Source organism: Plecotus auritus (assembly GCF_963455305.1).
Source record: "Plecotus auritus genome assembly, chromosome: 6".
Classification (NCBI taxonomy): Eukaryota; Metazoa; Chordata; class Mammalia; order Chiroptera; family Vespertilionidae; genus Plecotus; species Plecotus auritus.
The window spans coordinates 168,394,887-168,514,950 of NC_137773.1; the positions used below are offsets into that span (position 1 = coordinate 168,394,887).

Consider the following 120,064-nt stretch of genomic DNA (forward strand, 5'->3'; position numbering starts at 1 on the left):
ATTCTTCTATGATCATGGATTGGTAGAGTGGAGCTGCTAATTTAGGTACAAAAGTGCTTCAGCGCTCCTGGGAATTAGTCAATTTTATATTTCTTCACTATTTTTGAAAGAGTTATTGCAATTATTGATGAAAGCCACCCTTAGTGTTGCGATACTGTGTTTCCAAACAGTGAGAGACCCTGGACTTGTCACACCAAACCCACCGGGTGATTCCAGCGCCAAACCCCAGCCCCCCTCTGTGCCCAGAGAGCAGGATCCCTGATCAGACCCACTCTCTGTGGCAGGCTCCCCGCCAGGGCGGAGGCCCCAGAGCTTCCTGGAGAGCCTCAAAGACTTGGGTGGGTCTGTGTCACAGTCAAGATGATCCACAAATCATCTTGGGACCCCAGCTCTGTGTCCCACCCTCTAGGAGGCACTGAGACCAGAGGGAGGACCAAATTCAGGGGCTGTGACTCCCCAGGGGAGGAAAGAACATCAATGGGAGGCAGCACCAGGGCACACTTGCCAGGTGGCAGTGGGCTGGGCTTCCTCCCTCTCCTGGTGCCAAGCCCTGCCCAGGCATCTTTCCTTCTCCCTTGCCCCCCTTTGTCCCCTCCCCTCTTGGGTTTCTCAGCCTCCAGGAACTTGGTGGGGGGTGGGGCGGCCAGGGGGCACCTATTGGCCCACGGGGCAAACCCATGATGTCAGCGAGCCCTACATAAAGGGCTGCAGAGCAGGCGCAGGTGGCAGAGCCTTTGCTGGAGTTGCCTCAGGATCCCAGCATGAAGCTCATCTTCTCCACCCTGCTGTCCCTCCTGGCCCTTGGTGAGTGCAGGGTCCTGGGGGCGAGCCCCACCGAGTGGGCATCCTGGTCTCTGTACCCCGCGAGGTGGGAGCCCCTGTCACTGTGCACCCCCAGGTGGGTGTCCTGGTCCCTGCATCCTGCGGGGTTGGCACCCAGAGCCTGCAGTCGCTGGGGGTGCGGGGCTCCTTGGGGAGGAGCTGGAGCCAGCACTGCTACACAGAGCTTCCCCAGTTCCACTCCGGCCTAGTGCAGCCTCCTCCAGGAAGTCTGCTGGGAGGGGTCTTCCCGGACCCGCTCCCATTTGGTCCTACCAGGACCTTTGGTACCCAAGGTACTGTTACAGGCAGTTTACGTGGGAGGCAAAGGGGACTCAGAGAGGATGAGTGACTTGCCCAAGACACACAGCAGACCTGGGGCTCAAGATCCCAGCTACTACAAGGGCTGTGCTGACTTGGGCCAGGCAGAGCCTTTCAGAGCATCAGTTTCTTCCTGTGAAGAATGGGCCAAACATCTTCCCACACAGCTGTGAGGGGCAGCAGCAGGGTGCCACCTGCTCAGTGGCAGGCACCTCCCCCCACCAGGGGCAGGGGTGGTGGCCCAGACCTCCTGAGGAGACCTTTCTCAGAGGGCAGAGAGATAGATTTCTGGTTTCAGATGTGCCCAGACTAGAAGGGACGACATAGAAGGGACGAACGAAACAATTGTTAGTTCTGTACCCAAACATCTGAAGCAATTTCTGGGGTGCTCTGAGGGCACAGGCCAGTGATGGACAGTAGTAATGTCGTGTCTGAGGGGCAGGGCTTCCTCAGTGAAGGGGAGGCTCCAGGCAGCAGCAGAAAGGACTGTGATGGGCAGCTCTGAGGCTGTGAGTGGGGGGCGGGGGGTGGGGGGTCAGGGGGGAAGTCCCCCAGTTCCACGCCAGCCCAGTGCAGCCTCCTCTGGGACATCTGCTGGGAGGGGGTAGTTAGAGAGCAGCAGTGAACTTATGTCCCCAACCTAGGGAGCACGGGGCCACCCTGTCCCTGCCTTCTGGTCCCCTTCTCCACACGCCTTCCCATGCGTGCTAGGCATCCCTCTCTTCTCTCAGGCAGGATTGGGCTGGGCCAGGACCAACTGCTCAGGGCCAACTTCCTTCGGCTCCCTGACCTGGGGCCTGCTGGGGGCAGACAGGGCGGGGGCCACCTGGAGCGGCCGAGAGGCAGGAAGCCTTGCTTTCCCGGATGTGGCCATGGGCCACAGGCCAGGCTTTGGCTCAGAGTTGCACTCACTGTCACTGGAATCTTCGGTTGCCTTGGCCCCGAGCCCTGGGAGCCACAAGTCTTCTACACACCCTCCCGGGTGCCTCAAACACCTCGGGGCGGACCGTGCAGGGTTGGCTCACGAGCGGAGGAGGCAGAGGGCACATCCAAAGGGGAAGGGGCTTATGCAACCAGGTGTTTTTGTTTCTAACAGCTTTACTGGGTGCGTTTTACATCGCACGGAATTCTCCTGTGTCAGTGACTTTCAGCAGTGCTGCCAAGCGGGGGAACCATCACTGTAAACCCGATGAGAACATTTCCATCCCCTTCCTCATGACCATCCATCCTCATTCCCACCCTGGCAGCAGGCGGCCACTAGTCTACTTTCTGTTTCTATGCATTTGCCTTTTATGGACGGTTCATACGAGTGACATCACACAATATGTGGTCTCCTGTGTCTGGGACCTTCCACATAGAATAAATGAGGTGCATTGATATCGTGCCCATCAGTCATTCCTTTTTTTTTTTTTTTAAGAAAAAAATATATTTAATTGATTTTTTTATAGAGAGGAGGGGAGAGGGATAGAGAATTAGAAACATCCATCAGCTGCCTCCTGCACACTCCCTACTGGAGATGTGCCCGCAACCAAGGTACATACCCTTGACCGGAATCGAACCTGGGACCCTTCAGTCCGCAGGCCAACGCTCTATCCACTGAGCCAAACAAGTTCAGGCTCAGTCATTCCTTTTTATGGCCAATTCCATTGTATGGATGTGGACGTCCATGTTGTTTTCACTTTTTGGCTCTTCTGAATAATGCTACTTTGAATATTCATGCAGGTCTTTATGTGGATATCTGTTTTCATTTCTTTGGGGAATGTATCGGGCCAACACTCTAACCCACTGAGCTACCCGGCCAGGGACCTGTGTGGCTTGTCAGAGCTGTGAGCAAACCTGGTGCATAGATGGTAGCCACAAAGGCAGGCTGGGCAGGAGAAGCAGTCTCAGTGGGGGCACCCCGACCCATTTGTTCCACCACTTACTGCAGCTACTGCCAAGGAGTCAGGGGTCTTGTCCTTGGCTCCCTTGGCATCCCCTGGGGAGATGCTTATAGACGCGACAGAGGGACCCGGATTCTAGGCTGGACTTGGCCGCTGCTGAGCAGCCAGCCACTCTGCCGCCTCAGGAGCCAGTTTCCACACGAGGAGCAGGAATCCCTTCCTGCCCGCCTCACAAGTGCAGGTGGGGCCAGGCAGGTGGGGGAACCCCATCAACGGACGCAAGGGATCATCATCACTTCTCTAGGGTGGGAAACGCGTCGGTCACAGGAAGGAAAGAACCCAGAGCTGCTGAAGGTCTCCTTGAGTTCACTGAGCACCAGTCCTCTGGCCAGGACAGCGCGCTTACTAGGCCAGGGAGACACCTCCACCCGAGGCGAGAGGCCGCCTCAGCGGCAGAGTGGAGAGGGAAGGGGCGGAGCGGGGAGAGATGGCAGAGTCTGGAAAAGTCCGTGGGAGGGTAAGGCAGTCTCTTCCGGGGGCAGTGGCTGAACCCTTACTCCTTGGCCTTTCTCCCAGGACTGTGTCTGGCCGCCCCTAGGAAGGGCGTTCGATGGTGCACCATCTCACCAGCCGAGGCAACAAAATGCACCTCATTCCAGCGGAATATGAGAAGAGTGGGTGGGCCCTTCATCTCCTGCGTAAAGAAAACCTCCTACACGGAATGTATCCAGGCCATCGCGGTAAGTCAGCGCCATATGCTGGGTAAGACCAAATTGATGGAAGGGAGGGAAGGGGAGGGGAGGGGAGGGGAGAGAAAAGGAAGGAAGGGAAGGGGAAAGCACGGAATAAAATGAAAAACGGTGCTCTCCCCTCCTCCCTCTGCTTTTCTTCCTGGGCTCTTGTCAGAGGGGCGCGGGCCTCTCTCATAGGACACGACACTATTTTGAATTCAGAGGTCAACATTCTAAAGTGGAGAGACCATGTGTGTGGGGAACCTGGGATCTCAACATAAATTATTTTTGTGTCTCTTTTTTAAATTAAAATTTATAAACCCGCCCTGACCAGTTTGGCTCAGTGGATAGAGTGTCGGCCTGCGGACTGAAGGGTTCCAGGTTCGATTCCGGTCAAGGGCATGTACCTTGGCTGCGGGCACATCCCCAGCAGAGGGTGTGCAGGAGGCAGCTGATCGATGTTTCTCTCTCATCGATGTTTCTACCTCTCTATCCCTCTCCCTTCCTCTCTGTAAAAAAGAAATCAATAAAATATAAAAAATAAAAATAAGATAAACCACTGTGAGGGGTGTGCTCACCAGAGTTCTGCAGGGTGCGGCAAACATAGGTTTACAGTTGTTCATATGGAAAAGAAGCCAATAATTAATAAATAACAACACAAGAATAAACTCTGTGTCTCGCGTACTCACAACTGTAAACCTACGTTTGCCCCACCCTGTACAGGCGGGGGGCACCTGAGAAAGAGGCAGCGTGCCAGCCTCAAGGGTTAAAGCAGTTGGGCTGGTGCCCGTTTGTCCCCAAAGAGGGCCCCTCGGCTCGGGCCGCCTGTCCCAGGACGTGAGTGGATGTGGTCAAAACTGACCCTTCGGAAGATCCTTCCAGCCCCAGAACCTTCTGACGTCCTGCGACCCACTTGCCTGCGTTAGGGCGGGTTCGCTCCTGAAGCCGGCCTGGCCGCTTTGCTTTCAGGCAAACAAGGCGGATGCTGTGACCCTGGACGGCGGGCTGGTGTTTGAGGCTGGCCTGGAGCCCTACAAACTGCGGCCTGTGGCAGCCGAGGTCTACGGGACCCAAGAGAGTGAGTCCCCCCTGGAACCCAGAGCTGGGGTGTCCGTGGCCGTGGCCCTGGGCTCTGTGGAGTCAGAGCCGATGAGTTGCCTCAGTGGGGTCTTGGACAGCAGCACACTTGAAGGCACAGAGTCCCCGGGTGCTTGGGGCCAGAGGTGACCCACTGCGGGAGGACACCGGTTGCTCCCTGGGGGTCAGGACAGGCCCTGGGCAGCCCTGCACCCGGAGAAACTGCAGCTCCAGGCCCCTCCCACCAGGGGCTCCTCTCCCTTGGGTCCTGGCCACGAGCATTCCATTCTCCCTGGCCCTTCGCAGAGCCCCAGACCCACTATTACGCCGTGGCCGTAGCGAAGAAGGGCAGCAACTTCCAGCTGAACCAGATGCGAGGCGTGAAGTCCTGCCACACCGGCCTGAACAGGTCCGCCGGCTGGAACATCCCCATGGGCACGCTTCGTCCGTTCCTGAACTGGGCAGGGCCCCCCACGCCCCTTCAGGAAGGTGAGGTGGCTGGGGGCTGGGGGTGATTGCAGGCAGGGAGGGGTCTCTATGCGGTTCACACACAGCCACTTTGGGACCACACGGGTGAGTGTGCAGGTGACTCCAAGGTTAACCTGGCGGGTTCGCTGCCCCAGCTGCCCTGGGGAACTGGTGTCTGAACTTGAACCTCACAACAGAGGCGACAGGTCCGCAGGGGTGGAGGGAGGGGCTGCCCACGGGGAGCATGCGGGAGAGGAGGCTGGCTGTGGCCAGGGCTGCCTCACACACTGGTGCGTTTCTCTGTGTCCACAGCCGCGGCCAACTTCTTCTCGGCCAGTTGTGTGCCCTGTGCGGACGGGACACAGTACCCCAACCTGTGTCGCCTGTGTGCGGGGACCGGGGAGAACAAATGTGCCTGCTCCTCCCAGGAGCCCTACTTCGGCTACTCCGGTGCCTTCAAGTGAGTGAGACTGTCCTCTTCTCCCCAGTGGCCCGAGTGCCACAGGTCCTCAGGCCAGGAGCCCTTTTCTGTGGCCCCAGGGAGAGCTCAGCCTGCCCGTGGGGGCCGGAGAGGAGGTGCGGGACAGGCTGAAGGAGTGTTATCATGAGACAGCAGCCAGTCCAGGCTCCTGGCTGGGCAGGATGGCGGGCTGTCCAGGCTGATGTTAGTCTATCCTACATGGGCCCCCCGCCCCCTCCCCCACAAGCTTGGAGACAGCGAGCACTGCCCAATGGACCCTCTGTGCCTTTCTGCCCCCATGCTGAGGCTGACATTGTCCCCCTCCCCTCGCCTCTGGGACTCAGGCAATTTTGCAGAGGGAGGCCCCCCTGCCTCTCTACTGGCCAGGGCTCACTTGCCCACTCAGTCTTGGGAGAAAGAATCACATGGCCAAGGATACTGAGACTTTGTCCTCTGGTGTAGAGGCTTCAAACTTCTCTTTTATGTAGAAAGACAAGGTTTTGCCCTTTCAGTTCTTAAGGCGAAATGGTGGGGGCCTCTGGCCAGCACCTGAGTCCTTCCTCCTCCGATTCTACCTGGAGGGGCCCCCTGTTGCCTTCTCAGTTGGGGTGTCCCAAAGCCCCTGACCCCTGCCCTCTGAGGAGCAGCACCCATGGAGAAAGCCCTGTTCCAGGGGCACGAGGAAAAAGCCACTCCGGGCTGACCCTCCCACGCCTTCTCATTTCACAGGTGTCTGAAAGATGGGGTTGGAGACGTGGCTTTTGTCAAAGACAGTACACTGTTCGGTAAGAGCAGAGAGAGGAGCTACAGGGCTGCCTCCTTTTCTTTTATCTTATCACTAGAGGCCTGGTGCATGAAATTTGTGCATGGGTAGGGTCCCTAGGCCTGGCCTGCGATCAGGGCTGATCAGGTTCCCTGCCTCCCGCCCTCCCACCTCACCTCTTCCTTTCCTCGCTCCCTCAGCGCCCCGCAGCTGCTGGTTGCCTGCCATGTTCCGTGTCACCCCCTGGTGGTCAGCACATGTCATAGCGAGCAATTGAACTTGCAGTCTCCTGGTTGAACTCCCGAGGGGACACTTTGCATATTAGCCTTTTATATATATAGATAATTCTAAACACTGAGCTAATTAGATTCCTCAGTTTCTGGAACACTGTTTTTAAATATATATATATATATATATTTATTTATTTCAGAGAGGAAGGGAGAGGGAGAGAGAAAGAGAAACATCAATGATGGGAGAGAATCATTGATCGGCTGCCTCCTGCACACCCCACACTGGGGATCGAGTCCGCAATCTGGGCACGTGCCCTGACTGGGAATTGACTGTGACCTCCTGGTTCATAGGTCCATGCTCAACCACTGAGCCACATTGGCCGGGCTCATGGCACACACTTATCAAGGTTCCCCACAGGGCACAACTCTTATTTTATGTAATGTCATAGTTTATACAATCGGTTTTCTTTAGATCGGTGTCTACTGCCTTTCTCTTCCCCTCACAGACTCCATGCCAAGGAGCTTGATAAGTGCCCTCCCAGATGTATGTGGTCTTATAAATGTCCATTTGGGTTCCTGGGTTCTAAGATCGTAGATGTTTTATTGAGCACAGGAACCCTCATTACTGAGCATTAGAAGTCATGCTGCTGCCAAGGTTTCCCCCCTAGCACTTACTCTAGACATTTCTCTATGCTGTTGTACAAATGCCTAGTTTAGTGGTTCTAACTGCTGATGGATGCTCCATGGAACCCGTCCACCAGGGTTTCTTATCCTGGGTCATCCTGTCCTCCCCTTTACCACAGAGAGCTCCACGACTCATGCCTTTATGTGTGTCCTCTTACTGTCTTGTTAGAGAGTGTCCTGAGGGAGCACACACAAAGTAGCTGGGTATGCACAAATGACACATTCTACCCAGAAACACTGGGGGCAGACCCATGACATTCTCTGCAAGATCTCCCGAGACAGACCCACCACATTCACACAAGACCTCAGGAGACAGGCCCATCATATTCACCCAGGACCCCCGGACACAGGCCCACCACACTCACCCAGGACCTCCAGAAACAGGCCCATCATATTCACCCAGGACCCCCGGACACAGGCCCACCACACTCATCAGGACCTCCAGACACAGGCCCACCACACTCACCCAGGACCTGAGGAGACAGGCCCATCACACTCACCCAGGACCTCCAGACTCAGGCCCATCACACTCACCCAGGACCTCCAGACTCAGGCCCATCACACTCACCCAGGACCTCCAGACACAGGCCCATCACACTCACCCAGGACCTCCAGACACAGGCCCATCACACTCACCCAGGACCTCCAGAAACAGGCCCATCACACTCACCCAGGACCTCCAGAAACAGGCCCACCACACTCACCCAGGACCTCCAGAAACAGGCCCATCACACTCACCCAGGACCTCCCCAGACAGGCCCACCACATTCACCCAGGACCTCCAGAAACAGGCCCATCACACTCACCCAGGACCTGAGGAGACAGGCCCATCACACTCACCCAGGACCTCCCCAGACAGGCCCACCACACTCACCCAGGACCTCCAGAAACAGGCCCATCACACTCACCCAGGACCTGAGGAGACAGGCCCATCACACTCACCCAGGACCTCCAGAAACAGGCCCACCACACTCACCCAGGACCTCCAGAAACAGGCCCATCACACTCACCCAGGACCTCCAGACACAGGCCCATCACACTCACCCAGGACCTGAGGAGACAGGCCCATCACACTCACCCAGGACCTCCAGACACAGGCCCATCACACTCACCCAGGACCTCAGGAGACAGGCCCATCACACTCACCCAGGACCTGAGGAGACAGGCCCATCACACTCACCCAGGACCTCCCCAGACAGGCCCACCACACTCACCCAGGACCTCCAGAAACAGGCCCATCACACTCACCCAGGACCTCCAGAAACAGGCCCACCACACTCACCCAGGACCTCCAGAAACAGGCCCATCACACTCACCCAGGACCTCCCCAGACAGGCCCACCACATTCACCCAGGACCTCCAGAAACAGGCCCATCACACTCACCCAGGACCTCCAGAAACAGGCCCACCACACTGACCCAGGACCTCAGGAGACAGGCCCATCACACTCACCCAGGACCTCCAGACACAGGCCCATCACACTCACCCAGGACCTGAGGAGACAGGCCCATCACACTCACCCAGGACCTCCAGACACAGGCCCATCACACTCACCCAGGACCTCAGGAGACAGGCCCATCACACTCACCCAGGACCTGAGGAGACAGGCCCATCACACTCACCCAGGACCTCCCCAGACAGGCCCACCACACTCACCCAGGACCTCCAGAAACAGGCCCATCACACTCACCCAGGACCTCCAGAAACAGGCCCACCACACTCACCCAGGACCTCCAGAAACAGGCCCATCACACTCACCCAGGACCTCCCCAGACAGGCCCACCACATTCACCCAGGACCTCCAGAAACAGGCCCACCACACTCACCCAGGACCTCCAGAAACAGGCCCATCACACTCACCCAGGACCTCCAGAAACAGGCCCATCACACTCACCCAGGACCTCCAGACTCAGGCCCACCACACTCACCCAGGACCTCCAGAAACAGGCCCATCACACTCACCCAGGACCTCCAGACTCAGGCCCACCACACTCACCCAGGACCTCCAGAAACAGGCCCATCACACTCACCCAGGACCTCCAGACTCAGGCCCACCACACTCACCCAGGACCTCCAGAAACAGGCCCATCATATTCACCCAGGACCCCCGGACACAGGCCCACCACACTCACCCAGGACCTGAGGAGACAGGCCCATCACACTCACCCAGGACCTCCAGACTCAGGCCCATCACACTCACCCAGGACCTCCAGACACAGGCCCATCACACTCACCCAGGACCTCCAGACACAGGCCCATCACACTCACCCAGGACCTCAGGAGACAGGCCCATCACACTCACCCAGGACCTGAGGAGACAGGCCCATCACACTCACCCAGGACCTCCCCAGACACAGGCCCATCACACTCACCCAGGACCTCCAGAAACAGGCCCATCACACTCACCCAGGACCTCCCCAGACACAGGCCCATCACACTCACCCAGGACCTCCCCAGACACAGGCCCACCACACTCACCCAGGACCTCCAGAAACAGGCCCATCACACTCACCCAGGACCTCCCCAGACAGGCCCACCACATTCACCCAGGACCTCCAGAAACAGGCCCATCACACTCACCCAGGACCTCCAGAAACAGGCCCATCATATTCACCCAGGACCTCAGGAGACAGGCCCACAACACTCACCCAGGACCTCCCCAGACAGGCCCATCACACTCACCCAGGACCTCCAGAAACAGGCCCATCACACTCACCCAGGACCTGAGGAGACAGGCCCACCACACTCACCCAGGACCTCCAGAAACAGGCCCATCACACTCACCCAGGACCTCCCCAGACAGGCCCACCACATTCACCCAGGACCTCCAGAAACAGGCCCATCACACTCACCCAGGACCTCCAGAAACAGGCCCATCACACTCACCCAGGACCTCCAGAAACAGGCCCATCACACTCACCCAGGACCTCCAGAAACAGGCCCATCACACTCACCCAGGACCTCCAGAAACAGGCCCATCACACTCACCCAGGACCTCCAGAAACAGGCCCATCACACTCACCCAGGACCTCCAGAAACAGGCCCATCACACTCACCCAGGACCTCCAGACTCAGGCCCACCACACTCACCCAGGACCTCCAGAAACAGGCCCATCACACTCACCCAGGACCTCCAGACTCAGGCCCACCACACTCACCCAGGACCTCCAGAAACAGGCCCATCACACTCACCCAGGACCTCCAGACTCAGGCCCATCACACTCACCCAGGACCTCCAGAAACAGGCCCACCACACTCACCCAGGACCTCCAGAAACAGGCCCATCACACTCACCCAGGACCTCCCCAGACAGGCCCACCACACTCACCCAGGACCTCCCCAGACACAGGCCCATCACACTCACCCAGGACCTCCAGAAACAGGCCCATCACACTCACCCAGGACCTCCCCAGACAGGCCCACCACACTCACCCAGGACCTCCAGATACAGGCCCATCACACTCACCCAGGACCTCCAGATACAGGCCCACCACACTCACCCAGGACCTCCCCAGACAGGCCCACCACACTCACCCAGGACCTCCAGATACAGGCCCATCACACTCACCCAGGACCTCCAGATACAGGCCCATCACACTCACCCAGGACCTCCAGATACAGGCCCATCACACTCACCCAGGACCTCCAGATACAGGCCCATCACACTCACCCAGGACCTCCAGAAACAGGCCCATCACACTCACCCAGGACCTCAGGAGACAGGCCCATCACACTCACCCAGGACCTCCCCAGACAGGCCCACCACATTCACCCAGGACCTCCAGAAACAGGCCCATCACACTCACCCAGGACCTCCAGAAACAGGCCCATCACACTCACCCAGGACCTCCCCAGACAGGCCCACCACATTCACCCAGGACCTCCAGAAACAGGCCCATCACACTCACCCAGGACCTCCAGAAACAGGCCCACCACACTGACCCAGGACCTCAGGAGACAGGCCCATCACACTCATCAGGACCTCAGGAGACAGGCCCACCACACTCACCCAGGACCTCCAGATACAGGCCCATCACACTCACCCAGGACCTCAGGAGACAGGCCCACCACACTCACCCAGGACCTCCAGAAACAGGCCCATCACACTCACCCAGGACCTCCCCAGACAGGCCCACCACATTCACCCAGGACCTCCAGAAACAGGCCCATCACACTCACCCAGGACCTCCAGAAACAGGCCCACCACACTGACCCAGGACCTCAGGAGACAGGCCCATCACACTCATCAGGACCTCAGGAGACAGGCCCACCACACTCACCCAGGACCTCCAGAAACGGGCCCATCACACTCACCCAGGACTTCTAGACACAGGCCCATCACCCTCACCCAGGACCTCCCCAGACAGGCCCATCACACTCACCCAGGACCTCCCCAGACAGGCCCACCACACTCACCCAGGACCTCCCCAGACAGGCCCACCACACTCACCCAGGACCTTCAGAACAGACCCACCACATTCCATCCATTTTTATTCTTTTTAGAGATGTGGGTAAGGCAGCACCCCCTGGCTGGTCCCTTGGTTTGTCTCCATCACACGACCCTTTTATAGGTGGGGTTGCCATGGAAACAGATGATGTTTGGCTCTGCTTCCTTGGCTCACCAGCACCAGCACAGCCCATATGATCCACTCAGAGCGTCACTGGGCCGGGCCCTAAGGCTCGCTGGGCACTGTCTTTACCTTTCTGAGTGTTCTAGAATCTAGAATCTACTTCTAGAGCAATCGACTGTCTTTCTTTCAGAATCCCTAATTTTGTCAACCGTGTAAGATATTTCTTCCAGCTCAAATTCCATGGGGGGAGAGGAATTCAAGCTCATGATTCTGCCTGGAGTAGGCTCCTCTGGGTCCTCCAACCCCTCCTCTCCTCTTTTTCCCAGAGAACCTGCCAGACAAGGCTGAGAGAGACCAGTATGAGCTGCTCTGCCTAGACAATACTCGGAAGTCAGTGGATGACTTCAAGGAGTGCTACCTGGCCCAGGTTCCTTCTCACGCTGTTGTGGCCCGAAGTGAGAATGGCAAGGAGGACTTGATCTGGGAGCTTCTCAACAAGGCACAGGTATCCATGCTCCTAGCCCTCCTACCTGCTGGGATTTGATGCCAGAGGCTCCTTCCTCCCCTAACTTCCTATCCTTCTAGAAGCTCTGTAGCCTCACTGGCCAGGCATGTCCTGATCCAGTGGGCTGCTTGCCTAGGCTGTCCTCTGGACAGCAGCAGCTGCGAAGCCCCTCCAGCATTACTGACCAACAGTGTCTCATGGGCTGGGGCGAAGCTGGGAGGACAGTGCAACATTCTCAGGACCCCAAGGTGCTTGGACCCCAGCAACACCCTAAAGAATAAACCGTGTCTGAGTTATGTCTCAGAAATGACCTGAGCCCCTTACAGGAGGAAGGAAACCAAGCTTCCCGCTCTCAGAACCACCCCTAAGTTCCAGATACTCTTTTTCACCCTTGTGGTTTTGTTTCTTTCTTATTTACCATGACATCATCAATTCTATTTTGTCCTTAACTAGGAGAAGTTTGGAAAAGGCAAGTCATCGGCATTCCAGCTCTTCAGCTCCCCTCGCGGGAAGAAGGACCTGCTGTTCAAAGATAATGCGCTAGGGTTTTTGAGGATCCCCTCGAAGATAGATGCTGGGCTGTACCTCGGTTCCAACTACGTCACTGCCATCAAGGGCCTGAAGGAAAGTGAGTGAGGGCTGGCTGGTGCGGGTGGGGAGCCACAGCTGAGTCCCCGGGGAGAGCACCTCACACCCCCTGGAGCGTAGGCAGTGGGGCCCCGCCCTGGAGTGGCCACTTCCCCATGTCCCAGCCACTGGGGTCTCCGCCGTGGTAGGTTTGATGCAGGTGCAAGTGTCTTCTGCCAACCAAGTGAGAGCATTTCAATGTGTGGGAGTGACTCCGACAGAACGTGTCAGCCCGTGATTAATGCTGCCACGTGTCCCTGTGCACGTCACCCTCCCCAGCCCTGACAGAAAAGTCAGTCTGCCTCCTTGAGCACACTGAACATGGGCCAGGAGAGCCAGGGCCCCCTGGGGTGAAGCCGGAGGCCTGGTGCACACTGCCCTGTGCCTGGGCTCTGGGCCTGGCTGGGGAGACCACAGTGGCCCGTTCAGTCGTGGTTCTTCCTCCACTGGGGGGCTTGGCGTGGAGTCTGGGTGAACCCAGAGGTGACTGCCAGCCTTAGGGGAGGTCAGAGCTGGCTTCAGGGTCCCCTAGGCCAGTGGTCGGCAGACTGCGGCTCGTGAGCCACATGCGGCTCTTTGGCCCCTTGAGTGTGGCTCTTCCACAAAATACCACGGCCTGGGCGAGTCTATTTGGAAGAAGTGGCGTTAGAAGAAGTTTAAGTTTTAAAAATGTGGCTCTCCAAAGAAATTTCAATCGTTGTACTGTTGATATTCGGCTCTGTTGACTAATGAGTTTGCCGACCACTGCCCTAGGCCATCTCTGGGGAGCTGTCACTGTCTCTGGGTTCTGGAGCTTTTCTCACGTGGGACTGAGCTATTAGGAAAGTTGTTACACTAAGGGGTGAAGGGTGGGTCAGAGGCCAGGAGAGGAATGGGATGAGGAACAAGGTGAGGAGGGTACCTGCCCCGGGAAGGGGCTGGGCGCTGACAGTGGAGGGGACGAGGCAGATGCCTGAAGACTCTTCCATCTGGAAGTAGGATTGGTCCACAGGAAGGGTGCTCAGAGTGGAGCCGGGGCCCCAGGGAGGTTGGCAGCGTGGGGCCAGGCTCAGTGTCCCTATTGATGCTGTGTCCCTCTGGGCAGCGGCCGCCGAGGTGGAGGCGCGGCGCGCACGGGTCGTGTGGTGTGCGGTGGGCCCCGAGGAGCAGCGCAAGTGCCAGCAGTGGAGCAGCCAGAGCACGGGGACAGTGGCCTGTGCCACCGCCGCCACCACCGAGGACTGCATCGCCCTGGTCCTGGTAGGGGCTGCCGCTGCGGGAGCCTGTGTGGCCTGTGGGAGGGGCAGCGGGCTCCGGGGGATTCCCCAGTCCTGGGCATCTGCTTAGAAGTGGTTGGGTGCTAAGAGGCCCTGTGGTGAGGGTAGGCAGGGGGGGCCCGGTGGGGGCGTCTCCTCCGGCCCAGCACACAGAGTGCAAACAGGCACAGCATTCTGTCAGAAACTGTATATTGTGGGGTTGCCACTCATCTGATGATAAGAACAACGCACGACCATTGCAGGTAGTTTGGAAAAGATTAGAAAGGTGTGATGTAAAATAATTAAAGGAAAACCAGCTCTGACTCACACAGAGAGACACCACCGCTGAAGTTGGGGTACTTTCCCACCTGGGACTTCGGGGGCCTCGATGCCTAGGCTGGCCACGGCACCGGCTCATCCCTGTCAGGTGCCACTTGCGTCCTTTTCACTTAATGGTATATCACGGCCACGGCACGTGACTACATAGTCTGTGAAAACACTTCTGAAAAATGATTTCAGGGTATCTCTTATGGGGATGTGGCTTGGTCGTGACCCTATTCCTCTTTGTCCCCTTATTTTGTTATTACCAATAACCCCATGAGGCCTTTCCTTGAATAGAAATCTTCATACCCGTCTCCAGTTACTTTTAATATTATTGTAAGCAAATTATTACCAGGCCGAAGAGAGCGCTTGGGACCCTAATGACTCCCTGCTCCCGCGCACTTTCCTCCTGCTGGGAGCCAATGTAATTAGAAATTGTAGCTCATTTGTCCATCAACTTCGGTGCAGCCCTTGGAGTGTAGTCAGCTGGTCCCATCTGTCTCCTGAGGGAGTGAGGCTGTGCAGGAGGGTGTCCCAAGGGGACTCCAGGGCCCAGAGCAGGGGTCCTCAAACTTTTTAAACAGGGGGCCAGTTCACTGTCCCTCAGACCATTAGAGGGCCGGACTATAGTTTTAAAAAAAAACTATGAACAAATTCCTATGCGCACTGTGGGCCCGGGACGAGTCGGCTGCTAAGCAGGACAGGCAGCAGCACCCGGTGGGCCGGATAAATGTCCTCGGCGGGCCGCATGTGGCCCGCGGGCTGTAGTTTGAGGATGCCTGGCCCAGAGGGTTTGTTCAGGGGACGGAGGGTGAGTGCGGCCTGTGCTGGCTCTTTCCAGTGGAAGTGACAGCAGGAAAGGCCCGTGGCTGGCTGAGGGGTTAGCAGCGTTCCCTTTGGGTGCTCGGTTCAAACACTCCCTCCTCTTCCTGCTGCTTTCCTGGGACAGTGGACATCAAGCCGTTCTCTCAGAGAGCGGTCAAGCCAGGTGGGACGCAAGTGGCCTCGCCCTGAGGCCTCAGAGTCACTTGTCTTTGCAGAAAGGAGAAGCTGATGCCATGAGCTTGGACGGAGGGTTCATCTACATCGCGGGCAAATGCGGTTTGGTGCCTGTGCTGGCGGAGAGCCAAAGTAAGTGTGTGTGTGTGGGGTGTCCTCTCCGGTTTATTCCCCCTGGGCCATGGGCTGGGGGCATGGAGGACACCCCACTCGGTGGGTCCAGGTGGAAACACTGAGAGGGATGGATACATTCAAACAGGAGAATGAGGGAAAGAGTAAACACCGGGGCTGTGTTCTCCACAGAGCCAAGGTTTCTGTTCGTAATTTAAAAAATTACGATGTGGCCCAGCATTCCCCCGTGGGGTCAAAAGGTGCCTAAGTATAAGTTGAGTGTCGACCTATGAACCAGGAGGTCATGGTTCAATTCCCGGTCTGGGCACATACCTGGGTTTTGGACTGGTTCCCCAGTAAGGGGGGTGCAGGAGGCAGCCAATCCATGATTCTCTCATCATTAATGTTTCTATCTCTCTCTCCCTCTCCCTTCCTCTCTGAAATATATAAAAAAAGTTAGTTTAATGTATTTTAATAGCAAACTTACAGGAACATCACAGAAAAGAGACAACATTAAGAGCACGTACTTGCATGTAGGGCAATCAGTCAGAAAGTATAGTGAATGGATGGGATCTACTGTGTGAATCCATTAGTTGCCATCAATAAGAGATGTACTTGTTTAAAAAATAAATCCAAATGCTGGCATTGTCCAGAAAAATTTAACAGGTTTATTTATATTGTTATGAAGTTGAATTGCTGAAACTTGTTTACTGAAGCATTTTTACATGCACTAATGCTTTAAGAAATTTGCACACAAATAAAAATAGAAAAACTGCAATACCTAATTTCTGTCCCCTATTTTCCACTTACAGTATTATACTTAGGTACCTTTTGATCCCATGGGGGAATGGCAGAAAATGTAACAGAGAACTACCAATAGCAGGAAAAAGAGAAAAAAAATTTAAAGAATGAAATGTTTTTCATCATAGCATATTCTTTTGTTTTGTTAATCCTCACCCAAGGATGCTTTTCCATTTACTTTTAGAGAGAGTGGAAGGGAGAGAGAGACAGAGAGAAACATCAATGTGAAAAAGACACATCGATTGGTTGTCTCCTGTACGCTCCAGGGCCAGGGAACCTGCAACCAAGGTACTTGCCCTTGACTGGAATCGAACCCGGGACCCTTTAGTCCGCGGGCTGACGCTCTATCCACTGAGCTACACCAGCTAGGGCCATAGCATAGCCTCCTCATATGCTGCGTGCTAGCTGGATGTCTTTTGGCACATAGATAGCACGCAGGTTGGTATCTTCAAAAAGCCCAACCAGGTAGACCTCCTGCCTCCTGCAGAGCACCAACAGCTGCACCCTGGGAGCACAGACCTGGTTTGAAGTCCTGAGCAATTTCTCACACCAGATGCTGGGAGGGAAGTTTGTGAATCAGAAGTTCAGTGGACTTCTGACAACGTCCAATTGCCCTCAGTGCTGGCGGACCAGGCCTGTAACAATGCAGTTTCTTCACCACACCAGTAGAGGGCGCACTCTCACCAGCAGCTTGGGTAGCCAGTTGCCTCCTAGGTGCTTTACTATCCGTGGATTTGCAGGCAGCCTACTTTATACTCTATGAGCTGGGATATAGAGACCTCTTTACTTACCCCCTTCTCCTTTGGCTGGAGCTGGCACTGGCCTTAGAGAGCGACATTGGTGCTGCGGTGGCTATGAACACAATTGCTCCTCTTCTTAATATTTGGAAATATTTCAGGAAAGTATAATATGCATACAGGAAAGTGCACATAAGCGTACAACTCCATGGCATTTCACACGGGTGCGTCCCCCGGCGCTAGTGCTAGATCAAGACATAGCAAGTTTCACAAGTCCCTGTGTGTCCTCCCGTCACCAGCCCCTTTACCCCCACGAGGGTATCGACTCCTGACCTCCAAGGGCGCGGATCAGTTCCGTTTATTTTTGAACTTTATGTAGAAGGAGCTGCACAGCGCATGCTGTTTGATCCCTTGCTCAGTGTTATTGTGCGATTCCTCCTTGTGGTGTGTGGTGTGGACTATTCAGCCTTGCACAGTAGTCTGTTGTGTGGCTCTCCCACTGTTATTTATCCCTCTGGGTCATTCCCCGGTGGTGGCGCCTGTGAACAGCGCTGCTTGGGAACATCCGAGTCTGTGTCTGTGGTGAACACATGGGTGCAGCTCTGCTGCCTGGAGCTGCTGGGACAGTCTCTTCGCATTCGAGTCTGCACTGTTGAGATTTAAAAGTTTGCGACTTTTCAATAAATCAGAGCGTTTCACGATGTTTTGCTTTTCTTTCTTCTTTCAGAACCCGAAGAGAGCGGTAACTCAGATTGTGTGAATAGACCAGTGGAAGGTGAGTTGGAATTGGTCATTTTCAGGGTCAAGGGTAAGTTCTTGTTGCTGGAGGAAGAGGAGGCAGGAACTTTAAAAAACTCGCAGAAAGAGATGCAGCCAAAGTTCTTGTGAAGATGCAAGTAATTTGTAGACAATCACAATGGATGTTAGATTAACCTTTGCACTTGGCGGAGAACTTGCAGAGTTTCTCATTGGGTCCTGGCCACGTGGAAGGAGAGGTGTTCCATCCCCATCTCCTCTGGATGAGGAAACAGTGGCTCAGAGAGTCTCCTGATCTCACTCACAGGCCTAGACATTGATGCTGTGGCAGCTCCCGTCCCTTGTGCTAATGCCCTGCTCTGCGCACCAGCCCCACCTGCCCGCCAGAGCTGGTGCTGGCTCAGCTTCGGAAGAACTGTGCGCTGCCCACAGTGGGAGTCTGTCAGGTGCACCCTGGCAGGAGGAGGACTGACAGCGCAGGACTCAGCACAGGGCGGTCCAGACAGCACTTAGCCTGGTGGCCGCCATCGCTCTGGCCCAGTGCGCATTGCAGTTGGTGATTTATGCACCATTGGGGTCACACTAGATGTTCAGTGTTTGTTGCTTTAGTAGCTCACATTTAAAGGTGAATTTCTGGTTTATAACTCGGGGACAGGATGTGGCTGGTCTAGGATGGTCCCCAGCAATCACTGAAAGAATCAGCTTTTCTTACTATCTCATTTCATAGCCCAAAGGACAGCAGCGTAAGCCTTTGTGGTCCACCTAACAATGCGGTACCTGGGGGTGGAAGCATTGCTCATGATGCTTCTTGACCAGCTTTGGTCTGAGGTGCAGACAGCTGCACCAATGTCCATCTGCCAGGCCCCTGGAGATTAAGACTTGCTCTTCTCTCGTCCAAGGGTATCGAGCCGTGGCGGTTGTCAGAACATCAAATACTGGCCTCACCTGGAATTCTCTGAAAGGCAAGAAGTCCTGCCACACCGCTGTGGGCAGGACTGCAGGCTGGAACATCCCCGTGGGTCTGCTCTTCAACCAGACAGGCTCCTGCAAATTTGGTAAGGAGTCCGGAGGGAGGAGGGCGGGCCACCCTGGGGTGGGCGTGGAAGGTTCCACAGGAACGTCAGGGAAGGAGGGGGTGGGGATTTGCAGGCCCATAGCCTCTATGGGTGTCAGCAAGTTCTCCGCACGGCTGCCTCGCAGTCCTGATGCGTTGAATGGTTCTCTGCACATCTGTCCCGCCCACCCCACTCCGAGGTAACACACTGGACTCTCAGTCTGTTTCTCTGCACATGGCCAAGTTCATCAGTGCAGTCCCCAGCTCGAGGCTGTGGCCCTGGGACCCTCTGTGGGTCCCATCATAGACTCGTCCCCAGCCCCAGGCGGATTTCCTGCCAGTGCCTGCAGTCTGAAGGCTTTCCTGATTCCTGGTGGGCCCCAGATTGGTGGTGACACGTCACTGCCTGTGACAGTGGCTGTGTTCTCTCTGTCCTGGGCAATGGAATGAGCCTGACCCAGGCTGAAGGTGTGGGCGTGAAGTCAGGCAGGAAGAGCTGACTTCCCATGTGCCTTCCCCACAGATGAATTCTTCAGTCAGAGCTGTGCCCCCGGGTCCGACCCGAACTCCAACCTCTGCGCGCTGTGTATTGGCAACGACAGGGGCCAGAACAAGTGTGCCCCCAATAGCAATGAGAGATACTACGGCTACACTGGGGCTTTCCGGTGAGTGCCCCCAGGAGAGGGCCTGTGCCTCATCCTCCAGCGTCTTGGCACTGTGTTCTAAGGGGCCAGACGTGACCTGTCACAGCAGAGCCAGGGGCTACCTTGGGGTCTGCTGATGGGCTTCCGCCCGACACTCACCACCCCGGAAGTGGAGGCTGGCACTGGGCTGTGACCTCAGCTCTGCTGGGCTCCTCCCTGTGGCCTGGAGCCAAAGTCAACCTCAGTGGCCCTCAATGGCCTCATCCTCAAAGCCAAATGGGTAGAGCCCGTGGGATCTTAGGTCCTATCTACAGTTGGAATTTATGGGGGAGAATCATTTTTCATAGCCACCACTCTCTCCCCCACGCTAGATCCTTATGTTTCCCATTTCACTTTTCTCTTTGATTTTGGGCTGAGCGATGGCAAAGAGAAAAAGCAGTATTGCAGGGCTATTCTCCACTAGTGACGCAGAAAATAACAAAAAATAGGTTTTCAGAATGATAACCACTTAGTTATTTACAGTGATGACCCACAACCCACCGTTTGTAATCCCATTCATGAGGATTCTCCGTGGCACTTACTACATGATGGGTTCGGAGGGCGCAGGGTCCTTCTCTCCATTCTCCAATAACATATTTCACCAGCAGGTGGCATCATGCATCTGCGAGCCACACGGGTCAAAAGGTGGACTTGGAACTTTGTAATATCAATTCAGTAGCCTTCTCTCCAGGGATGGGCGGATATAAAGTAGCGTTTACCATATTGTCTCCGTACCCTCCGGGTGTAATTGCTTTGGTCTCCATATCTTCTGACATTTCTCCAAATTGGCAGTGCCCTCTGGCAGCTTGTCCGTATTTAAGAGAGAAGCACCAGAGCTGACCGTTAGCTCTGCATCAGCTGCCACATCTTGGCGAGTATGGGCCTCACTGTAGGGCATTTCACTGTGGGACATCTCAGTATCCGATCCTATAGGCATCTTTTTTGAGTTGATCAGATTTTCCTTGGGAGCCTGGGGGAGGTAAGCGGCTATCAATGAACCTTCCAAGATATCCTTTTCACTCCATTCCTTGATTTCAGCGTTGGGCCTCTGCCCTCAACTGGGTTTGGTTCTCTAGTCCAGTGTTGTTCCAGTTCAGTCTTCCTGTGAACAAGCCTTCAGTCTCCTGCCAGGGCGAGGAGGAGCTGCGTGGGCTAGGAGGGCGCCGACCCTGCAGCTATGTCCGCTCTCTCCACTCTTTTTTTTTTTTAAATATATTTTATTGATATTTTACAGAGAGGAAGGGAGAGGGATAGAGAGCTAGAAACATCGATGAGAGAGAAACATCGATCAGCTGCCTCCTGCACACCTCCCACTGGGGATGTGCTCGCAACCAAGGTACATGCCCCTGACCGGAATCGAACCCGGGACCTTTCAGTCCGCAGGCCGACGCTCTATCCACTGAGTCAAACCGGTTTCGGCCGCTCTCTCCACTCTTGTTCTCAGTTGCTTTCAATGGTGTTTCTGGTTGATGAGCCTTTCTGGAGTTTACCGTGCACATCAGCTTTTTTCTGGGCTTCCCCCACTTCCAACTTATGTTACCGCTGTTCATAGCTCTGCTGGGTCAATTACTGCTCACCCACTTGCTCTCTAACTTCCAAATGTTCTCATTATCTTCTCTCTTTCTCTCCTTGTGCTCCTCTCTCCTGTCGGCTTAAAACTTTTTAAAAAAATCTCACAAATATCATTTTATTGGAACTTTAGGAGGTGGGAAGCTACACATATGTGTTCAGTCTTCTATTTTAAACCCAAAGTTCCTGGAAATATTTGTCTTTATCTTTTCTGTGTTTACTTCAATGTTTCAGATTTTGAAATGTATATTGCAAATATTTATGAAAACTTGATAGTTTCTCTTCTCCGGCAATGAGTTTCTTTTCTTGACCATGGTAGGTGCCTGGCAGAGAATGCTGGGGACGTTGCATTTGTGAAAGATGCCACTGTCCTGGAGAACACTAATGGTAAGCCGAGTTTCCCTTTCCCCTTCGGAGCAGTCTCTGGCATCACAGTGCCTCCTACTGGTCATATTTGCAGCTGGGAAGATGTATAGGTTTCCAGACTTTTGATTAAGTTAACTTTGAAATTTTTTACTTTGGTATGCAACATGGTGTCACATTGATTTTTAACCACCCACCTCTCTCTCTCTCTCTCTCTCTCTCTCTCTCTCTCTCTCTCTCTCTCTCTCTCTCTCACACACACACACACACACACACACACACACACACCATCAATGCTCAGTAGCAAATGTCTCCTGGCTTTGTCTAGACATCCACAGAAACACATCATCTCTCTGTTCCAGCCTATGGGAGACTGAATGTGGATGATACTACAAAAAAAAAAAAAAAAATCCAACATATGCAAATAAAACTTCCCCTCATACAAGGAAGCAGGGACCGTCATTTAGCCCCAGTGAGTCACTGTCTGGAAATTCCTTGGGAGTAAATGGGGACAAAATCATAGGCAGATGCAGATGCCAGAAGATAATCTATCAGATGACGATGAATAATCACTCTCTCTTCTGATCTGTAGATGAAAAGCATAATGACCAAATTCCAGACTCCAAACTGCACCCCATCTCCTCAGTCCCACTCAGCTTCCCCTTCCTCCTGCTCAGCAGGTGCCTTGCCATTTCGTCCCCTGAGAAAGAACTGCCCCAGCTTTCTGCCCTCCTCATTCACAGACATCAACAGTCACAGCCGCTCCTTCCTCCTCACATCCCTTGGGAGAGGGGTCAAGGCCAGACATGTAAACTTGGAATGACCCAATATCAAATGGACCAAGACAAGAGAATGGATGGAGTGTTTTCTTGAGGGGGATGGCAAGAGAGTAGCAGAGGCCTGAACAATGAACCCACATTTGCATGTACACAGACATGCATGCGATTCTATTTAGAATTTATGAACCATTCATCTAAGTGGTCTCCAGGGATCAGATGTCAGATTTAATTTTAAACTGTAGGGTTTTACAACTGTATTTTATTGGAACTGACTAAATATATTTGAGAAACCCTTAGACGTTCCTTCTTTTCTCGGGCTACACTAAGAGCATTTGAATATGAAAGGAAAAAGGAAACAATTTGTTCTTGAACATAAACCAGCTATTCTTTTCCTGGAACTCACTGGAAAATATGGCACAGATAGAGGGTTTTCTTCTTAGAAACTAAAAAAAATATAAAAAATAAAATAAAAAATTTAACAGCTTTGCCCAGCCAGCATGGCTCAGTGGTTGAGTGTTGACCTATGAACCAGCAGATCACAGTTTGATTCCCAGTCATGGCATATGCCCGGTTGCAGGCTCGATCCCCAGTAAGGGACATGCAGGAGGCAGCCAATTGATAATTCTCTGTCATCATTGATGTTTCTATCTCTCTCTCCCTTCCTCTCTGAAATCAATAAACAATATTTTAAAACATTTAACAGCTTTATTGACATACAATTCACCAACTATAAACCCACCCATTCAGAGTGGACAGTTCAGTGGTCTCCAGTGCAGTCACTTCCCCTCTCTCTCTCAGAGCTGGCAGCACCCATCCATGTTCTGTCTCCCTAGATTGGCCTATTCTGGACATTTCACATAAATCTCATCCTACAATATGTGGCCTTTTATGACCGGCTATTTTCAAGGTTCATCCATGTTGTGATGTGTACCCGTACTTCACTCCTTTTCATGGCTGACTTCTATTGCATTGTATGGACACAGCATTAATACATGTTTGACAATGCTTTCTTCTCTCCCCTTCATATCACTACAACCCCACTGGGTGCATTTCAAGGGGCTAGTGAATGGTGACACCCACCCAGAAGGCCTCTTGGACTGATGCCACCTTCTTCTTTCCCCAGGGAAGGGCACTGAAGATTGGGCTAAAGATTTGAGGCTGGAGGACTTCGAGCTCTTGTGCCTCGATGGCACCCGCAAGCCTGTGACTGAGGCTAAGACCTGCTACCTGGCCAAGGCCCCGAATCATGCTGTGGTATCTCGGAGAGATAAGGTGGAACACCTGGAGCAGGTGCTGCTCGACCAGCAGGTATGCACCACCAGGGCCCCCTGGCCTCTCCCAGCTGCATGGGCTCTGTCAGGTGGGGCAACCGCAGAGCTGGGTCAACCAGCCCATGCCAAGCCTTTCTCTCCAGTCCCCCTGCCTGAAGCTGGTGGGGAGAGTATTTGCTTCAGGCCACGGGGCTGCCCAAAGTCTCAGTGAGAACTGTCCCGGGATTTCTGGGACCAACCTAACTTCTGCCCTCAGTCTCCTGCCCCTGGTCTTGAGCTCACTGCCCACCCGGCTCAGTCCCTTCTTTAGTTTTTTAAGCAAAGAGTGTGGCTACTGAGCCTTCCTCCCACAACTAGGTAGAGTGGCTTACTCAATGCTCCCCGAGTCTGGGCCAACTGAGCAATGTCTAGACCAGGCCGCTGCATTTGTCATCTCCAAAAACAGCTCACCCAGAACTTCGGTAGCTTTGAGGCCGTCCCTGAGAGTGGTGTGAAGGAAATCCTACCACGTCCTTACAGTCTGCCATCTCTATTAGAGCTTCTATTTTGTATTAAAACATGGCGCCCAGTTGGTGTGGCTCAGTGGTTGAGTGTTGACCTATGAACCAGGAGGTCATGGTTTGATTCCAGGTCAGGGCACATGGCCAGGTTGCAGGCTCGATCCCCAGTGGGAGGTGTGCAGGAGGCAGCCAATCAATGATTCTCTCTCATCGTTGATGTTTCTATCTCTCCCTCTCCCTTTCTCTCTGAAATCAATAAAAATACAAAAACAAACAAACAACAACAACAAAAAACCCATCGCATCTCCAGGTGCGCTTTAAAGACAGGGGCCCTGAAATGGTACCCATAGGCACAATAAGAGGCATTATGGAGCCCTCATAGTGGCGCATGCACGGTGCTGGTAAGAGGTCTCTGTGGATGAGGTGCTCGGTGTCCCAGCTCAGCCCTGCGGGAGGGCTGGGCATGGGGAGGAACTGTGCCCCAGGGAGGCCCAGTGCCCTGCCAAAGCAATGACCTGTGCGGGGGCAGATGATGTCCAGTGCAGACTGCCTCTCTGGGACAGCTGGCTGGTCAGAAGGCTGCTGGGGACCGACATTTGGGGCAGATCCCCCAAACCCTCAGCTGGCACTTTGTCACCCCTAACAAGCTCTAGGGAAAGAGGCCACAGATTAGGAAGGAAGGAGAGATGGTAGGAGGGGAGATCAGAGAGGTTGAAGGGCTGGGACCTGCCCTGGGTGGGTCTGCCACCTGGGACCTGGGCAGCAGGAGGACATCAGGCAGGGAACACTTTGGCCAAGGCAGTGGACGAGTCCAGAACTCAGCTCCTTTTGCCCATCTTTGTCCCAGGGCTGATCCTGGCGGGAAGGGCGTCCTTGGTCTCCCTAATGCAGATACTCACCCGCGGTCCTCGGCTCCTCACGTGCTGTCTGCCCTTTGACACAGGCTAAGTTTGGAAGAAATGGACGTGACTGCCCAGGCACGTTTTGCTTGTTCCAGTCGGAAACCAAAAACCTTCTGTTCAATGACAACACCGAGTGTCTGGCCAAACTCCAAGGCAAAACGACGTATGAGAAATATTTGGGAGCGGAGTATGTCATGGCCGTTGGGAATCTGAGACAATGCTCCACCTCCCGTAAGTGGACCATCTGTGGCATCTCCCAGAAACCACCGTGGGGCAAGGTCAAGGTTGGCGGGCCAAGCAGGATCCTCAGAGGGAAGATGGGTATACAAATGTTAAGGCAATGGAATGTCTCTATGCGTCAGGAAATTACAATCTCATTGATGAGGTGAAAGAAATGGAGACTCAAAATAAAGCAGGAGATAATATGCTAAATTTTATCATTATGATAGTGACTGCCAGGCAGTTTTTAGAAACTGAGCATTTTATTCAGTAAAATGAAATGGGTGTGTATGTATGTATATATGTATGTATATAGACACATATGTATTGAGAAAGGACAAATTCCGGTGTCTAGACAGCTACCACAAATACCAACTATAGAGAATACAAATGCTCAAAATAACATTTAGCCAGAAATATGCACTGACAATAATTCAATCCTTTAAAAATATTAAGAAGACACCGCAGAGCACTGTGAGGCTCCAGGGGATGCTTCTGAGATTCTGTGGCCCCAGGCCATCCAGAATCAGAGGCATCTGATGGGGGTGGTGGTGGTGGTCCACGGGTGGGGGTAGGACCAAGAATCTCTGTATCAGTGACTCTCAACTCGAGAGATTTTGCCCTTGAGGGGATACTTGGCTTGCCTGGAGGTATTTTTAATTCTCATAACTTAGGGGGCGCTGCTGGTACCTGTGGGTAGAAGCCAGGGATGCTACTAAAGAGCACAGAACAACCCTCACAACAGAAGTCCCGGCTGCAAATCTGGTGCCCACGAGGAGACCCTGCTCTCTATCAGCCGAGGTCTCGGGGAGCTGTGCTGCAGGTGTTTCTAGGCAACATTTGGAGAAACACAGCAAGAGGGCCATGCACGCAAGCAGCCAGCTCACGGTGGCATAGACTGCAGCCCCCGAGGGCAGGGCCTGTCTGGCCAGGCTGAACCCTTGGCACTTAGCACAGTGACTCAGGTGTGAATGAATGAGTGAATGAGTAGTGCACACTATTGCGGACATCTGCATACAGAGGATGCACATCCCTGCAGGCAGGAAACTGTCAGTGTCCGTTAGAGACAAGTTGGGTGGGGGTCATGTCACTCAGGCCAGAGCAGGGAATGGCCCAGGCTGGTGAGGCCACAGCTGCCATGGGCTGCCTTGGGCCGTGGGGAAGTGTGAGCAGAGCAAGCATGACTGGGAAAAGGGCGGAAGAAAGCCTCTGTTTTAGTACCCGCCTTGATTGATGTCTTGCTTATAAACGAAATCAGTGTCTGAATCTCCTGCTTTGTTGTGTCCACAGCACTTCTGGAAGCCTGTGCCTTCCTGAGGAGGTAAACCCCAAGAAGATGGCCCAGTCCCGCAGAGAGCCTAAGCCCTCGCTGCCCCCGCCCATGCCCAGGCCCCCGGGGCCTCTTCTCCCTTCCCCAGGGGCAGTGTGTTAGTCACACCTGTTTCCACAATTCACTGCTGTCATCTTCGCAAAAAATAAAACCAGAAATGCTGTTGATTTCCATTCCTTATTAAGCATCGTTCATCTTTTTTTAGGATTTTATGCTGAAATCTTGTGTCTGACCCAACACCTGCCTGGTTCGACCCCTTCTTCCTCGCTGTTCAGGTCCCGAGCCTCCGCTCTCCTGCAGTTTTGGGTGTGATGCCCGATGGCCTGGAATCTCAGGACAGGCCAGAAGCTGTTCTCCCCACGGACGTGTGGCTGCACATTGACTCGGCCGTCTCAGTGTGTGTGTACATGTGTGTGAGAGTGTGTGCACGTGTGTGCGCGTGTGAGTGGAGTGAGTACATGTGTGTGTTTCTAGGGCAGGGGAGAGAGTACAGAATAGGAATCCAGGGATCAGTGGAAGAAACCGAATATCAAGAAGACTGGTGAGGATCTGGTATTTTAAGGAAATAGCAGGTAGAGTAAATGTACAAGTATAGGCATCATGGGAAGAGTGAGATACTTCTAACCCTTGGCCTTGCTGGCCCTCCTTCTCCGGTTAACCTTGAGTCACTAATCCTCCCCCCACTCCCCCCAGCCAACCTCTTCAAACTGGTCTGAGCGGCAGGCCGCCTTCACTGTCTTCGGTGGGGTGGATGGGCCACTCCTGCCTTCTCTCTTCACCTCGCTGTGCTTCTACTTTAACCTGCTCACTCTCCGGCCGGGTTCTGGAAAAGGACTCTCCTGCACCCCAGCCCAGCCTAGGAGCCTTTCCATCTCCCCTCTGAGTGCTTCTCTGTTTCTGATCCTGTTGACCACCCGCTCCTTCTTCTTCTCTCTTTTTAAAGAATATTTTTTTATTGATTTCAGAGAGGAAGGGAGAGGGGGAGAGAGAGAGAGAGAAACATCAATGATGAGAGAGAATTATTGATTGGCTGCTTTCTGCACGCCCCTACTGGGGATCGAGCCTGAAACCTGGGCATGTGCCCTGCTGGGAATTGAACTGTGATCTCATGGTTCATAAGTCAACAATCAACTCTGAGCCACGCCGGCTGGGCCGCCAGCTCCTTCTTGAAACCCTGTTCCCTCGGCTTCCATGCCTCCTCCTATGTCACCTCCTTTTCTGCATTTTGGGGGGTCCTGCAAGTGTGCCCTCCATGATTTTCTTCTCCAGAGTTTTGTTTCTGACCCACTGTCTTGATGCCACAGAAGGGAATTAGGGGAGAACCAAATGTTTGGGTTTTGGCTACAAATGCCCAGAGTCCCCTTACTGGGGGCATGGGGTCCAGTGGGGTCCAGGAAGCTGCTCCCTCAGGTTAGTCACCAGGTCAGCCACCCTCAGACAGGCGCCCAGGGCAGGGTCTGCATGGCGGGAGGCGGATGGAGAGAGGAAGGAAATTGAAGTAGTGATCAGTTGAGGGCAGCAGCTTGGAGGTGGTTGTGAGCTGTCCTGGGGGAGGGGAGGCTGAGCCCATGGGATTCCAAGGAGGATCCTGAGCCTTGGGCAGCGCAGGAGATGGGTGCTGGGGCATGTTATTTGAATTTTAAAGGAGAAAGTTAGAGGACATGGAGACTCTTGGTAAGGCAGGGAGAGATGGAGAAGAAGGGGAAAGCGCATTTCCTCAGCTTCAGCTTCCCTGGGGCAACAGTGGAAGTGTTCGGGTCATTGGAGGGGCCAGCGTGTGGGCTTGGTCTTAGCAGGAGAAGGGTCGCTCTGAAAGGCTGCTGAGATCTATGTCATAGCCCAGGAGGTTGGGGGAGGGGGAATACTAGACAACACATCCACAGTGACAGCTCTCAGTCAAGTTCACGCTCCTGTGAAGGTTGGAAATGTGGGTGCAGAGCCCTCCAGCCACTCAGATGCTTCTTTCTCGGGCCGCTCCCTGTCCAGGCCACGCAGTTCAAAGCCCTGACCCCACCAGACCTTCGGCCCTGTAGCCTTTCCTTCTCACGCTGAGCTGAGTGTAGGCTGCGCTCTCGCATCTGCAACCCAAGCTCCTTACGGACTTCAAGGGGAGCTCATGCCTGCATTCCACACAGTCCGCTCCCGTCTCCTCTCCTTCTCTGCCCAGGCAGGGCCATAGGTCGCAGCAGACCACCCTGCCTTCCCCCCTGCAACTCCTCGGGACATTCTGCCTCCTCCCACTGTCCCCATGGGGAGGGACCTCCGACAGACCCAGGAATGTAATCTGACCTTCTGGTTGTTGGCCTTTGGCCTCCGAATCCCAGAATGAAATGCGCTCTGGGCCGCGCTCTGGGCCGAGGTTCTGCTCCAGGCCCTTTGTTTAAGATGTTAACTTTTCTAGAGCCTGGTTGTGCTACTTTAACTGCAAAGTACAGAAACAAACAAACCCAAAATCCAATAAACAGCCGCAGGGGGTCATTTCCTGGTCATACCCCAGTGTTTTCTCCTCCATCCTCTACTGCTGGGGGGGGGGGGGGGGGACGCGAGGAGGGCAGGAAGACCAGGCAAAGCGTATATGACCTGCAGGGTGAGACCACTCTTGTCCCAGCAGGCTTTGCTCCAAGGGACACGGACAAGCAGAAGCAAACACAGGGCAGGACCAGCCTCTTGCGCGCTGCCCTTCTCGCCACCTCCGCCTCCAGGGATGGTGGCCTAGCCCCGCTGTACAGAACCGAGAAGACAGCCTCAGCTGGTGTAGCGGCACCTCCTCTTTTCTAAGTCTGACCTGGTCAGAGGAAGTCACACCTTCCTCATCCTCCCTGAGGTGGAATTGACCTTCCATATAGGTCAAGAGTCTTCAGACAAACCGACCCACTGAGAATCCCACACAGGACGCCCATGCAGGACGGGGCAGGGCGGTGGAGCCGGGGAAAGGTGTTACAGTGGTCGGCAAACTCATTAGTCAACAGAGCCAAATATCGACAGTACAACGATTGAAATTTCTTTGGAGAGCCAAATTTTTTAAACTTAAACTTCTTCTAACGCCACTTCTTCAAAATAGAATCGCCCAGGCTGTGGTATTTTGTGGAAGAGCCACACTCAAGGGGCCAAAGAGCCGCATGTGGCTTGCGAGCCGCAGTTGGCGACCACTGTGTTAGGAGAAGCAGCTGCAAAGCCCTTCACGGTGGCTGGTCCGAGAGCAGTCAGAGGACGGCCCTGCCAGCTCATAGAGGGCCTCTGGGCAAAGTCCAAGGGAGGTGCCCCTTTCCCGGGGGATGTACAGCCCCTTCCAGGGATGGCGGCCTGGTGAGCCATGTGGGTTGGATTTCGGCCCCTGGGTGCCCCTCATCTGGATGCTGTAGGCAGGGCTCGACCTGCACAGCTGCACGGCCACCACAGAGACACACACTGACCAGCGACAGGGTAGCCCCGGCCCCCCCTTTCCTCTCCCAATGACTTCTGCATATTTCACAACTTCTCTCGCACTGATGCCACTTCCCCATCCAGACAACCATGCAGCGGCTTCTACCACAGGGCTCCCTGGGGAGTCATTCACGTTCATCTCGGACACCCTCCCGTCAGGCCACAGCTTTACATTTAAAAGAGGAAGGGAGAGGGAGAGCGAAATAGAAACATCAGTGATGAGAGAGAATCATTGATCGGCTGCCTCCTGCACGCCCCACAGTGGGAATCCAGCCCTCAACCCAGGCATGTGTCACAGGTCAGCACTCAACCACCGAGCCACACCGGCTGGGCCATGGCTTTACCCTGTATCACCAGTAACTCTCCCTGGCCCAGCAACAACTTCATGCCCCGACGCCAGGCCATGTCTCGAGGACTGGTTTGGGTACATGTCCTTATCATTCTTCTATCTGTCTAGTGGGAACTCCAAGTGGTATGGGCATAACAATTCTGGAACCTCTGATGTGTGTGTAGGATTGAGAACATGAGTAAATGTGTTGATGTTTCTGGGACCCAGAGTAACTGAGAGAAGGAAGGAGGATGGAAGTATGTAATGGGGAAAGCAAGGCAGAACCTATGGGCTGAACTGCCGTGGGAAGTATAGACTCATGATCTGGGTACAATGTTTTTATTTTGTTTTGGTAATGCAGGTCAACTAATGAGAAGAATGAAATTCTTCTTTGGAGGGTAAAATTTTGCTTAATTGGGGTTCAGAATGAGTATTCTTTATTATTAAAATTGATTGCAAATGTCCATCGGTTAACACTGATCTGTGGTGAAATTGTACATATTTCATTCTTGAAGATGTCTTTTCTGATAGGTGCTGCCCAATAATGATATCAGTCTGCAAGCGTATGATTTTAATTGTGCATGTTTATCACCTGGAAGAAATGTACTGCATTGCAGACCCTTCTCTCCCGATGTTTACCTTTAGCTGCCATGCCGTTTGATGGCACACGGCTTCCAACTGGAGACTAGATGGATGCGCTTCAGGTGCACAAACTGACTTTGAGTTATGGCAATCTCTATAGGCCTTGCACTGAGGTCTGCAAAACACCGGGCCAGTAGTTTAAGCTCTGAACTTTTATTGAACCGGAAGTGTGGCCTGACATTTCTTGTGATTCAAGCATTAGTTGTCAAGTCGCTTTAATGCCGCATCTGTTTCACACGTAAGTGCGATTTTGCCTTGTTATCCTGGGTTGAGTTGATTAAGAAACATAATCTATTTCTCAGAAAAATCTAATTTTCAGAGCCATTTTGTGTCCTGCAAGGTAGATAAGAACAGTCCTTGTTAAAAAAAAATGTCAATCCTGGCCCTGACCTCTAAAAATCATGATAAAATGGCTTACCAGTGCTAAGCCCCCAAACTGTTGTATGATGGGGTGAGTCAGGACATTAAATTTTTATTTCTGGAAAAAAAAATCCACAGAACTGATGGTGGTTAAGTCCATGTGAGCCAATGAAGTTCACGTTGGTACTAGTGGTTTAATGCATACCATGAACTGACATACTTTCCACAAAGTACCACTAATGAAAAATCACACCTTCCATTTTCAAAAAGCTTTGTAAATGTGTCCACCTAAGTCTTTTTCTGCTTAACACATATTTTAACCACCATCAGTTGTAACAACATCTTTGCAGACTTCACTTCAGATTGTTCTGAATTAGTATTTTCTTAATTTCTCTGAAAATATCTTTGCCTGTAGTTACTGCATGCAGGCTGTTTACGGAGGCCAATTCTTCACTCGCTTCAAACTCACCATTGACTCAGTTGACAGCATCTGTAACATCTGTCGACCCATCAAAAGCCAAGGAAAACGCCTCAAAATCATTTGCATCATTTTTTTAAAAATGACTATTGGTATTGTTCCCAATGTCCTCAACTCTTCAAGCAACTGTCATCAGTGGAAAGCTTAACAGACTGAAATGAGTTTTTCTTCTCTGGACACATTTTTAAAAATTGCTTCAGGCAAACATAATTCCATTCGTTCAGCATAGTTACACGGCTTTCCTTGCTTGGCCACTCAGGAACTTACTTTGCTTACAGCCTGGTGCCGCGCAAAAGGAGCTGGTAACAGAAGTACTTACAGTATGAGAATGCGGCTAATTATATAACCTTTAAAACCATCGACAACAACACCATGTTTTGCTTATGAGTACCTGTGGTGAAAACAATATACCGTGTGGAGAGGGTGTGAGCAGGTCTGTGAGGTGCTGGCTAGTTGGTTCTCCAGCCCCAAGACACAGCATGTGGGCTGCTCCTAAAGCAACTGCTGGGCTGGGCCTTGCCCTGGTCCGGGAGGGGCCAGCCCTCCCATCTGCAGGCATTTGGTGGGGTCTGGGAGGGGCCAGCCCTCCCATCTGCAGTCATTTGGTGGGGTCTGGGAGGGGCCAGCCCTCCCATCTGCAGTCATTTGGTGGGGTCTGGGAGGGGCCAGCCCTCCCATCTGCAGGCATTTGGTGGGGTCCGGGAGGGGCCAGCCCTCCCATCCGCAGGCATTTGGTGGGGTCTGGGAGGGGCCAGCCCTCCCATCTGCAGGCATTTGGTGGGGTCTGGGAGGGGGCCAGCCCTCCCATCCGCAGGCATTTGGTGGGGTCCGGGAGGGGCCAGCCCTCCCATCCGCAGGCATTTGGTGGGGTCCGGGAGGGGCCAGCCCTCCCATCCGCAGGCATTTGGTGGGGTCCGGGAGGGGCCAGCCCTCCCATCCGCAGGCATTTGGTGGGGTCTGGGAGGGGCCAGCCCTCCCATCCGCAGGCATTTGGTGGGGTCTGAGGCGAAGAGGGCTCCCCCTTGCCAGCTGAAAACAAACAGCTTCTGATGGTCTTTACTGACAGGATTAGGGGGAAGAAAAAAAAAAGTAAACTGCACACCAGGTCCGGGGGCGAAATGCTGATTTGGCCCAGCAATGAAACCACAGCTGAAACGGCCCTGCCACTAAGTCCCCACCTGGTTAAGTTCACAGCGGTCCCTGGGCATTCTCCAAGATCCACTCGGCTCTGCACAAACCAACTCAGCCATTAGGATGGGGATGCCCTCCTGCATCTTCCCAGTCCTTGCGGGAATTCCTCTGCACGCGCAGTCTTGTTTGATCGCATTTTGTCAGGAAGAGGCAGTTCCAATGGCTTCCAGTTGGTCTTTCCCGCCATGGCTGCCCTCACTCCACAGAGAATCAGTGCAGGGATTCTGTCCAGGGCTGCGTGTGTTTGTTCTGCAACTGGGGACATAGCTATTAGATGGGTTCAGGGACCCTCTGGACCCACCGTGAGACAGACCCGAGCTGAAACTCCAGCGACCATCCCATCGCCAGCAGCCTTGAGAGGGCAGGGCCTTACCCCAGTTGTCTGAGGCTCGGGGAGGCCAGATGGCTTATGTCAAGTCCCACAGGAAGACACCCACACCCTTCCCCAGCCCCTCCTGAGCATGGCCTCCAGGGAAGTAGCTAAAGGCCAAACCCCAGGGCAATGTCAAGGGGCTCAGAGCCTAAAATTTGGATCAAAGATTTCCTTCTGTTAGATGTGCCAGAGATAGTTCTTTGGAGAAGTTTGTTTTTCTCAGTGTCTATAAATGGGCAGCTGAGGGGAGCAGGGGCCAGAGGACCCGCCTTCCCCCAATCCTTTGGACTGTCATAAAAAATCCAGTGCGGTGACATTCAGGAACTCACGGGGCCCTGCAGACACGCGAGGAAGTCCTGGGTGGGGACAATGGGCAGGAGAGGAAAGAGCACTGATGTCAGAGAGTGAGAAGCCCGGACTGGGAGCGGCAGCTGTGCCGTTTAAGCCTCAGTTTCCCCTTTTCTAAAATGAGGCCGATGACGCTTGGTTTTCCCTGAAAGACTGATCTGTGGTGCCGATGAGATAGATGTCTGAGAAGGCACTTTGTAGAGGCGAAGCTCTACTGAAATTCAGGCGGGGGTGGGAGCGTCAGGCCAGGAAAGGGTGAGCAGTTCCTAGGATGGGAGATAACGTGGGCTCATGTGACTGTCACATTTGGAAAAAAAAAAAAAAAAAAAAGGAAAAGACAAGATTATTGGTTGTGTAATGAAAATTAAAATTTAACTGGGCATCCTGTATTTTTTTTTTCTGCTTTTTCGTTCACAATATTAATCCTGTTTCCTGTTTTCAAATGTGTTCCATTTGTGCGCACGAATAAATAGAATTGAGGTGAATAGAGGGTTGTTCATGAGATTTCAATTATTCTCCCAAATCAGAAGGACCTGGACCTGGTAGGAACTTTTTTTGCATTAGGAAATAATTTATAGTCAGAACAGAAACACTGCCAGCTTATCCTGAATACATTAGCCACCTTCTCTTTTCACTGGTTGCTAGTTTTCTAATGCGGTAGCTTGTAGAGAAGCATGTGTTATTGTTTTATTTTTATTTGTTTGGGTTAATCCTCACCCGAGGATATTTTTCCACTGATTTTCAGAGAGAGGGAAAGTCAGAGAGAAACATCAATGTGAGAGAAACACATCGGTTGATTGCCTCCTGCATCTACCCTGACCAGGGCCGGGGCCAGGGAGGAACCTGCAACCAAGGTACATGCCCTTGACCAGCATCAAACCAGGGACCCTTTGGTCCCCAGTCCAACCCTCTATCCACTGAGCCAAACCGGCTAGGGCCCTGTGTTACTTTTACCTTTAGGATAACTGCCTGACATGGGAGGACGATCTCACTGAATTATTAACATTCTCACTACCTTTGTGTGTGGGCTGTTGCAATTGAATCAACCATCACGAAGTTTTGATTTTTAGTAACCATTTCACCCTCAGTCACTGTAAGAGTGTAGATCCCCCTTATTCTCTGTACACTCTATGTTTTCATTCTGGAAATTCCGACAGGATTTGTTCTTTGAGTTCATTGCTGCACCTGTAAACATCTGCAAATGATGTCATTTTCGCTGAATTCTGTCCTGCATGTGGTAGAAGTGGGTGAAGAGGCCAGACCCACTTGTCTAAATTTGTGGAACTGTCTCTGTCCTTTTCCTTCTCCTCTTCTTCAGCATCATAACCCTCTTTTATATCTGCTGGGACACTTTCTTCCGAGGTCTCCCTTTTGACATCTCATGGTGTTTTTATTTACAAGTTAATGTCATTCTGGAGGAACCTTGTTCTAGTCTGCTTGGGCTGCCATATAGAATACCGTGGACTGGGTGTCTTAAACAATAGAAAGCCCTGACCGGTTTGGCTCAGTGGATAAGAGCGTCAGCCTGCGGACTGAAAGGTCCCAGGTTTGATTCCAGTCAAGGGCATGTACCTGGGTTGCGGGCACATCCTCAGTAAGAGGTGTGCAGGAGGCAGCTGATCGATGTTTCTCTCTCATCAATGTTTCTAACACTCTATCCCTTTCCCTTCCTCTCTGTAAAAAATCAATAAAATATATTTTAAAAAACACACACACCAAAAACAATAGAAATTGATTTCTCACAGGCCTCGAGGCTGGGAAGTCCAAGGTCAGGGTGCCAGAATGGCCAGGTTCTGGTGCCAGTACTCTTCCTGGCTTGCCGATATCCACCTTCTCACTGTCACCTCACATGGTGGAGAGAGTATTAGGCAGCTTTCTGGTGTCTCTTCCTATGAGGGCACTAATCCCATCTCGAGGGCCCCACCCTCATAAACTCATCTCACCCTAATGACCTCTTAAAGTCCCTACTCCCAAATAACATCACATTGGGGGTTAGGGCTTTAACATATAAATGGGGGGGGGCAAAGTTCATCCATAGCCCCCCACTAAGATATGGAAGAGCCAGTGCTTGCTATCAACGGTGTTCCTCTGGGGTCTCCCCAAGTGTCACCTCCTCGTCCTCCCTCCTCAGTGATGGAGGTGAAAGGTTGTGGTCCATGGGCATCTCCCTTTCCTCTGTCATCTCTACTTGGGCCATGGAATGGAAACACAGGCTCTGGATTTCCCCAGGCAAACACTTCTGATGTTTTAGTCACAGGCTGCTGAGGCCTGAGGTATATGTTTCACTGAAAAGGACAAAACACACACCGTGTTAAATATTTCTAAACCTAATCGTACACTTACTATTGTGAAAGTAGAAAGAAGCAGTGGGAACATGGGGGAGGCTCACAGGTTGGCGATGGCTGGGGCCTGGTGGGGGAGCAGCCGAGAAACCTAGGGAATTCCCACAGAACATGTCCCTTCACCTCTATCCAGAGCCTCCAGCGAGCCATTCTTTCAAGATCTGCAAGAAAACCTGTGTTAAAAACATGGCTTCTATAGAAATGGGTTTCTTCTCATTTGAAATGCAGTCCAGTTGGTTTTAAAAGTACATATTCACTTCATGTGTTTTCCTGCCCGGTATTTGGAAGTGTGGCACGCTGGACACAGCACGGGCTCTGGAGCAAACGACACCGAGGTTTGTGTCCCAGCCCTGCCACTCTGTAGCTGTGTGTGATCTGAGAGGTATTTCTGAGCCTCCATTTCCTCCTCAGAGAAATGAGACTAATTTCACCCACACCATGGCTGAGAAGTGAGGTGTGAAAATGTTTATAAAGAGCCTAGCCCAGCACCTGAGGCAAAGCCAGTGCTCACTTCCCCCCTTGCTCCCTGTATGGATTTCATAGATATACGCGTAAAACAATGAGGAAACTCTCTGGTGTCTCTTCTTCTGAGGGCACTAATCCCATCTCGAGGGCCCCACCCTCATAACCTCATCTAACCCTAGTGATCTCCCAGTGCTCCTATGCCCAGATAACAGGGTTAGGGCTTCAACATATAAATTGGGGTGGGGAGGTGGGGAGCGCACAGTTCATCCATAGCCAAAACATATACAAAACCAGGCATCCAGGAAACAAAAGCGATGTTTATTTGTCCAGCTTGATGGAAGCCGGTTTACAGTTGAGTGGAGTAGTCACACTCTTCCCATGGCGTATCTTGTGCAGGGTCCTCGGTGGGCGGAAGTGGACAACAGCAAGGGCAGAGGCGCCTCTGAAACGCCTTGTCGAGGAGCACGTAGAGGAGCGGGTTCACGCAGCAGTGGGTGCTGGCGATGATGCCCGTCACCTGGATGCTCCTGTCCAGTTGGTAGCGGCTTTTGCAGTCCCGCAGGGAGAAGGAGTCCTTGAACGTAGACAGGAACAGCGCCACATTGTAGGGTCCCCACATCAGGAGGAAAACAACCATGACGGCGAAAACCAGCTGGAAAAGGTCAGACTTCCTTAATGTTTTTCCCAGTCGCACAAGGCAAACGATAAAAACCAGCAGTGGGACCAGAAGGCCCGCCATGTTCACCTTCAAGGTCAGAAAGGGCTCCCAGGCCGTCCCCTGGCCCGGCAGGAAGTGAGACCTGCTGCAGGGGCACCTGGACCCCCGGCTGTCCCCCTGAGCCGTGCACAACAGGACCTCGGGCAGCGCCAACAGAGTGGCCGCCAGCCAGGCCAGGCCACTGGCGAGAACGCCACAGGCCCCCCTCCTGGCCACTGGGGACAAGCGTCTCACGTGGAAACACACCAGGTAGCTATGCAGGGTCAGGAGGGCATTGAACAACGCCTCACTGTGCAGGCCCACGGAGGACAGTGTCACGAGAACTGTGCACATGGCATGGCCCAGCGTCCCACCGTGGGAGGCAGCGTGAGCCTGGATCGGCAAGGTGAGCAAGAAACACAGATTAGACACGGCCAAGTTCAGGAAGTAGATGTGTTCCACGTGTCGGAGTCTGTGGCATTTGACCAGGATGAACACCATCAAGATGTTGTCCAGGAGGCCCAGCAGGGACACGGCGGTGTAGAGCTGAGGCAGCAGCTGGCCCGAGAGGACGGCGGGGTCGTACGCGAGGCATTGCTCAGTGCCGTCCTTTCCGAGAGTCTCATTGTCAGGCAGAGGGTCGTAGATGAGGACGTCATAATCATCATCGTCGGTGTAATTAGCCATCGCCCGGCTGCCCTGCACAGAGAAAGGAGAGATGATGTTATTGCAGACAGCTGCACGGCCCTGAGGAACAGCGAACAGGTGAGTGCCCACGCAGCACGCTTTGAGCCAGAGGACGTCTGCCGCTCAGGAGAGTGAAAACAGACATTTCTCCACCCCGTCCCTCCTGCCCGCGTGGGCTGCTGCACTCGACGCGGACACCCCTGGCAAACGCAGGTAAGCGGGACACGTCTTCTAAGAACCTCATTCATTCTCTGGGCAGAAACAGGAGCCCGTGTGCAGGCGATATGTAGGAGAGAGAGAGGAGCGCCCGCGTGGGGGATCCCAGAACCAGTGTCCCAGGTTCGGCGTGGGTCATCATTTCTCCCTGTCTGAGAAGTTGGCTCACCCCCAGGCAGCTGCCTGTGACAGGCTGGGAGCTCCGAGCTCTTCTCTCGAAGGACAGGAGCAAATGTCTGCAAAAGCGAAAGCATCCTGCGCCCCACATGGCCTGGCTGGGGAAATACACAGATGACTTACCCTTGGCCGAGCCGCTGGGCCGGGCCTGGGACTGGAGACACCGGCTTCCTTCCAGCCCAGCAGGCGGTCCTGACCCCTCGGGGTGAGAGAAGCCACCGCGTGTCCCTGATAGCTCTGCCTCCAGTCCCGGGGCTCCGGAATGAACTGAAGTAAAGCCCCGTGAAAGCTCCCCCAGACCCCCAGGCTGTGTCTCAGCCTCCGAGGGAAACCAGGAAGTTGTCGAGTCCTCCACCTCCCCCTGGACCCGCCTCTGATTGCCCGGGCCTCCTGGCTGCCCCAGATAAGGGAACTGGGTTCGGCTGCTCTTGGGCGATACGGAGGGAGGGCTAGGAAGGCCCATCTGACATGTGTCACTGAGCAGGGACCAGCTGCAGCCAAGTGTCACAGTGGCACCTGCAGACCCAGGGGCCGGACGCCCACCTGCAGCGGCTCCTTAGCATCTGCAGAGCCCACACCCGGCATCCATCCGGGGCTTCCAGAACTTGTAGTGAGAACCCCAGGGACTGTGCTGGGTGTTTCTGGTCACTTTTGACTGAGGGATGGGGTCTCAAGAGAGGATTTCCCCGGCAGTGGCAGCCACAGAGATATCCCTTGGGAAGGGGGTGCAGACGTGGGGTGTCAGTGCAGGGAGCGTGGGCTGCCGTGAGCACCGACAGCCCCACTCCACGGGAACCGAGGCGTTAGGCGAGCTGTTAGGAGCTGACCCTGCGCCTCGAGGGAGAACCCGGCGCAGGGACATTCCACGGTGAGGACAGGGAGGCAGAGAATGTGAGGGTGACAAGTTCAACCCCAGATAAGGCAGGGGCGAGGCGAGGTTTGAGGCCGGAGAGAGGAAGCTGAGACAAGAGTCCACATGTGGAGTGGTGGGCGAAGGGGGTGGGCGGTTGGGGTGGAGGGATGACGGGGAGGGTTGGGAAGAAAACTGAACTGGGAAGAGGAACTTGAAAGAGCTGAGCAGTCTGTCTGAACTCCCAGATCCAGTCTTTGCGCCTGTGATCGGCCTCCGCCGGGACCCTTCTTGCGGGCTGGTTTAGCGTTTATGTTGCTGGTCAGACAGCATCCTGTTAATGCCACAGAGGTGTTCGGGGTAGCGTTCCACCCAGAACGCGGACCTGTTAAAATAGAAATAAGGAAAGCATTAAAGGAAAGGGAAAACAAACACAAGAAGGACCCAGACGAACATGTGATCGAGCATTAAATTTAACTCAAAGGGCGACGCAGCGTGCTCCTCCCTAAGCAAGGGCTGGTGCTGGTGGGAACCGGGGCTGTGACTGTTTCCCAGCCAGTCCTCCTGCTGCCTCCTCCCTCCCCCCGCCACCCCCCCCCCCCGGGCTCCTGTGAGTGAGGGTCACTGTGCCCTGGGAAGCTCTGTCCAGTGGTGGCGGCTGTGGCCCTGGGACCAGCAGAAGTCACTCTTCCTTCAGGGGCTCTACCTCCTGTGGCCAGGCTATTTGGAGGCACACCAGCCCCCCACCTCCCCAGAACCTGGAGTGAGTAGGTGATGGCAGCTCTTGATACTCTATTGCCGGATGCCCACTGGTTGATCGCAGGCCAGGGGATGAGGGTCAAGTCCAATGTTGAGACTTGAAAAACCCCGTGAATACACACCCTGCACGTGATGTGGTTAAGTGGAGGGAAATTGCAGGCAGGCACCTCGAATGTGTCACGGGATTACGTGAAATTGGAAGTTTCCCAAGAAAAACCACTGTTGTGTACATTCAGGATCACCCCGACTTCCTGGAATTAGCATGCCCTTTGCTTTCAGTATTGTTTTATTTTGGCTTGATTTCTAGCATTCTGCTTATCCACTGGTCCGTTCCCTAACCTCTCTGGAAGCCCCAGTAAAACCAACCCACCAACACACTTCTCCCCTCCATTCTTTCTTTGAGTAAGTGTTTCTAAGACTAGTTAGTTAACACCATTGAGCCACAAAGACAAGATCCATCACTAACTTACGGTCTCCTGTCTCAACTAGCTTCCAGAGACTTTTCTAGGGAAAAAAAGGAAAAACACGTACTGAGTAAAAACTCCCATATCCAGAAGGGTTTCTAGGACTTTTCATATTCTAAGGCAAGGTGCTGACTTAGAGCAATCCGACAAACCAACAAGAATGGAATAGACCCTTGTCTACAATGAGTGGGTTCTGCTAATAATATTTTGCTCCCTTTTTTAAGGATCTTGATTCCTTATAAAATTTTTCATCAAATCACGATTTAATCAAACCAGTCAGGGTTTAATTGTGGTTTGTGAAGCCTACCAACTGTCTCTCACAGTGATCCATTTCCTTGGATATTTGCAGTCTCCATGTGAGTTCAGATTTATTGGGGATTATTTTCTCTGCATCAGCTTTGTGTGGCCTGAAGGGGGAGCACTCCCTTCTGGGGGGAGTTTTGCATTTGTTTCAGCCCGGAAGTACTAGGGGCATCAATGGCCTGAGATGAGTTTTCTTGGTCTGCTGTTGTGGACTCCTGTGTTGAGGGTGCTGTAGAATGGAACCTCATATTTGCATGAAGCACAGATTTTGGATTCCCAGAGGAGAGTCTTCCCTCTACTGCTCAGAGCAGCCGTGGGCAAACTACGGCCCGTGGGCCGGATCCGGCCCGTTCGGCTGTTCTATCCGGCCCGCGGAGCCGAAAGAGCGGAGGGTTCTCTTGCTCTCCCCTCCGCTCCTTTACTTTGAATTTATATTAGTTCACACAAACACTCCATCCATGCTTTTGTTCCGGCCCTCCAGTCCAGTTTAAGAACCCATTGTGGCCCTCGAGTCAAAAAGTTTGCCCACCCCTGGCTTAGAGCCTAGGCAAGGACTGGTCCGCTGTCTCATTGTCTTCTGCCTGTGGGTGCATTTCTTCTAGTCCACCTTTTCCTAGTTTTATGCCAGGACATCTCAGTTCCAGCTCCCCATCTCATGTAGCCCCGGGCTTTGCTGTCTGCCCCATGTTGGAGTCACAGTTAGTGGCCTCTTAATGCATGTGGCCTTTGATTTGTCTACACCAGTGGTGATCAACAGGATAAATATCCACTGAGTAGTGTTTCAATGAGCGTTTGTTGAAAAGTGTCACTCGTTTATTCATTTCACAGGTATTTCGTGCCTACTGTCCTGCAAATCTTCCTTTCCCCCCTCTCTGTCCACTCTCCTCTACCCTGCTTTATGTCCAGAGAGACTGATCTTATTAATAGCAGACCCCCCGTAGCCTATGATTTTCCGCTGGGTTTGGCCAATGGGGAGTTTCAGGTAGGAGATTGGAGGCTCGTTCCTGGTTGGGTCTCCTTCTTGGTGGGGCAGCTCTTGCCAGACAGCACCCTCCTCTTGGCCTGTGGTGGGAAAGGCGGCCCACTCTCACCAGCACTGAGTCCTGCACTGTGTGCTGAGTTCCCCATCCTCTGTCTCAATCTCTGTAAAGAGCCCTTTCACCAGACTCCTCTCAGTTGCCCTACTGGAGTGTGCCACTTGTTTCCTAGTAAGATTGTAGGACACATCTCCCGAGTGCCAGGAGCTTTGCCCTGGGAGAAAATGATGAGCAAAGTAGACCCATTCCCTGCCCTCATGGCATTGACATGACCATCTAAAGGGATATGGTCAAGTACATAACTGATTATAACCCAGGGAGTCACATGATAGGCTGGGAAGCACATCGGAGCTATGGGGCAGTCAGCAGGGGCACCTGCCCAGCCCAGAGGGCCCAGGGGAGGTGTCCCAGGATAGCTGTCATCTAAGCTGAAAGCCTGAGTGGGAGTTAGCCAGGCGAGGAGTGCATAGGCCTCTTCTCCTCCCTTTTCCTCCCAATGTCTTCTTTTTTCAGATCCTTGAGGGACCATTTACTTGTATCTCAGAGATGGGACAAGGGAAGTGAAAGGAACACGACCAGGATGGAGATATTTTATTAGTCATTGGTGCCTGTGACTGAGTATTGGTGGAAGAGAAAGTTGGAGCCAAGCACTTGACTATTTGAGATCGCACTCCCGGGAATGCAGAGCTCTCAGCGAGGGCGTTGCAGGCAGAGGTCTTGTTGATCTAAAGGGCTCCCAGGAGACAACCTGGAAGGGACCCAACTGAGGCGGGACCCAGAAGAGGGAGAAGCTGACCGCAAGGGAGTTCCAGCTGAGGCCTCAGCTGATCCCGTGAGGAGCTCTGGCGCTGGGCTGGCCCTGCAGTGCTGTCCCACACTGAGGGAAGGGGGCCAGGCCTCAGCCCTCCCCTGGGAGGGGGCATAGCCTGGCAGGCAGGTCCCAGCAGCTGAGGGTGGTTCCCAGTGAGGCATGCAGCTGCCCCAGTCCCAGCAGCTGGGAGAGTGGGTGCATTGACCCTGAAGAGGGCATCAGGGCAGAACCCACAGTGCCTACTGCACATGCTGAGGGTTCTGGGTTTCCTGCACATTTTATTTACCCTAAGATATGAAACAGAAACTGAAGAGTACAAAACTACCATGTCATAAGACCATGCTGTGGTCGTGTAGGAGGAGTCACGTGCCCGTTGGCCACTTATCCCTCCTTTTTAAAAAAATATATTTTATTGATTTTTTCAGAGAGGAAGAGAGAGGGATAGAGAGTTAGAAACATTGATCAGCTGCCTCCTGCACACCTCCTACTGGGGATGTGCCCGCAACCAAGGTACATGCTCTTGACCGGAATCGAACCTGGGACCTTTCAGTCCACAGGCCAACGCACTCTATCTGATGAGTCAAACCGGTTAGGGCTCCACTTATGCCTCTTGATGACTCACTGTGGTCATCAGGGCTCGCAGAGTGGGAGGAGAACTGAAATGTCCCCGCCCCCACGCCACCCTCCAGTTTTCCTTTTTCCTCTTTCTCCTGCCTTATTTCATTGGCCACACTCTAGCCTTTGGAGCAAGCATGTCAAACTCAACGACTAACACGGGCCAAATAAACAAGGTTTAAGTTCATGTGGGCCACAAAAAAAAAAAAGCTTCCATTTTCATAGAAACGTAGGTTTATTTCTATAGAGATATACTGAATGCAAAGGGCTGAAGTAAATTAGTAATCGTTAACATAAAATAATAGAACATTTTAATAAAAATTAATATATTTTTTTAAAATATATTTTATTGATATTTTACAGAGAGGAAGGGAGAGGGATAGAGAGCTAGAAACATCGATGAGAGAGAAACATCGATCAGCTGCCTCCTGCACACCTTCCACTGGGGATGTGCCCGCAACCAAGGTACATGCCCTTGACTGGAATCGAACCCGGGACCCTTCAGTCCGCAGGCCGACGCTCTATCCACTGAGCCAAACTGGTTTCGGCAATATTTTTTTTTCTTGAACATTAACTTACCAGACACTGAATAACTGCACAAATTAATAAGCGTAACACAAATAAACCTATTTTTCTTGTTCTCCAAAAGTGAAATATTTCCTGTTGCGCACACCAAACAAGTCAGTCCAAGACTAATGACGTGGCCATCGGCTGCTAAAATATTCGCTGCTAGTATTAGTGGAGAGAAATGGTGCACCTGCACAGAAGGCGCGGAAGGGAAATGAGTGCAACACGATTATAGTAATCAGTCATTAGAGAACGTTGCAGTTTGTTATTAATAACTAGAGGCCAGGTGCACGAAATTCATGCATGGGGGGGGTGTCCTTAAGCCCAGCCTGCACCCTCTCCAATCTGGGACCCCTCGAGGTATGTCCCACTGCCTATTTAGGCCCGATCCTATCTGGATCGGGCCTAAACAGGCAGTCAGACATCCCTCTCACAATCCAGGACTGCTGGCTCCCAACTGCTCGCCTGCCTGCCTTCTTGATTGCCCCTAACCGCTTCTGCCTGCCAGCCTGATCACCCCCTAACCACTCCCATGCCAGCCTGATTGATGCCTAACTGCTCCCCTGCCAGCCTGTTTGCTCCTAACTGCGCTCCCCTGCAGGCCTGGTCACCCCTAACTGCCCTCCCCCACAGGCCTGGTCGCCCCTAACTGCCCTCCCCTGCAGGCCCGGTCCCCCCAACTGCTCTCCCCTGCAGGAATGGGTCACCCCCAACTTCCCTCCTCTGCCAGCCAGGTCACCCCTAACTGCCCTCCCCTGCAGGCTTGATCACCCCCAACTGCCCTCCCTTGCAGGCCTGGTCCCTCCCAACTGCCCTCCCCTGCTGGCCTGATCACTCACAACTGCCCTCCCTTGCAGGCCTGGTCCCTCCCAACTGCCTTCCCCTGCTGGCCATCTTATGGTGGCCATCTTGTGTCCACATGGGGGCAGGATCTTTGATCACATGGGGGCAGACATCTTGTGTGTTGGAGTGATGGTCAATCTGCATATTACTCTTTTATTAGATAGGATAGAGACCTGGTGCATGGGTGGGGGCCAGCTGGTTTGCCCTGAAGGGTGTCCCGGATCAGGGTGGGGGTTCCCTTGGGGCGTGGGGCAGCCTGGGTGAGGGGCCTGTGGTAGTTTGCAGGCTGGCCATGCCCCCCAGCGACCCAAGCAGAGGCCCTGGTATCTGGGATTTATTTATCTTCTACAATTGAAACTTTGTAGCCTGGAGCAGAGCCAAGCCTTCTGCTCGCTCCATGGCGGCAGCCATTTCTGTTGGGATTTATTGATCTTCTATAATTGAAACTTTGTAGCCTTAAGTGGAGGCCAAGGCAGTCCAGGGCTGCAGAAGCTTGGCTTCCTCCATTGCTGGGAGCAACCGTAGCCTCCTGCTCTCTCCAGCTCCGTGGCTGCCGCCATTTTTGTTGATATTTATTTATCTTCTATAATTGAAACTTTGTAGCCTGGAGTGGAGGCCTGGGCAGGCCAGGGTGTGCGGAAAGCTTTGCTTCCTCCATCACCAGGGAAACCCAAGCCTCCGTCCTGCTCTCTCGGTGGCCGCAGCCATCTTGGTTGGGTTAATTTGCATACTCGCTTCTGATTGGCTGGTGGGCATGGCTTGTTGGTGTAACGGAGTGATGGTTAATTTGCATATTACTGTTTTATTAGATAGGATTATGTATAACAGGATATTGTAAAAATTAAGTTACGAAATGTTTTATTAAAACATTTTTTACATACTGTTATATTGGCTGGGCCACAAAAATATTCAATGTGGGCTGCATGCAGCCCGCGGGCCACGAGTTTGACATGCTTGCTTTGGAGGCTTGGGAAGATTGAACAGTCTCTGGTTCAATATGAACCATATTTTGAAGAGATAAGAAATCTTTTCTTATAAACAGAGGTAAAAGGTAATCAACCAAGTAGCATCCTCACTTAAAAAATATTTCCTTTAACAAAATTAAATCATGACAGATTTTAACTGTGCAAGACGGGGCTGGGCCCTGGTCCTCAGCCTGGGTGGGTACTGTGGGCCCTCCTGGGGTCAAGGCCCAGGAGACTGAAAGCTGTGCTCCCTCCCTGCCCAGTGCTCCCCCAAAGAGGGTCCCTGAGGCTCCCCGGAGCCTTTCCTATAGACTCCAAGGATGTGGTTTGAGCTGGCTGCTATCTGTGCACCAGAGTCTGAGGTACCCACCTCTTTCCCATCTCAAAAGATGCAGCCATATCCTCTGGAAAGAGTCCTTGGAAAGGGTCCCTCCTTCTCTCAGCAACCAGGGCCTTTGAAACACAAAGGCAGGTCCTTTCCCCTCCAGAGAGCTCAGAACTTTGGGACAAATTTGTGCTTTTTTAGGGGCAATGGGGAAATACGGTTGTCTGTCCTGTAGAGGTGTTCTCTCTTTTCCGCGTCCAGCACGGAAAAGGAACAGGTCCGGTTCCTGAGTGGAGGAGCTGGGGATTAAGAAATAAAAGAAAGAAAGAGACCAGATAGAAAGATAGAAACAAAGCTGGGAGCCAGGTGGGACGCCATCCTCTCTGATGGAGAGGCAGTGACGCCAGAGCCCACGCAGCACATTTATTTTATACCCCCAAATACCAGGAAGTATCACCAAAACTTAGGATCAAAGGAGCTTATTTGCATTCTTGAGTAGGCCCTAGTATTCCTGGTGCTTGCCTGGATTTACATATCAAAGCCAGCACCTGGACGAAGGTAAAAAGTCAGTACTAATAACGCCCCCCACCTTCTTGGGGAGGGCATAACCGAGATGCGGCTCTGCCAGTCGCCTCAGACTCAGCTGACAACAATTTAAAGAAATGCCCATGTGCCTTCCCAGGCAGTTCTACACTGTCCCTTTGCTGTGAGTCAGTGCAGGAGGAGACCAGGCAGGCACTGGGAGGTTGTTTTGCTTTTCGGATTGCATCACAGGCCCCGAGGATGTTTTTTCCGCTCTTATCTTGTTTGGCGGCCTGGGACATTGTTGACACTTCCTCTTCCTCCCTGAGCTCTCGCCTCGGCAGGGCTCTGCCTGTCCAACACCTTCTTCTTCTCCCCGGGGGTTCCTTCTTATCTGCACTCCTTAGGGTTCTGTCCTGAACCATGTGTCCACTGCTGGGACCCCCAGATGTGCCTCTCCACCCATGTGCTCTGCTGGGTCCAAGGCCAGCACATCCAGCTTCTCCCGACACTGCCAGCTGCATGAATTTCTAACTCAACTGTCCTGAACACTGAACCCATCATCTCATATCCAGGGCCCCAGCCTTCATCTCCCTCCCTCCCTAAATCCAAGTCCTGATGAGTCATTCCCCTGGTAGCTTTCTTTCTTTTTAAAAATACTATAGTATCTATATTTTTTATTGATTTCAAAGAGGAAAGGAGAGGGAGAGAGAGAGATAGAAATATCAATGATGAGAGAGTCTCATTGATTAACACTGGGGATGGAGTCCGCAACCCAGGCATGTGCCTGACCAGGAATCAAACTATGATCTCCTGGTCCATACGTCGACACTCAATCACTGAGCCACGCCAGCTGGGCCCCCCTGGAAGCTTTTAAATTTGTTAGCTGCTCGCCACTCAGAGCTCTTAACCTTGGCAGAGGCCTCCGTTGTGTCCCCAGAAGAGCACTGCCAAAACTCTGCCTGGGGTCTCTGCCTCCCTCCACTCTTGCCTCCTCCCGTACATGCTCCACATTCTGGGGTCGATCAGATGGCCAAGGTACACCTTCCCTCCCCAGCCCCTCTCCACACCCCTTGGGCCCACACTCCTTAGCACAATGAGCAAGGCCATCCCTAGTTGCCCTCTGCTCACCAGCTTCCTGTCCCATCTGTTTCTACTCCCTTCTCACTCTCTCATGAAACTACTCACCATTCCCTGAAGTTGCCTCCTCCTGTGCCTGCTTGTTTCTGTTAGGGTCCCCGAAGAAGGTACGCATGAGGCCGACAGTGATAAAGAATTAAAATTTATTAGGTCATCTGGAAACCAGATGGGCTGAGCACCCAGGGACGGGGAATCAGAGATTTTAACAGGCTCTGGGCAACGTTTTCGGTGTGGAATTCTCTGGGCGGGTCCGGATCCTGGGCAAGTCCTGAAGGGAAAGTTAATGGTCTTTGCAAATACAATGTGGTTTAAGCGAAAGGGAATGTCACTTGTGAAATGATCTAAATGTCAGTTTCCCAGGAGAGGGGATACCGATTCGATTATTTGATCAGGTCTAACATTCCAGCCTTTTTGTTTTATGGAATAGGGACTACATCATTTCTTTCATAGTAATTTCCTGCTGAGAGGGGATGTCGAGATAATAAGGGGGTGGACTTTGATTGTAGTTGGCTGGAACACTGTATAGTTGCCTCCTGGTTGGAGTGAAGGGTTGCAGCAGCATGATTTCCCCGAGAGACTGGTTGGTGAAGGCTTGAAGACAGTCCTGAAGGAAAGATGAAAAATGGTGCAGAATACATGGGCCAAAAATGAGGATGAGGAATAGGAATGTTAATGGTCCTATGAAGGAAGGTAGATACCAATTTATGTTTTTTATCCAGTATTCCCATGAATTTGCAAAATATGATGGAGCACTGGTTAAGCCCCTTATGCCAGTCCTGACACCTGCTGAGCTACTGAGAGTCATGAGGAGATGGATTATCTGGAGACAGGTAAAGACTAGTTATTGGGGGGCTACGTCTATGTTGGGTGAAAGAGAGACCATAGTACAGGTTCCTGTCTAGTTGATCATCTCTTTTTTGAGTAGAATTCTGACTCCTGCTGAGAAGGAATATAGAAAAAAAAATTTCTAGCACATACCAAATCATTCATTATAGTCAGTATTTGAGTAGGATGCCGGGTGGAGTTTTATGTGATATCCAAGGCTGAGGAAACCTGTTGAGTGACTTGGGAGGTAAAAGTTGGTCCTGAGGCAGCCATGACTGAAGGGACAGTCATGGAAGAGATAAGGCATTTATGGGCTAAGGTAATGACTCAGCTGTGCAGAGTGAGAGTGAAACCAAGTTAGGTGACTGTGGTTCGGGACAACTGAGCTTTATGAGGGGATGCGTGGTGGCCCCAGTTGGACACAGAGGTAGAATGAGAAAAGAGTGATAAAGGGGTGTCTACTAAGATGCTGTGTAGAGGTGAAGTAGCTAATGGCTGTGAGACTAATCCCTCAAGCCCCTTAATAGAGATTTAGGTGGGGACAAGGGTCCCAGCAAATTTGGGGAGGGCAGAATAAGTGGCCTTGGTGTCAGTTAAAATGGCAATCAGCTTACCTGCCACCACAATCATTCCCTGAGGCTCTGTCCTGCTGATGTAAGTCTGTGGGGTCTTGTCAGGGCCTGGGCAGCTCCAGTCCCAGGAGGTCTGGGAGCTGCACACTGGGCTGAGGGCAGCCTTGCTGGACTGGCTGAGGTCTGACCTGGAGGGGCCAGACTACAGTCTGATTTCCAGTGGCCTTCCCTTCCGCACCTTGGGCAGGGCCCAGGAGGGGTCTCAGGTTTGGGCAGGACTTGGCTCAGTGTCCTTCCTTGTTGCATTTGAAGCACGGGCCCGGAGGAGGATTAGCCCCTGACTTACTCTTGTTGGAGGACCGGCACTTCATTTGGGGTTCGTGAGAGTGGTGGCTAGGAGCTGAAAGGCCTCCTTCTGGGCCTCAACCTTGGCCTGATCTCGCCTCTGTTCTTGGATTTGGGTCTTATTGTCTCTATTATTAAAGACCTTAAAGGCCAGGTTAACCAGGTCTTTTTGAGGGGTGTGTGGACCTGTGTCTATTGTTCGAAGTTTGCAGTGTATGTTGGGGGCTGATTGGGCTATAACATGGATGTTCAGAAGAATGGGTCCCTCTGGGAAGGTGGGGTCCAAGGTGGTAAATTTCTGTTAAGCCTCTGTGAGGCGGGAGAGGAAGGGAGCTGGGTTTTCTTCAGGGCCCTGAGTGATTTCATTGAGTTTGTCATAGTTGACCGCCTTATGGGCAGCCTTTTTGAGTTTGGCAATGAGACAGGTAATTATATGGCTATGGAGCCGGTGCCCTGGAGAATTAACCTGATAGTCCCATCTCAGGTCAGTTCAGGGGACTATGTCAGAGCCAACCAGTTTGGCTGCCATATCCTGTCTATGGAGGGCATGGGCATGGTCCTGAGCTGCTAGCCAAACGTGCTCCTTCTCCTCTGGGGTGGGAGAGGAGGACAGGATGATATAGATGTCGTGCCAGGTCAGTCATAGGATTGGGTCAGGTACTCAAATTCCTTAGTAAAGGTGGTGGGGTCAGTGGAAAAAGACCCAAGCACCTCTCAGTCTGTGTGAGGTAGGACATGGAAAATGGGATGTGTACCTGGACTATGCCCTCGGTTCCCACTCCCTCTCTCAGAGATAGAACGAACTTGGGAATAGAAGTGGCTATTGAGGAAGGCAGTCTTTGGTGGCCTGAGAGCGAGTGTTAGGTGGGAAAAGGCTGTATTGGAACTGGCGTTCTCAGGATTTGGCCTCCCAAGGGTCTGGGGAGAAGGTGGTTGCTTGTTAGGAGGGTCTGAGTTTTGGGACTCTACTGCATGTGAGGGAGGGGGTGCGTAAGGGGGTGGAGGTTGATGGTCTGCTGGGTCAAAAGTAGATTCAGAATCCGAAGTTTTAGGGGGTGATGTTTTGTGGGAAGGAGAAGGATCTGATGGGAAGAACAGGACTGACAGAGGGTCGAGACCAAAGTGGTGGAGTGAGATAACGGGTGGATGATGATAGAGTGCCCGGGGACAGTCGTGTCTTTTGTGGCCATGCCAAGAATCCAGAACGTTCCATGAGTCTGGAGGAAGCTGCAGCAATCTTGCCAGGGATCCCAAACAGCCCACCACAGGCCTGTGTCCTCCTGGATGAGGCTGGGGCAGGGTTTCTCAACCACAGCACTGCTGACTTGTGGGACTGAACACGTTTTTCTTGTCGGGGAGTGCCCTGTGCATTGAGGGTATTGAGCAGCATCCCTGGCCTCTTCCCCAAGTCCTGACAACCAAAATGTCTCCAGACGCGGCCAGGTGGCTCCCAGAGGAAAATCGTCCTCTGGGTGAGATCCACTACCCCAGAAGAATCAACTGTGGGCATGGGAAAAAAGGGAAAATATTTCAGCAAGGGCGTGCCCAACAGAAAATGAATTCTCTGCATCTTGAAATAGACTGAGCAATACCGGGGTTGCACTGAACAGGCGGGCACAGATGAAATGGGACCGGCTTCTAAGCAGATGCGGCTCCGAATGAGGAAGAGTGTGTTTGGTTATAACATGGTCTCATTTGTGCTTCTGAGTCGGGGCCTGATATAAACATGAGACGCCAGAAGGCTGCCCCTTGGTCTCAGGCTCCAGCCGAGCCTTTGTCCCTGCCAGGAAGCCAGTCTTCACTGCCCAGCGTTAACGCCCTCCACGGTGTTGGGAGCGGGCCTCACCCCACGCACGTTGTAGTTGTCTGTTTACCTCTGGGCTCTGTGTTTAGACTCTTACATCATTCCCTGAACACAGGAACTGGGGCCTGTGGTAACCCTAGCACCAGCTCAGTAGCTTCTCAATAGGTATTGGGTGAATACGATGTATTTAAAATGCAACTCCCCTGAATTCATGACACTTTCCACTGCACTCTGTTATTTACTCTGTCCCGGTGAAAGACAGGAGAGGAGGTTTGATTGGGGAGGAAGAGGAGGGGGTGGGAGGCAAAGCGACATTTTGTTGTTATTGTTGTTGTTGTTGTTGTAATTAATAGAAGGCCATTTCCGAAAGGTAGGCAAACACGTTTTAAAAGAAATGCCTGGTGTCTTTGTCAGGTTGGTCTGCTATCACTAATTACGATAGACTGGGTGGCAAACAAAAGGCATTTGTCTCTCTCAGTCCTGGAGCCTGGGAGTCCCAAGATCTAGGTGCCAGCAGATCTGGTGTCTGGTGAGAGCCCACTTGCTGGTTTGCAGATGGCCGTCTTCTCTGTGTCCTCACATGTGAAGGGCAGAGAGAGAGAGCAAGCCCTGTGTCTCGTTCATAAGGGCACTAATCTCACTGGTGAGGGCTCCACCCTTAGGACCGAATCACCTCCCAAAGACCCCCCTCCTAATACCATCACCTTGGGAGGTTAGGGCTTCAACATAGGAATTTAGGGGTCACACACATTTAGTCCACAGCAGCTGGTGAGCAAATACCTGCCTATCTGTGTGGGAAAACCTGTTCACTCACTGGACAAAGAAAGGGCTGTTAAAAGTGCGGGGTGGAGAAATGCTCCTTGCTGCGTGGGTGGGAGCAGTGGGGGCTTCTCTGTGCACTAGTAGAGGTGCTCTAGATGCTGTGCAGAGAGGCACCCACCTAGCTAAGAAGAGGCGCACTGGGGAATTCTTGCTGCTGATCACAGGAGAGAAGGAATGGCTGAGCATCTGGTCTCGGGAAAGACATGACCCGGGACAGCTGTGTGTTGGGTCATCTCTTCCAGTTGGTCATGAGTCTTCTCTCCAGGGCACTGCAAGCCACTGTGGGACTCGGTCATGGACATGATTTCCGGGAGCAAGAAGGTGACTGGCTTACTTGGATTTCATGGTAGGTAGGCAGGTGGCCTCTCTAATTTGTGTCACTGCAGTGGCCCTTGAATGATCATCAGAGGCTGATGGGGACTCTGTAACTGATCTGACCGACAGCCCCAGAACCCACTGATCAATGTTCTCATCACAGTAATGGTGACAGTGCGCCCCCCCAGACCCCTCCCAGGTGATGTGGAGCAATGGAAGGTCCTCACCCACAGAGGGGTCTTGCCAAGGAATCATTCCTGCAACTGATTAACTGCAAGTTCAAAGAAAATACAGAGCACAGAGATTGTTCTCTGTATCTATGAGTTTGTTTCTATCTTGTTTGTTCATTTGTTTTGTTTTTTGGATCCCATCTGTAAGTGAAATTATATGGTATTAGAGGCCTGGTGCACGAAATTCATGCATGGGTAGGGCCCCTAGGACTGGCTGGCGATCAGGGCCGATCTGTAGGGCAACTGGTGGGGTGATTGGGGCCCCCCACTGGCACCTGCCTTGGCTGGCCCGGGGCCTGTGGGCTGGGGGCAGCTCCTGCATTGAGTGTCTGCTCCCTTGTGGTCAGGGCACATCATAATGACTGGTCATTCCACTGGTTGTTCTGCTGTTTGGTCAATTTGCATATTAGGCTTTTATTATATAGGATTTGTCTTTCCCTTTCCAACCTAGTTCACTTAGCTCAGTGGTCGGCAAACTGCGGCTCGCGAGCCACATGCAGCTCTTTTGCCCCTTGAGTGTGGCTCTTCCACAAAATACCACGGCGTGGGCAAGTCTATTTTGAAGAAGTGGTGTAAGAAGAAGTTTAAGTTTAAAAACTTTGGCTCTCAAAAGAAATTTCAATCGTTGTACTGTTGATATTTGGTTCTGTTGACTAATGAGTTTGCCGACCACTGACTTAGCTTAATGCCCTCTACATCCACCCATGTTGTCACAAATGGTAAGACTTCATTATTTTTTATGGCTGAGTAATATTCCATTTCTTATCTTCTTTATCCATTCAGGGGGGGTTGGAGGGCTGGGTGAAAAGGGCAAGGGATTAAGAAGTACAAATTGGCAATTACAAAATAGTCAAGGGGATATAAAATACAATTTAGGGAATATAATCAATAATATTGTAATTGTGTGATCTCAGAGGGGTACTAGACTTAGAAGCAGGATCAATTTATACGTTATTTAAATGTCTAACCCTCTATGTTGAATACCTGAAACTCATATAATATTGCATATCAACTGTAAGTGAAAAGTTAACTGCAGAATTATCATTGCCTTCTCCAGGCTGACACAGATTTCTAGAGTTTTGCAGCTCTGTAGGGACAATGTTTTACTGGAGAGTTAAAGGAATGGTTCCCAGGAGGGAGGGCAGAAGGAATTCTTTCACCAACATAAGTGAAATCTGTACTCACTTGTGGAACATCTCACACAGCAGCCCCCTTTCTGCATGAGAGACAGTCTCTCTGGAATTTGAAGCTGCAAGCTCAGCATGGGTGCCAGACATCCCACTTTTATTTACTTTTCTCTTGGAAGGGATGAGTCAAAGCATAATCCCAAACCAGCAATGACTGTGAAATACTCAGGGCCTCCTGTAGATATTTTATGTTGCCACTTAAGTCTAGATTCCTATGCTTTAAAAACCAGCTTGCTGAAGACAGTGCTAATGTTCTGTTATGAAAATCTGGAGCTGAATCCAGACTCTCCCTGGTCTTTGTGTCCTCCACTTGCAGCCGTGGGGTTGGGGGCTGGGGTGTCTTCCTGGGACCGCAGCCATGGCTCCAGCATGCTCAGCAGGACAGGCTTTAGGCAGAGTTTTCAAACTTGGCCATACTTAGAATCACCATGAACTTCTAAAAGTCAAAAAACCACAGGCCGCATTGTAGACCCATCCAATCAGAATCCCTGGGGGTGGAGTCAGCTGTCACTAATTGTAAAGCTCCCCAGTTGACTACCATGTGCAGCCTTGATTAAGCACAGCCCCCCTGAATCCCAGACCCACCTCCCCTGCTCCTACCTGCCCTACTCAATGGCTCCCTGCTGGCTGCCCATGGAAGGAGCTATGGAAATGCGGGTTGGGGAAGTACCATGACTGAAAGCACACCACTGCGCTGGCCCGCCTAGACCTGCTACATCAGAATCTCTGGGATTGGGGGTGAGCTCGGCTCTTCCTCTCTAAAGTGAGGGGGTTGGGCTCGCTGATCTTCGCAACCTTTCTGGTCTCAAATTCTATGACACGGTAAGTGATCAAATTGAGGTGATATCAATAAGGGAGACAGGAGGGTGTGGATGTAAAAGAAACCCACCTACAAACACTTGGTACCTGCAAGAGAAATGTGGGAGGGTCTTGTGGCATTTTATGGGCTATGAGAAAGCTTTGTCACAAGACATTTTTGGACCTTGTTGCAAGATCATGAGTTCAGCGATCTGCAGAGATTGGCAGGGGTAGTTGGGACTTTTATCTCACCGCAGGCATCAACCTGCGTCCTCCATCCACACTCCTCTTGTTCTTCAGAAACAAGAGTGCCAGCAGACAAGCTTTAAACCGCTGAAGAGAAAAAGGCTCTGTCTTCATTCTCTGGCCCAGGTGGTTAGGGGATGCCCTGGTTGATTGCTAAAATGTCCACAAGGGGGCAGTATAGCACAGCGTTCTTAATGAAGGCCTTTCCATTGAATCACGTGTGAAAAAGACTTCTTTTGAAAAAAACCAAATGGCGGCATAGGTAAACACCTAAACTGCTGCCTTGCACAACAATTTCAAAACTACAACTAAAAGACAAAACGTCTATCACCCAGAACCACGGGAAAGCTGGCTGAGTGGAAGTTCTACAACTAGAAGGAAAGAGAAAAGATCATTGAGACGTGCACAAGTGCTGAAAAGCTGAGGTACGGAGGCGCGTGAATTGGGCTGGTGGTTGGTGACTGGGAGCGCTGCTTTTTTCAACCCGAAGGGAGACAAGCTCCTGATTACTCCGAACTCCAGTCTCTGGGGAGACACTGGGGACCCAAACTCCTATGGGGAGAAGCTGGACTGTCTGTCATCGGGTCGGAAAGTGAGGGTGACTTTCTTGCAGAGGTGCACACAGCAATCATTGTTTACTGCGCTGGGGCGCGGGACACGGAGACTTGGAAACACAGAGACACAGAGACGGCTGACCGGCAGCCATCGCTGTTTGCCATGCCCTAGCCTAGTGATGCCCTGAGACCCCGCCCTGCACAATCTACAAACCCACCCAAGCTCCACCAGTGGCTTTTGCAGATAAATGGTCTGCCCGATCGCAGCTTAACCTAACAAACTGCAGCTCTGGTCAGACAGCTCCAAAAACTCCAAACCCCAAGCAAAGAGGAGAAAACTGTAGTTCTCACTGTAGCTCCTGCTGGGTGGCCTCAGACAGTAGCTGACCTGCACGCCATTGGAGATCTAGAAGCCAGTGTATCTAGTGGTCAGTGTGAGACAACACCAGATATCAACTACCCACATCCATAAGTGACACATTCAAGAGGTAGACTCAGTGAGCACCAAAGCCTCACTGAAGCAAGTCCTGCCCCATAATTGTGTCTCCAGCACAGCAGTTCTTCCATTATAGACACAGCGGGTCCTCATAGCCAATTGGCCTGGAGGTCAATTCCTCCCAGTGTACAAACAGCAATCAAGGCTTAACTACACCAAGACTTTGCACTCAGCCCACAAAGGGGTGCACCAAGAGTGTCCACCTCAGGTGATAGGCTGAACCACTGGTCACCTACCACAGACTCCATCAACACAGGGAAGCAGCAAAATGCGGAGACAAAGAAACATGTCACGAATGAAGAAATGGAGGAAAGCCAACTACTGGACATAGAGTTCAAAACCATATTTATAAGGTTACTCAAGAATCTTCTAAAAACCGCCGAGAAACTTGATGAGACCTCCGAGGAGCTTAGTGAGACCTTCAAGGACCTTAATGAAAATGCCAGAAAAATGGAAAAGGACCAGTCAGAAATTAAGCATACACTGTCTGAAATAAAGAATATACAGAAAGTCAACTGTAGATCAAAGGACCCCAAGAATCAAACCAAAGATCTGAAATATGAGGAAACAAAAAACACCCAACCAGAAAAACAAAAAGAAAAAAGAATCAAAAAATATGAAGATAGTGTAAGGAGCCTCTGGGACAACCTTAAGCATACCAACATCTGAATTATTGGGGTGCCAGAAGAAGAGAGAGAGCAAAATATTGAAAACCTATTAGAAGAAATAATGACAGAAAACTTTCCCTACCTGGAAGCGCAGAGAACCCCAAACAAGAGGAATCCAAAGAGGACCACACCAAGACACATCATAATTAAAATGCCAAGGGCAAAAGACAAAGAGAGAATCTTGAAAGCAGCAAGAGAAAAACGGTTAGTTACCTGCAAGGGAGTACCCATACGACTGTCAGCTGATTTCTCAACAGAAACTATGCAGGCCGGAAAGGAGTGGCAAGAAATATTCAAAGTGATGAAGAGCAAGAACCTACAACCAAGATTACTCTACCCAGCAAAGCTATCATTCAGAGTTGAAGGTCAGATAAAAAGCTTCACAGACAAGAAAAAGCTAAAGGAGTTCATCACCACCAAACCAGGATTACATGAAATGCTGAAGGGTATTCTTTAAAAAGAGGAAGAAGAAGAAAAAGGTAAAGATAAAAATTATGAACAACAAAATGACATCAAATACATACCTACCAACAAGTGAATCTAAAAATAAAGTGAATAAAAAATCTGAAGAACAGAATGGACTGGTGAATATAATAGAATCAGGGACATAGAAAGGGAGTGGAGTGACAATTCTCAGGGGGAAGGGGGTGTGAGGGGTGCGGGAAGAGATTGGACAAAAATCTTACACCTATGGATGAAGACAGTGGCGAGGGGTAAGGGCATGAGATGGGGTGGGGAATCAGATGGAGGGGAGCTATGGGGAAAAAAAAGAGGAACACCTGTAATAATCTGAACAATAAAGATTTATTTTCAAAAAAAGCTTCTTTCTACACATATACTTAACAAACCTAGTTCAGAAAAAGAAACAAAAATAAATTTCTGAAACATGACAGAATTGCAATGACACAGAATTATAATCAAATTAAAGAGTAAGAATATGGAGCCAAACGTAAATAAGAGTTGTAAAAATGCTTGAAGGAAATGATGAAGGAAAATCTGGCACAATTATGACCTATATAACTTAACGTATTAACGTTTGGCAATGTTTCGGAAAAATACAAGCAAGATTTCTGCCGTGGATTTTATTCAAATGCGAAGGAGCTATGGAAATGTGTTTCGGTTTTGCCTTTTCTGTCCCTCCTGGCCAGGATGGTTAGGGAAGCCCATGCATTGCCACTGTAAGCCCACAGGTTAGACTAGTAGGGAGGGCAGTTAGATAGCCCAGGTTATGCTCCGCTTTCATCTTCACTTCTGGCCTCTGGGGTAGCTGGTGGCAAGTCGAATACCTTCATTAGAAAGGTTACCTCTTGGAAGTTGATGTTCATGTTTGGGAGTCTGTTGTTCCCTCCGATAGAAAATAAATGACTTGTAAATGTAATCGTAGCAGTGGAAATGCCAATGCATTTTAACTTAGAACTGTTTAAAGTTGAGAACCTTTGGAATACAAATGTAAACAGAATTGTAATTTATGAAATTGTTCCTTATTCCTCCCTGCTAAGGACTTTATGCATGGCATGTACGCAGTGCCCTCCTTGGCAGGAGCCCCTGGATGGAGGAGCAGGGTCCCTTCCCCCCAGGGGATGGTGAATGGAGTCAGAACTCCCAAGAAGAGTAGGCAGTGGAGGGTCCAGGCCAAGGAGAAGTGAGGAAATGGGCAGAAGGAGCTCATGGGGGCGGGCCCTGGTAAGGCTGCAGACACCCCAGGTAGCTATTTCTTCATGTTCATTCTGGAGTCACTTATTAAGATGGAAAGGGGTAAAAAGTGATGTATATCGGCCCTAAAAGTTGACACCTTCCAACCTGCCCAAACAGCTGCCTTCATTGTCTGGGACAGGTCTCCCTTGTCCCTGACCCCGTCCCTCTACGCTAACTTCAGCCCCCTGTCGGCCTTCCTGTGCTCATGCCTCCTCTAGGCCTAGGAGATGGAAGGCGGTCCTTCAATGCTGTTTGGGAGAAGTTGTCTTAAGAGCCAGCTCCAGCTGTCCTTGTCTTCTGTGCGTTTCACCCACGTCCAAGTAGGATGGCTGCTGGCTCTGCTGCCACCTGCTGGAAGGTGACAGCACAGCAGGCTGCAAACCTGGACACCAGCATGTTCCCAACCATGAATGTGCGGAGACGTCACCTCTACCTGGCGCACCTGTGCTCTGACGCATGCACAGAAATCCACAAGGGCATCCTTGTCGTCACCGCAGCCAGGTGTTTGAGAGAGATTGTAAACGAACAAAAAGCAACCTTTATAGCAACCAACCTCCTCCTCCCGCATCCCATTCCTTCACCTCAGGACTGTAGGCCCAGGAGGCCATGGCGTTATCTATCGCCCTCACTGGCGAACACACACAGCTGCCGAGTGCTTCAACACACATGGGGTACTTTTTTAAAACAACAACAGCAACGTGTCAACTCTTTTATTTGAGCCATAGAATTAAATTGGAAATTGAATGATTTCCAAGGTCTGTTGCTCAGAAACTCCACCCTGGAGGCAGCATCTTTAAATACAAATTATTCTGGAAATTTGATCCAGGCACCAGGTCAACTTTTTAAACTATTCAAACAATTTTTAAAAAACACAGTTCTCAATACATGTGTGAGATTCTCCCAGTTACTTACAAAATGCTATCACAGTTTAAGTGCTAGTCTCTAAATGAACCCTTCACTGAAAGAACAAGAATATAATTTATTATTTTAGAGGATGGTTTTATTAGACACATATTTTCTTCCAAGCAATTGGTAACTTTCTATATACATACGAAGACCATATATCTATATCTATATATCTATATTTATATCTATCTATCTATCTATATCTATCTATAGATAGATATAGATAGATACAAAGATGTCAGAATTTCCGAATCAAGCCAGAGGCTGGGATCATATGCTACTTATGCCCCCTTAACTGCCTTAAGAGGGAAAGATCAGGTACTTCAGTCACTTCCTGTCAACAACCACAACCCACAAGGTTCAGGTTTCGGAGTTTGAGAAAAACCATTAACACCTCATATTCTTCTGACACCTTTATCTCCCGGTGATTCTCACTCCTGTATGTTTCCTCACCTAATGTTTACTACCATGGTCCTAGCTACCTCAATTCAAAACATTCTCCAGCATATGCTAAGTAAGAAAAGTAGCAACTGCAGAGAGGAAAAAAAAACAAACCATAGTTCTCCCTTCCAAATGGGTAACTTCCTTAGTGTTTGGGTAGGATTTGTTTGGAGGAGGCATCATTGAAGAGTAAGGCCCCACACTCAGCCCGAAACACAGAGATTGGTCAATTGTACTTTTTGTGGCTTATAGAGCTGGGGGCAGCCTGTTTCCAAATGAGTGTGTATCTTCTCCTCTCTGCCTATTGATAGGGTTAAATCTGCAAGATGATGCTTAGACAGTGGGGAGGAAGGGGGAGGGAAGAGGGGGGAGGCGGGGTGTGGCAGGCAGACTCTTAGTCATTTGGGCTTCCCTCACCTCTTGGCTCAATAAAGCTCTGGGTTTTCATGAACTATGTAGGTCGCCTATCTGAGCTGGCAGTGTTCCTGGGCCTCAGGCACATGCATTCACACACCTGTTGCTTCAAAGCCTCCAGGAGATGCCTGGTGACTGAGCTGGGGCAGGAAGGATGCTCTGAGAGCTGCTGCATCAATGAGAGACAGCCAGAGTCTGTCCTCACCAGGCTGCGTACAAGCTCACAACACCCACCCCTCCTCTCCCACCTCCCCTTCCTGCTTTTCACCTAAACCTCCCTAGAAGTCTCTTTTAGGGCATCTCCAGTCTGCGTGTTGAAACCTAGGGTCTCTCTGTGCCCCTTAACCCCCACCCCAGTCTGCCCAGCTCTGCTGACTCTTACCCTAAATGCTGTGCATATACTCCCCGCCACCCCATCCCTTCCTGTGCCGTGACCTAAGTGGAGGCCTCCTCACCCTGACCTGCGTGTTGCTGGTCTCCCTGCCCTAAATGCTCACCTTCCCAGGTCCTCCTCAGGGCACGTCATGAACCTCTGCAACACTGGCCAAGGCCCCTGCTCTGCTGTCAGGTTCCTCACACTCCAGCCCACACCTTCCTCCCAACCAGTCGCGCAGCTTCCCTCTCTTCCAACAGCAGTGGGTCCCCCTCCCCTCCTCTCAGCTCCACCAGGCCACAGGCTCTCACCTGGTCCCGAGTGCCCGGGGAACTTACTGCCCACCTTGGAGGGGAGGTCACATGAGGAGACGGCCTTTCATAACTGACCACGTCCACGTCTCTCCTCCCCACGGCGAGACAAGGACTGTTCTTCACACATTTATAACCCGTACGTTGCCTTGTGCAGGCAAGAAACCATGTCTTGATTCGTTTTGTTGTTCCTGGTCAGGTAACCAAACTCAAGCATCAGCAATGCTCAGGGGACATTTTTTATAATGAACTTTTGCAGGGAAGGGAGCATTCGTCGATTGCTGAGGTCCGTGGAGGGCAGATGACAAGGTGGCTATTTCATCCACTTGTTTTGGTTCTAGAATGGAAGGGCAGATGCCAAATAGATGGGTGGATGTTTGGCCTTCGATGACAGCCACTTCCTTTCTGAAATAACTGCCCCCAGCCCCAGCCTGGGGCTAAAAACCGAGTGCAGGTCACAAGCCAACAGAGATGTCCTGCTCCCCCGTGGAGCGCGTGTAGACGGATCCCCCGCGCTCGGGGGCCTCTCGCTGGAAGATCGGGCAGTGTTTGCAGAGGCGGCGGGTGATGTGCTTTTGGAAGAAGGCCGACAGGTAATTTCTGAACTTCTCCCCGACGAAGGCGTAGATGATGGGGTTGATGCAGCAGTGCGTCATGCCCAGGGTCTCCGTCACCTGCATGGCTTGGTCCAGCCGATTGGAGCTACTGCAGTTGTTCAGGCCGAAGAACTCCTGGAAGGTGTTCAGGAGCAGGACGAGGTTATAGGGAGCCCAGAAAAGGAAGTAGACGATCATGATCACGAAGATGAGCCTCACGGCCTTGTGCCTCTTCTTCTCGTTGCGACACCGAAGCAGGGTCTTCAGGATTCCCGAGTAGCAGACGACCATGACCAGCAGGGGCAGGACCAGGCCCAAGAGGACCATCTTCAAGGTCTGGAAATTCTTCCAGAAATGATACTGACTGGTGGGGTAGTGAGGGCTGCATGTGCAACGAGAACCCTCTTTTTGGGATTTGGTGAAGATGATTCCTGGGAGAGAGGCGAGCACGGCCACCACCCAGGTGACCCCACTTGTCACCATCCCAAACATGACCGTCCTGGCTTTTATAGCAAACACAGCATGGACGATCGCCAGGTACCTATCAATGGTCAAGAGGATGATGAAGAAGATTCCAGAGAAGAATCCGATAAAATAGAGGCCCGTCAGAAGCTGGCACATGGTGTTCCCGAAGACCCACTGGCCAGCTGCGTAGTGAGCCCAGAAGGGGATGGTGAGAAGGAAGAGCAGGTCGGAGATGGCCAGGTTGAGCAGGTAGATGTCAGTCATGCTCTTCAGCTTTTTATAGTTGATCAGGATGAGGACGACCAGCAGGTTGCCCACAAACCCGAAGATGAACACCAGCGAGTAGAGCGGAGGCAGCAGCCCGGCGGCCACCTGCCTCACGTTGGTTTTCTGGCAGGGCTCTGACATGCTGTAGTCGATGTAATCGGGTGTGGCTGACACTTGATCCATCGTGCTCAGCCCTGTGAATACAGAAGCAGTGATCTCTGATAAAGCCCCAGAAGGTACCGAGGGGCCCACCATGACTGCAAATGTTTTTACACACGAATGGGTCCATAAAATTGATACATAGATTTCTACATTTAATTGAGCTCCTTTTTTTTTTTTTGACACAGAATGAACTCTTAAAATAAAGGGAAGGCTTGCTGCTAGCTTCCTTGCTTACTCGCTCTGTTGGGGAAACTCAGGAAAGGACCATCTTGCCAAATAAAATCTGATGGTTCCACAGCCATGTGGTTTGGGTGAAACTTGAATAACGGTTTCAAGAAACGGAGTCAGGCACCATCAGTCCAACACTGCCTTGCAATCTATGCTGAAGCTGCCATTCCCTGGAGTGGGCTTCCGTGAGCATCACCTCGGGCGTGCTCTGATAATTAAGTTTCCCAGGGTACCATGCATGCCAACCACTAAGCTTCACGTAGGCAACTAATCCTCAAGGTGACCCAATGAGACAGGTCACATTACTGCTCCCATGTTGCAGATAAGAATCTCAAAGTCCAGAGAGGATGCATGACTTACCCAAAGACACACAGCTAGGGAGCAACTGATTCTGAACACAGGCAACCTACACTCATCCACCATGTCATCCTGTCTCTCACTCCTTGGTGAGAGAACCAATGGGCAGGGCCATCAGCCTTGTGCCCCTCTCTCTCTATGGTCAGAACAAAATGGGCTTGCAGATGCCGGGTCCCCGAGAGGGTCCTAAGGCCAACGGCCAATTGTAACATCCAGACCATTGTCCCCTTTCCTCTGAAGTTTGTGTTTATAGTTCCTGAGTTGCGATGAGTAAGAGATCTCCACATCCACAAGGAATGGCCAAGCGGACAATGTTCCATCTGCCACCATCCTTCCTGGGTTTGCTCAGTTCCTTCGCAACCCTCCAGCTTGCCCCAGCTACCCAAGTTCCACTCCTGGCCTGAGAATTCTCTCTAATCCTGGGCAGCTGGGGAAGACCATCTCCCCTTGAAGTTCTGAGCCAGAAAAAGGAGCACACACGGACATGTGCTGTGAGACTCATGTGTTAAAGGGAGACTTTGATATTTGTGATGATATTAATTTGGGCAATTTTCAGCCTCCGTCTTTTCTGGGGCGTGGGGGGGAAACACACCAAAAGAACCAGACTGAGATGCAACTTCTGGTGGGGCACATGTTCTGAGGGCATCCTGCCGGGAGGTTTTGTCCTGATCAGAAGATAAATTCTACCCAGATTCTGCCAAGAATCCCCTCTCTGACAAAGCTTTCTTTTGAAAGGTCGGGCTTTCAAAAAAAAAAAAATAATACTGTTTCCTTTAGAATTTTTCATTCATAATCGTGTTGTGTATCTTCGATGTTATCACCGTCTGAAACTCATTCTAAATTCTAAGCCTTTCCTGATCATCGAGATGATAGTTTAAGATAGTCCTTTGAGCACCTGGTGCTTGTCTAATGTCTCCCATGGGTTTCCTGTAAAGGCTTGTACTCATCACAGAAGCTGAGCTAACTCATAGGCAAAGTGACTGAGAGGTGACTTACCGGGAAGTTTCTGGTGGGGACGGATGTCTTAGCTCTTCTGACCAGCTGAGCTGTGCAACTCAAGCATATACAGCAAACTCGCAGGAAGCTTAAACAGTTTCTACTTAAACAGGGCGGAGTTGTAATGCATACGTATGTTGCAGGGCAAAAAAAAATCAGTAAACAGTTCTCCTTTTTCTTTTCCTTTTTTAATTGAGCTTTAAATAGGCTGAAGAGTAGATTTCGGGTCTGTCACGTGGGCTTCCCTAGTTACACGATTTTCTTTAGGTTCTCTGCTCATCCAATTACACAGAGGCTGTTAGGAAACAAAGAACGGGAGGATATATGAACTAGAATATTCCCATGTATCTAGTGAAAAGCCCTCGCTTTAAGGAAAAACAAAAACAAAAACCCCTGCTGTCCAAGGGGCAAATGATATGTGCAAGGTCTCAGGGCTTATCAGCGTGAGGCCCAAAGGCCCAGAGATCCCCATCCTCTTCCTGTTTGTTGACAATGAAGCGAACTCAAAACGACTTGAAATTGAGAGGGGAATCCTTCATAGTAACCCCGTGCTCCCCTTTACCCATCCTTCTCCCCATGCCTGCCTACTGCAACTGACACATTCACTCGGCACCCTATACGATTTTTCTCTGTTAACTAAAACAACTGGTTACCTAAAGCATCTGAACTGTAGGCTCACCTGTGAGCTAACCACGCTGCCCGCCTTTCTCTCGGGAATCTAGTGGGGCGCATCAGTACGAGTTTTCACTCAACCTCTTCACTGTTTTGCAGCCCTCCAGCCCCGCGGGCATTGGTGGGTGCAGGTACTGTGCCAGGTATAGCTGCGGCAGGGTTCCCACTCCCAGGATACGTTCTGTCTGGAGCTGTGAGAACTTTTCAACATGAAATGGGCAACAAATGCCAGAAGCATAGGGTCGAATTCAGGACTAGATGACAATACTAGGCAGTCACATCAAGCTTTCTTGATGGTAGGTGACTTATGTAAAAACCTCAGTTGTTGCCCAACTGGCTTGGCTCAGTGATTGAGCATCAACTTATGAACCAGGAGATTACGGTTTGATTCCCAGTCATGCCGGGTTGTGGGCTCAATGGCGGGGTGTGCAGGAGGCAGCCAAAAGATGATTCTCTCTCATCATTGACATTTCTATCTCTCTCTCCCTCTTCCTTCCTCTCTGAAATCAATAAAGATAGATGATAGATAGATAGATAGATAGATAGATAGATAGATAATTGATCCCCTGGGGTCCTTGTATAGAGCTGCTTAGTATCAGCAAATGAGAAACTAAAAGAGTGAAGCTGACCCTGGTGCCTGGAGACCAGGGGAAGCCGGGAAGGCACAGGGATAGCCCCGCAATCCAGAACCGCCCCACGTGGGCACATATGTTTGTGTGACCACAGAGCCCAATGGCCAGTCACCCTAACCAGGACAGGGAGCCATGAAGAAAATGTCCCTGTTCATCCGGTGTGTCATTCAAGAGGCAACGACTAGGAACCGCACCCTGCAGTCATGTTGCTGGATTTCAGCCCCAGCGTCGCTGTTTACTATGTGACCTGAGCAAGTTTTGGAAACGCTCCAGGCCTCAGTTTTCTTATCTGGGAAATGGGGCAACACATCCAACACACAAACCTACTCGTTAGGTCTGTGGTCAAGATCGAGTGATACACAGACCCATTGACACAGAGAAGGAGCTACTGGCTGCCAAAGGGGCGGGGTGGAGGACACGAATTAAAAAAGGGAGGGAAAATTCTAGGCGACCTGTCGTTTTTTCAGCAGGGCTTAGGAAAATAATGTTAATGTCTATCGCTTATATTGTGCTTATTCTGTGCCAGCGCAGGGTGGGGGCGGGGTATCAAATGATGTGGTGAGTATACAGTAGATGCTTTTGCCTGTCCTCTGTGGGTTAGTTAAGCAGTGAAATATAAAGCGTGCTTTAGAAAGAGTTCACAAAACGGGTAGCAAATAAATGGATGTAAAATGTCACAGAAAGCAGGTGCAGCTTTGGTTCTGGTGTTTACTGGTAATACATGGTGAGGAGCTCTCAGAAGCTGCTGGACAAACCTTACGTTTCTGTAGGAGACAGGGGTTGTTTCGAACTTTCCCACGTGGAACTGGGGCTTTGCCCTGGGGTGGCTGAGCCCCTGACGGTGTGCTGACCCCCAGAGGGCAGCGTGGAGCAAGGAGCAGGCTCCCTCACCCACACTGCGGTGCCCACTCACCCCGTGCTCTCGGCCAAGACACTTCCTCTCTGGGCTTCCATTTCCTCATCTGTCCAGTGATGGCTTAGGCCTGGGGATCTGGAAGGCAGCTCCCCACTTAAATAGTGAATGACTTCTGGCCACGTTGGTTTGGAAAATACACATTAGGTGGGAATAAGGCAGAGACAAGGAATCACAGCTTAGCAGGGTGCCTGACCGCCTCTTACTTCTGGGTCTAGAGGTGAGTTCAGGTCAGCTCCCGTGATAGGGGTCCGTCCCAAGGATGCACAAGGAAGTGAGAACCAGTGGGAAGGAACTTCTTCAGCATTTCATCAGGGAAACACTGTTCTGGATACAACAATGACAACAAATGAGCAGTGTATCCTGTGCCTTTGTTTCCCGGTCTCTGCTTCCCTTTTCACTCGGTCCCTTCCACTCTCCAGGGCTCCCATCCTCAGAGGCATGGCATTCAGACTTCCCACCAGAAACGGTCTTTTGACTGCTCTGGCATTCCGTATTGGAGGGTGTCTCAGGCCAGTCCTTAAACAGCTGCTCTACATCTGGTCATTGCCCCCAAGTTCCAAGGGTTGCTTCACGCTCCGTACCCAGGCCATCTCTGGACCATGTACTCAGAGCATCGTCCACAGGTTGGGGAGAACATCCGGATGGTCTTCTCCTGGGGTTCCACGGGCCACCTGCTTGAGCACAGGGAGCTCAAACCTGCCACACAGCAGCTCACATGAACATACCTGGGGCTCGAATGGACTGTAGTCAATGTCAGTCAACACTGAGATAGGCTGTAAAAATAGCGAACGCATCCTTTAGTTTTTTTAAACAAATGTCTAATTATAAAGCCAACACTTGCTCATTGTATGAAGTTGGGAAAAACAGAAAATAGAAAGTGGGGGGAAATTAGACATAGTCTCACAATCTCAAAACAGTCCCTCTCAACATACGATGTGGTTTAATCCAGACCTTTTCTCACATGTGCTTTTTGGTTAATTGCCCTCCGATGTGTACCAGTTCCGGGGGCTGCTCTTTTTCTAAAGACTAAAGACGACTTTGTAGGCATTTGCTCACGTTATTAAATGCCTCAGATAGTTCTTTAACTGTTATTTTTATTGAGGTGGAACTTACATGCGGCCTAGCACACTAGCCCTAGGTGGATAGCTTGGAGAGGCACCATGCAACCACCACCCGGATCGAGATGACAGGGAATGGCCCTGTCACCCCAAAGGCGCCCTTGTGCCCTGCCCGGAGACCAGGGCACTCTGACTTCCGTCGTCAGGGATTCGATGTGCCTGTCCTTTAACCTCCTGTAACTGGACTCTGGCCTCCTTCCTGTCGGCTTCTTTTGTCCAACAGAACCCTGTAATTCGGCAGCTGGGCGTTTCCCCTGGTCACCGGTATGGACAGCTTGTTTTGATGTTGCTGTCAGTCTCTGACCTCCCCACCAAGGAAGACGTTCCGGGTGTCCCAAAGCCACCTTCACCAGGAGGGCCAGAGTCCCTATGGTCCTCAAAAATGGAGAAACCGCCCCCCCGCTAACACGCACAGACACCCCCCTTCCCCCGGCTTTGTCACCCGTGTGCCTCAGCAATGATGCTGGTGTCCTGTGACTCCCATCGCCCTTCACCCTCTGCCTCAGACACCCATCCCGAAGCGGGGTTGGGAGGTCACCATGCCGTCCTCTATTCCCTCTGTCTCTGTCCTCTAGACCCTTCCCAGGATAACCCCGTCCTCCAGCCCATGCACCACGTCCCCGCTGCCCCGTTAAACCATCAAGCCACATGGGCACGTGCAGACCGTCCACCTCACCCCTTGGTTTCGACAAGGTGGAAACCCCTTAACGCCCCTGAAAAGCCTGCTCTTGCATTTTGGGTTTGTTGTCTTTTTTAAAATCACTGCCCAGACATGGGGCGGATGCGACCTTAGGTGCAGTGACGGTAGTCTTATGTACCGATTAAGGAGCGCAGTGTGATCTGCTCTATATTCAACTCTGTGCATAACAGGATATTAGGTGGGACTTCGCCCATTGCCCCAGAACTGGCAGTTATACCCTGAGGCTGAGGGCGAGGAGGTGTTAAGTACCCTGCAGTTCTAAGAAAACCACTGACACCTGGTCACACACCTTCCCCAGGGCTGAGTGACAGAACCAGCCCTGGGCACCGCCCCCCGCCCCCCACCATGTCTACCCCCTCACTCCTGTCCCTGTAAGGAGAAAACTGGTGGCAGAAAAGGGTTGTTGAAGTGGGTGGGATTGATGGGGAGGCGCGAGGGGAACCAAGGAGGGGGCTCCCAGAGAATCGTATGAGGAATGGGGGTTGTCAGAGGGGGAGGCCAGCCTGCATTTTTTTTTTTTTTTTTTTTGAGTGACAAGAATGTTTATTAACTGGCTCCTAATAAAGCCCCAGTCCTGGAAGCCATCAACAGACTCCACAGCCTTCACTAACCTTAAGGCCACGGACACTTTTTCTTCTATAGAAGCGATGGGCCCCACATTCTTCAAGGGGCATCCGCTAGGCAGCTGAGCAAGGGAAGAGGGCGCTGGAGAGAGGTGGCGGGGAAGACAGGGTGTGGCACCGGGGCAGCAAGGACACCCCAAGGATGTGAGAGCACCCGGGTCAAGTTCAAACCTGCTGCCAACGCAGCAGCAGCGTCTGAAGAAGTTTCCAACCTCAGTCACTCACCACACCCAGGGCCGCCCCCTGAGTTCCGGGCTGCCTTGCAGAGGTCAGGCACCAGCCCAGACCCTGTTCTCTGCCACAAGGTGCCCCTTGGCGGCCTTTGCTGCTGGGGAAGCTCACCCGAGGCCACTGCAATGTGTCAGGGAAGTTTTAGTAATGGGAGGAAGCCAAGAGGAAAGATGGGGTCTGCATGGCTTCTCCCCAGGAGGCTGCAGGCCCGCCCTGAGGCATGCTCAAATGCCTCCAACTGCCCACACCCGGAGGACTGGGGGGCTGTGTCAGGCCCCCGACGCCACTAAAAGTCTCCAGATACCCACCCCGAGGAATGCTGACCTTCCCTGGCATCCGCGAAACTCAAACAGCCCACTCACATGCTCTTCCCGGGAGAAAGGAGCCAGGAGGTGCCCACTTCTAGAAATGGCACTTTCCCTGGCACTGATAAATCCTGCCGTAGCTGTTGTTACTGCGATGCAAGTCTATCGTTGTCAGTCACTTTCTCCTCCGGGCTCGCAAAAAGTGTTCACATCTACGTGTTTCTGTGCTCTGCAGCGAGCGTTGTGCTTTCTAAATCACCCCACTCTCTACCCCTCCCCCCATCAGCAGTGAGGTCAAAGGACACAGACACTGCCCGGCCAGTGTGGCTCAGTGGACTGAGTGTCGTCCTAGGCACGATTCCCAGTCAGGGAACGTGCCCAGGTTGTGGGCTCTATCCCCAGTGTGGGAGGCAGCCATTCGATGTTTCTGTCTCATCGATGTTTCTCTCTCTCCATCTCCCTTCCTCTCTTTCTAAAATCAATAAAAACATATTTTAAAAAATAAAATCAAAAGGGCACAGGCATTAATATCTGACCTAGTCTGGCACCTCGTAGATCCTCGGGTGTGTTTGTCACAGTGGATTTCACTTAGGAAGCCTCTACATATCATACGTATTAATTAGCTTCTGTGCTGCTTAGCAAACAACCCCCGCAACTCAGGGGCTTACCACAGACCTCTTGCTGCGGGGACGTGTGGCCGCCGTGTGGCCAGGGACCAGGCTCTGCTCTCTGTGTCTTCTGCTTGGTCCCCAGGATGCCTGCGCGGAAGGAATCCTGGTCTGGGACAGCCTGTCAGTGGCTGAGCAGGGACAGCTGGAGGCTCAGCCCAACCACTGTTAATGGCCCATGTCCCTTCGGCTCACTTTCCACTGGCCGGGCCGCCTGTGGGTGGGGTGGGGGTGTCCCGCCTGCGGGTCACACAGCAAGGACAGGCTTGTGTAATCACACGGGGAAGGAGGGAAAAGTTGCGATCATCAGACCACAGTACAACAAGGCAGGCAGTTTAAAAAAAAAAAAATTTTATTGTGGTAAGAACCCTTAACACGAGACCTACCCTCTTAACAGATTTTTTAGTGTACAATACAGTATTGTTATTTATAGGCACGATGTTGTAAAGCAGACGTTTAGAACTTACGCATCTTGTATAACTGAAATTTACACGTGTTGCTAAAGGGATGAAGAAAAGGTGATATATGCAGAGTGGAGTATTATTCAGCCTCAGGAAAGAAGGAAGCCCTGGAACACGGGCGAGCCGGAGGATGGTATATTAGGTGAAATATGCCGGGCACGGAGGACAAGCTGCCTGATGCCACTCACAGGAGATATTTAAAGCAGTCAAACTCATAGATGAAATGGAGGGAGCGGTGGTTGCCAGAGTTGGGGTGAGGAGGAAATGGGAGTTTTTAACCAACACGTGTGTTTTTTTTTAAACAATATAGGGAGAGCATTGACTCATTTTCAGAGTCATAACAAGACTTACATTTCATCACCAAAACAGAATTGAATGCATTCACTGGGATAATACAAATACCGGAGGGAGAAAGAAGCCCCCTTCCCCGCCCCCTCTCCCCCCCGCCCCCCCCCCCCCGCCACTTCTCTGTGATCCTTCTCTAGCCCCGAAACAAGAAAGTAAAACCACAGTAGCTTCCAGGTCCCGAGAGCCCGTGTTTCTTGCATCAGATCAGACGTGCACTGGGTACCGCGGATGCACATTCTTAACCTGGCTCACCTTGGCTGACTTCGGTGAACTAATCCCCTTCTTTACAAAGGTTTACAGCTTTGCCTAGGGGTCAGCTTGATTTAGGAATTGCCACTGGCCAAAGGGGACAATCCAAGCATCAGTATGGACATTGACAAAGCCCGGAAGCATTAATGTGATTAAACCTATGCCTTCCTAGACTAACTGATGCAAAACAAGATGCCTGGCAGCACGTCAGAGAATGAACACAGGGCTGGGCTGGGCTGGGCTGGGCTGGGCTGGGCTGCGGGCTGCGGGGAGCGCTGGGATCCGCTGCTGCTATTTAGGTCGGATGCCCTGAGATCACAGACCGCCAACCCCCTGACTGACAGCTGTGTCTGCTGAGCTGCAGTCCAAGACTTTTTTTAAAAAATATTTTTATTGATTTTTTACAGAGAGGAAGGGAGAGGGATAGAGAGTTAGAAACATCGATCAGCTGCCTCCTGCACACCCCCTACTGGGGATGGGCCCGCAACCAAGGTACATGCCCTTGACCAGAATCAAACCTGGGACCCTTCAGTCCACAGGCCGACGTTCTTTCCACTGAGCCAAACCGGTTAGGGCTACAGTCCAAGACTTAAGCTCAAAATCAGAATTGTCTCCATGACGAATACAGCACTTTCAGGCTTGGCACAATAACAATTCTTAAAATGTAGGTTAGCACACTCACAAGTCGCAGTTTTCATCTTTAACTTTTTTTTTTTTTTTTTTTTTTTTAAATCTGAACTCTACCCCTGTATCCTGAAAGGAAGCTCTGGAAGGTAGTTTGGAAACGTTTCTTTTTTTTGTTTTGTTCATGTCTTTATTTTTTTTTTAATTTATCTTTATTGTTGAAAATATTACAGATGTCTGCTTTGTTGTTTTTTTCCCTATTGACCCCCTCCTCCCCGCACCCGCTCCTCCCAAGCCTTTGCCACACTATTGTCTGGGTCCATGGGTTATGCATAGTCATATAAATTCCCCAGTTAATCCCCCGCAACTCCACCTCCATCCCCATCCCCATGGAAAACATTTGTATCTCCCCCCACCCCCGCTTCCCCCCCCCCGCCCCTCTGAGCCCCTGCCCCGCAATCCAAAGTCATCTTCATTGAGGCCGCCCTGCCTGCTGGTCTGGAGACACAGACACATGGCTGATGTGTGATTGGCAGTGTGGGGTCCCTTCTCCGTCCTGAGGACACAGCCCAGGGCTCCCACCCACTGTCTTCCCTCTTCCCGGCCCACTGAGGGGTCCTTGCTGCACAGCTGCCTGCAGGCTCTCCCCAGGTTTACTCTCCTGGACCCTCCACAAACTGGCAGTTGGAGTAGGCTCACCCTACAGGCAGGGGGTGTGAGAAAGGCTTTGGGGAAACAGGGCCAGGGCGGCCGGAAGGCCTGGAGAGGCAGAGGCAGCAGAAGCTGCACTGTCAGGTCTGCGACGCAAGGCCTTGGGAGGTGCTGAGGGTCCTTCCTGGCCTCCCCCTCAGCTGATGCTGGAAACATTCCTGGGGTGGTCTCACTCTTGCTATGGCCTTGCACCCCTGATGGGGGAACTCACTGGTCCCCACACTTTATCCTAATCATTGCCTCCCACCCTCCCCTTTCCCTGACAATACCAAGTGAGCGCTTTATTTTTCATCTCATTAGAGAAGATGCATATTTCACAAATAAACATTTGTATACATTTTTATATAGGGCGATGTGGCCCAAGAAACATGGGGGCAGTGGGACAATAGATTTAACAGATTTCAAAGGTAGGGTGCATGGTTGGTATAGGTATAACAGAATAAAGTGAGGATGTGTCGTGCACTTACGCAGAAGAGGATCATGGGACCCAAGCAAAGCTGTCAGAAAGTGAGTACAGTCCCCAAGCTCAGGACCTGGGAAGCCTTCAAAGTCAAATACAGGTGGGAGGTGAGGCTCAGGGCCACTCCTTGCCTGGTTGAACGAGCAAACCCCTTCCCTGCATCCCCACCCAGGCCCAGCCATTCTCACGCCTCCCTCCCCCTGCATGTGGCCGAGCCCATTCACCCATTTCCTTCACCCACAGTTGTCTCACTGGGCACTTGATTAAAGAGACTGATAGAATCAGAGCGAGTGAAGAAAATGGTGAAGGCGGGGGCAATGAGGCATTTTCCAGGAACTGAGACGAGCTGGCTGCAGTCAATCTCTACGCACAGCGCTTCTGGAATATGCCCTGAGTACACATTGGCTGTACAAGGAGTGACAGACATAGGTCTTTCTCGATACATGCAACCCTGAGGTTCCTGGGCACTGACTTTAGAGATCTGCAGGTCTGTATCGTTCAAAACCCTTGAGGCTTATTATCATAGATAGATGGCTATCTCCCTTTAAAGTAACAAGCAAACTGCTGCTCATTTACAAACCCACTGAGACTTCCTGTTCTCCCGTGGAAGGGGTGTAGGCGGAGCTCACCCGATCGGTGGTCTCCCGGTAGAAAACTGGGCATTGTTTGCAGAGGTGTTTGGCGATGTGCTTTCGGAAGAACACGGAGAGGTACCGTCTGAACTTCTCCCCGACGAAGGCGTAGATGATGGGGTTGATGCAGCAGTGCGTCATGCCCAGGGTCTCTGTCACCTGCATGGCTTGGTCCAGCTGGCTGGTGCTCTTGCAGGTATTCAGGTCAAAGAACTCCTGGAAGGTGTCCAGGAGCAGGACAATGTTGTAGGGAGCCCAGAAAAGGAAGTAGACGATCATGATCACGAAGATGAGCCTCACGGCCTTGTGCCTCTTCTTCTCGTTGCGACACCGAAGCAGGGTCTTCAGGATTCCCGAGTAGCAGACAACCATGACCAGCAGGGGCAGGACCAGGCCCAAGAAGGTCCTCATTATCGTATGGAAATTCTTCCAGCCGACTGGGAAATAAGGACCGCAGTAGTAAACAGACTCGTCAGCTTGGGATTTGGTGAAGACGATTCCTGGGAGAGAGGCGAACACGGCCACCACCCAGGTGACCCCACTTGTCACCACCCCAAACATGACTGTCCTGGCTTTTAAAGCAAACACAGCGTGGACGATCGCCAGGTACCTATCAATGGTCAAGAGGATGATGAAGAAGATGCCTCCAAAATAACCAACGTGGTATATCCCTGTGAAGACTTTACACATCACGTTCCCCAGGGTCCAATTCGCAGCACAATGAATCCACACTGGGAACGTCAGAAGGAAGAGCAGGTCGGAGATGGCCAGGTTGAGCAGGTAGATGTCAGTCATGCTCTTCAGCTTTTTGCAGTTGATCAGGATGAGGACGACCAGCAGGTTGCCCACAAACCCGAAGATGAACACCAGCGAGTAGAGCGGAGGCAGGAGCCTGCCTGCAATTTGTTTCACATCTTCTTTTACGCAGGGTGCACCGTCCTCCCCATAGTCAAAGATGGTGGTGGGGTCTGCACCGTCCACCCGGATGTTTGTTGTAAGCAGAGAATGAGATGTGGACAGCATGTTGTGGCTCAACTGGATTAACGTGTCGTTGCCTCCCATCCTCCTCCGTCCTGCAAGCAGAGAACAAGATGATAACACACAACATAACTGCTCCAATTCTCCGTCTTAAAAGTATTCTTGCCCCTTAAGCAGCGGCCAGTCTTCGTCTTTGCTTCGAAGCCATCTCCTGGAAAGCATGCGTGTTAGTGTACCACTTCCCTTTGTTCCCAGTAGAGAAGCTAGTCATCTTCCCCAACGGCCCTTTGCCAGCACCGTTGGCCACCCCAGAGAGCCCGACTCTCATCATAAGGTGAATGTGCTGCACACTTGCTCTCCCTCCCTCCTCTGCAGGTGACCCATTCCTGGATGATGATCTAGGAGACTCTGTTTGAAGGCTCCTGCAAACACTCTTCTCTGATAAGAGAGGTGCAAGAGAAACCTCAGCCTGACCTTCCGCTCTTGTAGCTTGTGCTTGAGACCAAGACTGAAGGACCCAGAGAATTGGAGCAAATCTAAGCAGAGTCCGAACATCCCCAAGTCCCAAACCCACCCTTGTTATCTGAGAAAAGTGAGGCCCTGTGTGTAAGCCATGATGAGTTGCCTTTTCTGTGACCTGCAGCCAAAAGTATTCTAACTGATAATCTTCTCAACTTTCTGCCTTCATCATTGTGCCAAAATGACTCTTGCTAAGGTTGCCATGACAACCCGATATTTAAATGCCCTGGCTTCATTTCAGATTCATCCTCATTGAGCCGTCCATCCTTCTGATAACTCCTTCCAAGTAAAACAGGTTAGCTCCTCTCTCACCACTTCTTATGAATTTTCTTCATTGGTGTCTCCTCCCGCTGCCCACACTGTAAGAGTCCCCAGGCACCATTCTTGGCTCTCACCTCTTTACCTTTTTCCTCTTCATTCTCGCTCCAGAGTTCTTCCTGAATCGTGTCACCTAATCTGAGGGTTCTAAGTCCCCTGAAGGCTAATGCTTCCCAAAGCTCTGTCTTCCAGGCTCATCTTTCAACTTCTATACGTCAGAGTGGAATTTTCTACTGTCTACTGCGTATCTCCCCTTGGACTTATTTATCTATTGACTGCCTCTTAGGAGCCATGTTCTGTCTTAGGCATTAGAGCTACAACAGTGGGCAAAGTGGGTATCATACAGGCATCTCAAATGCCAGTTAGCCCACACTGCACAGCCCTGGAAACTTGCTTCAATCTGTGGATTCTTCTTTGGCTATTGTCCTTTACTACACTCCCCAAGAAGCAGAACTGGGCATTCTTAGGAACCAGAATGTCACCACCCCAGGTCTTAAGAGTTAAACAGACCTAGATTAGAATCCAGCCTCCAGCTAACAAGTTGTATAACTTGGGGCTAATTACTTCTTCAACTATCAGTTTCTTTATGTATAAAATATTAACTAGGCTGGGCTGCCATGAAGATGACTGGAGACAAGGACTTAGTGCAGCACCTGGTGTGGAGACATGCTCTGTATGGTTATTGTGGTGCCACATGACTTCTCCCTCATAAACACCTCTGAGATTCATCCCTCTGAGCCTCTTTCCACGGCCACTTCCTTGCCTCGGATGCTTCTCACTCTTGGTTTTGTTGTGGTCTCTCGTTTGCCCAAGGTTATTCCTGGCCATGCTCCCTTCACTCTGTCTTCTCTCAAACTGAAACTGGATCGTGCCCTTCTTGGCTTAAAACCTCCAGTGGCCCCATGATGTGTATGTGATGGGACTTCAAAGGTAATGCCCAGACTGCCCATCACGCTTTTTCTAAACTCACTTCTCAGCGTCACCTCTAAACCCTCCTCAAATTCCAGGCCCTCTGCTCCAGACACAGCCCTCTTCTCTCCATTTCCCCAAACTCGTCATTTCCTTCAGGCTTCCATGGTTTTGCACATTCTTTATATATATATATATTTGATATTTTACAGAGAGGAAGGGAGAGGGATAGAGAGCTAGAAACATCGATGAGAGAGAAACATCAATCAGCTGCCTCCTGCACACCTCCTACTGGGGATGTGCCCGCAACCAAGGTACATGCCCTTGATCGGAATCGAACCCGGGACCCCTCAGTCCGCAGGCCGACGCTCTATCCACTGAGCCAAACCAGTTTCAGCAGTTTTGCACATTCTTGCCCTTCTGCCCCAAATGGCTGGTGAGCTCCCATTCATCCTCCACTACCTCCTGCTCAAATTCCCCTTCTCTGTGAAGCCTCCTCCTTTTTTTTTTTTTTTTTTTAAATCATCTCATAACACAGTGCATGCCTCTAAATAAGCACGTATCACCTTATCTTCTACACACTGTGAGCTCCTTGAGGTCAAGAACTAGATCATGTTTCTATCTCCAGCTCTTATGATGGCACCTGGCTAATGGAGGCACCAATAAAAAGTATGACATTAAACATCATTAGGCTTGATTCTCAAGAATATTTTTTTTTCTGGCAGTGACTTTGAATTTGTTTGTATCTACATACACATCTTTTTTATATGTTCATACATTCCTTAATTCCTCCTGTGATTGGTACATTTCCCAGATCTTGCGTTTCATATCGCTGAGCCCGATTCTTAAAATCTGCAGCACCTAACCAACATCTCTGATCACTTGCATCCATCCAAAGAATTAAAACTGTAATCACTTGCAGCCTGCTAGTCCTCTGTTAAGCTCCAGGTTCTATGCTAAATCCTTTGCATGTATTAATTAATTTATTCATTGCAACAGATGTGTGAGATAACTATGCATTTTACAAGTGAAGAAATGCAAGCATGGATGGATTAAATGACTTTCCCAAACCCACAAAGCAAGCAGTGGCTGAGCTGGAATTGGGACCCTCAGGGGCTTTCACCTCATCTCCAGGCTCTGAGAGCAGAGATGGGTGTAGAAGAACAGGTAACAGATTTCCTAGGTATTTCCCCATGCCTTAGAATCCACACTCACCCACACCAACATGTCCCACCCATGCATGTACAGGTATACCCTACCCTCTCACCCCGCACTCCCACACATACTCCCACCAGAACACAAGCTCCATGGGGGTAGAGATCTTTGGCTTTGCAATGAAGTATCACACTGTCCCAGAACCCAACCCAGCGCATAGTTGCTTCTAAATAAATATCCGTGGAGTAAGTGATTAACAGAACTTGCAGGCTGCAAGTGACTGAGAAACAGAATGCTCCACTGAGGACAAGATGCCCAGGTAATCCAGTGCGAGACCTCATAAAAATGAGTATACTGAGGAGCCTTGGGTGGTTCTCTATTTAATCAGGGTTTAGTTTCCTCTTTTGTATGGGAAAGCGTGGACTGAAGCAGTGGTACTCAATGCCGGGCTCCAGTATCACACAGGAAGTCTGGCAGTTAGAATTATCTAGCCCAGACCCTCGCTCTGATGATCCAGATCAGGGTGAGGGAGTACGAGGGGGTGACTTACCTCAACCCCTTCCACCGTGTGTTCTCTGCACTTTGCTGTTTACCTGCACTGGCCTCTCAAAGGCCAGCCGCCTGTCACCTTTCTCCTGTCACTCCAGCACACTTAGCTCCTACCGCAGCAGACCCTTAGGGAGGTGGCTGAAATGCACTGGCCTAAGTGTCACCGTCAAGTGTCAGGACACGTCACCCAGAGCCAATGAAAAGCTGCCATTCAGAAAAGTAAGCCCCTCACTTCGGCCTCTGTGGGCCTCCTGGTTTAAGGCAAGAGGCACATTTTGGTTTGGAGCCTGGACTAGAGGGGGAGAAAATTCTGGGTGGAAAGTTCCAGCTCTTCAAAGCCCTTGGGAGTTGGGAGGGACAGAGTGAGAAGAGCAGTAGCTGAAATGCCTGACTGTCCTCACTTTCTTGATTGTTCTTTTTCAGCGCCTTTCTGAATCACCTGGGCCCTGAGGGGTGGTCTCACCCTGCTTTGCACTTCCTCATTGTCACCATGGTCTCTCTCAACATTTCTGGGGCAGACACAGCCCTCCACCCTCTCTTCCCACCTTTCTCACACCCAAGTTCCTGGGCTGTGTAGACCCTCAGAGTGCTCCCAGTCCCTGCATCTCCAGAGCTGAGATGCTCTGAGCCTATGATCCACAAAGTGATGGAAAATGCACGACTCACCAGGGGATGGCTTCTTCCAAGTGGCACTGGGTTGTCAGGTTTCTCAGCAACTGAACCAAGCAGATCTGGAGGTAGGAACTTGGTGTGCAGAAGTAGGAAATAAAGTTTCCTGCAGAAGGAGAAGGCGGGGATACAAGAGTAAGGGTAAAGATTTGAAGAAAAAAACAAGAGTCATGAGGTTCTTCTTTGCCAGCCAGGAACACTGTCCGCTAGGTTGAGGTCTCCAGAGTAGGACTGATTTTGAAATCTTGCTTATGCAACCTTGAGAGTAAGTCAGACACACCCTGTACATTTGCTCCTGTGTCTAACGACTCAGGGCTTCTTTATCTTGTGGGTCTCTATATCTAGAAATCTTTTACTCTCTCCTGCCAGTGATAATTTGCATGAAACGAGCAAAAGAGAACTTCATGAGGATACATGCTAGCCGGGGCTGTTGGTGATGGTGGGGGAAATATAATGAGGTTTTATGTGACCAAGTGCCCTGGTTTCAGTGGCATCATGGATTTAAGATCAGGTTAGAAATTTCATAAAGAGAGCCTTTTAATGAAAGGAAATGCTCAATGGTCTTTTGTGTCAGAGATGTCCTTGGTAAGAAGGGTCTCAGTGATAGGTCTTACTACTCAGAAAGAAGTTTTGTTAAAAGAAAACATCATTGAGATTCTGAGGAAATGGTGGAGGAGGAAGCACCAGGAATCATTCTCCCCACCTAGACAACAATTTTCCTGGGAGAATCAGTCTGATTTAACTATTTGGAAACCTTTGAGTCTGTTGATAACTTTCAGGAGTAGACTTGAATGGTCGATCGCAGTTAGCTTTGGTCAGTTTCAGCTCCTAACACAATAGCAGCTACTCATCTCCTGCACACAGGCTCCAGGTGGCCTTGCACATGTTCCAGGTGGCCTTGGCACACACTTGCAGGAGCCAGGGTGGGCAAAAATTGGACTCTTCTCTCCAGATATGAGGGAATCTGCGCTCAGATCACTGGCTGCTGATTCTGATCTCAGAGGTGCAAAGAGGCAGACAGTCATTGCCGTTGCATTTCCCCCCATTGCTGCAAGCCCATCCTCCTCTGGCTGAAGAGACTTTTAGGAGATTTAAAGGGCCAGTGCCCTTTATTTTTCTCTCCATTTTCTCTTTTTCCCCTTTTGGAAGCCAAACATTAAAGACCAGGACATTTAATAGCAACTGCATTTCTGGGGGAAATTAGAAAGTGACCATACATACCCAAGGAAAGGCACAGGCTCAGAAAAGACCCAAGAAGACCTTAATTTCACACCTCAGGCTGATCCTTGGCACAGACACAACTTACAACAATTTAAAAATATAACAAAAACCATCAAACCCTGGAGAAGAGTTATCACATTATTAGAATCAAATGCCCTGTTTTCAACAACAATAGCAAAATCATAATGCATGCAAGAAACATGAAAGTATGACCCATTCAACGGAAAAAATCAACAGAAACTGTTCCTGAAAAAGATCTGATGTCAAATTTACTAGATAAAGACTTTAAAACAGTGTCTTAAAGATGCTCAAAGAACTAAAGGAAGATGTGTAGGAAGTCAAGAAAACTATGCATGAACAAAATGTAAATATAAAGAGAGAAAACCCTAAAAAAAAAAAAAGACCAAAAAATAATTTGGAGCTGAAAAATATAATAACTGAAATAAAAAATTAACTACAGGGATTCAAAATCAGATTTGAGCAGGCAGAAGAATCAGCAAACTTGTAGATAGGATGATGGAAACAGAAAAAAATGTTGGAGAAAAGTGAACAGAGGTTAAGGAACCTGTGGGAGTTCCAGGGGGAAAGAGATAGAGAAAGAGGCAGAGAGAATATTTGAATAAATAATGGCTGATATTTTCCCAAACTGAAGAAAAACGTGAATATAAACATTCAAGAAGCTCATAAGCTCCAAATAAGATAAATTCAAAGAGACTCACACCATGACACATTATAATCAAACTTTTAAGAGACAAAGACACACAGATAATCTTGAAGCAGCAAGGAGAAACGACTCATCACATACAGGGGATCCTCATTAAGATTAGCAGCAGATTCCTCATCAGAAATGTAGTGCTATATCTGGCCAAATTGTCCAAGAGTGAGGGAGAAATTAGGGCATTCCAAAATACATAACAACTGATAGAACTTGTTACCAATAGACCTGCCCTGCAAGAAATGCTCAGGGTAGTGAGGTGCCCAACGACTAGCAGCAGTGGAACTTTTAGTCCTATACTTAGTCTATAACCTGAAGGGTTATAGAATAAACAATATTCTGGAGTTGAGTTGAAAGTCAAAGGATGCAGCCATTACTAGGACATTGGCAACTCAGGAGAAGAGCAGGAGCAGAAACTAATCTTTGGTTTCTACTCTAATCTCATGCCAGTGCCTACAAGTGACTGAACCCACCAGGCAGAGGGATAAATGGGGAATCTAAGTGATGTAGCCCATAAATGTTGCTTCCTGGGGCTCAGAGTGGATCTGGGGGAGAATGGTAAATAACCACACAACTATCAGGCCAAACGTTTTGTTTGTTTGTTTGTTTTTCCATTCTCACCTGGTCCATGTAGCTAGTCAGAAAATTGGGAACCTGGGAAGGTATACCTTAGAATTCTTCATACACATGGAAGGAGTTAGGAAAGATGCTTTTCCTTAAGTTTGAGACTCCCATACCTACCTGTGGCACATGGTTTCTGAAATTCTCAGTCTGGAAGAGGAGGGTAGCCCTTTGAGCAGACTTTGGGGAAAGCATGTCACTAGCCTCCTATTTCTGGTTTGCCTGCTAAACAAGCAGGATCACATGAAAGTCATAGCCGTGATCAACTCAGGATGACCTGGGACAGGGATGAGGAGACACTCAATTCTTCCATAAACTAATGAAATAAAAATAGTTCTTGCTTCTCCAAAGAAGAGGGAAGAACCAGACGTACACTGGCCATGGGAAGTTTAAAATTCCTCTTTACTTGTAGCAGCTGAGTTGGGGGTTAGATCACTGAAGCTGAAAGTTAGGTTTGTTCTAAGAATCTTCTGCCCTTCCATGAATGATAGTACTCAATCAAATAAAAACACGGGAAAGAGCATGGTTGGAGAGAATTGCTGCCCCAGCAAGAGGACAGGCAAGGTTTACAACGGCCTGAGGGTACTTCTATGCCCCCTTGTAACTTTACTGTGATGGATTTGTTTGTTGACACCTTTAGAAGATAAATTCTTACTTTTTTTTTTTTTCAATACAGATGCTTTTGATGACTGTGGTTTCTATGGTTTGCATGCTTCCTGTGACCTACTAAAATAGATTAGTGAGTTCTAGGATTTTACATCTTCAATTTTGGTTTAAAGCAATGATCTGGACTAATATAATGCCCATAGAAAAAGCACAGTTATAAAAAATAATACTACACAATACTACAAAAATAATACAAATTGTTACCACTATTAGTATTGCATGTGATAAAGTAACATAACAGGGCATATAGTCACAGCAAGAAAACCCAGAAAATGCAAACGATTTTTGAAAACGAAGTGTTAAGTAACAGAGGTCAGGTATGAATGTCTCCAAGTTCATCACCATCTCCAAGTGAACCCCAAATAGACAAGAATATGTAATGAAAAATAAAAATAAAAATGTTATCAACAATGGTTATTTATATCTTTATTAACTTAGAGTGTAGTGGTAGCAGATTGGATGTTTCTATACTTTCAGGCCCAATGAAATTTAGCGAAATAGAGGTGAGGTCAGGATTTTTAATACATTCACTTGCTGAAAAGCCTTCTCAAGGGATGGGATGCCATTGGAACCCTGTACTAGAAAGATAATCTTGTGTTCTTCTGTAGCCCAGATGTTTGAAACTGTTCTGTAACTAGACTTAGATCTTAGTTTAGATGCCTCAGACATGACAAGAGTGGGCTGGGCCTGTTTTGGGGAATGAGAAGCAAGAACTCATTCTTACCACCATTACATACTATTCCTTTCCCTTCCCCCACCCAAGGCATGGTGGGTAGGAGGAGGATGGGGTGATTGCCTGCAGGATGCGGTTTCATACATGGCCTAGGGGGCCATAGATACTGACATCATCTACCATTTGAGTGTGGTTTCTGAGGTGTCCCAGGAAGGGGCACAATGCTGTAGCCAACTGCAAGCAACCCAAATAGTGCTCTTTATTTGGGTACAGCTGGCATGAGAAGAAATCCACAAAGCTAGATGTGGCAGAGATTGTAGTTGGAGGACATGACTGAGGCCTTGCACTTGGTGGGCAGTGGGTGATGGAAAAAAAAATAAGCTTATACAAGGATGTCAAGACCATGGAATGGGGAAAGAATATTCTCTTGAACCAATAGTTCTGGGACAACTGGATATCCACATGCTGGACCCAAAGTTGCAGATAACAACCAACTAGCCACACTTAGTTACTAAGTGTGGCTAGTTGGAGGTGTACCCAACTGCTGCTGGCTTTGCAGAAACCATAAATATTTGGTGGTGGGGAAAGGACAAATTTAGGAAGAACAATTCCCTTGTAATGCAATTGGGGGTAGGGGGTGGGGGAAGGAAAGGTTTAGGAAGAACAATTCATTTGTAATGCAACTCAGGTTTATTATAACGCAAATATAATGTATATGTTCTAAAGTAGTATATGCTAAAAGCCAAAGATCGGTTTATTTTTTTTTTTTTTTACAAAATCAATAAAGTTAATAAACCTCTACCTACACTAAGAAAAAAAGAAAAAATATAAGTAACTAAACTCGGATATAAGTGGGGATATTACTACTGACTTTACAGAAATAAAAAAGATAAGAGAATACTACAAACAATGTCTACCAACAAATTAAATAACATAAATGAAATGGCAAATTCCTAGAAACAAATAAATTACCAAAAATGGACTCAAGAAGAAATAGAAAACCTGAAAAAAATCTGTAAAAGAAAAAGAGATTGAATCAGAAATTAAAAACTTCCCAAGGGGAAAACATCCAGGACGAGGTGGCTTTATTGGTGAGTTCTACCAAACATTTAAAGAAAATTTAAGCCCTTCTCAAACTCATCCTAAAGATAGAAGAGAAGGGAACATTTTCTAACTCATTCTATGAAACCAGCATCACCAAGATAGGAAATCCAGACAAAGACACCATAAGAGAACTGCAGACCAATATTCCTTATAAATACAGATGCAAAACTCTCAACAAAACGCTAGCAAACAGAATCAAACAGCATATAAAAGGATTATACACTATGGCCAAGTGGAATTTATCTAAAGAATTCAAGGAAGATGGTTCAATATACAAAAAAATCAACCAATGTAATTATGCAACAGTAACAGAATGAAGGAAAAAATATGATCATTTCAATTGACATAGAAGCATTTAACAAAATCCAACACCCTTTCATAACAAAAGCACTTAAAAAAGTAGAAATGTGAGAAAACTTCCTCAAAATGATAAAGGCCATTTGTGAAACCCCATAGGGAGCATCAGATTCAATGGTAAAAGACGAAAACCTTTGCAGGATTCTAAGGTCAGGAACAAGATAAAGATGCCCACTTTCACCGTACTAGTCAGCACTGTACTGGAAGTTTTAGCCAGAGCAATCAGGCAAGGGAAGGAAACACAAGGCATCCTAATGGGAAAGGAAGAAGTAAAACCATCTCTATTCACAGATGATAGGATCCTATATGTTGATAACCCCAAGAATCCACAAAAACTTACTAAAACTAATACATTCAGCAAAGATGCAGATAACAAAAACAATACACAAAAACCAGTTGTGGTTTTGTGCACAACTGATTGGAAACAATCGGAACAAACAACCGGAACAGGAAATTAAGAAAATAATTCCATTCACAATAACATCTAAAAGAATTAAATAATAGGACTAACTTTAATCAAGGAGGGGAAAGTCTTGTATACCAAAACAATAAAACATTGCTGAAAGAATAGCACATATTCATATACTGGAAGACTTAAAATAGTTGAGATGGCAATATTGCCCAAACCTATCTAAAGATTTAATGCAATCCCTATCAAAATTCCAATTATCTTTTGCAGAAATAGAAAAGCTGATCCTTGAATTCATATGAAATTTCAAGGGACCCTGAATAGCCAAAACAGTCTTAAAAATAATAATAATAACAACAACAACAACAAAACAACTTCAGAGTACTTGAACTTCCTGATTTCAAAACTTGCTACAAATCTACAGTAAGAACCGACATATAGATCAATGAAATAGAATTGAGAGGCCAGAAATAAGCTCATACATCTACTGCCAATTGATTTTCAACAAGGATGTCAAGACCATGGAATGGGGAAAGAATATTCTCTTGAACAAATAGTTCTGGGACAACTGGATATCTACATGCTGGACCCATTATTCACATCATTTACAAAAATTAACTCAAAATGAATCAATGATGGAAATATAAGAGCTAAAACAATAAAATTCTTAGAAAAAACATAGAGGTAAATCTTTAAGACCTTTAATTTGAAATAGATTCTTAGATATGACATCAAAAGCATTATTAACAAAAGGAAAAAAATAAATTGGACTGCATTAAAATTAGAAACCTTTGTGCATCAAAAGACATTACCAATAAAGTGAGAAGAAAGTATTTTTAAATCATGTAATTGCTAAGGGTTTAGTATCCAGACAATATAAAGAATATCCCAACAACAAAACGGCAAACAACCCAATTTAAAAATGGGCAAAGCACTTGAAGACCCATTTCTCCACAGAAAATATGCAAATGACCAACAAGCACATGAAAAGATACTCAACCTCATTAGTCATGAGGGGAAATACAAATCAAAACCACAATGAGATACTACTTCAGAACTCTCTATGTTGCTGGTGGGGATGTAAAATGGTGCATCAGATTTAGAAAACAGTTTGACAGTTCCTTAAAAAAGAAAAGAAACATAGAATTATTATATGACTTTGAAATTCCAATCCTAGATATTACCCCCCAAAACTGAAAACAATCAAATACAGCTACACCAATGTTCATAGCAACACTATTTACAATAGCCCAAAGATGGAAACAACCAAAATGTTCATCAGCGGATGAATGGATAAAGAAATTTTGGTCTGTGCCTACAGGTGTCCATAAAATGAAATGTACTGATACATGGTGCAATGTGTGAGCCTCAAAAACATCATGCTAAGTGAAGGAAACCAGACATAAAGAGTTGCATATTGTGTGATTCTTTTTCTATGGAGTATCCAGAATAGGTAGAGTCAGAAAGCAAATTGGTGGTTGCTGGGGCTGGGCAGGAGAGAAAGGGGAGTAACAGCTTAATGGATACAGGATTTTATTCTGAGGTGATAAAAATGGTTTGAAAGTTGATAGAGCGGTGGTTGCACAACATTGTGAATGCACATCTCCCCTATGGTCCCTTGATTTATAGGTTTGTTTTTTTGTTATTATTATTTATATGGCATTGAAGTCATATCCATATATGTATATATTGTTTCGTACCTTTTAGTTTTTCCACTAAACAAGCCAATTTTTTTCCATGTTGCAAATTCTTTAGAAACATAATTGTAATGGCTGCATACTGGTTAAATGATAAAATGGTATATGCATTTATTTATTCATTCAACAAATGAATATTCAGAGTCTGTACCAGTTTAGGCTGGACAATGGATATAAAAATTAATTAAAATATACCCATCCTTGGCCCTCAAAAAACTTCTGCATTCAATTATAGTAGAAGGATGTTAAGCAACAACAACAACAAAAAAACACATTAATATATAACTACAAATTTGTATACATACAGGGACAAAAAAGGACAGGATCCTATGAAATCTAGCTTATATTGAAGAGTCAGGGTAGACTTATTTGAAAAGTAATATTTTAACTGATATTTAAAATATGAAGAACAAATAGGAGTTTAATATACAAGGTGATATAATGATGGTGGTGATGACGGAGGTATTGATGGTGATGTTGATAGTGATAATGGTGTTGGTAGGGATACTGATGGTGATGATGGTGATGGTGGGGATACTGATGGTGATGATGGTATGGCAGACATTTATTAAATGCTTTATAGGCACTGCTTTGTGCTTCACATATAGCAGCCACATTTAATCCTTATCACAATTCTATGAGCTCAATATTATTATTATACTCAATTTTTGCAAGAGAAATTGAAGCACTAAGAGATTCAGAATCTCTCCTGAGGTCAACTCGGTGCTGAGACAATCTGTCTGGCTCTACACCTCCTCTCTTACCATGGCATAAAGAATCCAGGCAGCCCTAACCGGTTTGGCTCAGTGAGTAGAGCATCGGCCTGCGGACTGAAGGGTCCTAGATTCGATTCCAGTCAAGGGCATGTACCTTGGTTGCGGGCACATCCCCAGTAGGGGGTGTGCAGGAGGCAGCTGATCGATGTTTCTCTCTCATCGATGTTTCTAACTCTCTATTCCTCTCCCTTCCTCTCTGTAATAAAAAATCAATAAAATATATTTTTTTAAAAAAAGAATCCAGGCAGAGGGAGACACAGGTGAAGGCCAGGACGTAGAAAGGAGCTAGTTAGAAAAAGTATGCATGTGTGACTTTTATTTTTTAAATGGACTATTTGAATATACAGAAATGTTCAAAGAATAATGACAGAATGTTGTGTACCTACTGCCCAACTTTAACAATCTTATTTTGCCATATTCACTCTATTTTTAAGAAGCAAAAATTTAGAGCTACAACTGAAATTAACCTGTGTACCTTCCCCCAGCCCCCATTTATCTTTCTCAATCTTTCCCTTTCCAGTGTCAACTTTATCATTTTTATGCACGATTTATTTATTTTACTACATTTGTAGTATTGTTTTATGTGTTTTATTTATTTTTAAAATTTATGTATTTGTTGATTGATTTCAGAGGGGGCGGGGAGAGAGAGAGAGAGAAAGAAAGAGATAGAGAGAAAGAAATCGCTTTGTTGTTCCACTTATTTATGCCTTCATTGGCTGTTTCTAGTATGTGCCCTGACCAGGGATCAAACCCGAAACCTTGGCATATCAGGACAATGCTATAACCAACTTAGCCCACCAGGGCCTGTTTTGTGTGTTTTAAAATAAAAAGGGATATACAATCTGTAACTTCATGATTTTTAAGATTTATCTCACTTGTATTATTGCCTCTTTGGGGCAAATTGCTAAAAGTAGGAGTACTGTATTGAAGATGTTCAACCTTAAACTTTTATGCACAACAGAGAAAAGCCCAGGAATCCGATCCTGGTTGTAATGGTTTTGGTGCAAAAGGTTTCCATCTGGTAAAATGAACCCCCAATTACTTCATGAAAGTTTTCATTGTGTGAATAAACCACAATTTAAAAAAATTTTTCTCTGCTGATGGATACATTAATTGATTTCAGTTTTTCACTATTTAAATAATGCAACAACAAGCCCTCTTTAGATACTTAGCAGAATTTCTCTAGGCTATATGCCAAAGCCATTGTAGTTATTGGGGGTAAGGCTAAAAGGCTAGGTTGCGTCATGGAAGTCATGGATGATGACCTTGAGTGATAAGTTCAAGAGTCTTAGGCAATGAGGAGGAAAAGAAGGTTTTGAATCCCAAACCTGCCTTAAATGAATTGGTGCTTTGATAAGGTACATCTGATGGAGAGGGCAGTATAGACTGAGACCAAAGAAACCTACTAGATGGATGAGCTGGGAGGCCATTACAAGAATTACCTGGTGTGAGGTACCTGAAAGGAAGGCAACGGAGGGGAAAGGATGGGTGGGTATAGATGAGAGAGCCAAAGGGAAAATGAACGGGATTGTGTGTGTTACTAACTAGGAGCAGAAGTGAAAACATTAGGTTCTTACTCCACATCAGCTTGAGCAGTCTTCAAATTAGGGATTTTAGAGCCTCACTACTCAAACACCCGGGAGCTTGTTAGAAAACCATTGGTTGAGAGAAAAACAGGTTTTCTGTAGTAGAAAGCGCACTAGATCTGCAGTGAACACTGAGTATGGGTTCAGTGCTGCCCCCTAACGATTGGATGACCAAGTACAATCCATGCAGCCTTCCTGGGTAGGCAGGCTCTGAAGACAGACAGCATACATTCTGATTGCAGCTCTTCCAGGCCCACCTGATGAGATCATACGTAAGGCCTCAAAAAATGGGAGCTCCTAGGATTATTTCCTTGTCTGCATAATGGCACAATGGACCTAGCATTCCATGCTTCTAAGAATGCTCTCCAAGGCTGCCCTAGCTGACACTATTTTATCTGCAAGTGACAAGTGCTAAGTCTTATCTAGGAATTCCTTGGGGTAACTATGCTGATTTTCAAGGCAGAAGACTCCGTTGCAGTGCTGGCCTTTTCTCTCTAGACCTACCATCCCAGCAATTGGTTACCCTCCTTGGACCTCATCTTGGAGGTCATAAAATAGGTATATCAGTACCTGACTTTCTACTCTCAGAGATATTAAGAAAACTCCGCCCTTCCCTCACCAATAAAAAATGCAGAGTAAGAGCTCTTTTGTAAATCCTGATGTACATGTTCATCATTATTCTGCTAATATAATGCATACCAGGGATATTGTTGCATTCGCAATCCTCCAACCTCAGTGCATCAGAACTCTCTGGTAGGCTTGTTAAGACTGGCCTCTGCCGCCTGGGGTCTCTGATTCCATAGGCCTGGGGTTGGGCAGAGACTGTGAATTTTTGACAAGTTCCCAGGTGCTGCTGCTGCCTGGGGACCTCGCTCTGAGAACCACGGACTTGGATGTGAACCTGGTACTGAGGAAACCTCAAAGGAGAGATGCCAATTCAGTGCAATGAATACATCATATTGACATGGGAGTCCACTGCAAAGAGCACAGGACAGATGCCTGGAAATGCCTTTCTGGCCTGTCTCTGACCCTCGATAGCTCTGTGACCCCGAGAGAGCTTCGGCGGCCTCTCAGCCTCAGTGTTCCTCTCTGAGGTGGGAGGGGTGGACTTTTCTTAGAAAAGCTCTTTTCAGCTTCAACATACCTTTAGTCAAGAAATTGCCCAACTCTTCAGACTGTTTGAATTCTCAGCTGTAACGGTGCAGACACTTATTTTTTCTCAGAACTGTTTCCCATTGACTGTTTTCCCCTTTTTTGATGGAGTAGTCAGGGAAGAGGGGGAAGCTTCTGGACTTGCTTTGTAAAAAAATTCAATTTCCATTCCTCTTTTTTTTTGTAACTAAACTTTTATCTTCCTCTTTTTGTTTCTTGGTCCCGAGCCCTGCCTTTTCTGAAATGTTTCAGTTCCTTCTCTTGTATTTTTAGACCAACTTTCCATCTTTCAACAGATGTTCTTTTTGCATAGCTCTTTAGGGGCCAGGACCCCCGAGGAAGACCCTTTCTGGAAGAGACACGATGTGGGTCCTCAAATTCTTTCTCCATTTCTTCAAGGCATCTGGCTTCAAGTGTTTTTGGTTGTTTGAAGCTTGCACTCCAAGCTGGAGGGCTGGAGTCTTCCTGGGAAGTCACTAATGGGAGTAAAGGCAAAGCTATTTCATTCCGTGATGCTCAGTCAACGCCGATCAAGACTTTTTGCCTTTCCTAGTGCCTTCTTTTTTCCTTCTTTTGTGATCTAGTGAACACCTTTGGGAAAATGGAAGTATATGCAGCACAATACATTATGCTCACCAGATACTTCTCTCTCCCTCTTTTTCTTTTCTGATCTCTCAGTATTATTGGCCAGGAGGTTAATAAAATGGTCTCTTACTTAGCAAATTTCTGAATTTCTTTAACCCCGAGAATAGATTAAAAAGTCTTTCAGACTATGAAAAACTGAAGATTAGGGAAAGATAAGGGTGCCTGATTTTACTACTTCTCTTCAACATGGTACTGGAAGTCATAGCCAGAGCAATTAGGCAAGGCAAGGAAAAAGAAGACATCAAAACCGGAAAGAAAGAAGTAAAATGATCTCTGTTGCAGATGACATGATATTGTACGTAGAAAACCCTAAACATTCCACACACAAAAAAGCACCTGTTAGAACCACTAAATGAATTCAGCAGAGGGGCAGGATGCAAAATAACACACAAAAATTAGTTAAATTTCTATACAGTAAATGAACAAAACAAAAAGGAAGTTAAGAAAACAATTTTATTTACAAAAGCACTAAAAAGTAAAATACTTAGGAATAAACTTAACCAAAGAGGAACACTGGAACTATAAAACACTTAAAGAGGACAAAAATAAATGGAAACACAAACCATGTTCATGTATTGAAAGATTTAATGTTGTGTTAAGATGCTAATACTAACTAAAGTGATTTACAGATTCTATGCAATCCTCATAAAAATCCCAATAATTTTTTTTGTAGAAATAGAAAAATCCACCCTAAAATTCATATGGAATTTCAAAGGACCCTAACTAGCCAAAATAACCTTGACAGAGAACAAAATTGGAGGTCCCACATTTCTTAATTTCGCTTAGCATAATGCTCTCCAGTTCCATACATGCTGTTCAAATGGTAAGATTCTTTCTTTTATACTGCAGCATAGAATTCCATTGTGTAGATGTACCATAGTTTTTTAATCTGCTCATCTGCTGATGGGCACTTAGGCTGTTTCCCAAATCTTAGCTATGGTAAATTGTGCCGCTATGAACATAGGGGTGCATATGTCCTTTCTTTTTTTTTTTTTTTTAAATATATTTTATTGATATTTTACAGAGAGGAAGGGAGAGGGATAGAGAGCTAGAAACATCGATGAGAGAGAAACATCGATCAGCTGCCTCCTGCACACCCCCCACTGGGGATGTGCCCGCAACCACAGTACATGCCCTTGACCGGAATCGAACCTGGGACCCTTGAGTCCGCAGGCCGACGCTCTATCCACTGAGCCAAACTGGTTTCGGCCATATGTCCTTTCTGATTAGTGTTTCTGGTTCCTTGGGATATTTTCCTAGAAGTGTGATCACTGGGTCAAATGGGAGTTCCATTTTTAGTTTTTTTGAGGAAACTCCATACTGTTCTCCACAGTGGCTGCACCAGTCTGCATTCCCACCAGCAGTGCACGAGGGTTCCTTTTTCTCGCATCCTCGCCAGCACTTGTCGTTTGTTGATTTGTTGATAATAGCCATTCTGACAGGTGTGAGATGGTACCACATTGTTGTTTTGATTTGCATCTCTGGGATGATTAGTGACTTTGAGCATGTTTTCATATGTCTCTTGGCTTTCCTTACGTCCTCTTTTGAAAAGTATCTATTTAGGTCCATTGCCCATTTTTTGATTGGGTTGTTTATCTTTTTTTTGTTAAGTTGTATGAGTTCCCTGTAAATGTTGGAAATTAAACCCTTATCGGTGATAACATTGGCAAATATGTTCTCCCATGCAGTGGGCTTTCTTGTTGTTTTGTTGATGGTTTCTTTTGTTTTACAGAAGTTTTTTATTTTGATGTAGTTCCATTTGTTTATTTTCTCTTTAGCTTCCATTGCCTTAGGAGTGGTATTGGTGAAGATATTGCTTCGGCATATGTCTGAGATTTTGCTGCCTGTGAATTCCTCTAATATTTTTATGGTTTCCCGTCTTATGAGTAAGTCCTTTATCCATTTTGAGTTTATTTTTGTGTGTGGTGTAAGTTGGTGGTCTAGTTTCATTTTTTTTTTTTTGCATGTGTCTAAGTAAGACCAGTACTTTTAATGTGGTGTTGGGGATATGCACAGGCAAAAGAATAAAACTGAACCATTACTTCATATGACATAAACAAATTTTAGTTCAAAATGAATCGAAGATCTAAATGCCAGAGCTAAAACTTTAAAAATCTGTGCACTGGCTTGTTTTGCCCAGTGGATAGAGCGCCGGCCTATGGATCAAAGGATCCCGGGTTCAATTCTGGTCAAGGGTACGTACCTAGGTTGCAGGCTCCTCCACGGCCCGGGCCTGGTAGCGGTGCATGCAGGAGGCAATTGATGTGTTTCTCTCACATCGATGTTTCTCTCTGTCTCTCTCTCTCTCTTCCATTCTCTCTCTCTCTAAAATCAATGGAAAAATATCCTTGGGTGAGGATTTAAAAAAAATAAAGAATTAAACTGTAAAAATCTTAGAAGAAAACACAGGGGAAAAACTTTATGACATTGGATTGGGCAGTGACTTCTTGGATCTGACACCAATGTGCAGGCCAAAAAAGAAAAAAAAAATTGATAAATTGTATTTCATCAAAATTAAAACTTTTGTTCATCAAAGGACGCTATCAACAGAATGAAAAGGCAATCCACTGAATTGAAAAAAATTATAAATCATATATCAGATAAGAAGTTGTTAGTATCCAAAATCTATAAAGAACTCCTACAATTCAACAACAAAACCCCAAACAATCCAATTTAAAAATGAGCAAAGGACTTGAATAGCTCTGTCTCCAAAGAAGAAAGTGCAAAGCTGTCTTACATCACTTATCTTTAGAGAAAAGCAAGTCAAAATGCAGATGCCATTCCCCACCCATTTGAATGATATTGTTTCTAAAAACTCAGAACATAACAAGTGTTGATGAAGCGTGGAGAAACTGGAAAACTTTGCTTTGCTGATGGGAACGTAAAGTGCTGTAGTCATTGTGGAAAACAGTCTGGCAGTTCCTCAAAGAGTTAAATATAAATTACCTTATGATCCAGCAATTCTACTTCAAGAATTGGAAGCAGGACTCCCTCCCAAACAGGTGTTTGTACATCTATGGTTATAGCAGCATTATTCACAATAGCCAAAGGTAGAAGTAGCCCAAGTGCTCATCAGCAGATGGAGATCAGCACAACATGGTGTATCCACACTGGAATATTATCCAGCCTTAAAAAGGAAGGAAATTCTGACACCTGCTACACCATGGATGAACCTTAAAGACACGCTAAGTGAAAAAGCCAGTCACAAAAGGACAAATATATGATTCCACTTACATGAGGTTCCTAGAGTAGTCAAATTCATAGATACAGAAAGTGGCGGAATAGTTGCCAGGGGCTGGGGGGAGGGGGAATGGGGAGTTCGTGTTTAATGGATATAGAGTTGAGCAAGATAAAAACAGAGGTAGATGGTGGTGATGGTTGCACAACTGAAATGTACACTTAAAATGGTTAAAATGATAAGTGTTATGTTCTGTATATTTTACCACAATAAAAAAAAACATCTCTTTGACTGAATTTCATCATATCATGGGCTTGTAGAGCTGGGAGTGATCTTTCTGGTTATTGGGGCAAACCACCCATGTTACAGCTGCAGAGACTGAGCCCTGAGCAATGGCCTGACTTGATCGAGGCTGCATAACCACTAGTGGCACAGCCATGATGTGTTGTTGCTCCGCACTAAACTCCCGCGTGGCCTCCCCAACTGGCCAATTTGCTCTTGACTCTCCTGCCCCTAGTCCCACCCCCAACTTATCACACATCCCCTGCAAAACCTCCAGACTGCTCATTTGAGATTGAAGTTCAGATGTGTATTCCCCTGATTAAAATCTTCCATGCCACTCCCCGTGACCCGTGATGTAATGAAGATTAAATTCTCCAGTGGGGCATAGCAGACCTTCTGAGATCTGGCCCTCTGCCTCCCCACCCTTTCCTCCTGCTGCTACCCAACATGAGCTCCAACCACAGCAAACTCTCTCTAGTTCTCCGAAGGTATCACCCAGCTTCACACTATCTCCTGCCTGAATGCCTTTCCTTCTGTCAGCTATCTGCAAGACACCATTTCAAGTGTCTTCTCCTCCCGGCAGCCTCATGGATGCCCTGTCCAGGATCAGCCCCGCCCATGTGGATGGCAACACTGTACTGAGTAACACTGCTCCCACCTCCCACTATTATTGCCTTTGTACCCTGCATTGCTGGACCATGAGTATCTAGAGGTCGGGGGCCAAGTCTCTGATCTTGTTCACAAGCAGTTCTCGGTCATGGCCATGTACCAGTCCCAGTCAAGGGACTTTACAGCAATGCAGATGTCCAGGCCTCTCCCTATACCTGCTGAATCAGATTCCAGCAGCAAAGTGTGTGGCACATCTGGGAGACAGTGAAGGACCAACCTCAGGTATTGGTGGGTTTATGTAGGAAAATGGGAGATAAGCCAGGAAATAAGAAGGTTGGCACCATGGCAGGATCTGGTCCAGAGGTGTGCCACGTGCAATGCGCATTCTAAGAAGGTGAGCTTATACGAATTGGGAGGAGAAGAGGCTATGTGGGTTGAGTGAGGATTCTAAGAGCTGTTTCATATTTGCATTTCTGGTGCCTAATGTGGTGCCTGGTACAAAATAGATACTCCATAAATGAATAAGTGCATCAACGAACTAGGTAGCAGAAATAGAGCGGAAAACTTTGTCCTGGATTTCAGCTTAGCTGCGGACAGTGAGCTCAAGGATCAGTGCAAAATTTTTCTTTGGCATCTTTTAGAATTTTAACTTTTTCTTTTTTTCCTAACATCTGAGACCGTGCTCATTACACTCTGGCCCCGTGGTGCTGGCAGGAGCGGAACATGTACTAGTACACAGACACACACACACACACACCCCCTGATCAGTGATTGTAGCTGAACTCAGCAGATTTCTGCCCCACTTCCCCTGCTTCTCTGAGTCATGCCTTTTCCTGGACACACAGATTTTCTGTAGGTCAGAGAGGAGCTGGCGTTTCAAGGTTAGGGGTGTTGAAACCAGTGCTTCTCAATCTTCGATGTGCACACGAGTCCTTTGGAGACCTTGTTAGGATGTGGATTCTGCTTCTGCAGGCCTGGAGAGGGCCCGAGATTTGCATTTATAAAAAGCTCTTGGTTGATGCTGAAGCTGCAGGGCCCTAGATACTGTGTGAGGATCAAGGTTCTGCAGAGCTTTCCTAGTGGTATTGCCAGTGAATGAAAGGATCTCAGGAGGGCCAACAGGTTGAATCCCCAGCTTCCAGTAACTTCATCTTGTTTAGGCCAATATACTGAAGGTGGCATTTTCTATGATGGTACAACATGAGAATGATTGAGACGTACTGCACAAAAGCATTTGTTCTCTGGTCTGGGTAGGTATCAGAATCACCTGGGAAACTTGGTAAACCTACAAAGGGCCACACCCCATCCTACATCAAAAACCCGGGTCTTCTAGATGATTCTGATACACACCAAGGTTTGAAAACCACTGCACTAACAGATAACTTTAGATGCCCTAGGTAGTAAGGTCTAGGCTGCAGAAGAACAAAGCAACTGATCTACTGGTCAGAAATAGGGAGACTCGCTCCCCCGTCCCCCGGTTCTATTGAGGTATGATTGACAAAAGTTAGGGAGGCTCATTTTTGTTCATGCATTCACTTATGCATCCGGTCACTCAACAAATGTATGGAGTTAGGCATGGTTTGAACGCAGGGATCATGGGAGCACAGAGATAAGTCAGACATGAATTCCACCCTCAAGAAGTTTACAGTTTAGTAGGGAGACAGATGCTAAACAGGTCACTGGAATACAGTTATCAGTACCTGGAGTTCATACTCTGGAAGAAATAGAGTAAAACATGCATTCATGACCCATAAAACAGCTATTCTGGGCCAGTTGCTAAGTTACAGAGATGAATAAAACAGAGTTATGTCCACTAGAAACTCTTTAGGCTAGTCACAAAGAAGGAATCTGAAAAGGTTAGCGTGTTGGGGTTCCTTGGAGTCCTGGATAATAACTCAGAGAAGACAAGGACTCTTCTGACTCACAGATTCTTGAAATTGATGCCTCGTGGGTCACCATGGAAATTGGATGGGTTCTCATTTGAGGAAGCTAGCTCTCACAAATATTTTTAATTGCCTAATAGATAATATTTTCTTCTGTTCCATCCCAATTACATCCCATCCATGATTATAATCCATAATACAGGAAACTGGAGGAAGGTAGGGTTTTTGACGTTTAATCTTTACAGGGTTTCATCCTTGTTTGACATTCCATGGCCAATGATACCACCATTGTTGTCTGCAAACAGCTCCAATGCTTGATATTTCAAATCCATGTCAGAGACATGGACTTTGCACACCAGAGAAGCCTCTTGCTTTTCCTCATTAGAAGCCTGCAACTCACTTCGAACAGAAATGGGTCACTTCCTCTGGCCCCTCTTTGTTTTGATGGTAAGGTTCAGAAACTACGTGGCTCAAGTCAGGATTGTGAGAAAAGTTTGGCTGGTAGGACTCACGTGTCTACAGCTGCAATTGTTCTTGTAACAAGCTCAGTAGTAAGGTCATGGACCTGAAGAAGAATGTGTTTGTCATGTTCACTATAAACTTACAAACATTAACTATTATCATCATTTGACATTTTTAAGATGTATTTTTTATGCATATAAAAACAAGACCTTATATTTATTCTATTAGATTTTATCCTCTTAGTTTTAACTAGTTATTTTAGGCCATCAAGATGATTTTTAAATCTGATTCTGTCACTAAACTTATTAGCTGTCACTCTCAATTTTTTTCCAGTTCACATAACAGTAAGGCATAGCTTTAGTGTTCTCATTTAAATTAGTGATAGAAAAGATACATGCCCTTGCCCTAGCTGGTTTGGCTCAGTGGATAGGGTGTTGGCCTGTGGACTGAAGGGTCCCAGGTTCGATTCCAGTCAAGGGCACATGCCCGGGTTCCAGGCTTGATCCCCAGTGGAGGGCATGCAGGAGGCAGCTAATCAATGATTCTCTCTTATCATTGATGTTTCTATCTCTCTCTCCCTCTCCTTCCTCTCTGAAATAAATAAAAATATATTAAAAATAAATAAATTAGTGATAGAAAAGAGTTCAATGTGGTGCATGTTAGCTTTCTCCTAACATGAACCCATGAATCAATTATTCTTAGTACCATTGTTGAACCAGTCTTCATTCTCCTTTAACTATCATTCAATCTAATGCAATCATATTTACTTCTCATTATTTGAGTTCCAAATGTCAAGATATATACTAGGCAGAAGAGAGTCTGCCAATTTCTTGTTGTTAATGAGCTTCGTCAGGCATTCCTGGATTTACCAATTGGGTAACTTTGTTAAAAAAGGGAAATGTGGTTGGTATGGCATACATTGTCGTGAGTGGATTTATGTTGTCCTATAGTGGAAGAGTTAGTTGCTCTGTGAGGGGAGTTGGGTGGCACAAGGCCAAGGAATTAAGCAACAACAAAACTGGGGGTGGACAAGAGAGGTGGAACTGAGAAGTTGCTTAAGCAGCATGAGAAGGGATAAACCAGAAGTTCCTGAGCATAGTCAACTAATTGCAGGGAAATTTAGGTCAGAGATTGGGGGGTGGAAATAAAAGAGTGATATTCAATAAGTTCATGAACTTTAGACATTGAATATACCAGAATTAATGAGTAAGCATTTGTTTCATAAATCCCCCACCACTTTCTATCCCTACCCTCCATCCTTATCATGTCTGAGGCCCACCTTACTACTTGCCCCTGGGCAGGGCTGACCCTTTATGATCATGTCTTTTTAAACAATATATATAGTTATTGATTTCAGAGAGGAAGGGAGAGGGAGAAAGAGATAGAAACATCAATGAGAGAGAATCACTGATTGGCTGCCTCCTGCATGCCCCCCCATTAGGGATCAAGCCCAAAACCCAGGCACGTGCCCTGACTGGGAATTGAACCTTGACCTCCTGTTCATAGATTGACGCTCAACCACTGAGACATGCTGGCTGAGCTATGATTATGTCTTTTAATATTCATAAGCTAGCATTTCATTATTCTGCCCAGCCTTTGTGAAAGTTCAGTGCCAATTTCTAGCATAAGTTAATACGCCAGAAATCAACAAGGATATTTACCCAATTCCAGTCTTTTGCCTTCTCTCTTATTCCCCAAATATTATTGGCAACAATTTTCCAGTCATACCTGCAAATCCTATCAAATAAAAGAGTAATATGCAAATTGACCGGACCTCCGCTACACCCATAAGCCATGCCCACCAGCCACGCCCACCAGCCAATCAGGAGGGAATATGCAAATAAACCCAACCAAGATGGGTGCAGCAACAGAGAGCAGGAGGGAGGCTTGGGTTTCCCTGGCAATGGAGGAAGCCAAGCTTTCCACCTGCCCTTGCTGGCCCAGGCCTCCACTCAATGCTACAAAGTTTCAATTATAGAAGATAAAATAAATCCCAACAGAAATGGCAGCCACCATGGACCTGGAGAGAGCAGGAGGGTAGGGTTGCCCGCGGTGATGGAGGAAGCCAAGCTTCTGCAGCCCTGGCCTGCTTTGGCCTCCGTTTAAGGCTACAAAGTTTCAATTATAGAAGATACATAAATCCCAACAGAAATGGCTGCATCCACAGAGCAAGCAGAAGGCTTGGCTCCACTCCAGGCTACAAAGTTTCAATTGTAGAAGATAAATAAATCCCAGATCCCAGGGCCTCTGCTTGGACCGCCGGGGGGTGTGGCTGGCCTGCAAACCACCACAGGCCCCTCGCCCAGGCCGCCCTACACCCTAAGGCAACCCCACCCTGATCCAGGACACCCTTCAGGGCAAACCAGCCGGCCCCCACCCATGCACCAGGCCTCTATCCTATCAAATAAAAGAGTAATATGCAGATTGACCATCACTCCAACACACAAGATGGCTGCCCCCATGTGGTCAAAGATCCTGCCCCCATGTGGACACAAGATGGCCACCACAAGATGACCAGCAGGGGCGGGCAGTTGGGAGGAACCAGGCCTGCAAGGGAGGGCAGTTGTGGGCGATCAGGCCAGCAGGGGAGGGCAGTTGGGAGGGACCAGGCCTTCAAGGGAGGGCAGTTGGGGGCGATCAAGCCTGCTGGGAAGGGCAGTTAAGGGTGACCTGGCCGGCAGAGGAGGGAAGTTGGGGGTGACTGGGTCTGCAGGGAAAGGCAGTTGGGGGGGGACCCAGGCCTGCAGGGGAGAGCAGTTGGGGGGTACCAGGCCTGCAGGGGAGGGCAGTTAGGGGTGACCAGGCCTGCAGGGGAAGGCAGTTAGGGGCAAACAGGCTGGCAGGGGAGCAGTTAGGCATCAATCAGGCTGGCAAGGGAGTGGTTAGGGGATGATCAGTCTGGCAGGCAGAAGTGGTTAGGGGCAATCAGGAAGGCAAGCAGGCAAGCAGTTGGGAGCCAGCAGTCCTGGATTGTGAGAGGGATGTCCCAGTGGGATCGGGCCTAAACGGGCAGCCGGACATCCCTCGAGGGGTCCCAGATTGGAGAGGGTGCAGGCTGGGCTGAGGGACACTCCTCCCCCCCATGCACGAATTTCGTGCACCAGGCCTCTAGTTCTCCTATAACTCTAATATGATTTATTTGAATAAAGCTCTTTTGGGCTGTAGCCAGTTTGGCTCAGTGGATAGAGCATCGGCCTGCAGATTGAAGGTTCCGGGGTTCAATTCTGGTCAAGGGCACGTGCCAGGTTTCAGGCTTGATCCCCAGTAAGGGGCGCAGGAGGCAACTGATCAATGATTCTCTCTCATCATTAATGTTTCAATCTCTCTCCCCCACTCCCTTCCTCTCTGAAATCAATAAAAATATATTTTAAATAAATAAATAAAAAGAATAAAGCTCTTTTTTGGGGAAAAATGGGTGCTTTCAATATATTTCATCTATCTTGGGCTTTAATTTCTTCTATTAAAAAGTTTATTTCTTTCATTGTAAAGGTGATACATTTTGGAAAAATTGATTACCATATAGAGAGGAGAGTATATCTATAGTTCTACCATCAAAAGTCTATGTGCGATATGGAGATTTAGTTTTATTTCTTTTCAGTATTTTTTTCTTCATGTGTCTATTACTGAATGCCCACAATCACCTGGGCATTGGACCAGTTCCTGAAATTGTTGTGATAAACAAATCAGATATGGCTCTTATATTCTAGCTGTGGGAAAAGGGCATAAAAATAAACAAATAGAAACCTTCAGGAAGATGGAGTAAAAGTAGTGTTTTTTATTCCTCCCACTGGCATGATTAAAACCCCCGATCATCATATGTAAAACAAACATAAAAGAAACTACATACGCTGATGAAAGAAATCAAAGATCTTTGCAAATGAAGAGACTTATTGTGCTCATGGATTAGAAAGCTCAACATAGTAATGATATCATTTATCCCCCAACTGATATACAGGTTTAATGCAATTCCTTTAAAAAAACAAAAACAGCAAGGGACTATATATATATATTTGTAGATATAAACAAGATTATTGTATAATTTATATGAGAAGACAAAGGAACTAGATAGGTATAACAATTTTGGAAATGAAGAATAAAGTGAGAAAAACTAGTCTACTATATTTCAAGACTTATTATATAGCTATAGTAATCAATATTGTATGAAATTAGTGGAAATATACTCACATAGATAAATAGAACAGAATAGAGAATCCAGAAACAGACCTGAACAAACATGACCAACTGATTGTTGACAAAGGCACAAAAGCTACTCAATGGAGGAAGAATAAGCTTTTCAATAAATAGAAAGCAAAGCCCTAACCGGTTTGGCTCAGTGGATAGAGCATCAGCCTGCGGACTCAAGAGTCCCAGGTTCGATTCTGGTCAAGGGCATGTACCTTGGTTGCAGGCACATCCCCAGTAGGGGGTGTGCGGGAGGCAGCTGATTGATGTTTCTCTCTCATTGAAGTTTCTAACTCTCTCTCCCTCTTCCTTCCTCTCTGTAAAAAAATCAATAAAATATATTTTTTAAAAAAGAAAGCAAATAGCCCTCCCAGGCAAACAAACAAACATATAAACAAACAAAAAAAAACCCAAACCAAACCAAAAAAACCCTTCATACCTTATACAAAACTCAAAATGGATCATGAACTTCAATGTTAAATATAAACAATATAACTTTTATTAAAAAAACAAAACAAAGAAAACTTTTGGGATCTAGGGTTAGGCAGAGAGAGTTCTTAGGTTTGACAACAAAAGCATTATTAATAAAAGGAAAAAAATTAATAAATTAAACTTTTTCTAAATTAAAATTTTTTGGTCTGCAAAAGATTCTCTCATGAGGGTGAAAAGACAAGCTATAGAGTAGAGAAAATATTTGCAATAATATTCAAACTGGTTTTTTTTCTGATTTCTGAAGGTATAAAAACTTGTAATAAAAAGGGCCTGTATGATTTCCTTATTAGCTATAAAAATCTATAAGGTAATATAAACTAATGACATGGTAGATCTTATCTTAAAACATTGTGTGTGACTGATTATTGTTATGTCATTATCTTCTGGGCCTCTTGTTATATGATACTAGAGGCCTGGTGCACAAATTCGTGTACAGGTGGGGTCCGTATGGCCCGCTCCGATCGAGGCCGATTGGGCTGGGATGGCTGGAGGGAGGGGCCACGGGTGGTTGGCGGGCCAGCCCTGCCCCTGGGCGGTTGGCCAGCCGCCCCCCCCCCCCCCCACCATTGAACTCCTCGTCGAGGGGACAATTTGCATATTAGCCTTTTATTATATAGGATAACTCTTATTGTTTCAGTCATTATTAGTTGACTTTTCTGTTGGTTGTGTCTAAAATCATAATGATTCAAATTTACTCCAAGTGAAATTAATTATTAATTAATTGAAAAAATTCTTTATGGTGCCCTAGCCAGTTGCTCAGTGGTTACAGCATTGAGCCCCAAACTGAAGGGTCTTGGATTTGATTTTGGTCAAGAGCACATAGCTCAGTTGCAGGCTTGATCCTTGGCTCCAGTCAGGATGTGTGCAGGAGGCAATCAATCAATGTGTCTCTCTCACATTGCTGTTTCTCTCTGTCTCTCCCCCTCCTTCCACTAATGGAAAAAATATCCTTGGGTGAGGATTAACAACAACAACAAAAAGGTCTTTATGGTAACTGTATTTAGTAATTCACAATAATATGTGTAAGCATATCTTAAATGGAGCCAAGATATATCTAAACATATATCTAAACTGTAGCACATCAGCCATATAGACACTTCAAAATTGTCAGAGAGAAAAGATTAGTTTTATGCCAGATGACAAAGGAGTAATATCATCAAAGCATTTAAAGAAAATGACTGCCAACCTAGAGAATTTATACCCTGCTGATTTATCATTCAAGAGTGAAGACAAATTAGAGATCTTAAGACAGACACAATTAGGGAATATTACTGTCTATTGGCACTCAATAATAGAATGATTAAAAAATGTGCCTCAATAAGAAGAAAAAGAAACCTAGAAGGAAATCACAGGATACAAAAAAATAAACAGCTATAAGGATAAAAACTGATAAAATGTCTTGGTAAATTTAACTTCCAATGGAAGAAAACGTTGTTGTTGTTTAAAGTGTGAAAACAAAAACAAAACAAACTACAAAGCAGTGATGACTAGATGGTAGAGAAGTGATATTCAATGGGTAAAATATGAAAAAATCAGTTTGTGTTTAGAAGGAAAATATAAATAGTAAAAAACTTCGGAATCTGTTAGAAAAATGTGTTATTAAATGTGCTAAAAAGTAAGAATAACTGCAAAGAGAATTGACTGCAACCTATAGTTTCGAACATAGCAGGGTGAGGGTGGGGAGGATCAAAGACAGGAAAAGAGTTTTAAGAAAGAAAAAAGATGATAAACAGAAAAAAAACCAAGATGGCTAAAGTAAGTCTGATTATATCAGTAATCACACAAAAAGGTAAAATGTAAATGGATTAACATCATCTGTTAAAAGACATATTACCACTTACTGCTTTCACAAGAACTTCTATAAGAAAGCCACATAGATTGAAAATAAAGAGATGGAAAGAGGGATTCTAGAAAAAATATTAACCCAAAGAATGCTGAGTTATACAGTAATATCAAAATAGAATTTAAGGCAAAACCCTTAATTTAGGAATGAGAAAAATGACACAATAGTAAAGGAATGATCTATTAAGAAAATAATTTTCATTTTGTTAATATTATAGTTAAAATAAGAAATGTAAAATGCACATTATAAAATATCACACACTGACTTTTAAATAAATTTCACAAATAAAATATTTTCCCATTTTTTAAGATGATAAATGAGGTTGCACCACAGACATAAACCTTTATCATATATAATGCTGGAAATTGCTGGATACATTTCAGATCAAGATTTTTAATGATAATAATTTCAAGTTTTTGATAATCACCACCAGTGAGAAACTTGTCACATAAATAGGTGGTAAAAATTAAAGCAAAATATGTGCAGCTGTACAAAATGTTGCAATAGTTGAAATTATACTGGAGAATTTAATAGTTCTTCTTTCTCTTTCATTAACAAATGTGATGTTGACATTTCTTACATCAAAATACAAAAGTATATCGAAGGCAATCAAATGTTTTATATTAAGTTTTTAAAATGATGCAGCTCTACTTTACAAATCACATATCATCGTTAGCACAGTCACCCCTGTAGCTGATTTGGATGCCACTAACAGGGCACATCAGCCACACGTGGACAGAAGTGGCTGAAATATACAAAGCAGAGAGCGGGCACTGCTGCCTGGGGCTATGTCTACCAGGAGCTCCCTCTGAGCCTCCCTGGCCCCCAACTTCTACCTGACGCCTTGGCCTTGCAGCATTCCGTGGGCACCTGGAGCACGAACGAACTCCTTCTCCAAGGCCACAGACCCCTTGTCCTTGACAGGCAGCGTGAGCTCTGCCGCTGGCTGGTGACATTGGTGTCCACCAAGAGATGCCTCCTTGGCTGGGTTTCGCTCATTAGTACAGACACAAGGGCTGGATGCAGATCGAGTGGTCGCTGCCTATGGGGGCTGCCAGGTGAGCTTCCTGAGTGAGGGGCCGCCCTCTAGGAGCGCAGATGAGGTTGCTCATGATAAGGCCCTGCGGGGCCTGGCTGACCTGAGGGCTGAACAAATCAACCTGTTACCACACACCTAAATGCATTCATGGCTCGCCCGCCAACTGAGAAATTCTGAAACCAAGAATATACAGAGACCTTTGATAAAAGCTAGCTGTGTCCAAGTTCATAATAGAGTTATTAGTAAATATGAGAAATGGTTATTAGAAATGGTATCACACAGACCACATTCTCTGAGCATAATTTATCAAATTAAAGATAATTTTTATTTCCATTAGAAAAAAAAATGGTTTTGAGACTGAAAAGTAGATTTCTAAATGCCTATGAGTTAAAGGGAAAGCAGAACAAAAATCACAAAGCAATTGGAGTGAATGAAAGTGAAAACCGAGATCCATCACCCATAGTCCACAATTCTGAAACCTCAAAGGCTCTGAAAACGGAAACCTTTGTCCATAACTCCTTCGGTGGCAAAGCCTGAGGTAAGGCTGCGTACAGTCTTCATTATTGCACCTCTAGCCAGACGGATGAAGGAAAAACAAGAGAAAGGGCACAAATAAGCACTACTAGCAAACCAGCTGCATGACCCTGCCCTTCGGCCTTGTGAGGTTAGAGGCAGGCCCCACCCTGGCTGGGCTGAGCAGGGCTGTGTGAGCTGCCGCCAGGTGGATTGCAGTCATCAAAGGTCACCTGCCCGGTGGGCAGGGGCAGCACCCTTGTTCAGGGCACGACCTGCACAACTGTCCTTGCCCACCTTCCTCCAATCCACATGTTGGTAAAACCCGGAGCTAGGAGCAAAGATGGCTTTGTTTTGGTTCAGTCTGGTTCCTCTTTTTAAAATAAATCCATATTAACGTGTTTTTTTTTCTGTCTGTTTACCTCTTTCTGCATCCCCCACAGGCCACATCCATCCACCCAGCTCAGCCTGGACTCGCCACTTCCTTTTCTTAAGACTGACAACATTAACCACCATGAGCATCTTACTTTTTGTAGTTCTACAAAGTTCAGGCGCTTAACGTTCATGCTTTTCATAATTCTCTATGCAATGTTTTAGTGATTTCCCCCTGTTGGATACTTCCCAGATCCATTTAAATACTAGAGGCCTGTTGCACGAAGATTCGTGCAATAGGCCTTCCTTCCCCTGGCTGCTGGTACCGGTTTTCCTCCGGCACCCGGGACCCAGGTCTTCGCTCCAGCCGCAGTGGAGAAGCCAAGCCTCTTCAGTCTTCGGTCTTCAGTCTTCAGTCTTCTTCAGTCTTCGGTCTTCACTCAGGCCGGAGCCTTCAGTCTTCGCTCTGTGCCTGTGTATGCAAATTAATCCTCCATCTTTGTTGGGTTAATTTGCATATTCACTCCTGATTGTCTGGTGGGCGTCGTGGAGGTGCAGTCAATTTGCATATTTCTCTTTTATTAGTATAGATGAGAACTTAAGGGCTGTGGCTCTATAAAATGTCCTGTCTTCTTTCTCTCCTTTTCCTCCTTCCCTTTCTTAGTAGAGCTGTATGAATATGCTAATTGTAAAGTAGTGGTGGTTTTAGGCTTACCTGGTTTGGTGCACGTGAACAGCTCTTATTAATAATAATGGTGGGATGTTGGGTTTGATGATTTGACTCGGGATTCAACAAAAAGATATTGTCAGATGCAACTCTTATGTTCCCTAACTCCACTGGCTGGTTCCGAGTTGGTCTTAATTACTCACACAGCTGTCACATGGCTTCATTTTGCTGTATGTTCTCAGTTACTTTTCTCTTTGACCTACAAAAGTTCCATTTAAAAAATATGTTTTTATTGATTTTTTAGAGAGAAAGGAAGGGAGAGGGAGATAGAAACATTGATGAGAGAGAAACATCGATCGGCTGCCTCTTGCATGCCCCCCACTGGGGATTGAGCCTGTGTAAACCGAGCATATACCCTGAGTGGGAGTCGAACCAGTGACCTCTTGGTGCATGGGACCATGCTTATTCCTCTGAGCCACACCAGCTGGGCAAAAGTGCCATTTTTTATCATGATAGCTTGACACTGAGAGGCCTCAGCTTCCATCTTGACTCTTCTAATGAATGGGAGACAATGGCCATGGCTTGTTACCCTGCAGGGCCTCAGTTTCCCCAAAAGTGAAGAGGGAGGATCGGACTCTCTCCCAGCTCCAACAGCCCATGGAATTGAGAAGTTGTCTCTTGCTATGCATCCTGCGTTAAAGAACGAAAAGCAGACAGGAGCCACCACCCTGCATGCTTTTTCTTCTGACATCTCTTTTGCCTATTTCATTATGACTCAACGGAAGTGGAGTGAAAGACAGGCAGGGTTACAAAAATGATTGTGTCCCTCGTTAAATGGGGGGTTTTTGCACTGCTTCTGAGCCCTCCCTAGGGGTGGTCTCCAACTCGTCCTGGCTGACGCCCAGATTGACAAGCCCACCTGGAGAGCTTCTGGCTCAGTAACTCTGGGTGGGTGGGGCCCAAGACAGCTTTTCTATCCACATGTTGCTGGTACTGCTGGTCTGGGCATCATGCTTTGAGAACCAAGGTTCTATGGGACCAGGCTCAAAGCTTGTGACTCCTGAATGTCATACTCTCACTATGACCTCTTTCCCATGTGCCTGCCTGGATTTCCAAGCACAGGAGACCCCATTAAATCAGCACCTCACTTCCATCCACTTGGGATAGGGAAAGGGCACCTGTGATCAGACTGGGAGCCTCAGCCCCCAAAGCACAATTAGTGGGTGCAGATGTGGGCGCCTGAAACTAGCGGGGCCAATGAGCCTCTTCCAGGGGAACCTGGAGTTGAAACTGCAAGAGTTCAGCGTCTAGGTCTGGCAGCTCTCTATGGCAGACACCCTCAGCCTGTGGAAGTAGAAACAAAGAAAGCTCATTTTCAGCCCAGGAAGAGAAAGGCAGAGGTGAGAGAGGAGAGGTGAGTGAAGGAGCACAGAGACTCCCATTTCCCCAGCACCCATCTCTGTCGGCTGCCCATCTTCCAGGCCCTGCGGCACCTCTGTCTTCAGATTCCCCGAAGAGCCTTGTGTCCTTGAAATAAAGTCCTCTCTTGGCTTCCACCAGAGCTTCCCGGGAGGGGGTTGTGAAAATACATGGCTGGGTGTCGTTCAGAATTTCTGATTCAGCAGGTCTGCCTTTTTATCAAGTTCTCAGTTAATTGGATGCTGCTGGGAACCTAACTTTGAGAACCACTGGCTCACCCATGTCTCTGTTTGTGTGCTAACAGCTAGAGAGTATCGGTTCAGCCTCGTGCTCTTCCAGGAGTTCTGTCATGGCCTACAGAATTTAACTCCTCAATCCCCAGATGCTCCTTGGAGAGAGGGATGTATAATTACCAGTTTAAAGATGAGAAAGCCTTGGTTGTGGGAAGTAACATGCCTGATGTCCCTCTCTCAGAGAGGCCAGATCTAGGAGTCATGCCAGGCCCGTCTGACTTGGAAGCCCATGTTCTTAACTAGTACTTCTATTTCACTTCCCATTCTGGCCAAACTGGTCTATTGCCACCCTCTGGACACGGCCCACACCCCAGCCTTCGGTGCCTTTGCTTACACTGGCCCTGTCTGGTGTGCTTCTCTGCCATGGGCTCTGCTATATCATCCTCAGAGGCCATTTCGAAGGCTCCCTCTCCTGTGAAGCCCCTCCAGATCTCCTGCTGTCTCCCCGCTCCCAGTCCAGGCTGTTGATAACGCCTTCCTCCTTAGAGCATTCTTTGCACTTTGTCTGCATCTTAACCGCTTGTTTCCCCAGCTCCATTATTGCATGAGGCTGTGAGCTCCTGAAAGGCTGGGACTGGTGCTGGTTTGGGTTTGCATTCACTCGCCCCTCCTCCCAGCACCTGTCCAGGGCTCAGGCACACAGGCATTCAACAGAAATCTGATAGGTTAAACTCGGTGCAGGCTGTGCCCCTGGGAAATGAGTTTGCGGAGATTATTGGGCGAGTTTAGGGAGAATGTTGGTGGGCGGGATGGACAGGAAGTAGGACCAGGAGGTGGGAGGAGCTGGGCAGCCCCGCAGTCTCAACAGTCTCATGGGGAGCAATGGACGAAGGCTGTCCTGGAAAGGGGATGTGACTTTGGGCAAAGTGATTGTTTTTAGTCAAAGCGCTTCCAAAAATAAAAGGCTGACCGCTGAGGCTGTGTGGGCAGCACTCCTTGGCCCAAAGGGAATGGGCCCGTCGGCTCTGAAGGGGACCTTGGGTGCAGCATAATGACCACTGCACCCGCTGAGGTGCCTCTGTCCTGGTGCTTCCCTTCCAGTCCCTGCTGCTTGCTTTCTGAATCTTGTACTCAACTCAGGCATTTGGGGTGGTCCTGCCTGGCAGATCACACCAGCCGATGTCCCTCTCTCAGAGAGGCCAGATCTGGGAGTCAAGCCAGGCCCGTCTGACTTGGAAGCCCATGTTCTTAACTAGTACTTCTAGTACTAGTACCCACACCCCTACCTTTGTTATTAACTGTGATTATGTTGAAGACAGCCTCCCTTGCAGCTAGAGGTGGCCATGCGGCACCATACTGGCCAGTGAGACCGAAGTGAATATGTACTGGAGATTCCTGGGAAATTTTTCTTTCCTCGTATTGTCACTGCTCCTTCCTCCTCCTCTTAGTTGATTTCTTCTTTTTTTTCTTCCTGCTTAGAATGCAAATAAGAAGCTGGCTGGTGGACCAGCCATCTGGAGCTCATGTGGCAACCAGGGGGACGAAAGCTTTACTCTAGGATGGCAGAAAGAGAGCCGGATGAAGCAGCTGGGGCATCAGTGTGGGTGAGACAAGGCCATAATTAGTCAAGCCTCTCGCCCCCTGTGGCTGAGTTTCCGTTGTGTGCAGGTGGGGGAGACTCAGCTGGAAGGCACTGGAATGGCCACTCCTGGTACTATGGCCGCTGTCTGTGCTGACGCCTCAGTGCATTGTCCTGGTACACGTGGTCATCTAGAAATACATGGGCTGGAGCTGGGTTTTTCTCTGCTGTGAAGAAGCCTCCTCATTATGGCTTCATGCCTGGTAAGCAGAGCCGTGTCCTGGGTTGGATCATCCCAGGGAAGTCTGATGGGCAGAGGGCAGGCGGGACGGCTATGTCCTCCTGACTTCCTGTGTGTGAAGTATTTGAAATGGGCCTTGAGGGCTTTGCCTGTTCTTCCATCCCCGCACTCCTAAATCCACTCCACATCCACATTCAAGATTTGTCCAAGACCCAGCTTGTCCATGAAGCTTCCAGTAGCAACCGACTCCAGGCAGCGTCTCCCTTCTGCCCCATTGCCTTTACCAGTGTTCCTCAAACTGTAATGTGCCTGCATGTTTTCTGGGGATCTTGCTAAAAGTGCAGCGTCTGGGGTGAGGCTTGATATTTGGCCTTTCTGATAAGTAACCAGGTGATGTGGATGTTGCTGGTCCACCAACCTCATGTTGACCAGTGGGGCCCACATCAGACCAGTTAGTGCTGTGGCTTCATGTGGAGACTAGGCCTTACATTTCTCCTGCACATCCCATAATGATTTCTTTGCTCAGTGTGGCTTCCATGACATTGCTTTCTACATGTTTGGTGGGCACCATGGGAGCTATCAGAAAGCCACACACACAAAAATAAAACCCCCCAAAAGCACAAGCTAATCCCTCAGACCTTCATGGATTGGAGTCAAGATCATGGGCACTTGGAGAGAAGAAAATGTCTTCGCCCGTCTCTCAGCCTCCCACCCCCACCTCAGTTTTGATTCCTGTGTTGAAATCCCCTCTCCTCACCTGTCCTTTTGCCTTTTCGTCTCAGCTTCCGCAGAAGGACCGAAACTAGCAACCTTTGAGTTTAAGTCCTTAGAGTAATTCCCTTCTTGCAGGTTTTGAATTATCGTCATGACTCATCTCTCCCTTGCTTTTTGACAGTCTGCATTTCCTGGCCCCTTCTCACCCCAAGCCCACCCACTCATGCGACGTGTCAGTTGCTTCATCAAGTTTCCCCGAGAGACTCCCCACCTTGCCCTGTCACATTGACCTCCTCTCTGGGGCAGAGAGACTGGTTGATGCCTCTCCGGTCCGCACCTTCCTAGCTGCTTCTTGGTGTTTACACGCACAGCTGCAGCTGCCGCTCTTGGGTTGCTGTGCTTTCTGCAGGGAACCCACACATCCTCCAGGAGAAATGGGATGGCTCACGGGTCATGGAGGCTACACACACACACACACGGGCTGGGACCGTGACATAGCTCAGAAACTGGTGGACTCATCACTTCACGATGGTCTCACCTTACCCCACGTCCCCAGGCAATGTCCAAGCCATCGTAACAAACACATGCAGATCGGCTGGCAATGGGAGAAACTGGGGACTGGCCTGGACTTGGGGCAGGAAAGTGGCTGGGCTGTAGACTTGCACCTGGAGGAGTAGGTGCATATGTAGCATCTTACCCTGGGCCCAATGGGGTGTCCTGACCCAGGGTCCTGATTCCATTCAAACCGTTCAGTCCATGGGATGGGGCCTGGTGGTAAAAGGACAGATACCATCTAAACTGGCATCCAAAACCCAGCTGATCTGTCCTCCAGGGCCACACTGCAGATTGGGAAGGCTGAGGACAGCCAGGGCAGGGGGACAGCACCTTTCACAGCTCGGCAGGATCTCAGGGCCCCACAGAGATGAACTAGAATCCATAGGGGCTACTATCAAACCGGAGTTGGAAATCACTGCCCCGGAGCCTAAGAGGGTGCGGAGTTTCTCTTTCCTCCCCATGAAGGCAGCCTGGCGGGAGGTATGAGCTAGACTCTGGGGACATGCTCTTTTAGGTGGTGGGTTTGAAAGGAGGTACACATGCTTTTACCTTTATATGATTACTTTTGAACGTGTGCTGAAAGCAGCCTTGTAATCTGGTTGTTAATCTAGAACGGTTTGCTTTGCTAGAAGCAAGCATTTAGAGGGGAAACCTGCTATCTGCGGTATGAAGTCTATTCCTTATCTCATCAAGGTGTGCCTTTCAACATGTTATATTTGGTTTATTTTGTTCTGTAAAATTTTGAAGAAGTGATATAAGCAAATATGTTTGTCTTTTCTAGCCTCTGGATTCCTGTGTCCTTATTGTTAGTCTAAGGAAAGCCATCAATATTTGTGTGTTCCCGAAGTTTCTTCCTCTTGGGGTTTCAAGACATAGGAACATGCAAAGTTGTACCGATTTTTTCCTTGTTGTACTCACTGTGGCTGTTAGACCCTCTAAGACGATATTAAGTTATAATGGTGATGGCCGGCATCTATGTATGGTTCCTGAAATGAATTGGCTTAGTTTTAATATTTTATCATTTGGGGTGATACTTTTAGAGGATTTTCACAATTGATCTCATTACATATTGTTCTACAATTTCCCCTCTTTTAGAAATCATTGCTGCTATTTTATCAAATAATTTTCCAGTAGCTCTTAATGCAATCCTTTGACTTTTGTTCTTTAATCTGTTAATCTAATACAGAGATTTTCAACCTTTTTCATCTCATGGCACATATAAACTAATTACTCTAATTCTGTGGCATACCAAAAAATTGTATATTTTTTGCCCATCTGACAAAAAAATTGGTATCATTTTGATTCATTCACATCTTATGACTATTGTTGTGTTGGCTGTTGTCATTTTTTAAATTTGACAAACTAAGGGAAAAGAGGTCAGTGCCCCTGACAAAAGTCAGGGATTGCATGTTTTAAAATTTCCATGGCACACTGGTTGAAAATCAGTGGCCTAGCAGTGGTCGGCAAACTGCGGCTCGCGAGCCACATGTTTGCAGCTCTGTTGACTAATGAGTTTGCTGACCACTGCATTAAGAGAACAGAGCTCCTAATCTGGGCCACTTTTCATGTTCAGATGACACGAATTAACCATAGAATAGTATTCTTTTGCTATACTGTTGAATTTTATTCACTAATGCTTTGACTTTGACTTATGAACCCATAAGTAACATTGATATATAGTTGAGTTCTATCTTTAAAATAGACTGGCCTCACAAAATAAGATGGGAAGTTTTCCATTCTTTTTTATGAGCTGCAATAACTTAAATATCATAGAAACTACCTATTCTTTAAACGTAAGGTGGAACTTAGCTGTGAAAACATTTGGTTCTGGTATCTTTTTTTTAAAGGTAGAAACTAGTTTGCCTTCCTAATTTTTCTATGTGAATTAATCTATTCGTAGTTCCACTTCTTCTTGGATGAATTTTGATCATTTAAAATTTTCTAGGAGATCTTCCATTTCCTCAGGGTTTTCAAAATGTGTCACCATAGTGATGGATGTAGAATTCATCTATGCTTATTCACCCCTTCCACATTTGTGAGTATGTCCCCTGTCTTATATTCCTAATGAATGGGCAGTTCACAGAAGAACAAATCCAAATGGTTACAAAAGTAATACAAACGTGCGCCAGCACACGAAGTCCACTAAAAGTGAACCGCACCCTGAGTGCATTACAGGAACCACACTGGAGGAGTGGAACGCCTGGCGTGATGAGTTGGTGCCGGGCAGGAGAAGCGAGAGCTTTCCTCAGACACTGTCTATAAACAAGAAGTGGTTGGTGTTGTTTCAGAACCTAAACTGGCAGGGTCTTTCAGATCCAAAGTATATGCCTTGCGCCCCACCAATCCCACTCCCGGGAATCAATGCCATTGAAATAACAATACCAGAGTGCGGGGCAGTTATGTAAGAAGTCCAGCTGCCCAGCTGGAGACACCATGTGAGGCGCCCTGAGACCACCTGGGGAGAGAAAGATTTGGCCTCTCAGCCATGCCTGTGAAGGGGCCAAACGGTGAGTGGAGCTGTCTGCATTCTCTGTCTCGGCAACCCTGGAATACAACACGCACATACACACACACACACACACACACACACACACACACACACACACACACCATTCAACACTTGTTCCTTAGGAAGTTTTAAATCTTGAACGAACTCTTGTCTGTGCAGCACACTTGACCAAATCCTGGTTGCCTATCTCAGAATAGTTCTTAACTAGCTTCTCTGAGTCTCCTTTCTCCACTTCCATCCACGGCGTCCTGTGCTACCAAATCAAACTCCCTAAGGTAGCCCTACGTTTATGTCCACATCAGTTAGTTTCTTCAGAAAGCTACTAAAATGGATGCTTAAGTTCTAAATGGATTTGTTGCAAGGATGCACGGGAAGCTTATGGAATGGAAGGATAAGTGGGACCGTCTGGTGTCTGGAAGAACAGGGTCTGTGGAAACTTGGGCACCTCAGCAGTAGGTTCTCCCGGGACCTGCTCCCTGGAAACCTACCTCAAGATAACTCAGTTCTGTCTACCTTTGGTTCCAGACTGTTTTCATTGAGAGGTTCAAAACTATTTTATTGGAAATGTTTAAATCTGATCATGCAGTGTGTGTCATCCCCAAAGCCAGGCAGCAGGGTGGGTGAGCATGGTCACTGTGGGAATTTCTGTGAGCTGATGGACAGCTCTTTGGGTGTTTATCACAGTCCACCCCTTGACTACATGCAAACATACACTTGATCTTTTTTTCCTGATTATCCAAAGGTGGCCCAGGATACCAGGATAAATGTGAAAGCACTCAGACGCTCCCTGGCGACCTGGGGGTTGCAGGGTGGGGGGTGCGGTGGGGGGAGAGGGAAGGATGGTGGTGGTGGGTGGAGAGCAACTCAAAGTCAACACCCACTGCTGCACCTAGAAATGAGTGCTTGAGTTCACTGTCATCCAAGTCCATGCGCTCCCAGTGAGGTCAATTTCTATTGGACTTTCACTATGAGCTCATCTTGATCATCTGCAGCCTATGAACCAATGTTAAAGTTAACTGTAACCAGCATAACTTATACACAATAACAGGAGGAGTAAAGGAGAAAGAGAATTACAGACAGTAATAATCATACTTATTTTGCAACCGGGATGTAAGACCCACCCTCTACTCCTCTTTCCTGTTTCCTTTCTTTTGGCCACCACCTCCATGGGTGGAGTCCTTTGAGGTCACCCAATCTTTCATTCCTCAATCATCTGAGATCTGCCTGCATAGGATGGAGGTAGTTTCTGTTAACTCCTACTTTGGGGTAGAATAGTACAAGGAGATGCCTAAAATGTTTTCCTATATTTCACACATATGGTATACGTGCTTCTGAAATATATATATTTTTTCTTTTCTTCCCGCCCCCCTTTTTGTTGCCATTTCTCTAATTGAGTAAGGAAATGGCAGTTGGTCAGGTAGCATTTTCAGTTTCCAATTAAGGAGAACTTTTGGGGGTACCTTGGGCACTAAAACTTTAAAACAGTGGAACTTAGTGGTGTGAGGACAGGAAGTAATATTGTGATCATTAGGTAAGAACGTGAGGTGTCACTACCTCCTGCCTCTCCCCACACATCTCCACCTGCGGCCCCTGGACTTGTGCACTCGGGCTTCGGTTCAAAGGTTAGATCATCACCATCATCCAGAATGTCTCCGTTGGTAGCTTAGCTAAATGTTTACATAATTTAAAATAGTGATTGACTTTTCAGTCATTAAGAAAAAGAAAAGCATTCTACCAAATGCATCTTTAGGCTTCTTCTAAGACTTCCTGAAACATCTATAGTTCTTGAAAGAACCACACTAATGTTGCTCTCTTCTTTTTTAAACCCTATGAGTCACGAGACTAAATAGCACATGGATTTTTGACAAGCACCCAGTAGAGATATAACTCATGTAAGAATTCACTGCTATACAAAGTGGGGGTTGAGGTAATAGGAGATAGGGGAAAATATGATTAAAAGAATCTAATGTTGGCTTTAGCTTTGACCTTAGTCATCAGAAAGGCAAAAAAGCTAGATGCCTGCATCAACGTCATTTTGGGGATTTCTGAGCTTATGCATGATCAGTGGTTATGTGATCATGTAGGTTTTCATCATTTCAGTGCATGTAACACAAGCACACGTTTATTGTCAATAACTGAATATTCAATTCCAAATGTAACTAAGCATTTGGATGTAACTTAGAGTGAAAAATCTCCTTATGTGTTTTATATGTTTAAATTCTGTCAACCAATTGAAACACAAATGTACATTAAATATTGCAAGAGTACGATGCTGCAAACTAATGATAATATAAGCTGTCAATATTATGTGCAAAAATTAAGATGCTTCAAATGGTTAAATAAATTTAAAAAGTTAGAATGGAGTTAAAACAAGTAATAAGATGCCTGGCATGCATGGCTCAGTGGTTGAGTGTTGACCTGTGAGCCAGGAGGTCATGGTTCAATTCCTGGTCAGAGCACATGCCCGGGTTGCAGGCTCAGTCCCCTGTGGGGGGCATGCAGGAGGCAGCCAATCAATGGTTCTCTCTCATCATTGATGTTTCTATCTTGCTCTCCCTCTCCCTTCCTCTCAGAAATCTATAAATATATATATTTTTTAAAGAGACAGTACATGTTATCTGAATGCTATAGGAAGCATATTGTGTCAGTGTTGGGCTGAGAGATGTTTATAAACATAAATAACATTAAAAGGTAGGATAGAGATTATGGAGGTTCAATTATATAATTTTCATATTTGCAGTTATTTGACTTGCTAGAATTATTCATAAAATTAAACAAAATGACCTTTAAGAACTGTAGTTAATTTTTAGGTTAGTCAATTCAATTTCAGCCAGAATCTCTCCAGGAGATTTTCTAAGTGAGAATTCTTCTCATCTTAAAACCAGAATGACAAGAGTCTCACCTCAAAATTTCCCAAAAGGACTCCAGAAGAATGTACAAAAATATCCATGATAAACCTTCTTTGATCCAGGCATAAAGAGAATATAAGGCATCAAGAAGAGAAAAAAAAATATTGAGGAAAGAAAGAAACCACAAAACATATTTTATTTCACTAATCAAACTTCAAAACAATTGACTTCACAATAATATTTTACCTTTAAAGACACAGCCTTCGTCTTCAAAAGACAACTGAAAGCATAGAGGTTAAAATTTAAACAAAAAGCTTATCAAAATGATTGCTAGAGATTGCCAACCCTTTTCAGAAATAGAAAGATTTTGAGATTTGTCCAGGCTGTGAATTCTAGATGCAAAGATCCTTCTAGAAGACATTTGAATATTGGAGTTCTGTGCACAAAAGGGTTCCTGACAATACTGAACATGCTGGTCCTGCTGGTCTTGTGTCCTGTGCACCTGGTGTTGGGACATGCGGAGACAACCAGATATCCCTTCCTAAAAATATGTTTCATTGATTTTTAGAGAGAGAGGAGGGAGAGGGAGATGTGGGGGGGTAGAGAGAGAGAAACATCCATGAGAGAGAAACATTGATTGACTGCCTCCTGCACGCCCCCTACTGGCGATTGAGCTGCCAACTCAGGCATGTGTCCTGACTGGGAAAAGAACCAGTGACCTCTTGGTGCATGGGACGAAGCTCACACTGGCTTGGCAGGTATCTCTTTTTGTAGAAGTTTGAGATCATAGAGGAATCACACTGAAACACAATAGGCTTTTACTTCTCTGCTTGTCAAGAGATTTCTGGGTCTCAAACAGATAGCAACACAGTGAATCTGAAAGAAAAAATACGTACTGAATGGAAAATAAATAGAGCAAAGATGTTCTGTAGTTGTCATTGAAAATGGAAAACAGATGGTAGAGCGATAAGTGACTTGTGGATCACCAGCACGTGGTGTTTTGTTTGCACCTTTCAGTGGGGCTTTCTGAAAGTACCTGCAACAGGGCATCACGTCACAGAAATGCTGGTCACACGCAGAAAGGGTGAAAGGCCAGGTGTAGCACTCGGGCTTTAGCAGAAGGTAAACCATGCGACACATGGAGATAGTGAAACTGCTTCCACACACACTTAACCCAGTGGCACAGCATCCACGCTGCGCTGGAAAGGCTGTTTGGCGAAAAGAAGGTGTAATGCACGTTACAGATGACAAGAGTGGGTAGTAGAACTTGCTAACAACCAAGAGTTGTGGAAAAAAAATAGCTGGTTTCCTGGAACCCACTGAAGAAGTCATCTTGAAAGCACTGTCCTGCTGACTCGGAGCTGCTGAGAGGACCCTGCCATCCTTCCTCTCCAGAGGCGGGTGCATGACAGCTGAGCTGCAACCTGGGACCGTTTATTAAAACACCAAATGCCGGTCACATTGCTCCATGGCCCGTTCTTAGATTCAAGGTTTAAGAACCAGCTTTTCTCAGGTGCTTGTATGGAACCCCAAGTGCATGGAAAACTAGGAGAGATGGATAAAAGGAAAGTGAAGACAGTAATCCTGAGCTGGGTCTTGGCTTGCAGTCCCCAGAAGGTAGAGTCCCAGATCCAGGCTCACGTGGTGGAGTTTCATCTGGGAATGTGATCATCCGGTATTGGGATCTCAGGCTGCAGAGGTGAGGGACAGGGTAGAAAGCAGGGAAAGAGGAAGGACCAGGACAAGGATACCTGGCGGCCACTACCCCCGGTGCTGGCAGCTATGAGACACTTCTCCAGACTGTCCATCTTGGGGACGGAGCTGGACACATTTCCGCATCAGCTCCAGTCTCCCACTAGTCAAAGCTTTGCCCCAGTGGACGTCAAGTCCCCCGCACGTCCGGTTTGCACATGTGGGTGCTGAGTGTCAATGGAGGAGTCCTGGGACCAGTGAGAGGGTGACCCAGCCCGGACCAGATGCCATCAGGCTGCACCTGTGCAAGGCAACTGGCGCCCACGGCGGAAAAGGCCAGGGGCGTGGGAAGTGGCTCCCAAGAGGTGTCCATATAGTCAGCTTCTGAGAACACAGTCATAAGGTGTCTTCTTCAAGCAGCGCACAATGAAATCGCATTATCACCAGCGATGATATCTTTAATTCCAAGAGTTGGGGAGGAGACCAACTGTCACCTTAGTGGATTACCAGGAGAGATAAAGAATGGAAAGCGGAGTAACTCAGTGCCAACATGGCTGTGAGCACTTTCCCATACTGGCAACAAAACCCCAAACCACTCCTCCACCAACCTCGGTTGGAAGCCAGGGACTTTATCGTATCTCACACGTGCTGTGTGGTGACCACAGGAGCCAGTGAACGCTGACAGTCCTGAGAAGCGATGCCACACTTTAAAATGAGAGTGCTCACTTTTAATATTACATTGCAGTTATCATAGCACGTTGAAATGAGATCTCAGATTGTTCTTAAGTCCCAGCTTTCTTTTTTCCTGTGATGGTGACCAACAGTCTTGGCCTTAGATGTGGCCAGGTACTGAGTTTTAGCTAACACTGGGCCACTCAGCATTTACCTAAAACGTGCAGTTTGTTGGCCTCTAATTTAATATTGTTCTAATCATTGTTTAGTGACTATATTAGACAGTGTTTGCTCTTGGTTTGGGTTACTAAGAAGTGCAGGGTCAAGTGCGTGTTTACTGCTTTCAGTGGTCAGGGCCTTAGTGTATGCAACAGGAATTAACTATGTGATGGCTTAATTAATCTGACTCTACTATTCTTATTTTCTATTTGCTCTTATTTCCTTACCTAATAACATCACATTTTTAAAGTTACTTTTTATGACAGTTATCATAGAGCATAATAAGCAATTAGAAATAGCATCTCCGGTTCCATCCCTGCCCACTCATCCGAGGCAACCACTTTCATTTCTTTTGGCCATTTCTCCTGGTGCTGACCTCCGTGTTGTTAAGTAATATGCTTATACTGCAACCTCACGGTGTATCAGTTTTTGACATTATTTGTTGACTTCCTGTTCTTGTTTTCCTACTCATTGTTCTCTTTCAAACCTTGTGTTAACTTTTCTTTTAAAATTTCTGATATTATATTTTTAATTTCCAAGAGTTTTTCCTCTTTTCTGATTGTTCCCATTGTGCCCTGACTGAATTCCTGACCCAGAAATTATATAGGACTGTAATGACTTGTTTCAGCGAGGGAACCAAATTTAGAAGAACACACACGATTGAATCACTCTCAGATTTAGTTGCAATACTCTACCTTTATTCTCCAAGACCCATCCATTTTTTATGTCAGTCAACGGGAGAATTAAAAGGAGATATGAGCCCTACCCAGTGTGGCTCAGTTGGTTTAGTGTCATCCCATGCACCAAGAGGGCGCCGGTTCGATTCCCAGTGAGGGCACATGCTGGGTTGTGCGCTTGACCTCCAGTAGGGGGCGTACAGGAGGTTTCTTCTCTCTCTCTCATTGATGTTTCTCTCTCTCTCTCCCTCTCCCTTCCTTCTCTCTAAAATCAATAGAAACATAGTTAAAAAGGAGGTTTGATAGGAGCTTCTAGGTCTGCCTCTTTCTCATCTGTGAGGGGACACTAACCTGCTATTTTCCCTGGGGGATAGTGTGTTTGTTTTGATTGGCACGACAGGAAGTCTCCAATGGCTTCTACATGGATGATCCTCTCAGAGTAACCTTTTTCTACTGTCTGAGAGCCAGTGTGGGAGTCCTACCCTTTGCTGACTCTATCTATCCCTGCGCTGCATTTGGGACTAATGGAAAAAATCACAAGGTGGGTTCATGGCCTATTCGGTCCATAATGACACAAGGTCGCATCGAAACTTATCACCTGGCTCTCATGAGAACCTACTCTGTGCTGACCTCAACGATTTCCTGGGTTATTTATTTATTTATTTTTAACACTATACTATTTGCAAAAATATTCTCTCTCTCTCTCTCTCTCTCTCTCTCTCTCCTGTAATTTACAACTGGCATCCAATGATGCCTAACAAGTTTGAGTATCACTTTTCCCAGTACATGTGATTTCAGCAAAGTGGCTGCAGGCCCACTTGGGAAAGGCTAGAGTGAGGGTTCTCATGAGTGGTGATAGCGTAAAGTTCTTCCTCAAAGATGTGTGGTTTCCTTATCAGCAAGAAGTGTGGTTTGTGAAATGACCCACTTCTGAGAATTTGGAGAAAGGCCACGTTCTCTCTAAATCAATTCAAGACAGGCCTGGTTTTGGCCAGACCTAACATTTTCTTGAGTAAGTCGTGATGGAATTCCTGGGATCACCATGGTGAATGAACACACTCAGGGGTTTCTGGATGCCAGATGATTTCTCGTGCCCTGATTGCCACCCTTTTTCTGTTGGCTTTTATAATGGCTACACCTATGTTGTTTCTGGCAGGCCAAACATCCACACTTAGTATATTCCCTAATATTCTAAGGTCAAGGATTGTATTTGAATTACAGCTCCTCCCACCGCCATTCCAGATGACCTTCCTCTCCAATCTTGTCTTAATGACAAAGGAGAGGAGGGTCTTCTCCACTACATATAGAGAGAGTGAGGTAGACTGATCAGAGCTCACCTAGTAT

The 120,064-nt window shown here is 48.3% G+C and overlaps 4 protein-coding genes across 7 annotated transcripts; 1 reads left to right on the plus strand and 3 right to left on the minus strand.

Moving 5' to 3' along the window:
• Positions 1–730: 730 nt before the first annotated feature.
• On the plus strand, positions 731–26,942 carry LTF (lactotransferrin). Its single transcript, XM_080676649.1, has 17 exons — positions 731–804; positions 3,600–3,763; positions 4,724–4,832; positions 5,138–5,320; positions 5,612–5,759; positions 6,489–6,544; positions 12,334–12,512; positions 12,966–13,140; positions 14,224–14,378; positions 15,736–15,826; positions 18,071–18,118; positions 18,999–19,154; positions 19,677–19,818; positions 21,725–21,792; positions 23,671–23,855; positions 25,262–25,451; positions 26,730–26,942. Exons 1-17 carry the CDS (start codon positions 762–764, stop codon positions 26,762–26,764), a joined length of 2,127 nt encoding a protein of 708 aa, XP_080532775.1. The 5' UTR covers positions 731–761; the 3' UTR covers positions 26,765–26,942.
• A 10,079-nt stretch (positions 26,943–37,021) lies between these two features.
• On the minus strand, positions 37,022–47,874 carry CCRL2 (C-C motif chemokine receptor like 2). Of its 4 annotated transcripts, none has more exons than XM_080672797.1 (4): positions 47,746–47,795; positions 39,610–39,731; positions 38,620–38,695; positions 37,022–38,115 (listed from the first exon to the last, which is right to left on the minus strand). In XM_080672797.1, exon 4 carries the CDS (start codon positions 38,101–38,103, stop codon positions 37,066–37,068), a length of 1,038 nt encoding a protein of 345 aa, XP_080528923.1. In that variant the 5' UTR covers positions 38,104–38,115; positions 38,620–38,695; positions 39,610–39,731; positions 47,746–47,795; the 3' UTR covers positions 37,022–37,065. The 4 variants fall into 4 exon arrangements, with proteins under 4 accessions (XP_080528923.1, XP_080528922.1, XP_080528921.1 ...); XM_080672796.1 differs by lacking the exon at positions 47,746–47,795 and adding an exon at positions 40,105–40,239; XM_080672795.1 differs by having other exon boundaries at positions 38,620–39,731; positions 47,746–47,874.
• Positions 47,875–61,154: 13,280 nt separating this feature from the next.
• On the minus strand, positions 61,155–62,210 carry LOC308250769 (C-C chemokine receptor type 5; the record flags this gene model as incomplete). The annotated part of the gene is made up of 1 exon (XM_080673471.1): positions 61,155–62,210. One exon carries the CDS (start codon positions 62,208–62,210, stop codon positions 61,155–61,157), a length of 1,056 nt encoding a protein of 351 aa, XP_080529597.1.
• A 10,141-nt stretch (positions 62,211–72,351) lies between these two features.
• LOC308251170 (C-C chemokine receptor type 2-like) lies at positions 72,352–78,307 on the minus strand. The gene is made up of 2 exons (XM_080674309.1): positions 78,215–78,307; positions 72,352–74,193 (listed from the first exon to the last, which is right to left on the minus strand). The coding sequence occupies exon 2, from the start codon at positions 74,180–74,182 to the stop codon at positions 73,061–73,063; it is 1,122 nt and encodes a 373-aa protein (XP_080530435.1). The 5' UTR covers positions 74,183–74,193; positions 78,215–78,307; the 3' UTR covers positions 72,352–73,060.
• Between the last annotated feature and the right edge of the window lie 41,757 nt (positions 78,308–120,064).

Bases quoted from the DNA above. Each gene is read 5' to 3' on its own strand.
- LOC308251170 (XM_080674309.1), bottom strand. From the start codon at position 74,182: ATGGGAGGCAACGACACGTTAATCCAGTTGAGCCACAACATGCTGTCC.
- LTF (XM_080676649.1), top strand. From the start codon at position 762: ATGAAGCTCATCTTCTCCACCCTGCTGTCCCTCCTGGCCCTTG. The intron at 5,321-5,611 runs GTGAGGTGGCTG...CTGTGTCCACAG, and splicing joins CCCCACGCCCCTTCAGGAAG to CCGCGGCCAACTTCTTCTCG. The intron at 13,141-14,223 runs GTGAGTGAGGGC...CCCTCTGGGCAG, and splicing joins CATCAAGGGCCTGAAGGAAA to CGGCCGCCGAGGTGGAGGCG.
- CCRL2 (XM_080672795.1), bottom strand. From the start codon at position 38,103: ATGGCTAATTACACCGACGATGATGATTATGACGTCCTCATCTACGAC.